Genomic DNA, 144,179 nt, shown 5'->3' with positions numbered 1-144,179 from the left:
AGGAACACCCAGGACAGTACACGATAGGTAAGGGTCACCTTTCTACTAGTAGCAAAAGATAAAGTGCCAGTGCATAATACCACATTCACTAGTAGCCAAACCATATTAGCAACCACCCATAGGAATCGAATATGCCATACAATGTCTAACAATAAATGAGGAATGGCTTACCAGGAGAGTGAGAACCAACTGGTGGTGACCCCTAATAGGATGTGGACCCCGACGCGCGTTTTCACTCGCTGAAACGCCACTTTATCAAGGAGACGTTGACGTTCAGCAGGTAAATTGCCGGAAGGAGCGGTCAGTGACTGCTCTGAGGAGGAGCTGGGTAGAAAAGACAAGCAGTTAAAGAAGCTCTGCTCCTCCCATCAAAGTTTTTATCCTATTAATATATTGCACATATCTGTTGTGAATTAGACTTTTTTGGCTCCCTCTAGTGGTTACTAGTGATATGACTCTGGGATTTCCTTCCCTCTGTCTGCACCCAGCTGGGTCGTTACTTCAGGGGTGTTGCTATATAAACCTCCTGGAACCTTAGTCCAGTGCCTGGCATCGGTGTTATCAGACACATTCTGTTTGCTCCTGTTTGCTGGTCCTGGTTCATGCTAAATTAAGCTAAGTCTTGCTTCTTTGTTTTTTTGGGTTATTTGTTTGCTATCATTTTTTGTCCAGCTTGTACTAAATGTGATTCCTGACCTTGCTGGTAGCTCTAGGGGGCTGGTATTCTCCCCCCGGGCCAGTAGACGGTTCGGGGGTTCTTGAATTTCCAGTGTGGATATTTTTGATAGGATTTTTTGCTGACCATATAAGTTATCTTTCTATATTCTGCTATTAGCTAGTGGGCCTCTCTTTGCTAAATTCCTAGCTCATTCTTATGTTTGTCTTTTCCTCTTACCTCACCGTTATTATTTGTGGGGGGCTTCTATCCAACTTTTTGGGGTATTTCCTCTGGAGGCAAGAAAGGTCTTTCTTTTCCCTTCTAGGGGTAGTTAGCTCTCCGGCTGGCGCGAGACGTCTAGGATCAACGTAGGAAAGTTCCCCGGCTGCTGGTATTTGTGGTGCTAGGATTAGTTATATGGTCAGCCCAGTTACCACTGTCCTATGAGCTGGTTTTCTGAATTTACTGACTTAGCATTATTCCTGAGACCCTCTGCCATTGGGGTCATAACAGTATGCCAGGCCAATATTGAATGTTTAAAGCATTGCAGAAGTGGGATAATAAGAAAGGAAATTCTGAGTTTTTTTTTTTCCTTCCTTCTCTTCCTCCCCTTTACCTTTGAGTGGCGTGTGCTTGCTGAAGACATGAATGTGCAGACCTTGATTACAAGTGTTGACCAGCTGGCAGCTCGTGTGCAGGGTATACAAGATTTTGTTACCAGTAGTCCTATGTCTGAACCTAAAATACCTATTCCGGAATTGTTTTCTGGAGATCGATTTAGGTTTAGGAATTTCAAGAATAATTGTAAATTGTATCTTTCTCTGAGACCCCGTTCATCTGGAGATTCTGCTCAGCAAGTTAAAATTGTTATTTCTTTTTTACGGGGCGACCCTCAGGATTGGGCTTTCTCGCTAGCGCCAGGAGATCCGGCATTGGCGAATATTGATGCGTTTTTTCTGGCGCTCGGATTGCTTTACGAGGAACCCAATCTTGAAATTCAGGCAGAAAAAGCCTTGTTGGCTATTTCTCAGGGTCAGGATGAAGCTGAAGTGTATTGCCAAAAATTTCGGAAATGGTCCGTGCTTACTCAGTGGAATGAGTGTGCTCTGGCCGCAAATTTCAGAAATGGCCTTTCTGAAGCCATTAAGAATGTGATGGTGGGTTTCCCCATTCCTACAAGTCTGAATGATTCTATGGCGCTTGCTATTCAAATTGACCGGCGTTTGCGGGAGCGCAAAACCGCTAATCCTCTGGTGGTGTTGTCTGAACAAACACCTGATTTAATGCAATGTGATAGAATTCAGACTAGAAATGAACGGAAAAATCATAGACGTCAGAATGGGTTGTGTTTTTACTGTGGTGATTCTACACATGTTATATCAGCATGCTCTAAACGCCTAACAAGGGTTGTTAGTCCTGTCGCCATTGGTAATTTGCAACCTAAATTTATTTTGTCTGTGACTTTAATTTGCTCTTTGTCTTCTTACCCTGTTATGGCGTTTGTGGATTCAGGTGCCGCCCTGAGTCTTATGGATCTGTCATTTGCCAAGCGCTGTGGTTTTGTTCTTGAACCGTTAGTAAATCCTATTCCTCTTAGAGGTATTGATGCTACGCCATTGGCGGAAAATAAACCGCAGTTTTGGACGCAGGTGACCATGTGCATGACTCCTGAACATCGGGAGGTGATTCGTTTTCTTGTTCTGCATAAAATGCATGATTTGGTCGTTTTGGGTCTGCCATGGTTACAGACCCACAATCCAGTCCTGGATTGGAAGGCAATGTCTGTGTCAAGTTGGGGCTGTCAGGGAATTCATGCTGATTCCCCGCCGGTGTCTATTGCTTCCTCTACTCCTTCGGAAGTTCCTGAGTATTTGTCTGATTATCAGGATGTATTCAGTGAGTCCAGATCCAGTGCTCTGCCTCCTCATAGGGACTGTGACTGCGCCATAGATTTGATTCCAGGTAGTAAATTTCCTAAGGGAAGATTATTTAATCTGTCAGTACCTGAGCATGCCGCAATGTGTTCATATATCAAGGAGTCTCTGGAGAAGGGGCATATCCGTCCATCCTCTTCCCCTCTTGGTGCGGGATTCTTTTTTGTGGCTAAGAAGGACGGATCTTTGAGACCTTGTATTGACTATCGGCTACTGAATAAAATCACTGTAAAATTTCAGTATCCTTTGCCTCTCTTGTCGGACTTGTTTGCCCGGATTAAGGGTGCCAAGTGGTTCACCAAGATAGATCTTCGTGGTGCATACAACCTTGTGCGCATTAAGCAAGGTGATGAATGGAAGACTGCATTTAATACGCACGAAGGTCATTTTGAGTACTTGGTGATGCCTTTTGGGCTTTCTAATGCTCCCTCAGTATTTCAGTCCTTTATGCATGATATTTTCCGGAAGTATCTGGATAAATTTATGATTGTTTATCTGGACGATATTCTGGTTTTCTCTGAAGATTGGGACTCACATGTGGAGCAGGTCAGGATGGTGTTTCAGGTTTTGCGTGAGAATGCCTTGTTTGTTAAAGGCTCAAAGTGTCTCTTTGGAGTACAGAAAGTTCCCTTTTTGGGGTTTATTTTTTCCCCTTCTGCTGTGGAGATGGACCCAGTCAAGGTCCGAGCTATTCATGAGTGGACTCAACCCACGTCGGTTAAGAGTCTTCAGAAGTTCTTGGGTTTTGCTAACTTCTACCGTCGTTTTATCGCTAATTTTCCTAGCGTTGTTAAACCTTTGACGGATATGACCAAGAAAGGTTCTGATGTTGCTAACTGGGCTCCTGCAGCCGTGGAGGCGTTCCAGGAGTTGAAGCGCCGGTTTACTTCGGCGCCTGTTTTGTGCCAGCCTGATGTCTCACTTCCCTTTCAGGTCGAGGTGGATGCTTCTGAGATTGGGGCAGGGGCCGTTTTGTCACAGAGAGGCCCTGGTTGCTCGGTAATGAGACCATGTGCTTTCTTCTCTAGGAAGTTTTCGCCTGCTGAGCGGAATTATGATGTGGGCAATCGGGAATTACTGGCCATGAAGTGGGCATTTGAGGAGTGGCGTCATTGGCTCGAGGGTGCTAAGCATCGTGTGGTGGTCTTGACTGATCACAAAAATTTGATGTATCTCGAGTCTGCTAAACGCTTGAATCCTAGACAGGCCCGCTGGTCATTGTTTTTCTCCCGTTTTGACTTTGTGGTCTCGTATTTACCAGGTTCAAAGAATGTGAAAGCTGATGCTCTTTCAAGGAGCTTTGTGCCTGACTCTCCTGGAGTCACAGAACCTGTTGGTATTCTTAAAGAAGGAGTTATTTTGTCAGCCATTTCTCCTGATTTGCGTCGTGTGTTGCAGAGATTTCAAGCTGGTAGACCTGACTCTTGTCCACCTGACAGACTGTTTGTTCCTGATAAGTGGACCAGCAGAGTCATTTCCGAGGTTCATTCCTCGGTGTTGGCAGGTCATCCGGGAATTTTTGGCACCAGAGATCTGGTGGCTAGGTCATTTTGGTGGCCTTCCTTGTCACGGGATGTACGGTCATTTGTGCAGTCCTGTGGGACTTGTGCTCGAGCTAAGCCTTGCTGTTCCCGTGCCAGCGGGTTGCTCTTGCCCTTGCCTGTCCCGAAGAGGCCTTGGACACATATTTCCATGGATTTCATTTCTGATCTCCCGGTATCTCGGGGTATGTCTGTCATCTGGGTGGTATGTGATCGCTTTTCAAAAATGGTCCATTTGGTGCCTTTGCCTAAGCTGCCTTCCTCTTCCGATCTGGTTCCTGTGTTCCTTCAGAATGTGGTTCGTTTACACGGCATTCCTGAGAATATTGTGTCTGACAGAGGATCCCAGTTTGTTTCCAGGTTCTGGCGATCCTTTTGTGCTAGGATGGGCATTGATTTATCGTTCTCGTCTGCCTTTCATCCTCAGACTAATGGACAAACTGAGCGAACTAATCAGACTCTGGAAGCTTACTTGAGGTGTTTTGTTTCGGCAGATCAGGATGATTGGGTGACCTTCTTGCCGTTGGCTGAGTTTGCCCTAAATAATCGGGCTAGTTCCGCTACTTTGGTTTCGCCATTTTTCTGCAACTCTGGTTTCCATCCTCGTTTTTCCTCGGGACATGTGGAGCCTTCTGACTGTCCTGGAGTAGATTCTGTGGTGGATAGGTTGCAGCAGATCTGGAATCATGTGGTGGACAACTTGAAGTTGTCACAGGAGAAGGCTCAGCGTTTTGCCAACCGCCGCCGCGGTGTGGGTCCCCGACTTCGTGTTGGGGATTTGGTGTGGCTGTCTTCTCGATTTGTTCCTATGAAGGTCTCCTCTCCTAAATTTAAGCCTCGCTTCATCGGTCCTTACAAGATATTGGAAATCCTTAATCCTGTGTCCTTTCGCTTGGATCTTCCGGTTTCGTTTGCCATTCACAACGTGTTCCATAGGTCTTTGTTACGACGCTACATTGTGCCTGTGGTTCCTTCTGCTGAGCCTCCTGCTCCGGTGTTGGTTGAGGGCGAGTTGGAGTACGTGGTGGAGAAGATCTTGGATTCTCGTCTCTCCAGGCGGAGGCTTCAGTATTTGGTCAAGTGGAAGGGTTATGGTCAGGAGGATAATTCCTGGGTGGTTGCCTCTGATGTGCATGCGGCCGATTTGGTTCATGCCTTTCACGCTGCTCATCCTGATCGCCCTGGTGGTCTTGGTGAGGGTTCGGTGACCCCTCCTTAAGGGGGGGGTACTGTTGTGAATTAGACTTTTTTGGCTCCCTCTAGTGGTTACTAGTGATATGACTCTGGGATTTCCTTCCCTCTGTCTGCACCCAGCTGGGTCGTTACTTCAGGGGTGTTGCTATATAAACCTCCTGGAACCTTAGTCTAGTGCCTGGCATCGGTGTTATCAGACACATTCTGTTTGCTCCTGTTTGCTGGTCCTGGTTCGTGCTAAATTAAGCTAAGTCTTGCTTCTTTGTTTTTTTGGGTTATTTCTTTGCTATCATTTTTTGTCCAGCTTGTACTAAATGTGATTCCTGACCTTGCTGGTAGCTCTAGGGGGCTGGTGTTCTCCCCCCGGGCCGTTAGACGGTTCGGGGGTTCTTGAATTTCCAGTGTGGATATTTTTGATAGGATTTTTTGCTGACCATATAAGTTATCTTTCTATATTCTGCTATTAGCTAGTGGGCCTCTCTTTGCTAAATTCCTAGCTCATTCTTATGTTTGTCTTTTCCTCTTACCTCACCGTTATTATTTGTGGGGGGCTTCTATCCAACTTTTTGGGGTATTTCCTCTGGAGGCAAGAAAGGTCTTTCTTTTCCCTTCTAGGGGTAGTTAGCTCTCCGGCTGGCGCGAGACGTCTAGGATCAACGTAGGAACGTTCCCCGGCTGCTGGTATTTGTGGTGCTAGGATTAGTTATATGGTCAGCCCAGTTACCACTGCCCTATGAGCTGGTTTTCTGAATTTACTGACTTAGCATTATTCCTGAGACCCTCTGCCATTGGGGTCATAACAGATATCATATCATACAGCACTGTGTACTTACAATGGCTAATTTTGCCTTTCTACCTAGTTAAATCTTATCTTTTCTCTGCTCCATGTAGAAACAGGAAGTCTCTTGTCCCTCCAGAAATCATTCCCCCTCCTCAACTCCTGACCCAACTGCTCCCTCCTCCCCCCCTGCCATTGATTTTGCAGGGACTGATGACTCATACAGGTTAAATTGACCTTGAAGTATCATGTTTAATGCACAATGAAAGATGTAAAAATTAAATCCAAAAAAAACATTGTATTGCGATATTTTTTACCGTTTCACCAGGCTTGGAATTTTTTTTTCTCCCAAAATTTGCAGTCCATTCTATTCTAAACTGAATGGTGTCGTTAAAAACTACAGCTTGTCAAGATTGGCCAACGAAAAACAAATTATTTTTTGAGTATGTTGACAGAGAAGTAGAAAAGTTATTGCTCTATGAAGACTCTGAAGAGGAGGAAAAAAGACATTGCAAAAACAAGAATTGTCTGCATCATTTAGGGGATAAGGAAAGGAATACATGGCGACTGTGTACATGACATCTGTAGCGCCACCAAAGTTAGCTTTATTGCGCTTCAACGCAGCGCGACACAACTGGAAGGGGTTGCAAGAAGTCAAAGTTCATTGGATTTTTTGCAACTTGCTTGTCGCAGTACCGCGAGATTCTGTGCCCCAATTCACTTGCATTGCACTGCGAAGCTTGGTCACACGATAGGTCTCGGGGCCAGTCGCCATGTAGCCCTAGTCTAGTGACATGAATGAGATTGCAAAATGCAATGGATTACGAGAACATACCCTTGAAACAGATTTTTTTTGGTTTTGTTAGTTTTTCACTGCATCTAAAAAAAAAGTTGCAAGTTAGCAGAAAAGATTTGATCAAAAGTCTCCTACTGTTTTGAGTATAAAATGTATCTCATTGGATCAGAATTATTACCTGAAGTTCAGAATAGAAAATGTCTATCAAGATAATCCATTGTTTTGGACGGCCTGCGTTTCACAGAAAATATACTGTATAGATGTAAATAGTCCAGTGCAATGCTTTGTTTTACCTGTGGTGGCGCTGCAGGGAAATGAAACACCCACAAGTTACAGCAGATCGCTGGAGATCACAGCAGGGAGATATCTTAAAGGGGTTTGTTTGGTTCAAATCGATAAGTGTGCAGTCACTGTGTGACCGCGGACTTATGAATCCATCAGCGCAGGCACTGTGCACTGCAGGGATTGGCTGGTTTTTGATCCGGAACCACAGGGTATGTATGCGTTATACATACTCCCCTCCACGGCCCGTCTAGTGGATGTGGCCTTGCTCCATACATTTGTATTGCGCCGACTAGTGTCGCGGCCGTCCAGTGGCCATGGCTGACTAGAAGTATGATATACAAATATCAAAAGACTGAGAGTCACTTCCTGAACAGAAAACAGGTGTGAACAGGTGCTTGCTAAGGGTACGTTCACACAGGACTTTTTTGCTGCTTTTTTTTGCTGCTTTTTTTTATGCTAATTTTCAGCTGCTTTTTACAGTACCAGTAAAACCTATGAGATTTCAGAAATCTCATGCACACACGTTGGTTTTTTGTTTGATCAGTTTTTTCTGCTTTGCTGCTTTTTTTGGACATAGGGCATGTCACTTCTTTCAGCGTTTTTGCAGCGTTTTTGCAGCGTTTTTTCACCCATTGACTTGAATGGGTGATGAAAAAAACGCTGCAAAAACGCTGAAAAAACGCATGTAGCATTATTTGCTGCGTTTTTTGTGCAGAAAATCATGGCCAGCAGGAAGGGATCTCACAGCCAAGAGCTTAGGGGTGTGGTTAGTGAGGTGTGAAGAGCCATTGTGAGCCATTGTGAGGTGTGAAGAGCCATTGTGAGGTGTCCTGTTTGTGATCTATTGTGAGGGAGTTCCTGGTAGTGAGGTGTGAAGAGCCATTGTGAGCCATTGTGAGGTGTGAAGAGCCATTGTGAGGTGTCCTGATTGTGATCTATTGTGAGGGAGTTCCTGGTAGTAAGGTGTGAAGAGCCATTGCCAGGTGTCCTAGCAGCTGAAAATTGGCATAAAAAAAGCAGCAAAAATCTGCAGCAAAAATCTGCAGCAAAAAAGTCCTGTGTGAACGTACCCAAAAAACGCACCAAAAACGCACCAAAAAAACGCACCTAAATTACCATAAAAAAAAGCAGCAAAAAAAAGCAGCAAAAAAGTCCTGTGTGAACGTACCCTTAGAGTAGCCTTCTCCATATATAACCAACAAATACAGTAGTATTCTGTAGCGCTATAGCATGCAAACATGAAATATATGAAATTTGAATTTCATTACAATTGGAAAAATTGACAATACTTAGCACATAAATTGGCCAATTCATGTGTTCCCGGCAGCCATGATAAGGCGATTCTCATTGCTGGGATCAAGCAATGTGTACCTGATATTTATGTACATAGGCTTTCTGACTGAGCACTTCACCTGTCAGCCTCAGGAATTTTTAATTACAGCAGGATCCTACCTTCCCATATAAATGTAGGCTTACGCCTAAGAGAGGATTCAGATTAGGCAGGTTCCCAGCAATGAGAATAGCCTTTTCATGGCTGCTGGGTACACATTAATTGTCCAATTTATGGGCTAAGTATTCTTAATTTTTCATATTTTCTAGAGCAGTTCAATTTCATATATTTTATGTTTTCATGCTATAGCGCTGCAGAGTGCAGCTTTTTTGGTTATATATGGAGATGGCTGCTCTTGGTAAGACCTGTTCACACCTGTTTTCTGTTTAGGAAGTGACGGTCAGTCTTCTAATATTTATGCTGCAGAGGTGACGTTGTGCCTTCGGTAGGGCTCAGGTGAGATTACTACTGCTTCTTCTGCATTTCCTAAAGCTATTTCCCAACCCACACTTCAATTTGTATTTTAATATCTAGCATGTTATGTTTTAGTAAACTCATTATTATTAATTTATATGACATTCAAAGCTTCAAAACTGGAAAGTTAAGACACTCGCATGACATCCAGACCATAACAATCTGATTTATGAATCCTTTTATTGGCCTTGAGTATACAGTGATAATGAGTGTGAGGATAATTGCACCTTTCTACAGAAGTGGAATATAAGAATGTTTACTTACACCTCCACCATAATCATAGCCAATACTTTCTATAGGGAAAGCTCACAAGTTCACCATTCAAAAGTGACAACTAATGTGGTGTCTCTTCTTGCCATGTTTGCCAAAAAAAGTTTTCTTAAAAGATCGAGCTCATTTCGTTACCCACGTGACATAAAAAAGCGCTACGTGTCACACAAAATGATGCAACGGATGCAACCTGTCGTATGCCCTTTCTGAAAGAAAAAGGGTCCTTGAATCTATTCTCCAAACTATAAGGACCTCCCAAGTGTCAGCAATAAGTGGCTTCACTTTACTAAAGTTTAGAGAGAATGATCCATGGTCTGACATCTACTTAACCTGCTGCTAAAGCATGGCCAGAGCGCGAAGGTTTATGTTTCGGTTCCACTTTTCTGCATTTAAAGAACAACTGTACTTTCAAGTAACTTTATAGAATAAGCTGTTGTGTGTGTACACGATGAATAACAATATTTCTGGCCACTATATGACTTGTGAAATCAATAATGAAGTCACTGGACGAGGTCTTCAAGTCGAGGAACATTTCAATGGTGATGAAGACACGGCTCCTACATAATCTGGTCTTTTCTGTAGTAACATATGGATGCAAAACCTCGACGATAAAGAAACAAGACAGAAGGAGAAACAACGCCTTCGAAATGTGGTGATGTAGAAGGATGTTATCGATACCATGGATGGCAAGAAGAACAAATAAATCAATTTTGGAACAAATCAAACCAAACATGTCACTGGAAGCAAGGATCACCAAGCTACTACTTGTCTACTGTAGAGACATCATACGAAGAGAGCAATCAATGGAGAAGGATATCATGGTCGGAAGAATAGAAGGAACAAGGCGAAGAGGAAGACCATCAACCCAATGACTTGATACTATTGAAATAACGGAGCAGAAGACCCGGCATTTTCACCTGTTTTGCCTTCTGCAGGCTCTATCTAATAATTTGCAATTGACTCTGGCCATGTTTTTTCCCATACACAGCCCAGCACACAGTGATGAATACTTCCTTTTTATTACTTAGTTAGCACACAGACAGAAACAGCAGTAGCGTAGAAATTGTATACTTAGCTGTGTGGATGTGAATCCTGCAATGGTGTGAGATAAAGAAAAAACTTATTAGAAAGTTCAGCACAATCTTTCTGTGTCTCCCTCTGTCTCCTCACTCTTCTCTTCATTTCTCTTCATCCCACCTTCTTGTATAGAGTAAAATAGACTTTGTAACCTGACATCTTGATGAGCAGGAAGCCCATCTTGTTTTGAAAAAGACGGAGTTGAGTTGTTTTTTTTTTTCAGATAAGAGGGTGAGTTCAGGAAGTAAGCAGGATTTAGCAGATGCTAAAACATTTCCAACAAGTGCACACTTACCAGCATTTCAATTCCAAATGGTCACAGATTTAAGCCCCTATTCTGTTCAGGAAGTCCCCCAAAACTATACAGAAATGCCACTTTTAAAGGGAGTGTTCCATCTGTACAGCACCATGGAATCAATGGTGCTATATAAATAAATAATAATAATAATAATCTGGGACATTTATATCATCATGGAGATCTGCATTTAACTTGAAAATGGGCCCCAATTGTGCCTTGTCAAGAAGGAATGCTGGTACACAAAGGCGACACTCTCCATTAAATTCCACAACAGCTCCAAAAAAAAACCCCCAAAAAACCCTCTAATTGGTTTAATTAGATTAAAGGGAATCTGTCAGCATGTTTTTGCTGTGTGATCTGAGAGCAGAAACATATAGGGCAAGAGAACCTGATTCCAACGATGTATCACTTACTGGACGGCTTCGTGCAGTTTTGATAGAATCCCTATTTTATCTGTTGTGGATGTAGCAGCGCTATGAATGATGAGCTGGGTATAACCCCGCCCACACCCCTGATTGGCAGCTTTCTGTGTGCACTGTCAGCCAGCTGCCAATCAGTGGTGGGGGCGGGGTTACGTAGATTAGCCTGACTGCAGTACAAGTGAGACCTAGTCAGGCAGTGATAATTTAATGCTGATAAAACACTGATTGAATTGAAACTACAGCACACGGCCTAATAAGTGACACATCGCTGGAATCAGGCTCTCTTGCTCCATATGATGCTGCTCTCAGATTACATAGCAAAAAAATGCTGACAGATTCCCTTTAATACATTACACCAGGGGTGACTCATTTTGTAGAAACCGCCATCCTCCTTGTCTAATAGGAATGGGAACAAAGAAATTCCATAATCCTCTTTCAAGAAGTCCTGACCCTTGTCTTCTATGTACGCCGCTGACCTAATGTCTTCATTTTTGGATTGTTACATGGCTGGACGGTAATCCGTGTGTAATTGTACAGTGACAATAACTGTAATTGTGTGTATATTACAGTACTGTATGTTGGCATGACAGCAATTTGGCAGAACAATAAAGACATTCCTTCCTCGCAGACCTCGGATACATGTCTTCCTAACTTCCAACTATTTATTATACGAGTCGTTTATTATTTTTTTATATTGTCTCATCCAAAAAAATGTCTTTCGCCCTAAGATGGACCAGAGTAAGTCGTCATTCTGCCTGGGATCTGGCGTCTTCTCGAACTTTATGTCACGGTGTAAAGCATCAGATTCATTGCACACCAGTATGAGAGGAGACACGGATGACACTTCAAAGGAGCGGGCTTTCTGTAGGTTTTGTTTGGTTAATTAAAATAGTAAGGCATTATAGTAGGACGTTGTAATATTGGAAACCTTGTGCATTGTGTAAAGGAGAATGTAATAATCCCGGGGCTGGAACTATGGAGGCTTTTAAGATCATAGAATAAGAAATATGAGCCGGCTATGTCCTCGCGTTGGACGCCTGCCCCACTCCCTATTGATTTCAGTGGGAACCAGTCATTGCCTATTCATTTTCCAATAGGTAAAATCATCCATTGTGCTTCTTACCTGGCTGAGGTCCGCTGAGGCTTTCATACGTTTCGCTGTACAACTTAGTGTTATTACTTTCTAAACATCAAGATTTTGGCACCATGGCTGTCATGGTGCACCAAAAATGTAAACTTTGTCAAACTTTACAGTATTAGCAGCCTGTATAACTTGTCCAGGAAAACAGGATTTTTTTTTTTAACACTCCCTTTTTACAGAGCTCAAGCCCCATTCGTTCTCCTTTTGAATGCCCACCTGGACACCAGGGTGTAGGATCATCTTACCTTTTTAGGTGGACCCTCGAAGATGTTGGTCCAGAGGGGCATTTGATCTGCAGCACGGATAGATGACGTTGGTGCAGCAGTGGGATCCAGAGTGAACAATGGAAGCTATGGTGGAAGAATGCAGCAAACTGGATTTACAGGATCAGATGAAGCAGAGTTGAGAAAACGGAAACAGATGTGACAGGGAAGCAGAGAAAGCTCAGCATTGAGTAACTGGTTTGTAACCAAGCTGAGTAACCCCAGAGGATGTATGACAGGTCTGGACTAGAGGTGTAACAGATGATGTAGCAGAGCTGACAGCGGAATGGCAGAGTTGACTCAATGATACAGCAGAGCTCACTTTGTTATGTAGTCCAGAGCAGATCTGGCAACGGCACTGAAGAGTTGACCCAACAATTTACCAGAGTTGAGTTTGTAACAAACAGGATAGTAGGGCTGGTTAGCAGTTTATTTGAGTAGCCAGTGATGTAGCAGTGCTGGGTTTGTCAAGTGATCAAGGAATCCAGAAATGAAGCAGTTGGATGTAAACTACTTGCATACTCAGGCGCTAAACTGTCACCTGAGCCAGCCTATGAGGTCTGTGTGCATGATGATACAGAAGTAGAGAAGTGTGCTGTGCTGACGTCAAATAAAAAAGAATGGAAAATGGAGGGGACACCAAGTGCAATAGGGAGGAATATAGTGTTAGGTGAGCAGTGCCATGTTTTTATCTATCGGGTTGTATTAACTTACAATGAGGAATCAAGAATAAGATGAATGAGCTGCTGCACCATCTACAGAACGGAAATCCCATCGTAATGAACAGTTGGTAGGAGAATGAGGGTGATATTCTGTGCTTCTAACGTAGAAGGTAAGAAACCAGCATAGTGTGGTCCTCCTGAGGATGAACTTAGTTTAACTTCAAAATGCGTAGAGAATAAGCCGCATGAACCTCTCATTGCTGTTTCCTGGTTTCTTGCCTTCTAAGTCAGCAGTGCGGACTATCACTCTCATTTGCCTATCAAAAGAAAAAACGGTGGAGGGAGGAAGACCAAGAAACTGGCGTTAGGCAAAGAAAATGTTGGTGCTGATTTATGGAAGGTTGGTACGCTACACCCCCCCCCCACACACACACACAAAAAGGAAAAAAAAGAAGAGGAAAGACATATACAAAAAAGTTTGCATTTCCTGAATTAAAGCAATGTATAAGAGACAAAGAAAGCTAGAGAAGACAAAATAAAAAAAATGCCATCGAGCCAGAACCTGTTTCCTAGGCCAAAAACTGGCACTAGGATACAACCCATATGACTGGCATGATATCCAGAAGAGCCATGTGATTTCCTGAATATTTAAATTAGGTACAGTATGAATAGATACTTCTCTTCTCGAATAGTATTCACTAAAGAAAAAACGTGCAGATAATATATAAATAATGTAATACCAAAGGAATGTAAAAGCAGTAAGCAGTAACCAGGATCATATGGGAATGAGGATCCCAAGGGTATCACCACAGGGGGCAGCTTCCTCAGGGGTCAACTATGTGGAAAGTTCCTTAACTTTGCACCTGGGAAGAAAAAGAGCAATAAACAAAGACATTCTGTGTGAAGGAGTACATAGCCTTTATATTGTTCTAACATGATAAAATGTTGGCTGACTGCAGCCTTACTTATTGCAAATTCTCTGATTGGATTTAATTTTTGATTTTGACCAATTGTGTACCAGATTCAGAAGGAATTTCAGGACCATAAATATTCACTCTAAAATGTGGCTTCCTTACAGATGTTTGAATTTCTGCTTTTAGGAGAATGGACTAGAATTAACAACCCAAGGAGCAGAAAACACATAATACATAATAAAACCACATACATATTAATACATTGCAAACATCGAAGCATGCTGCGAGTAGCTTCACAAATCAGATCACGCGCATCCATTAAAGTCTATGGGTGCATGTGAAACATTGGACTGCACTCAGATGTCATCTAACTGCAGTCCGACATCCGCGGACGCAGAGAGCGGAGAAGATGGAGAAATTAAGTTCTCAGTCTTCTCCACACCTGTGATACAATTCTCTCATACGTGAGCAAGCCCTTAAAATGAATCAGCTGGTTCGGGCAGCATGAATAAGACACCTGCCCTTTTATTTCAGCAATGTATGTCTTACTATGAATAACGGGTGACTAGTCCAAGAGGTGGGTCCCCGGTGGATTTTCCCCACCCTACTCCCCTTGAGTGATAGGTCTCTCCCTGAGTATAGAGCCAGAAGCCTGTCACTCAATGTGAACGGTGCCAGGAGAAGCCTTCGGGAACCTGATTCTGGGACTCGTCCCCAAGCCACATGGTCCCATAGTCACATATGTCTTCTCTGAAGGGTAAGATATACCTGTCTGATATGCAGAGCCAGACTTTGATTCATCAGGGGGTGCAGTTTGGGATGTTAGAGGCAGCTGTCAAGTTGCCTTTAAGATTTGTCTTCTCTTCATTGCACATTGGTAATGAAATGCAGGGTTTTTGATCTAAGCTGCATAAGACCTATAAATCCTTGTTATTCCAAACAGGGAATTATCGTAATAACCTCCTAAGGGAAATGAGGCAATGGTGATGGTGATCTGTCATCACACTCGGTATAAATGTAATATCCATAAACATCCAGATCTAATGTCAGAAGCGAATGTCTATAGATGGCATCTGGAAGCTTCATCCAAGGCTAACAGAACAAGGTGTTATATGAGCATGCTCGTGTCCTAATCAAGTATTTTTGGGGTGCTTGAAAAAGATGCTCGAATCACCGCGACTGCATGTCTCGCAGCCACAACACATGCAGGGATGGCCTGTTTGCTAGGGGGTCCCTGCCAGTGTTGCGGCTGTCAAACAGGGCTTGTTCTTTTTGTTTTTTTCAAAGACTAGTCGATTTCTTGATTGACAACATTTATTTTAATAAATAATATATTGAATAACGGAAAAAAACAGGTTCCCTTTAAGGCAGTAAACCATTTCAAGCTCTTCTGCATGGCTTTTTTCTTCAAATTTAGCAATGTGGAACTCAAAACAGAGTCCAATATTCAGTTCCATCCTGAATGTGTATTCTGTGGAAAGAAGGAAGTGAGAATGCTCTGTGACTTTTTAGTGAGCATGTGCTGTGACTTTTTAGTGAGCATGCTCTGTGACTTTTTAGGGAGCATGCTCTGTGACTTTTTAGGGAGCATGCTCTGTGACCTTTTAGTGAGCATGCTCTGTGACTTTTTAGTGAGCATGCTCTGTGACTTTTTAGTGAGCATGCTCTGTGACTTTTTAGTGAGCATGCTCTGTGACCTTTTAGTGAGCATGCTCTGTGACTTTTTAGTGAGCATGCTCTGTGACTTTTTAGTGAGCATGCTCTGTGATTTTGCAGTGTACATTGTGTTGCGAAAGGGAAACAGGAGGGGAAGATGACCTGTTACCATACCCTGAGTTACCTGCCTTATATTATAGGGGTTACATTTCATTTTAATCCAACCCTTTTAGGACAGGGTCAGCAGTGATCTCATTATCATCAGTGTATGCAAGTTTTAGCCCATTGTAGGTGTGTCGATGATGGGTGTGGGCACACTGCGCCACTAGCCAGGCTTACCCTGGAGGAGTGTAATTAAAGGGAACCTATCACCCCGTTTTTTTCGGTATGAGATAAAAATACTGTTAAATAGGGCCTGAGCTGTGCATTACAATAGTGTAGTTTGTGGACCCCGATTCCCCACCTATGCTGCCGAAATACGTTACCAAAGTAGTCATTTTCGCCTGTCAATCAGGCTGGTCAGGTCGGATGGGCGTGGCTTCTTCCCCCAGATATTGCGTAGTTTTCCGTTGGTGGCGTAGTGGTGTGCGCATGTCCAACGTCCCCAATCCTGCACGGGGGGGTGAAAATAGCAGCGATGTCCGTTATTCCATTGGTGGTCGGTGGGCGCGGCCATCTTCCTTTGGCCGCGCGTGCGCAGAAGCGGCGCTCTGCTGGCCGCGGCTTCAGGAAAATGGCCGCCGCGATCTCCATCTGCGCACGCGCGGCATCCCGCGGCCATTTTCCTGAAGCCGCGGCCAGCAGAGCGCCGCTTCTGCGCACGCGCGGCCAAAGGAAGATGGCCGCGCCCACCGACCACCAATGGAATAACGGACATCGCTGCTATTTTCACCCCCCCGTGCAGGATTGGGGACGTTGGACATGCGCACACCACTACGCCACCAACGGAAAACTACGCAATATCTGGGGGAAGAAGCCACACCCATCCGACCTGACCAGCCTGATTGACAGGCGAAAATGACTACTTTGGTAACGTATTTCGGCAGCATAGGTGGGGAATCGGGGTCCACAAACTACACTATTGTAATGCACAGCTCAGGCCATATTTAACAGTATTTTTATCTCATACCGAAAAAAACGGGGTGATAGGTTCCCTTTAAGTGACTACCTGGTCTTAACTAGGGCCTCTGATGGTGAGGATAGGCTTGGACCCTTTGGGTAGTCACCAGATGCCACTCCAGTTGAGTCCCTGCAGCAGCTGACCGAAGGGTCAGAGGTAAAACACAAAGTGCCGAGGGCAAAGACAGAGATGTGATCAGACAGTTCAAGGTCAGGGAGTACAGCGCAGAATTAGAATATGAAGTCGGGGTCAGGAGCGGAGACGTCAGACAAAATGAGTGACCAAGCCAGGTCAGTAACATGAGAGTCAAAACAAACATGCACCTTGACAGATTACTAGAGATGGAACCTAGGAACCTGAAACTAGGAACCTAAGTACAGGCAAGGTGAGGAGAGAGGCGTTGCCTAATATATCCCCTGCTGGCAAGGGAAAGGCCAGGGAAGCAAAACTCTGCAAGACACAAAGGGTTAGATTCCTGCAGAGTCCGGCGGCTCCTCCCTATAGCCAGGTGAAGACCCTCCAGCCACATGAGGATGCAGCAGTGCTGTAAGAGGCAGTTTAGCAAGATGGCCTGCCACCGGGAGCAGCAGAGCGGTGAACACAGTGAGTAGGCCTGCGCCGAGAAGGTGTCCAAGTTACTGGCATGACAGTAGGGTCTCTCTAAAGAGTGTGAAAACTGCAAATTTCAGAATTTATTTAAAACAATGAAAGAAAATCAACCAAAAAGAAAAAACACAAACAAATGAATAAATTATGTAAATCATAAAACAGTCATAAATAATAGGTCATTCTCAGAGGACTGGTTCCCTTTATTAATTATAATAAATTCCTTAATTGCTCAGATTTGGTTAGCTCCTCTTATCATTATGCAATCACATTCGCATAATACATACACACGGTATTAATTACCATTAATTATACTCCACTGCAATGAGGACCTGAGCCAGGAAGCAACATGAGTTAGGCATGCTGTCATAGTAGGAACAATGCCATAATTGTGTTTCATTTCGAGCCCGAGCTGACAAATAAATAGACACACCTTGTTTAACAGTCTGGTAACTTTCATGTTCTAAAACCGCAAGTTTAGATGAAGCAAAATAAATACAAGTCAAGTGAACCATGAATTACCAATACTTCCCAAATTTACATGAACGCTCCGGGCAAAACTGTGTGTGATGCCTGGTGCGGTGCCTGGGGGGACAGGGCATGACACAGGATTATTGCTCAGCTGATCCTTGCAACTGTGTGTCAGGCTCCTCCATTTATAGCCCTGTACCAAGCATAACACATACATTTTAGTGCCTTTAATGCATATGAATGAGAACAATAACTGCCAACCTAACAAAGCATTTTTCAGAAAGTATTAGTAAGACTGTTTTAAAGAGATAGGACAGGGCTTTTATATTGATTGCTTTTTCATAGGGCACAGTCAGATAGACCTATAAATTGGACGGAGATCGGAAGGCAATGCTCGGACTGGCTGGCGGCTCTCCCGACCTGAAAGTGACCCCAAATGCGTCAGGTGTTTTTTTTAATCCTTTAACATTGCTTAAATATGGCTAAATAATTTTTTTTGCATTTTACCCAGATGGTGTGCCGATACACACTTTGGTTGTGTTCACCAGCGAGACCAGCACCCACCTGTGGATTCATTAACTCGAGCATCAGTCGGATCCAATTTTTACTACATGGAAGCTCCCTGACCCTACCCCTAAATAATTTGTGTTTTTCATCTTCCCCAGGTCCAGCGCTGAGTCTCCGCTGCTGCTCTTGGTGTCTGTTATAGTCTGCAGCGCTGACATCCAGCGCTGACTGCGCTCCGCCTGTGTAGACAGCACGAGCCGCTGAGCTCACTGCTCGGATGGCCATGCTGAAGTGACGTCAGTTCTGCAGACAATAACGGACACAAACAGACTCAGCGCTGGACCCGGGGAGGGGGAGTAAAGAACAGTTTTCTTTTCTAAAAGGGGACATCCTTTTAAGAAGCACCAACAGAGAGATCATTCCCATGGCTTTCTCCTGGACTGATATGTTGGATACAAGTTTCTCACGGATGAGAGAATATATGTTCGCGTGACCCCGGCCTAAAGTTTCCCCATCAGTCGCTTTGCGCCCAATCTCCTCCTTTTATTAAGAGCCGCCGGGGGACAGTCAGGCTGTCTCCTCATCTGAAGACAGTCATCAGTCAGTGACTGCGAGGACTCGGCCTCGTCACAGCCTCTCAAAATCTACAATCTAAACGTTTTTCGTTTTTTTTTTCCTTTTCGCTTCTGTGAAACACTTGAAATTCATGCGTTAGGGGCTGTCGCGCTGCCAGCAAGTTTCCTCGCCTTCTGCTTGTATCTACCATACAGACACCCACGTGAGGGAACAGATTAAGTTTATCTCCATAACACCGGGAGCCCCGTCTTCTCCACCCACATCCTGCACAAAGGAGGGGACCCAGTGACGAAATTGCAGCCACACAGATGGAATTCTGCTTTGGCTTTTTGCCTTTATTCTCCGCCAAAGTTCTGGAAATCAAAACTCCTTTCATGGAGTTGTCACTGGCTCTCACCGATCACCACGCAGCAGCGGCAGCCTTGATTTTTTACGTATTTGTGAATGAACAGGCTACATTACTCATGTTGTGACGATGCTCAATATTCAGGCTGTAGAAAAAGAATCCCAGCGTTCCCCGACTGCCGCAGGTGAACATTGCTTCCATCTCATAGAATATTCCTATAATACTGCCATGATGTTACTAAAACACCTGCCCCTTAGACACACAGAAAAATGAACTGTTGTTTATATCTATTTTTTATGGTAAACATATTTTTCAAGAATTTTTGGTGGTATTTTACAAGCGGCTTTAAGATCTTGAAAACTTGCAGTTTTCACTCTGCCCACTGAGCCCCATAATAAAGATAGACTGACACGTCATGATCTGTAGAGATCACCTCTCCGCAGTCATCTCATTATCATCACAGCCAGGTTTACAATTAAAGGTATAACATACACACGTGGTCAAAATTGTTGGTACCCCTCGTTTAATGACAGAAGAACCCACAAGGGTCACAGAAATAACTTGAATCTGACAAATGTAATAATAAATAAAAGATCTATAAAAATGAACAAATGAAAGTCAGACATTGCTTTTCAACCACGCTTCTGTAAGCAGGTTGCGGGATGCGGTGAAGGACAGGAGGCAGAGCAAGGGTTAACAAGATTAATAAAAGGGGAATACTCCACGCAGGGAGGTAAAAGGTTAAACAGTATAATGGGGAAAAGGATGTTGGGAGGTAACGGGTTAAACAGGGGATTCAACAGTTTAGATGGCAAAGGATATTGTAAGTAGAAGATCGACGGTTCAGATAACGGCAGTTCTTGTGAAGCGCTTGTGTCAGGAGTTCCGCCAACTGTAACTCCTGCTGAGAACTCAATGGCGCCGGCAACGGTTGGCGCTGTGTCTTTTCCAGAAAAGTCCTGTGGGCATCAATGACCCGTCTTCTGGTGGCAGTGGTCGGTCTCCGGTACCTTCCACTGGGCCTAGTCCATAAACTGTCATGGCTGACAAGGGTACGAGCCACAATACTGTACGAGCCCAACGTGGCTCTGCAACTTTATTCCAGGTGAAGTCAGGTCACAAGTGTCTGGGCAAATATCAAAGTCAGGGCACAAGAGTCAGTCTTGTATGCGGTCCCTCTTATGTGGCACTGTCACGCTCACGCCCTGACTGGTAGGCGTGAGCTCGGGGGGTTTGTGGCCCCACTGTGCCACAAACCAGACTACCCTGGAAGGGGCGTGACTATGACAGCTGCCTGGGTTTTCACTGGAGCCTCTGATGGTGAGGTCAGGCTTGTGCAGCAGGCAGCTGCCAGGTGCTACTCCAGGGCGGTGTCTGGCTGTGGCTGCTGATCCCACTTGGGAGACAGGAATACCAGGATTGGTGCGGGCATCAGGCAGGACTGGCAGAAGAGCACGGCTGAAACTCAGACGAGTAGGCTGGCACGGCTGAGACAGGGCTGGCAGAGACACAGCAGAGATCACAGGGCTGGCAGAGACACGGCAGGGAACACAGGGCTGTCAGAGACACGGCAGAGAACACAGGGCTGGCAGGAACACAGGACTGGCAGGGACGGCAGGAAATACAGGACTGGAAGGCACGGCAGGAACGGTAGGACTGGCAGGAACACGGGATTGGCAGGAACACTGGATTGGCAGGCACGGCAGAGAACACAGGACTGGTTGATGTGGTGTAAGAAGGAACAGGTAGGGACCTGTTCACACTAGAGGTGCAGGTACGGATATGTAGTTAGGAGGAACAGGTAGGGACCTGTTCACACAGGTGGTGCGGGAACGGATATGAAATATGAAGGAACGGGTAGGACCTGTTCACACAGGAGATGTAGGTATGGAAATAAACCACAAGGAAGGGAGAATGAAGGAACAGGTTGAGACCTGTTCACACAGGAAGAGAACCGCAAGGCTGCGGATAGGAAAAGTAGAGCAGCTAGAGATAGCGCAGCAATAAAAGCAAAGCAGAGCAGAACCACAAGGAATGTGGAGAAGAGCTGCAGCAAGAGATTCTTACAGCAACGGGAGCGGAGCAGAGATGAACGGAGCAGAACCGCAAGGAATGCGGAGAGGAGCTGCAGAAAGATTCTTACAGCAATGGGAGCGGAGCAGAGATGAATGGAGCAGAACCGCAAGGAATGCGGAGAGGAGCTGCAGAAAGAGATCCTTACAGCAACGGGAGCGGAGCAGAGATGAACGGAGCAGAACCGCAAGGAATGCGGAGGGGAGCTGCAGAAAGAGATCTTACAGCAACGGGAGCGGAGCAGAGAAGAACGGAGCAGAACCGCAAGGAATGCAGAGAGGAGCTGCAGAAAGATTCTTACAGCAACGGGAGCGGAGCAGAGAAGAACGGAGCAGAACCGCAAGGAATGCGGAGAGGAGCTGCAGAAAGAGATTCTTACAGCAACGGGAGCGGAGCAGAGAAGAACGGAGCAGAACCGCAGGAGTGCGGATCAGAGGTAAAAGCCACAAAGGTACAGAGCAGGCAGAGCTGCAAGAGTGCAGAGTGAAAGCAGACTGAGAACACAAGGAAAGACACAGCAGGGAAGGAAGCCACAGACAAGGAGACAGAGATAAGACTAAGTACAGACAAGGCAATGGAACAAGACACAAGGACAAAGACACAGGGACCAGGATATTCTGCCTCCTGGAGGGCGGACAACAAGACCAAGGCAAAAATACAGAGAAAAGCCTCCAGAGAGGGAGTAACTCACAGCAAGGCCTGGCAAACTCAGAAGCTAAACACTAACTGAGCTAACACATTGCACAGGACCAGAACACTGGGTGGAGCTGCACTATATACTGGAGGCCTCTTGGTAATTGGTCAGGAACCGATTAGACAGATGCACCTGATTGCTATAAGAACCAGAGAATTCAGGCGCCGCCCCCCTATACACAAAGCCATGAAGTATGCAGAGAGCAGAGACACAGAACATGGAGCTGGCATAAAACAGAAACCACATCATGGCCTGGAGCAGTGGGTAAGATAGTGTGAGAGATGTGAGGCCATGCCGTGATGCCAGCAGAGTTGTTACAGTACCCCCCCCTTTACGGCCCCTCTTCTTCAAGCCCGCCAGAATAACTTGTAGAAGAAGGATAGGAGCACACATAGTCCTGGCCAACATGACATCTTCAGAGTAGAATAAGGCAGGCGGGCCACCAGGAATCTCAGAAAACAAAGTCTCTTTGTGCTCTGCAGGGTTAGCTTCATCAGAAATCTTGGATAGCAAAGTCTCATTGTACCCAATGGGGTTAGCTTTCTCAATGGACTGGACCATTTCCTCAGGGTAGACAAGAAGCAGGGACTTGGAAGCTACCGACTTGTTATCTTCACCAGCCGGCCACATGGAAGCCGAAGGAATACTCACAGGATACACCTTCTGCCCGATATCCAGAGACAAACTTTCAGGTAGCAGAGATGTTCTGGAGTACTGAATACAGGAAAAGTCATTAGAGAAGAGTGTGGAGAGCATCAGCTCCACCGGGTCAGAGAAAAATTGAGGTGAACAAACTTCTGTTTTGAAGTCTTCACCAGCCGGCCACAAGGACGCTGAACGTATAAACATAGGAACCATCTTCTGCCCGTTATCCAGAAGAAATCGTCCAAACGGCAGGGATGTTCCCAGGAACGGATTACAAGTAGAGTCGTAGGAGATGTGAGGAGAGATCGTCACCGCTTTCCCATCTTCGGTGACATTAGCACACCTTGACTTGACGACTAACTGTTTACTGGTATAGTCGCTGGAGATGTGTGGAGACATCCTCACCGTTTCCCCATCTTCGGTGACGTCAGCACACCTTGACTCCTCGACTAGCAGACCAGCGGAAGAAGATGTCACTGCTGAGTGTCTTTGATGCATGGGAACCAGACACTTCTCAAGACTGGGTAAGTTCAAACGAAGCACTTTACTGGAACTTTTGACCAGAGCGGGCGGTAGAGTCCTTGGCTCAGAATGACCCATGGGCATAACAGACAGCATACGGAAAACAAACTTCTTCGTATATAAGGCTCCAACTTGGAGCTGTAGTTGTCCTTGCAGGACTAGACTGCTCTTTAGCAGGGCTCGGCTATTATCAGGCAACGCCCACACCGGGTTCTGGAGCTGTAAAACGGAGACCATACACCGACTCCGTATGATAGGCGGCTTAAACACACCAAAGCTCCCGGAAGGCAGTGAAACAGTCATTAACTTAGATGGAGAGGAAGTACTCTCGCCAGGGGCAGCCTCTCCTACTGGCCCAGGGCTTTGGAGCTTTACATCCCCTGGACTGAGGCCATCTAGGTGTTCCTCACAACAGCAGCGACATTGCATGCCCTTCTTATGGCTGATTTCGGGCTGCTGCTTTGCCAGCCCACTCTCATCAACCTTCTTAGGCTTCACACGGGTAGCTGCATTAACGGGTAGAGGAACTGGAGGGTCACAAACGGTCATGGCTTGACGTGGGGGTTTCTTCACGGGTTTCGCTCGTCTGGAGCGCCTCTCGGATCTAGATGGGGAAGACTTCACAGGAGTAGCAGGACGAGGCTTGTCAAAGACTCTACGGAAGGCCACCAGGAAGGCCCCTAGGTTCATGACGATAGGATCCCCTGCTTCCCAGAGGGGAGTTATCCATATTAGAGCATCTTCGGCCAGGTAGGACATGATGTAACCCACCTTGACCCAGTCAGAGGGAAAACAAGCTGCATTCTGCAGGATGTAGCGTAAGCACTGTTTCAGGAACCCCTGGCATTCTTCAGGATTCCCATAGAACATAGGTGGGTCAGCTGGGTAGTGCTCCTCCTCATAGGCCTGAAGTTGCTTGAAGAGAGCATTAGAGACTATAATTGGGTCAGAGGTCTCTTCAATCTGAACCACCCTTGGTGGAACAAATTTTTCAGGTTGCTCATACGGGCAAGAAAAAAGTTCATCATGTTCTGCGAGCGGTAGGACATGGGATACAGCGGAGGCCATGGCCTGTGCAAACTGTCACGCTCACGCCCTGACTGGTAGGCGTGAGCTCGGGGGGTTTGTGGCCCCACTGTGCCACAAACCAGACTACCCTGGAAGGGGCGTGACTATGACAGCTGCCTGGGTTTTCACTGGAGCCCCTGATGGTGAGGTCAGGCTTGTGCAGCAGGCAGCTGCCAGGTGCTACTCCAGGGCGGTGTCTGGCTGTGGCTGCTGATCCCACTTGGGAGACAGGAATACCAGGATTGGTGCGGGCATCAGGCAGGACTGGCAGAAGAGCACGGCTGAAACTCAGACGAGTAGGCTGGCACGGCTGAGACAGGGCTGGCAGAGACACAGCAGAGATCACAGGGCTGGCAGAGACACGGCAGGGAACACAGGGCTGGCAGAGACACGGCAGAGAACACAGGGCTGGCAGGAACACAGGACTGGCAGGGACGGCAGGAAATACAGGACTGGAAGGCACGGCAGGAACGGTAGGACTGGCAGGAACACGGGATTGGCAGGAACACTGGATTGGCAGGCACGGCAGAGAACACAGGACTGGTTGATGTGGTGTAAGAAGGAACAGGTAGGGACCTGTTCACACTAGAGGTGCAGGTACGGATATGTAGTTAGGAGGAACAGGTAGGGACCTGTTCACACAGGTGGTGCGGGAACGGATATGAAATATGAAGGAACGGGTAGGACCTGTTCACACAGGAGATGTAGGTATGGAAATAAACCAGAAGGAAGGGAGAATGAAGGAACAAGTTGAGACCTGTTCACACAGGAAGAGAACCGCAAGGCTGCGGATAGGAAAGGTAGAGCAGCTAGAGATAGCGCAGCAATAAAAGCAAAGCAGAGCAGAACCACAAGGAATGTGGAGAAGAGCTGCAGCAAGAGATTCTTACAGCAACGGGAGCGGAGCAGAGATGAACGGAGCAGAACCGCAAGGAATGCGGAGAGGAGCTGCAGAAAGAGATTCTTACAGCAACGGGAGCGGAGCAGAGAAGAACGGAGCAGAACCGCAAGGAATGCGGAGAGGAGCTGCAGAAAGAGATTCTTACAGCAACGGGAGCGGAGCAGAGAAGAACGGAGCAGAACCACAGGAGTGCGGATCAGAGGTAAAAGCCACAAAGGTACAGAGCTGCAAGAGTGCAGAGTGAAAGCAGACTGAGAACACAAGGAAAGACACAGCAGGGAAGGAAGCCACAGACAAGGAGACAGAGATAAGACTAAGTACAGACAAGGCAATGGAACAAGACACAAGGACAAAGACACAGGGACCAGGACATTCTGCCTCCTGGAGGGCGGACAACAAGACCAAGGCAAAAATACAGAGAAAAGCCTCCAGAGAGGGAGTAACTCACAGCAAGGCCTGGCAAACTCAGAAGCTAAACACTAACTGAGCTAACACATTGCACAGGACCAGAACACTGGGTGGAGCTGCACTAAATACTGGAGGCCTCTTGGTAATTGGTCAGGAACAGATTGGACAGATGCACCTGATTGCTATAAGAACCAGAGAGTTCAGGCGCCGCCCCCCTATACACAAAGCCATGAAGCATGCAGAGAGCAGAGACACAGAACATGGAGCTGGCATAAAACAGAAACCACATCATGGCCTGGAGCAGTGGGTAAGATAGTGTGAGAGATGTGAGGCCATGCCGTGATGCCAGCAGAGTTGTTACAGGCACGTGTGCAGTACTCACGGACACTTGGCGTGCGGCGCCTTTCTCCTGATAAGCCATCGGGCACACACTGCTCGTCCCTCTCACTCTCTGGTCCCGGTGGGGCTGCTGTACGGACGCAGGCCTGTGTGATGCTGATGCTCCCGGGACGGAGCACTTCTCTTCCTGGCTGCTGCTGCGCACCCCTGACTCTGCACCCTCTGCAGCGGTCCCTATCTCTTGATTGCTGCTGGGCTCATTGCTTCTCACCTGTCCTTCTGCTGCAGCACTACCTGTCGCAGCACCGGTACTCTGTGTCGGGACGGGGAGTGCAACGCACCGCTTACATGATGTGCGCTGCCCTTAGTTCGTGCCAAATTGCTCTGCTGCGCGCGCTTCTTTTTCCTCTTTCTCTGCCCCCCTCGGTCAGCAGGAAGGTGCTCCTCACCAGCGCTTCCCTCAGGCAGCAGTGGAAGGTTTGCCTTACTAACGCTTCCCCCCCGGGAACAGTGGATGCAGCCTCTCTAGTTCTGGACCCGGCACGTAGGTACCTGCTGTCTCCTCGTCCCCCTTACACTTCCACAGAATAAAAAAAAAAAAAACTTATGAAATAGGCCTGGACAGAAATGATGAAACTCCTGAAAATAATGTGTCAAAAGGGACATGTTAAATTGCGGTGTGTCCACTAACTAGCATCACAGGGGTCTACAATCCTGGAATCAGTGAGTGGCCTGTATATAGGGCTACAGATCCTCACTGTGCTGTTTGGTGACATGGTGTGTATCACACTAAACATGGACCAGAGGAAGCGAAGGAAAGACTTGTCTCAGGAGATTAGAAAGAAAATTCTAGACAAACATATTAAAGGTAAAGTTATGAGACCATCTCCAAGCAGCTTGATGTTCCTGTAGTCACTGACTACAGTTACACATATTATTTCAGAAATTTAAGATCTATGGGTCTGTAGCTAACCTCTCTGGATGTGGCCGCAGGAGGAAAATTGATGACAAATCAAAGAGACGGATACGAATGGTAAAAAAAGAGCCCAGAAAAACTTCTAAACAGATTAAAGGTGAACTTCAAGCTCAAGGAACATCAGTGTCAGATCGCACCATCCGTCATTGTATGAGCCAAAGTGGACTTCATGGGAGACGACCAAGGAGGACACCATTGTTGAAAAAAAAAAAAAAAAGCCAGACTGGAATTTGCCAAACTACATTTTGACAAGCCACAAAGCTTCTGGGAGAATGTCCTATGGACAGATGAGACAAAAATGGAACTTTTTGGCAAGGCACATCAGCTCTATGTTCACAGAAGGAAAAATTAAGCATATCAAGAAAAGAACACTGTCCCTACTGTGAAACATGGAGGAAGCTGTTATGTTCTGGGGCTGTTTGGCTGCATCTGACACAGGGTGTCTAGAATCTGTGCAGGGTGCAATGACATCTCAAGACTATCAAGGGATTCTAGAGAGAAATGTGCTGCCCAGTGTCAGAAAGCTTGGTCTCAGTCGCAGGTCATGGGTCTTGCAACAGGATAATGACCCAAAACACACAGGTAAAAACAACCAAGAATGGCTAAGAGGAAAACATTGGACTATTCTTAAGTGGCCTTCTATGAGCCCTGACCTAAATCCTACTGAGCATCTTTGGAAAGAGCTGAAGCATGACGTCTGGAAAAGGCAACCTTCAAACACGAGACAACTGGAGCAGTTTGCTCTTGAGGAGCGGCCAAAATACCTTTTGAGAGGTGCAGAAGTCTCATTGACAGTTACAGGAATCGTTAGATTACAGGGATCGCCTCAAAAGGTCGTGCAACAAAATGTTAAGTTAAGGGAACCATCATTTCTGTCCAGGCCTATTTCCTGAGGGTTTTTTTTTTTAAATTCTGTAGAAGCATCGTTGAAAAGCAATGTCTGACGTTCATTTGTTCGTTGTCATAGATCTTTTATTTTATATTACTTTTGTCAGATTCAAGTTATTTCTGTGACCATTGTGGGTTTTTCTGTCATTAAACGAGGGCTACCAACAATTTTGACCACGTGTGTATACTTGTGTATAGGTAACGCATTCACTATAGGTGATGTCACAGCTCACCTCCTCCTCCCGTATAATGACTGATAACATCTCTATATACAGTAGATAACACAGGATCCATCATTCACAATAGGTGATGTCACAGCTCACCTTCTCCTCCTGTACAATGAGTGATAACACCTCTATATACAGTAGATAACACAGGATCCACCATTCACAATAGGTGATGTCACAGCTCACCTCCTCCTCCTGTACAATGACTGATACCACCTCTATATACAGTAGATAACACAGGATTCACCATTCACAATAGGTGATGTCACAGCTCACCTTCTCCTCCTGTACAATAACTGATAACACCTCTATATACAGTAGATAACACAGGATCCACCATTCACAATAGGTGATGTCACTGCTCACCTCCTCCTGTACAATGACTGATAACACCTCTATATACAGTAGATAACACAGGATCCACCATTCACAATAGGTGATGTCACTGCTCACCTCCTCCTCCTGTACAATGACTGATAACACCTCTATATACAGTAGATAACACAGGATCCACCATTCACAATAGGTGATGTCACAGCTCACCTCCTCCTGTACAATGACTGATAACACCTCTATATACAGTAGATAACACAGGATCCACCATTCACAATAGGTGATGTCACTGCTCACCTCCTCCTGTACAATGACTGATAACACATCTATATACAGTAGATAACACAGGATCCACCATTCACAATAGGTGATGTCACTGCTCACCTCCTCCTGTACAATGACTGATAGCATCTCTATACAGTATACAGTAGATAACACAGGATCCGCCATTCACAATAGGTGATGTAACAGCTCACCTCCTCCTCCTGTACAATGACTGATAACACCTCTATATACAGTAGATAACACAGGATCCACCTTTCACAATAGGTGATGTCACAGCTCACCTCCTCCTGTACAATGACTGATAACACCTCTATATACAGTAGATAACACAGGATCCACCATTCACAATAGGTGATGTCACTGCTCACCTCCTCCTCCTGTACAATGACTGATAACACATCTATATACAGTAGATAACACAGGATCCACCATTCACAATAGGTGATATCACAGTTCACCTCCTCCTCCTGTACAATGGCTGATAACACCTCTATATACAGTAGATAACACAGGATCCGCCATTCACAATAGGTGATGTCACAGCTCACCTCCTCCTCCTGTACAATGGCTGATAACACCTCTATATACAGTAGATAACACAGGATCCGCCATTCACAATAGGTGATGTCACAGCTCACCTCCTCCTCCTGTACAATGGCTGATAACACCTCTATATACAGTAGATAACACAGGATCCACCATTCACAATAGGTGATGTCACAGCTCACCTCCTCCTGTACAATGACTGATAACACCTCTATATACAGTAGATAACACAGGATCCACCATTCACAATAGATGATGTCACTGCTCACCTCCTCCTGTACAATGACTGATAGCATCTCTATACAGTATACAGTAGATAACACAGGATCCGCCATTCACAATAGGTGATGTCACAGCTCACCTCCTCCTCCTGTACAATGACTGATAACACCTCTATATACAGTAGATAACACAGGATCCACCATTCACAATAGGTGATGTCACTGCTCACCTCCTCCTCCTGTACAATGACTGATAGCATCTCTATACAGTATACAGTAGATAACACAGGATCCGCCATTCACAATAGGTGATGTCACTGCTCACCTCCTCCTCCTGTACAATGACTGATAGCATCTCTATACAGTATACAGTAGATAACACAGGATCCGCCATTCACAATAGGTGATGTCACAGCTCACCTCCTCCTCCTGTACAATGACTGATATCACCTCTATATACAGTAGATAACACAGGATCCACCATACACAATAGGTGATGTCACAGCTCACCTCCTCCTCCTGTACAATGACTGATAACACCTCTATATACAGTAGATAACACAGGATCTACCACTTACAATATGTGATAGCACAGCTCACCTCCTCCCCTTCCTGTACATTGACCTTTGCACAGGACTTAGAGTATGACCACAACCTTTCCATTGAACTCACAGAGTTATTTCCAGTGTACTGGCTCCAGTTCCTCTTGTAGCTGCTGTAAAGGATTTCTCTAAATGTTTTTACCTACAGCTCAGTTAAGATGGTCGCCTATTAATCATGTACAGAAAATAAAACAATGATCTACCATCTGAAAATATAAACAGCTGAAATTAAAATGTGCATCAATATCTGGTTTAAATTATTTTAAAAAATCCATATGGACCTTTCTCCTGAAGGGATTTGATTCAAGTTTTCAATTCATCCAGTATCCATATGATGGTGGGACACAATGCTGGGACCAAATGCTGATGCTTCCACACCATTCATTCTCTATAGGCGACTCTGCCGTCACTCCAATCTTCAGCGGCTTTCGGCGCCTCCCCCTCCGCGCTGTTTTCTCTTCAAAACCGGCGCCTGCGCTGTGTGTAAGCTCTGGCCGTGTGACGTCCCAGCCAGGCTTGCAGACTGCGCCGGTGCCGGCATTGCGGCCACCCACCTTGGGAATCCCAGCCCCGCAGTGTGTTATGCATTATGCACAGTGCGGGGCTAGGATTCCTGGGCATGCGCACTGCGTGTGTCAGCCTGTCACCCAGGTCCCCCGCCTTACAGCGTCTGTATATACAGCTGATCGTGCATCCTCCTAGCAATCACTGGGAAAGCTGTATATACAGACGCTGTAAGGCGGGGGACCTGGGTGACAGGCTGACACACGCAGTGCGCATGCCCAGGAATCCTAGCCCCGCACTCTGCATAACACACTGCGGGGCTGGGATTCCCAAGGTGGGTGGCCGCAATGCCTGCACAGGCGCAGTCTGCAAGCCTGGCTGGGACGTCACACGGCCAGAGCTTACACACAGCGCAGGCGCCGGTTTTGAAGAGAAAACAGAGCGGAGTGGGTGGCGCCGAAAGCCGCTGAAGATTGGAGTGATGGCAGAGTAGTGGTTGAAGCTGGGGAGTGAGGACCCGCCTCCCTGGCTAGAGACAGGTATTTTGGCTAAGTTTCAAAGCGCTTTATTTTCGGAATACTTGAACCAAAAACTAAAAGAGCCACTTTGTTAGAATGCAGCATTACTGCTGCACAAGGTGGCTCTTTTAGTTTATAACGGCTGGAGGGGTGACAGTGGCCCTTTAAATGTTTATGTGAAATTCTGTTCTAACTACAGGATATAAGATACAATTTAAAGCAAACAAAAAAATACAACTACTAGAAATGGGCGATCCCGAAAAGTAAAGTTCGGGGTCCGTACCGAACACCTAGTGTTCGTGCACGGACCCCGTACACGAACTTCTCCAGCAATTCCAGGTTATTTTTCGGATTTGGCACCCCAAATAGCGGGTGTTTCCCATGCCGTCATGTGCATGCCAGGGCAAGAAACACTGGCAGCTCTCATCGGCGGTAAGATCACTACCACCAGTTAGAGAGTTGGATTTCCTACCCCGAAGTCACTGATAACAGCGAGAGCAGGTGCCGCTGATGGGAGTATTCACCAGCCGCCACCTGTGCTATAAATAAATAAATAAATTAAAAAAAAGAAGTGGTGTCTCTTCTATTTTTGATAACCAGCGCAGGCAAAACTGACAGCTGCTCAAAATAATTTAAAAAAATGGTGAGGGAGCCCTCTCATTTTTGACAACCAGCCAAGCTAAGGCAAACAGCTGGCGACTTGGTATTCTCAGACTGGTAAGGGGCCATAGACATTGCCCCCTCAGTCTAAAAATAGCAGCCTGCAGCCACCCCAGAAAAGGCGCATCTATTAGATGTGCTAATTCTGGGACTTTGCCCAGAATCTTCTGCAGTGACAGTCAGGTCAGAGGACGCGATGACGTAGTGCGAGCCCTCTGCCTGAACGTCAGTGCAGAAGACGCTGAAGACGGAGCGACGCCGGAATGAAGTCAGGTGAATATTGAAAGTGCCGGGGCCTGAGCGACGAGAGGTGAGTATGTGATTTTTTTTTTTTATCGAAGCAACAGCAAATGGGGCAAGTGTCTGTATAGAGCATCTTATGGGGACATAACGTTTGTGCAGCACTATATGGGGCAAATATCTTTATGGAGCATCTTATGGGGCCATAATTAACGTTTGTGCAGCATTGTATGGTGCAAATGTCTGTATGGAGTATCTTATGGGGCCATAATCAAGGTTTGTGCAGCATTATATGGGGCAAATATCTTTATGGAGCATCTTATGGGGCCATAATCAACATTTGTGCAGCATTAACTTGGGCAAATGTGTCTATGGAGCATCTTATGGGGCCATTATTAACCTTTATGCAGGATTATATGGGGAATATTTTAATATGGAGCATCTTATGGGGCCATCATAAACTTTATGGAGCATTATATGGGGCTCCTGATTCAATATGGATATTCAAAAACACTTAACCTACTGATGTCTCAGTTACTTTTACTTTTATTGGTATCTATCTTTACTTTTGACATTTACCGGTAGCTGCTGCATTTCCCACCCTAGGCTTATACTTGAGTCATTAAGTTTTCCCAGTTTTTTTGTGGCAAAATTAGGGGGGTCGGCTTATACTCGGGTCGGCTTATACTCGAGTATATACTGTAACTACTATAATACTGCCCCTATGTACAAGAATATAACTACTATAATACTGCTCCTATGTATAAGAATATAACTACTATAATACTGCCCCTATGTACAAGAATATAACTACTATAATACTGCCCCTATGTACAAGAATATAACTACTATAATACTGCCCCTATGTACAAGAATATAACTACTATAATACTGCCCCTATGTACAAGAATATAACTACTATAATACTGCTCCTATGTATAAGAATATAACTACTATAATACTGCTCCTATGTACAAGACTATAACTACTATAATACTGCTCCCTATGTACAAGAATATAACTACTATAATACTGCCCCTATGTATAAGAATATAACTACTATAATACTGCCCCTATGTACAAGAATATAACTACTATAATACTGCCCCTATGTACAAGAATATAACTACTATAATACTGCTCCTATGTATAAGAATATAACTACTATAATACTGCTCCTATGTACAAGACTATAACTACTATAATACTGCTCCCTATGTACAAGAATATAACTACTATAATACTGCTCCTATGTATAAGAATATAACTACTATAATACTGCCCCTATGTACAAGAATATAACTACTATAATACTGCCCCTATGTACAAGAATATAACTACTATAATACTGCCCCTATGTACAAGAATATAACTACTATAATACTGCCCCTATGTACAAGAATATAACTACTATAATACTGCTCCTATGTATAAGAATATAACTACTATAATACTGCTCCTATGTACAAGACTATAACTACTATAATACTGCCCCCTATGTACAAGAATATACAGTAACTACTATAATACTGCCCCTATGTACAAGAATATAACTACTATAATACTGCCCCTATGTACAAGAATATAACTACTATAATACTGCCCCTATGTACAAGAATATAACTACTATAATACTGCTCCTATGTATAAGAATATAACTACTATAATACTGCTCCTATGTATAAGAATATAACTACTATAATACTGCCCCCTATGTACAAGAATATACAGTAACTACTATAATACTGCTCCTATGTACAAGAATATAATTATTATAATACTGCCCCTATGTACAAGAATATAACTACTATAAGAATGTCTCCCGTGTACAAGAATATAACTACTATAATATTGCCTCATCTATACAAGAATATAACTACTGTAATACTGCTCCTATGTGCAATAATATAACTACTATGATACTGACTCCTATTTTCAAGAATATACAGTTGTACTCAAAAGTTTACATAAACCGGCAGAATTTTTGCTTTCTTGACCTTTTTTCAGAGAACATGAATGATAACACCAAATCTTTTCCTCCACTCATTGTTAGTGGTTGGGTGAAGCCATTTATTTTCAAACTACTGTGTTTTCTCTTTTTAAATCATAATGACCACCCAAAACATTCAAATGACCCTGATCAAAAGTTTACATACCCTGGAGATTTGGGCCTGACAACATGCACAGAAGTTGACACAAATGGGTTTGAATGGCTACTAAAGGTAACATCATCACCTGTGACCTGTGACAAATGCCAGGAAAATTGTTTGGGATGCAAAGAAATACCCACAAATAACATCAGCTGAAATACTGGACTCTCTAAAAACTAGCGGTGTGGCTGTTTTGAGATGCACAATAAGGAGGCACTTGGAAGAAAAATGGGCTGCATGGTCGAGTCGTCAGAAAAAAGCCAAATGACCCTGATCAAAAGTTTACATACCCCATTTATTAATACCGTGTATTGCCCCCTCTAACATCAATGACAGCTTGAAGTCTTTTTTGGTTGTTGTGGATGCGGTTCTTTATTTTCTCAGATAGTAAAGCTGCCCACTCAGCTTGGCAAAAAGCCTCCAGTTCCTGTAAATTCCTGGGCTGTCTATCATGAACTGCGCGCTTGAGATCTCCCCAGAGTGGCTCAATGATATTGAGGTCAGGAGACTGAGATGGCCACTCCAGAATCTTCACTTTGTTCTGCTGTAGCCAATGGCAGGTTGACTTGGCTTTGTGTTTTGGATCGTTGTCATGTTGGAATGTCCAAGAATGTCCCATGCGCAGCTTCCGGACTGATGATTGCAAATATGCCTCCAGTATTTTCTGATAGAAGGCCATATTCCATTCATCTCCATGGCATTTTCAGGTCAGGTTTTATGTCCCGGTCCCCTCCCGAAGTTTGAGTTTTGTGAAGACTCTGGACCTATTGAGACGATCAAACAGCTCCGAAATGAGAGGCAGAGGATATTTATTTTTTATCGTAATTTGGTTGAGTCCCCTATAATCGATACAATGTTGAAGACAACCATTCCTTTTTCTTCACAAAAAAGAATTCTGCTGCAGCCGGGGAAGAAGACTTCTGGATCAATCCCCTGGCAAGATTTTCTTTAATATACTCATGGCTCAAGTATCAGCCTGCGACAAAAGGTAGATTCGATCTTGTGGAGGAGATGCACCAGGAAGTAGATTGATAGGGCAGTCATATGGCCTATCAGGTGGTAGCATCTCAGCCTCCTTTCTGTCGAAGACGTCAGCGTATGTCCAGTATGCAGCAAGCAAGCCAGGTAAATTAGATGGAGAGCCCGGAGGTCGAGCAGGATGAAGGGGAATAGACAAGTCTCATGGCACTCCTTTCCCCAACGGAGTATTTCTCCAGATTTCCAGTCCAAGACAGGCTCGTGTCTCCACATCCATGGCAGACCTAGCAGCAGAGGGTGAGATAGACCCAACAGCACGTAGAGAGAAATCTTCTCTGAGTGTTGTATTACCTCTCGAAGTTCCACAGGCTTGGTAACGAAAAGTATGGTCTTGGAGAGAGGTTTTCCATCTACCGATGATTTTGAAACCACCAACGAATCTTGTAGACATTGTATACCACTCCACAATGGCCTGCTGCATGAAAGTACCTGTGGAACCAGGGTCCAGGTAGGCCAACTAGACAAAAACGGATGTTGCCACAGAAAATGGATACCATCAGAGACAGTAATGGAGAGGAGTTACTCTCGCCCAGGCTGACCACTCCAACTGACCATAAGCACTGGAATTTCATGGTTTCTCAAGACAGAAGCGTATTACATGCTCAGGATTGCCACAATAGAAGCACCATCCCTTGGCCCCACAGGCCACGTGACGATACTTGGCCATCTTCACCTGGTAAATTTGCATGGGCTCCGGGGAGGATGCTGAAGCTTAGACTTGCTGTATGATCTGCCTTTGAAAGGTAGGAGCCAGGCATGCAGATCTTCTCTCGATGGTCACCTACTTCGAACACTCCTGAACCCTGATGTCGATCCGAGTTGCCAGATACAGCAGATCATCCAGTGAGGTGGGTATATCATGACCGGCCAGCTCATCCTTGACTCGCCCAGAAAAGCCCTCCCAGAAGGTAGCCACCAGAGCCTCATTATACCAGGGGAGTTCAGATGACAATGTATGGAAACGAACAGCGTACTGGCCCACTGTGAGGTTTCTCTGGTGCAGTCTGAGGAGAGAAGATGCTGTGGAGGAGTGACGTCCAGGCTCATCGAAGACCTTATGTAAGGCATCAGGAAATGACTGGACGTTTGAAACAAGAGGATCCCCTGAACAAACTGTAACGGAGGTGGTGGAACCACTATGCAGTGGTCCGAGGAGAGAATGGAGGGGCTTGACTAGGTGAACACCTGACTTTTTACTACAGCCCCTGATGGTGGGGTTAGGCTTGTCTCCCGATGGATACCAGGTGCTACTCCAGGACAGACCTCAGCTGACCCCCAAGGGACAGGATATACACACTGATATACACACAGGCGTGGCAGATGGAGGCAGGTCCAGCTGATATACAGACTGGCATGGCAGGAGCAGCCGGATCCGGCTGTAAAACAGACTGACAATGCAAGTACTAGCAAGAAGGTTAGGGATAGACAGACACTAGCGGATAGGGATCCGGGAACTAGCAAGCATGTTTGGGATCAAACTAACGATGTTGAACAGGCACCTCCATGCAGGTGGAGGTGCCTTAAATAATAAGTGTCTCCCAGCCAGGGGCTGGGGACACTTCAGGATGGCGCATGTGGCCAATTTAAGAAGGAGGGAGAGCGCGCCATAGGCACAGTGCCCAGAGATCTGCGCACAGTGACCGCACCCCGGGCTGCAGCAGACAAAGGTCGCAGCAGTGAGTGGAGTGCCAGAGGAGAGGGGCAGCATGCAGGGATGCTGGCACTACATACATTAACTTATAATGATCTCCATCCTAGGCCCCTTCCTTGTATAATGACCCCCCATTCTGGGCCCTTCTTGTTACTACTATATGTATATATACATGAATTTAACCTTCACTCCTTTAGTATTTCTTCTTTACATTCCCACCTTGCATGATGGATATGGTATAGCCATCTGTTTATTTACCCGAGTATAATCAAAACTATTGACTAAAGAGTTTCATTTTTTTTAAATATAGCAACAGTTTAATTGAAAATAAGAAACGCTAATGCTATGTGCACACGTTGCGGAATGGGGTGCAGAATTTTCTGCACACAATCCGCATCTCCTGGCAGAATCTGCAGGTGCAGATTTGCCGCGGATTTTGTGCGGTTTTTATGCGGAATTGATGCGGATTTTGTGCGCATTTTCTGCGTTTTTTACCACTGCGGATTTCAATAATGGAAGGGTGCAGAAACGCTGCAGATCCGCGGATTTTTCCGCACCATCTGCACAGCTTTTTTTTTTTCCAGATTGATTTACATTGTACTGTGCGGATCCGCAGTGTTTCTGTGTGGAAAAATCCGCTGCGAATCCGCACTAAATCCGCATCGTGTGCACATATAGCTTATTACGTCTTATTATAGAAATATATCTATTTACCCACTAATAAGACTCCACTTTTCTAGCTGTACTGATCAAATGAAGTGGAGACAGGTTTTCTGCTGGATTACAGTTGCTGCCTATAAAAGTCTATGGAGGAGAAAGAAGCTTCGGAGAGAAAAGTCTACAAACATGTGGACTACAAGGCTTATAATAATCTTATTCCTCATGTACACACAGAAGACAGTTTAGCACTTGAAACGGCAGTTATACTTTTTAAGCTATGGTTGTCTATCTCCAATACTAACCATGCTAGCTGCTGGACTTATGTACATGGTAAAAACCCAACAGGACTACACTGGCGGACACAGTGTAAGAACAATATTTGGGCCCTTTTCATTCCAATATAGTCCCATTGCAGTCCTTGGAGGAGGAATTGGGCTTCGTTACCTCTTGGACCCCTGTGCAGCTTCACAAGTAGCCCCTGGGAATATGGTGAATTTCAGATTCACAGTCATTGCCCACCAGTTCTATTTTCTATCAACGCACCGATAGGGACACACGCCCCCCAGTAACATTGATCCTTGGTGCCTACTGTTCAAAATTAATCTGACCCTATTACAAAAATGTACTTCTGCTTCTATGTAATATTAATTTGGCTAGCTTGTTTAATGAATGATTCGATGACACCGATTTCTGCAAATTGTGAATCAAGTGTAATATCACTACTCGTTAGCACTCCTTCAGAGCGGCCCACCGGAGGATTCTCCTGTCTTCCAGCCGGCCAGTCCGAGCTTGGACATACACATGGGACAACATACGACTTGTATTTTAGCAACTGTGAATGTGGTCACTTCCTTTGTCTAATGTCTACACAGGAAAGCTGATATTAGAATAAGGTGTCTCATTCCAATTAAACCTCAGCAGATATAGCCACACCTTATAATTAGATGCATTTATTTGGTGCCAACCCATCCATCCTACATCACAATGGAGCGGAAGACAAGGCACGAAGTTACCTAATAATCCCACAAGCCTTCCCTGCACAGTGCCACTTCCCCAATGAGCAGAGCTGCTGCTTTACCCTGCCCAGTGTGCTACTCCTGGCTAATCCCAGCCACTCGTTCCCCCCTGTGTTCTCCTCTCTTAGCTGTTGTTTTGGCAGCTCTGCAGTCAGCCAGGCGAACAACCAGTCCTGCAAATGAAAGGTGATCTGATGGCCATGTCTGTGCACACATAGAGAGGCTGCTTTGTGTGCTTGCAAGCCATGTAGGGCAGGGACTGGCTCTTTAAGAACAGGACATATTTTTTTTTCCTGTCTCTCTCTCTCCTCTTCTCATATGTATTCCTTCCAGTGTGGAGCTGCTTCAAAGGATGAATAATGACCTCCTCTGTCTGCATCCCAGGGTTATTATTACTGCAAAGGAAAGCCTCCATGGGACTGTGCTGCTGCTCTGCAAGCTGAAGACCTGGGCTGTTTATTACCCACACAGATGCACTGAGAGCTCCATCCTTGAGGAATCCCAGCAGCAGCAGCAGCAGCAGAAGCCAGGCCCTGGTGTCCTCTCCATCATCCAGAGCCACTACCAAGAGACACTGACCTCCTGTCAACTGGGATCTTCATGTAGAGGAGAGAAAAAAAGCTGAGTCCACCCACATGCAGGCACCGTTAAATAGGCAAGTCTCCTGTGCATCTGTCAGTGAGGCTGCAGCAGGCACAGGCTGAGCAAGGAGCAGCAGAGCTGATGGAAGAACCCAAGGGTGAGTGACTCTGCTACAGTAACCCCTGCTGCCCTGGAGCACTCCACATAGGAACTTTTCATGTGCATTTGATACATTGTTTCATTGAGTGCTACACCTTCTGTCTGCAGAGAGTTAGGGGATGGATTGTTACTGCTGCTTGGAAAAGTTTTCAATGAATTATGTATCACAACATGTAGTTTCATAGTAATTGTATAGGTCAGATAAGTGTATCATATACATGGTGGTGGGCAGGATCATTTACACCATGGGCTGTGCAGGATGTGGGATATTCTGTACTGTAGGGTGTATATAGGATTTATGGACCACATATCCTAATGTGACAGCGCTGTGCTTATAGTGTGTGTGTGTACTATATATATATATATATATATATATATATATATATATATATATATATATATATATATACATACATACATATATTGGAGTTTGTATTGTACCTATCCTAATATGACAGCACTGTTAGTATTACAGCTTTATATAGTGCATGTATATATATTATAATATTGGAGTTTGCATTGCACATGTCCTAATATGACAGCACTGATATATATATATATATATATATATATATATATATATATATATATATATATAATAGCAGTTTGCATTGTGTACATATTTATATATATATATATATATATATATATATATATATATATATATAACAGCGCTTTACTCATTACTACTGCTTTGTATAGTGTGCATGTATGATATATATATTATAATATAATATTGGATTTTGTATCATACATATCCTAATATGGCAGCACTGTTATTAATATTGCAGCTCTATTGTATAGGATATCTAAGATAATGATAGCACTATACTCATTATTGCAGATTTATATAATGTAGATATGTCAATATGTATCAGATCTTGTATAGTACATACAAGATAACGCTTATTATTACAGCTTCTACAGAACATACATTCATTTATATTGGAGTTTGCATCGCACGTATAATAATTAGACAGCGCTATGCTTCTTATTACAGCTTTATATAGTACTTATTTTCATTCCTATGAGTTTGTATTCTACAGCTAATAATATGACAGAGCTGCGCTTATTACATCTCCTGTAGGACATTATAGCAGGATGTACGCTACAATCACTTATATTTTGAGTTTGTATCGTACATATAGTAATTAGACCGAGCTAGGCTTATTATTACAGCTTTTTATACATATTATAGTAGAATGTGCACTATGTTCACTACTATTGGCGTGTCGTACCTATACTGATACAACAGCACTATGCTTATTATTACAGCTTTATATACATAATAGTAGGATGTACTCTGTTCGTTTATCTTGGAGCTCATATAGTACATATAGGAGTATGACCTGCACTTATGTGTTATAGTTTATTTACCACCACATATAATACATGTATTATTCACTACAGTATCCTTTCTGGCTAATAATATGACCTGCGCTATGTGTAATGTATTGGAGCTAGTATTACTATTAGGGCTCCGTCATTTTTCTATCGGGATGTGCACATGTCCAACTATCTTGTTGCTTGAACCGCGTCGATCCAAGGAAAAAAAATTGCAGCAATTTGCCTCCGATTATTAGATCGCGCTCTGCCATTCATGTCTATGGGTCCGTGGAAAACATCATGCTGCACTCAGATGACATCCGAGTGCAGTCCAATTTTTCATGGCTTTTCAGAATGCAGAAGACAGATAAACTTATATTTTTCTTCTTCATATCTGAGAAAATCGGATCACACTGTGATCAAACTTTGATCAATCTGAACAATTTTCTCGAATGAGCGGGAAACGGTCATGTGATCCTAGTCTTATAGTTTATTTAACACTGTACCCTATATATTATATGTAAAAATGGTCATTACAGCTTCTTTTTGTGGCTAATGTCATGTGCACCCCATAAGTTTTTTTTAGTGTTGTTTGTTCTTCGCACCTTGCACTTTTGTTTTGTTTGGTTCATTACTCTGAGTGAGTTTTTAGCATATTTAAGTAAAGGTTATATCTTAATCCAATACGTTAAATATTTAACACTGTACCCTATATATTATATGTAAAGGTCATTATAGGTTTCCTTTGTGGCTAATATAGTTTGACCTGCATCATGTTTATTCATTATTGGCTTGTATTTTGACTGTAATGTCCTTTATTTGGATATGACCTGGGGTTTGTACTGCTTTTGCTATATTGTTGCTACATTTACTTCAGTTGATAAGTTTCCAGATGAATTAGTACTACAATACTCAGCATTCTGGCATTATTTTTAATAGGTCCATTTATTAGTGAATTGATACTAGCAGTGCTACTTGTGATCTACTGAATTATCAATACTTACACTGTCCCAAGTTTTTATAAGGATGTGTCCGCTGTTGGGGAGACTTGGTGGATCCTATTACCCCTATAATAATGTTGTTTGGCGTTATATGATTGGTGCTTTAGTTAGAAGGGGTCAGTCTGGTTCTAGGTTCACATGAGTGTATATATATATATAAAAAAAAATCATCCAGAAAAAAATGGAAGATTGTGATCCGTGTGCAATCTGTATGGCATCCGTTCTGATACAACATCCGTTATTAAAATTTGCAAGAGCGCAGTTCCTTATGTTATAGAACTGTAATGTATCAGTTAAAATCAGATGCTATTATAAGGATCCAATTTTGTCGTACACCAATAGACTTGAATAGGCTGAAATCTTATGCATTGTGCGGTTTTATTATTTTTTATTAACGTGCAGATTTGGCGAAGAAGAAGAAGAAGAATTCTCATCTGAATAGCTTAATTAAATAACACTGGTCCTAGCGCTGTCCATATAATATCAGGTTTTATCACTGACAACATTGAGTTTGGAGCAAACAACAACAACGACAACAAAAAAGGCAGAAAACAACAAAAACTTAAACAGCCACAAATGCTCTAATTAATCTCTTCCAGGTCCTGACCCAGATCATATCCTTTCCATAATTCAATGATCCATTATAACAAGTAACTTTCATGCAGAAACTTCGGAATCTGCTGAATCTTGAATTTCTATTCTTGTAACTTTGTGCACAGAAGTTGTTGCTTTATGTTTTTAGTCGTCTTTTTCACATCAAGCGTCTGTTTGTTATTTTTTGTTTTATTTTTGTAGGAATTATGTACAAACATAACAGAACTTATTACAATGTTTGGCATTTCACCCTGGTGCATGAGTGACTTACACTTCTGAATGGTGAGTGGGGGAGGGTATCTGATCGTGAGCGCTGACATTTTGCTACAAGTTCTGTTTATCATCTTTTTTCAGAAAGATATGACCTTGCTGTGCAGTAAGATAACACTGGGTAGAGAACAGACCTGCCCATCACTGAGTTCTATAATGTCAATTAATTGGCCTCACAGTTCAAGTACCCCAAGAAGTCCTTGAGCTCCCAAATAAGCTCCCACAATCTTTCCTTCTTAGGGTAAGATCACACTAGGCGTTTTTTTTCAGCGTTTTTGTTTTCTGCAGCAAAATCTGGTCTCTTGGGAGGAAAAAAGCTGCAGAAAAAAGTTCAGGTTTTTAATCATGGCTTGACATGCCGGAATAAAGTTTTTGGATTTTACCTTACGGGTTTAGTGTGAATCCCCTTCCTTCTTTCTTGCAGAAAAAAGCAGGTTTTCCTTGTTTTTTTTCTTGCATTTTTTGTGCGTTTTTTTGCTGCGGTTTTGGCATGCCTCTTGTCTCTTTTGCATGCTGATAAAGTTTAGTGTTGGAAAAAAAAATAAAAATATTCTATAGAATCAGGTTTTGGTGCAAAAAAAATGAAACAAAACCTGATACCTGCGTTTGTCAGCTTTTTTTTTTTTCACCACCTATTCATTTCAAAAGGGGAAAATGCTGAAAAAAAACATGCTCCATTGCGCAAAAAAAACAAACATGCAAAGCACAAAATCCTGATCACAAAAATAAAACCAAGCTGTGTGCATGAGATTTCTGAAATATCATAGACTTTGATGGTACTGTAAAACACAGCTGAAAATTTGCATAAAATAATGCTGCAAAAATGCCCTGTGTGAACTTAGCCTAAAAGTTCTACCTGTTAAAGGGAACCTGTCAGGATGTATGGCCGATATATTTCAGGGCTTATATACAGCATTATACAATGCTGTATATAAGCCCTCAACCCGACCTGGAAGAACTGAAAAATAACTTTTATTATACTCACCTGCGGGGTGGTCCGGTCAGATAGGTGTTGCAGGTCTTGGTCCGGCACCTCCCTTCTTCTTATGATCGTCGCCCTCCTGCTTGCTTCTTGCGGATGATGCGACCTTGCAGTATCCACACAGGCTCGCCTGCATCGCACTCCTGCCCTCTTGAGGGCAGAGGAAAGTACTGCAGTGCACATGCACCGGAAAAGGTCTGAGAGCCCTGGCGCATGCGCTCTGCAGTACTTTCCTCTGCCCTCAAGAGGGCAGGAGTGCGATGCAGGCGAGCCTGTGTGGATGATGCAAGGTCGCGTCATCCACAAGAAGCAAGCAGGAGGGCGACGATCTTAAGAAGAAGGGAGGTGCCGGACCAAGACCTGCGACACCCATCGGACCGGACCACCCCACAGGTGAGTATAAGGAAACGTATTTTTACAGTTCTTCCAGGTCGGATTGGGGGCAGATATACAGCATTATAGAACGCTGTATATCAGCCCTGAAAGGTTATGGCCGTATCTTGTATCGGCCAAAACTGCTGACAGGTTCCCTTTAAGTGCACCAGTCTTTTTGACAGTTCTGCCATTCTATTCCTGAACCAGTTGGCTCAGAATAAAGAGCACTGTGCATACAAAGGAAATATATGAATTTGATAAATTGTGGCAATGATGCATGAATGTAGAATTGTTCCCCCTTATAAGCATAACTGTGACCTATTAAGACCTTAGAATAACTTTTTGTGGGATTCGTCAAGAACTGAATGAGTCACTGTGTGTTACTTACCGCAGGGCCGTTTTGTGGTAGGTCTTTGTGTTGAGCTGTAAGTGCTTTTATCTGTGTCTCTTCTAGTAAAGGTGAACCACATGGCTGACCAATATAAAAGATGATGAGTGTTACTTTATTTCCTGTAAGTGCGTCACACACAAGTGTACTGTCCAAGGCAGAAAATTCTTTTCTCTTTACCCAAAGTTAAAGCATGTGTCCGGTGAGAAGAAGTTCTCATCCATCGCCACCAATCGCCAGAACGTTTCAGCTTTGTCCATGTGAGTATGGAGTGCAGCCTTCTTTATGGGAAGCGTGCGCTCGCCTGTTTCCAGGAGTCGCCATACAGAATAAATGGAGGACGGTCAAGCATGTGTTCTAGAATAGAAGTGCCTCAATCCAGTGAACAGTGAGGGTCCAAGGAGCAGAAACCCACCCATATATAGGATAACATTTAATTATATAAATGAATTTTAATCAAATAATAAAGATTGGAAAAAATAAAAAATAATATCAATAAAGTAAGTTAAGATTAGATACACCAGTCATATGAACAGCATCTATCGTTAAATTGGACGGTTGTGCTGCTGTAAGGGACTGGAGTAGGGATGAGCGGAACCGTGGAAGTTTTGGATTCTGGTACGTAACCGGACTTTAGTCCAAAGTTCGGTTTGGGTACCAGAACTCTACCCGAATCTGAACCCAAACCCCATTAAAATCAACGGAGACCCAAACTTTGGAGCTGGCAAATCTCTATCTCTCTCCTCCCCAGACTCCTGAACTGAAAAACAGAATTCCGAGTTCCAGGAGAAGTTCGTGTTTGGAGTTCAGGGTCCAGTGCGGACCCCAAACTTTACAATTCGGGTTTACTCATCTCTCGGCTGGAGTGCCCTAAGTAGAGCTACAACACTTGCCGCAGATAATTACGGATTTCATGAAAAGTTTGCAAGAAAAAAGGAGTTATAGAGCTAGAATCTCACTAATTTAAGACAGATGCCCTTTAGGTAACAGAAGAATTTCATTTAAAGGGAACATGACAGCTGATTGATGCAGCCCGATCCACGGGCAGCCTGTATCTGACACTGGCTTTTGATTTCCGCCAGGCACATTTGGCTATGAAATGCTGCAGTGCAAGGAGAGACCTGTCACTCCAAGGCAGCAGGTGGGGAGAAGCCGCTGGAGATCCGCCTGTCCGACTTGTCTTCTGTGCCGCTCATCCCCAGTGGCTTTTAAAGTATATTTTTCTATAGCAAATGCTAAAATCATACAGCCAGTGCAGCCATGGATCGGGCACCATGTATCAGTTGTGAGGGTCCCTTTTATGGTTCATTTACACTGTACGTGAAACGAGCGCTGCTAGGAGAAAGTATTTACTAAACCACACTATAGAAAAGGAAGAAAGCGCACGGAGAGGACGTGAGAGTGCAGTATAGAAGCTGTGCTGTAGTGTGAGCTAATGACGACAGCAGCACCCTGGATACACGTACAACTCACATCCAGCCTGTATTACTGGGAGAGACACTCCCATAAGAGAAAGATCTGAAACTTGGATCTGGCTGCAAAACACTCCAACAAATAAGGGAGTCTGAAAATAAATGAAGATTGTAGAATGAAACTAAGTGCAATTTTATTAACCATAGGTAATAACTATCAAACACACACACAAAAAAAAATTTGTGCATACTCTTTAATGCACTTTTGGTGCATTTTTGATTATTTATTTATTTTTTAAAAATGTTGCATATCGTCAGTATGTTTTTCAAATATGTTTTCCGATCTGTTTCACCATTGGATAGGAAATTTCATTAAAAGCTCACATAAAAGATATAAAAATCCATGAGATTGCATGCAGTAGTCACATAACCTGTTTCCAAAGCATCCCTGTGGCCTCATCGTTCATCGCCCAGAATAGAGAGAGAGGACACACAGTGGTGCATAAAAGAACTCCCACTGTAAATTTGTAACAACTTTTCTTTATGTCAATATTTATTATTAAGCCATGTTTTTCTAGTTGATGCATAGAAAAGTATAGTGACACGTGAGCCGCCATGAGTAGAAGCGTTAGCCATATGATGAATATTCGAGTTGTTTTTGGAATCTGATTAAGAGCAACAATGTAACACAGCATTTGTTATATAATTACTGCAGATATGAGATTGCACATGGGAACACAACTCATCATTTACCAATGCTGATCATAGATTCTTGTGTCAATTTCCTCCATTCGTTATAAGAGGCGGCATTCCTTCTATATTACTCGTCAGCAGTGATTCACATTTGTTTCCTGCCTGTAGAAGTGATGAGATGACTGATGAGTTGAATGAACTAGTATTTCATGTATGGTCCCTTCTAGTAGTGATAAGTGAATGTGCTGGGATAAGGTGTTATCTGAGCATGCTCGGGTGCTAGCCGAGTGACTTTGGCGTGCTTGAATAATATGTAACAAACAGGTAATCCCTGCATGTTTTGTGGCTGTCGAACAGCCGCGAGAAATGCAGGCGCAGGGACTCGAACATATTTTTCAAGAACGCCGAAGATACTCAGTTAGCACCTGAGCATGCTCAGATAACACCTTATCCGAGCTCGTTCTCTCGTCACTAGTTACTAACTCTGAGTTCCATCTCTGGAGTCTTCGAGAAAAACAGCCTTTACTCCAGAGAGGACTATGCAGAGCTCCAGGACACTTTTGGTAGCTATGTAACTGTAGTCTATGGGGAGCGAGCACAGGCAGATCTGTTGTTTGAGCTCTTCTATCCCTTGGCTATTCGTTGCTTTCTCTGCAAACATTTCTCCAGGTGACTGTGCTACATGTACAAATGTGACCGTGGGTAACGTAAAAAAGTAGTTACTTGTTTATAAAGAGCTTGGATAGACCCTGAACCTGTTTTTAAGAGCCACCTTGTCAGAATGCAGCATTAGTGCTGCACAAGGTGGCTCTTTTAGTTACAAACGCCTGAGGGGGGTGACAGGTTCCCTTTAAGCAATAAAATAAAAATAAAATAGAATCAACATTATCAGCATAGTAAGCTGTATCCACGATGCAGACTTGGTAAATGAGTGCAATAAATGTAATCTAACATATAGTATAACATATTTATCATTTGCTGTAAATCTCTGTATAAAATTCTAGAAAGCATAAAAAGAAAAAACAAAACAGTTAAAGGAGTATTCACATCTCCAAGATCCTATTCCAATATGTAGTAGGGATAATAATAATAATAGCAAATACCTCTTATTAGAAATATAGTATAGTTCTTCTGATTAGATAAGTCTCTTATTTCATGTGCAGGGCATTGCAGTAGTTTAGGTATCCATGGTTACGACCTGTCATATAGTGACACTTAGCTGTTAGTGGTTGAAACCACGGATACCTAAGCTACAGCACATGCTGTAAGTGACATAGTGAATCAGAAGAACTATACTATATTTCTAATTGGAGGTATTTACTAATATTATTATTATTACACCTACGATACAGTACAGACCAAAAGTTGAGTGACCAAGAAGGAGAGTGATGGGGTGCTACACCAGATGACCTGGCCTCCACAGTCACCAGACCTGAACCCAATCGAGATGGTTTGGGGTGAGCTGGACCGCAGAGTGAAGGCAAAAGGGCCAACAAGTGCTAAGCATCTCTGGGAACTCCTAGATTGTTGGAAGACCATTCCTGGTGACTACCTCTTGAAGCTCATCAAGAGAATGCCAAGAGTGTGCAAAGCAGTCATCAAAGCAAAAGGTGGCTACTTTGAAGAACCTAGAATATAAGACATAATTTCAGTTGTTTCACACTTTTTTGTTAAGTATATAATTCCACATGTGTTAATTCATAGTTTTGATGCCTTCAGTGTGAATGTACAATTTTCATAGTCATGAAAATACAGAAAAATCTTTAAATGAGAAGGTGTGTCCACACTTTTGGTCTGTACTTATATTGGGATAGGATGCGGGAATACCCCTTTAAGCTAAACTTATAAAAAAAAAAAAAGCCATCATAAAAAGGGGCTTATAGAGTCAAAATTCCTTATTCACAGAAGCTCTGCTACCTTTTAATTATTCGTGCAGAGTTGACCTGGGTTATTTTTGAGGATGTAGCAGGTGGTTGAGACGAAAGGCCCTACAGTTTTCTTTTCCTCCTGATTGCAGGTCAAGCTTTTAGGGCTTGTTTCCACTTGCGAGATATACGTCCGTGTCTCGCATGTGAAAACCAAGCTCTGGAGCCGGCACTTAGGAGCGGAGCATGCAGCTCCATGTGTTGCTATGCAGCTGCACGCTCCGCTCCGGAGTGCCGGCTCCAGAGCTTGGTTTTCACATGCGAGACACGGACGTATATCTCGCAAGTGGAAACAAGCCCTTAGTTAAAGTGTTCCCCCCCCCCCAAAAAAAAAAAAAAAATCTAAAAATAAGTGACATTTGGGTCAAAATCGCCAATGCAAGTCTATGGGTCCGTGAAAAAAATTGGAACGCACTCTGTTAAGGACTGCCACATAGGAGAAGGTAGAAAAACTTTTTTTTTTCTCCATGTATGAGAAAAACTGATGACACTTGGACCAAACTCTGATCAAAGTCTGATTGAAAAAAAACAGGACGTGGACAATACGGCTGTGTGAATGAGGCCCTAGAGAGAGGAGGCCAGGAAGTAACACAGGGAAGAAGAAGTTCCACTTCTTTGACACGCCCCCTGTGCACCTCTTGCCTGATTTGCATATGGCTTCTACAGTTGATTTTTAATTATTGCCACATTGGATTTGCACAAAAAAAGTTATAATTTTTATAAGGGGACACGTGCCTATGCCAGTACCCCATATATGACAGGTTCCCTTTAAAATGTTGCTGTAGGGCATTCTGTGAAAGTGGGGTGGTTGTGTCCTGCAGTGATAACATCTGATCACAGAGGAAGGAAGGAGATCCCAGCAGCATGGGGAGATCTATATCTGTGCAGTTTGTCAAGAGGTCATGCAAAGTGCTTCAGTACCAGCTGGGTGTCCTCTGATGCTGCCTATGAGGTGCAAACATATCCTTCTGTGCTATATAAAATACATGCACATCAGTCCCCGAGATGCAGAAGAAAACAGCCGTCTTCCAGGAACCACATATGCAGCAAGAAACAAACCGCAGTGACGTCTGCCATTATATGTTACCCAGCACCTCGTGTAAGAAATAAAGATAATTGTGTGTTCTCCAGGGGTTTGCTGGGTTTCCTCCGGGTTCTCCGGTTTCCTCCCACACTCCAAAGACATACTGATAAGGAATCCAGATTGTGAGCCCCAGTGGGGACAGCGATGATGATAAATGTAAAGTGTTGTGGAATATGATGGCGCTATATAAGTGAGTAATATAAATAATTCATGAAATTAATCAGAAGGCTGAATCCAGGATCTGCATTTTTTATGTTATTATTTTACATTATATTGCTGAAATCATCATATATTATTACGTCCTTTATATGCACTTTATTATTTTATATAAACGTCCGATGGCCGCTGAGACATTGGCTGGTTAGTCACAGCCCAGACTCGTCTGTCTACATTCAGTCATTGGATGTTTAGTAAATTACTCTGCAATGTGAATGGTATTTGGCGGAACGTAGACGTGTGACACAAGGTGCGAAGGATACATAAGATCCACATCCTATCTGGGAACACCCGGGATCCAGGACATGGCACTGAAACACGTTGTTTCTAAGGGCTCTGTGGAGGGTGTAACGATGGAGCCTCTGGCCGCACAGGCTGACCGTCAGGCGGGTAATTAATACTTGTTCTATGTACAAGAACCTGTTGTCTAAGTTTCCGTATGATATTACTGATGGTTGTGACAGCTATTTCTTAAACTGAAATGAGGAACCCTGGAAAGGAAGTCGGGATGGCACAAGAGTCATTGCTACGTCCTCCTTCTGTTTTCTGAATAATGGTGTCAACATATTAATAGCACAACCTCAAAATTCTGCCCTAAATTCTGCCCTCTAGGGAGGGAACGGTCATCGTGTACTGGGTGGCTGCTCCAATAAGCGTTTTGCTTAGGCCCCTTTCACACCAGTTTTTTGCCATCAATCACAATCCGTCGAATTTTGAAAAAAAACGGATCCGGCGAATGATGCCACCAGATCTGTTTTTTTCTCATAGACTTGTATTGGCGACGGATTGCGGCGGATGGCCTCACGTTTCATCTGTCGTTCGCCCGATCCGTCGAAAATTGTTTATCTGGCAGCCGGAGAAAACGGACATAGTAACTTTTTGTGTCCGTCGAAAAAACGGACAGCGACGGATCCGTCTCCGTCTGTCGTTTGCTAGAATGGAAGCCTATGGGTGCTAGATCTGTCAAATGACGGAATCCGGTGACGGATTCCGTTTTTTTTAATTGAACATGCTTCGATTTTTCTTTTTTTTTTTTCTTTTAGGATCCAATTAGCTAAATCAGCTAGTCGGATCCGGTGAAAAAACGGATCCATCGCATCAGTTTTTCACAATCTTCGACTGATCCGTTTTTTTCAAAATTCGACGGATTGTGACTAATGGCAAAAAAGTGATGTGTGAAAGCAGCCTTTAAAGTAAGGCCTGATCTGCACCCGTAATAATGCAACTTATGGGCGATCATTCGATTGATCAGATCTCGATCCTTTGAGCTGACACCTCTAGAAATCGTAGTTTGTTGCGGGAAGCTACGACCAGCTGGGTAATTCCTCTGAAGATGCATGATGGCATTGCAACCGTCTGCAGGGGAAATACTATATGAGATCTGCTCTCTTTATTTATTTTACTCTCCATTAATTCTGCAGCGCTTTACAGACTTTTATCTCTTCTAGTTCATACAGGGGGATCCCAAGGGGCGGAATGTTAGGGTCATTGGTTGTGTCCTAACCTGGGCCTCCGGAGGATCCTCTATATCTCTATTGTACCAAAACAACCCGCTTTATAGTTTCATAGTAAAACACAATGTTTGCTTTTGCCAAATAATACCTTGTAAATGTAACAAGTTCTTACAGACACCTTTTAATTGACATTTCAAGTCCACATTCGTTTGGAATCTCTTGGCCAATCTAACATTTTCAATAAAAAGTAGTTTTTGCATTTTAAATTGTCTCTTCGGAGAGGACGAGGACTAGAACTCTAGTGCCACTCATATAGGTGCCACCCATATAGGTGCCACTCATGTACGTGCCACACCAGAGTTCTAGTCCTCTTCCTCTCTGAAGATACAATTTGCATAATTCCTAGAGGAGCATTGTGGCTTAAAAGTCTCCTCATCTTGGCATGTCAGGCTTAACATGTCACTCTCCACAAGGAGAAACGTTACCCCTTTGCATTTTAAGAAACTGTACCCCCGCTGCAGTAAGAGGCCATGCATTGAGTGATACTATTGAATTCTGCTTTGCATGGGACACCAAGAAATGTGGGGGCAGGGAAGTGACTTTCTAGTGATATATCTGGTTCTAGCTGTCACTTTTGGATCCACCCTGCCCTATTATGTGTTAATTAGCAAACTCGTAGAACATTAGAGTGTGGCAACAAAAGCTCACAAGAGGCTATGCAGATGAAAGATTCCACAAATGGGATGATCAGGATTTGGTCCAGGGGTCTTCTAAAGATGAGCTGATCCAGGCATCATCTGCTGCTGAGACTTACAGCGATCAGCTGCAATCTATGAGAAACCCAGGACTAATGTTGTTCGTTTTCCTGCAGTGCCCCCACAGGGCAAATGAAGCATTACACCGATTTCCTTGAAATCCGTGGCCAGTACATGTAATGCATAGACATATAGTGTCCTCCAAATGTAGAGACCCTCTTTACGGTCGGTCACTCGCTGCTCTAGCTGATAGATGATGTGGGGAGTGCGGGATCTCCCTCTATTAACTCCCCAACATGGTGTGTGAAATGTTTTTTTAAACCAGACATCTTCTTTCGCTTCGAAGATCTATCTTGCAATCGAGCCTCTTTTTAAACAAATTTAGAAATTGACCTCTAGTTCAAGTGCTTCTTCTGTAAAAGCGCAAAGTAGAACCATATCATGCTCCTTAGTGTGACACATGAAAGAAAAACAGGAAACTGTAAAGTTCCTTAAATAAACAATATAATACTACATTTCCAGGCGTAAAATGTTCTTATTATCTCGGCTATTTTCGGTGCACAAGGTAGTAAGCAAGGTAATTCTGTAACATGCGGAAGTTGCAAATGATTTGCATCATGCACTTTATTTTTTTTATGCTTTTTTGTTATCTTTTGACTGTTTAGTGTTCGTTAAAGAAAACTGCCTAGCAATGCTATTCCGTTGTGTAATGCCAGGTGCAGGGTCAGAGAGATGCTGCATGACACAGACATCATGACTTTGGTGTTATTGGAATCCCTTTGTCATGCAGCGCCCCCACACTAGGAGGAATAACGTTTTGTCTAAAGTTTAAAGTTTTTTTTTTAATGGAAACTGTCAGCAGGTTTTGCTATGCAATCTGAGGACAGCATGATGTAGGGGCAGAAACACAGATTTCAGGAATGTGTCGCTTTATTAGGCTGTATGCTATTGTTTCCGTACAATGAATGTTTTATCACCAGGAGATTACCACTGCCTGGACTAAAGCTCATGTGAGCCTTGGTCTGACCACGCCCCTGCCTGTGATAAGCAGCCTACTGTCAATATGCAGTGTTCACAGACAGCTGTGTTGTGGGCGGGGTTAGCTTTTGAGCTCTGCTAAATCTAAAAATTCAGATTGCGTCACAGCTGCTGCACCCAGTAAGCGAAGTGATACATCACTGGAATCATGGTCCCTTTTCCTACATCATGCTGTGCTCAGATGAGGTAGAAAACAACCTGGTGACAGATTCGCTTGAAATGTAAAGAGTGAAAAGGAGATGCTCTACTGTCCAACATGACATCAGGGCTGACAGATCCTCTATATATACTACACCACACAAGAGAACTGACAGATCCTCTTTACACTACACCACACAGGAGAGCTGACAGATCCTCTATATACTACACCATACAGGAGAGCTGACAGATCCTCTATATACTACATCATACAGGAGAGCTGACAGATCCTCTATATACTACACCACACAGGAGAGCTGACAGATCCTCTATATATACTACACCACACAGGAGAGCTGATGGATCCTCTATATACTACACCACACAGAAGAGCTGACAGATCCTCTATATACTACACCACACAAGAGAGCTGACAGATTCTCTATATACTACACTAGGGTTGAGCGAAACGGGTCGATCATTTTCAAAAGTCGCCGACTTTTGGCTAAGTCGGCGTCTCATGAAACCCGATCCGACCCCTGTGCTTGTCGGCCATGCGGTACGCGACTTTCGCGCCAAAGTCGCGTTTCAATGACGCGAAAAGCGCCATTTCTCAGCCAATGAAGGTGAACGCAGAGTGTGGGCAGCGTGATGACATAGATCCTGGTCCCCACCATCTTAGAGAAGGGCATTGCAGTGATTGGCTTGCTGTCTGCGGCGTCACAGGGGCTATAAAGGGGCGTTCCCGCCGACCGCCATCTTACTGCTGCTGATCTGAGCTTAGGGACAGGTTGCTGCCGCTTCATCAGAAGCAGGGAGAGCGTTAGGCAGGGTCCACTAACCACCAAACCGCTTGTGCTGCAGCGATTTCCACTGTCCAACACCACCTTCGGTGTGCAGGAACAGTGGAAGCTATTTTTTTTTTTTTTTCCCCTCAGCGCTGTAGCTCATTGGGCTGCCCTAGAAGGCTCCGTGATAGCTGTATTGCTGTGTGTACGCCACTGTGGAAACCAACTGCTTTTTTCAAAGCACATATCCTCTTGTTCCTTCCTTTCTGCACAGCTATCTTTTTTGTTTGTCCACACTTTTTATTTAATTTGTGCATCAGTCCACTCCTATTGCTGCCTGCCATACCTGGCTTACATTACTGCAGGGAGATAGTAATTGTAGGACAGTTTTTTTTTTTTTTTTGTTTTTTTTTTGGGGGAGATTAAGATTGGCATTTCTGCTACAGTGCCATCCCTGTGTGTGCCATCTCTCACTGAGTGGGCCATAGAAAGCCTATTTATTTTTTCCGTGATTTGTGTTCTAAAATCTACCTCAACACAGAAACACTACATCAATCAGTGGGAGAAAAATATTGGCCTCAGTCAGGGCTTGTGTGCCACTGCTGTGTGTGCGCTATCTCTCATTCAGTGGGCTATAGCAAGCCTATATTTTTTTTTTTTTTTTTTTTTTTAATATTATTTGGTTTCAAAAGTCTCCCTGAAAAAAAAAAAAAAACCTAAAAAAACAGTGGGAGAGTAATATTGCCCTTTCAGCTTGTGTGCCAGTCTTGACTCCTGGGTGTGCCACCTCTCTCTCTCTAATTGTGGGCCATAGAAAGCCTTTTTTTTTTTTTTTTTTAATATTATTTGGTTTCTAAAGTCTCCCTGAAAAAAACAAAAAAAACATAAAAAACAGTGGGAGAGTAATATTGCCCTTTCAGCTTGTGCGCCAGTCTTGACTCCTGGTTGTGCCACCTCTCTCTCTCTAATTGTGGGCCATAGAAAGCCTTTTTTTTTTTTTAAAATATTATTGGGTTTCTAAAGTCTCCCTGAAAAAACAAAAAATACATAAAAAAACAGTGGGAGAGTAATATTGCCCTTTCAGCTTGTGTGCCAGTCTTGACTCCTGGGTGTGCCACCTCTCTCCCTTTCATTCAGTGGGCCATAGAAAGCCTATTTATTTTTTTTTTTAAATATTATTGGGTTTCTAAAGTCTCCCTGAAAAAAACAAAAAATACATAAAAAAACAGTGGGAGAGTAATATTGCCCTTTCAGCTTGTGTGCCAGTCTTGACTCCTGGGTGTGCCACCTCTCTCCCTCTCATTCAGTGGGCCATAGAAAGCCTTTTTTTTTTTTGGTTTTTTTAATATTATTTGGTTTCTAAAGTCTCCCTGAAAAAAACAAAAAAAAACATAAAAAACAGTGGGAGAGTAATATTGCCCTTTCAGCTTGTGCGCCAGTCTTGACTCCTGGTTGTGCCACCTCTCTCTCTCTAATTGTGGGCCATAGAAAGCCTTTTTTTTTTTTTAAAATATTATTGGGTTTCTAAAGTCTCCCTGAAAAAACAAAAAATACATAAAAAAACAGTGGGAGAGTAATATTGCCCTTTCAGCTTGTGTGCCAGTCTTGACTCCTGGGTGTGCCACCTCTCTCCCTTTCATTCAGTGGGCCATAGAAAGCCTATTTATTTTTTCCGTGATTTGTGTTCTAAATTCTACCTCAACACAAAAACACTACATCAATCAGTGGGAGAAAAATATTGGCCTCAGTCAGGGCTTGTGTGCCACTGCTGTGTGTGCTATCTCTCATTCAGTGGGCCATAGAAAGCCTATTTTTTTTTTTTTTAATATTATTTGGTTTCTAATTCTCCCTGAAAAAAAAAAAAAAACCTAAAAAAACAGTGGGAGAGTAATATTGCCCTTTCAGCTTGTGTGCCAGTCTTGACTCCTGGGTGTGCCACCTCTCTCTCTCTAATTGTGGGCCATAGAAAGCCTTTTTTTTTTTTTTTTTTAATATTATTTGGTTTCTAAAGTCTCCCTGAAAAAAACAAAAAAAACATAAAAAACAGTGGGAGAGTAATATTGCCCTTTCAGCTTGTGCGCCAGTCTTGACTCCTGGTTGTGCCACCTCTCTCTCTCTAATTGTGGGCCATAGAAAGCCTTTTTTTTTTTTTTTTTTAATATTATTTGGTTTCTAAAGTCTCCCTGAGAAAAAAAAATAAATAAATTAGGTGGGAGATTAATATTGACATTAGTGCTTGAGTGACAGTCCTGCGTGTGTGTCATCTCTGTGATTTTGTGCCACAGAAAACAGAGTGTGTAACATTGTGCCTGATTTTCCTTGTGGTCTCACCAACCTGTTAAGGGATATTGAAATCATACTGAAGTTATAGCTCACCGTGTAAGTTGTTTGATAGCAACAAATAAAGTTACTTTGGTTAAGATTTTAAAACAATGAGGAAGTCTGGTGCAAGAGGTCGTCGTGGGCGTTCATTGTCAGCTGGTAATGATGGTAGTGGTAGTGGAGCATCAGGTGGTCGTGGGGATAAAAATATTCCACCTAAGTCTGGAGCTGTGGAGCCAGTTTCGTCGTCAGGCTACACAAGGCCTCGAACGCTCTCTTTTCTGGGAGTAGGAAAACCGCTTTTAAAGGCGGAGCAGCAACAGCAAGTTTTGGCTTACATTGCAGACTCAGCCTCTAGCTCTTTTGCCTCCTCTTCCGAAACTGGTAAATGTAAAAGCAGCGCGTCGCTTGTGGATGTTCACGGTCAGGGACAAGTCGCTTCCTTGTCCTCCTCAGCAAAAACTACAACAAGAGAGAAGGATGCAGCAGGCGACACAACGGGTCACTCCATGGAGCTCTTTACACATACCGTCCCTGGCTTAGAAAGTGAAACATTTAACAGGCCATGCCCATTACAAGTATATTCTGACATGGAGTGCACTGATGCACAGCCACAGCCAGAGTACTATGCTGCTCCTTTGACTCAGACCACCACATTGCCCTCTCAGGGTACAGATCCACAATCAGACCCTGATGAGACTATGTTGCCCCGCCACGAACGCTATACCACCGACCGACACAGTGACACAGACGAAGTTGCACACGAGCTCGAAGAGGAGGTAATAGATGACCCAGTTATTGACCCCGATTGGCAGCCATTGGGGGAACAGGGTGCAGGCGGCAGTAGTTCAGAAGCGGAGGTGGAGGAGGGGCCGCAGCAGGCATCAACATCGCAACAGGTTCCATCTGCCGGGCCCGTATCTGGACCAAAACGCGTGTCAAAGCCAAAACCTGTTGGAGCACAGCGTTGCCATCCGGTTAAAGCTCAGTCTGCAATCCCTGAAAAGGGATCAGAGTCTAGGAAGAGTGCAGTCTGGCATTTTTTTAAACAACATCCAACTGATCAGCGCAAAGTCATCTGTCAAAAATGTTCAACTAGCTTAAGCAGAGGTCAGAATCTGAAAAGTCTAAATACTAGTTGCATGCATAGACACTTAACCACCATGCATTCTCAAGCCTGGACTAACTACCAAACGTCCCTCAAGGTTGTAGCACCCTCGGCCAATGAAGCTAGTCAGCAACGCAACATCCCTTCCGTCACTGTAAGGCCACCATTTTCCGCACCACCGGCAGTATCTGTGCAGGTTTCTTTGCCAGCCAAAAGCAGTCAGGGTCAGGGAATCACCAGTTTTGTAGGAGGAAATATTGCATGTAGGGCACCGGCGGAAACAATACCGTCTCCAACCGTCTCTCAGTCTGCCATGTCCACCGGCACACCCGAAAGTTCCACGATCTACAGCTCTCCAGTCCAGCTCACCCTACATGAGACTCTGGTTAGAAAAAGGAAGTACTTATCCTCGCATCCGCGTACACAGGGTTTTAACGCCCACATAGCTAGACTAATCTCGTTAGAGATGATGCCCTACCGGTTAGTTGAAAGCGAAGCTTTCAAAGCCCTGATGGAGTACGCTGAACCACGATACGAGCTACCCAGTCGACACTTTTTTTCCAGAAAAGCCATCCCAGCCCTGCACCAGCATGTTAAACAGCGCATCGTCCATGCACTCAGGCAATCTGTGAGTACAAAGGTGCACCTGACTACAGATGCATGGACCAGTAGGCATGGCCAGGGACGTTATGTGTCCATCACGGCACACTGGGTGAATGTGGTGGATGCAGGGTCCACAGGCGACATCAATTTAGGGACAGTTGTGCCTAGCCCACGGTCTAGGAAACAGTTGGCTGTAGGCGTTCGCACCCCCTCCTCCTCCTCCTCGTCCTCCTGCAGAAGCTACAGCTCTTCCACAGAACGCAGTCGGCCAACCACTCCATCGGCAGATGACACTGTTGCACACCAGTTGTCCCATTATGGGCCAGCTACTGCCAAGCGTCAGCAGGCTGTATTGGCTATGAAGTGTTTGGGCGACAACAGACACACCGCGGAAGTTCTGTCCGAGTTCTTGCAACAAGAAACGCAGTCGTGGCTGGGCACAGTAGATCTTGAGGCAGGCAAGGTAGTGAGTGATAACGGAAGGAATTTCATGGCTGCCATCTCCCTTTCCCAACTGAAACACATTCCTTGCCTGGCTCACACCTTAAACCTGGTGGTGCAGTGCTTATTGAAAACTTATCCTGGGTTCTCCGACCTGCTCCTCAAAGTGCGTGCACTTTGCTCACATATCCGACGTTCGCCTGTACACGCCAGCCGTATGCAGACCTATCAGCGGTCTTTGAACCTTCCCCAGCATCGCCTAATCATAGACGTTGCAACAAGGTGGAACTCAACACTGCACATGCTTCAGAGACTGTGCGAACAGAGGCGTGCTGTTATTTATTTGTGGGAGGATACACGGGCAGGCAGTAGGATGGCAGACATGGAGTTGTCAGGTGTGCAGTGGTCGAAGATACAAGACATGTGTCAAGTCCTTCAGTGTTTTGAGGAATGCACACGGCTGGTTAGTGCAGACAACGCCGTAATAAGCATGAGCATCCCCCTAATGCGTCTGCTGATGCAAAGTTTGACGCACATAAAGGAGCAGGCGTCTGCACCAGAGGAAGAGGGAAGCCTTGATGACAGTCAGCCATTGTCTGGTCAGGGCAGTGTACAGGACGAGGTAGCGGGCGAAGAGGAGGTGGAGGACGAGGAGGATGATGGGGATGAGTATATTTTTAATGCGGAAACTTTCACGGGGGCACAGGAAATTGGTTGCGTGTCACGGCCGGGTTCTGGTTTTTTGAGGGACACAAGTGACGTAGATTTGCCTGCAACTGCCCCTCAACCAATCACAACCGGAGATTTGACAAGTGGAACTTTGGCCCACATGGCGGATTATGCCTTACGTATCCTACAAAGGGACACACGCATTACGAAAATGATGAACGATGACGATTACTGGTTGGCCTGCCTCCTTGATCCACGCTATAAAGGCAAATTGCAAAATGTTATGCCACATGAGAACTTGGAACTAATATTAGCAACCAAACAATCAACTCTTGTTGACCGTTTGCTTCAGGCATTCCCAGCACACAGCGCACGTGATCGTTCTCACACGAGCTCCAGGGGGCAGCAGACTAGGAGTGTTAGGGGTGCACACATCAGAAGTGGCGTTGGACAGAGGGGTTTTCTGACCAGGTTGTGGAGTGATTTTGCTATGACCGCAGACAGGACAGGTACTGCTGCATCAATTGAAAGTGACAGGAGACAACATTTGTCCAGTATGGTTACTAACTATTTTTCATCCCTTATCGATGTTCTCCCTCAACCGTCATTCCCATTTGATTACTGGGCCTCCAAATTAGACACCTGGCCAGAATTGGCAGAATATGCATTGCAGGAGCTTGCTTGCCCGGCAGCAAGTGTCCTATCAGAAAGAGTATTCAGTGCTGCAGGGTCAATATTAACCGAAAAAAGGACTCGTCTGGCTACCCAAAATGTTGACGATCTAACATTCATTAAAATGAACCACAACTGGATTTCAAAATCTTTTGCCCCACCTTGCCCGGCCGACACCTAGCTTTCCTATGAAAAGCTCTTGCCTGTGAATTACTTTTCTAATGTCTAATTTGCTGCTGCAGATTGTACAGCATACGACATGTTTACACCTCCCTAAATGGCCAAACTCCCCACACGGGGCCGTGGTATCGCGACTTGGCGCAAGCACCCGTGAGACTGCTGTTTGTCTGAAGAGGTGGGTGTGCTCGCTTTTGGTTGACGGCATTGCTACTGGGTCCCTCATAGTACAATGTAGTGTCTCTGGCGGTGGTGGTGCGCACCCAACGTCAGACACACCGTTGTAACATGAGTGGCCCTGGGGCGGTCCCGCCGGCCTCAAGAGAGTTCCCCCCTACCCCAGCTCAAACTGGGCTGTACTACGTGCAAAATTATGTCGCACAGCTCCACCAATCTTTAGTCTATTCGCTGACATCATTCAATGTCTGGCACTGACAATACAAATTTGTAGACATCTATGATGCAACTTAAAGTAGTCTGTGTCTGTGTCCTATATTGGCACCATTAAATAGTTACTGCCAAATTACTATGTCAGAAACACAGCAGATGAGCCCACCCCTGTACCTAAGTATGCCATCTTTTTTTTTGTTTTGGTTGTTTTGCGAGACATTAACATCTATTTATATTTTGGGAGTACTGGGACAGACACTCCTTGCACTACTCCTCCACTCAGCACCAAGCTGCCTGCCCGTGTATCCATGTAACCGCTGTAAAACTGCCATGAGCCTATTGTTTGTTATTTTAGGCCTTTGATAGCCTGTCTGCGGTCCCTACTCCTCCACTGACCACCAAGCTGCCTGCCCGTGTATCCATGTAACCGCTGTAAAACTGCCATGAGCCTATTGTTTGTTATTTTAGGCCTTTGAAGCCTTTCTGCGCTCCCTCCTTCCACTAGTCCTCCACTGACCAGACCACTGCTGCCCGTGTACCCCTGGAACCAATTTTAAAGTGCCTACAGCCAGCCCATTTTATTGTGTTAGGCCTTCGAAGCCTGTCTGCGGTCCATACTTCCACTAGGCCTCCACTGACCAGACCACTGCTGCCCGTGTACCCCTGGAACCAATTTTAAAGTGCCTACAGCCAGCCCATTTTATTGTGTTAGGCCTTCGAAGCCTGTCTGCGGTCCCTCCTTCCACTAGGCCTCCACTGACCAGACCACTGCTGCCCGTGTACCCCTGGAACCAATTTTAAAGTGCCTACAGCCAGCCCATTTTATTGTGTTAGGCCTTCGAAGCCTGTCTGCGGTCCCTCCTTCCACTAGGCCTCCACTGACCAGACCACTGCTGCCCGTGTACCCCTGGAACCAATTTTAAAGTGCCTACAGCCAGCCCATTTTATTGTGTTAGGCCTTCGAAGCCTGTCTGCGGTCCATACTTCCACTAGGCCTCCACTGACCAGACCACTGCTGCCCGTGTACCCCTGGAACCAATTTTAAAGTGCCTACAGCCAGCCCATTTTATTGTGTTAGGCCTTCGAAGCCTGTCTGCGGTCCATACTTCCACTAGGCCTCCACTGACCAGACCACTGCTGCCCGTGTACCCCTGGAACCAATTTTAAAGTGCCTACAGCCAGCCCATTTTATTGTGTTAGGCCTTCGAAGCCTGTCTGCGGTCCATACTTCCACTAGGCCTCCACTGACCAGACCACTGCTGCCCGTGTACCCCTGGAACCAATTTTAAAGTGCCTACAGCCAGCCCATTTTATTGTGTTAGGCCTTCGAAGCCTGTCTGCGGTCCCTCCTTCCACTAGGCCTCCACTGACCAGACCACTGCTGCCCGTGTACCCCTGGAACCAATTTTAAAGTGCCTACAGCCAGCCCATTTTATTGTGTTAGGCCTTCGAAGCCTGTCTGCGGTCCATACTTTAAATACTCCTCCACTCACCACCAAGCTGCCTGCCCGTGTATCCATGTAACCGCTGTAAAACTGCCATGAGCCTATTGTTTGTTATGTTAGGCCTTTGATAGCCTGTCTGCGGTCCTTACTTTAAATACTCCTCCACTCACCACCTAGCTGCCTGTGTATCCATGTAACCGATGTAAAACTGCCATGACTGCCTACTGTTTGTTATTTTAGGCCTTTGATAGCCTGTCTGCGGCCCCTACTTGCAATACTCCTCCACTGACCACAATGCTGCCTGGAGTGCCTGCCTGTGTATCCATGTAACCGATGTAAAACTGCCATGACTGCCTACTGTTTGTTATTTTAGGCCTTTGATAGCCTGTCTGCGGCCCCTACTTGCAATACTCCTCCACTGAGCACAATGCTGCCTGGAGTGCCTGCCTGTGTATCCATGTAACCGATGTAAAACTGCCATGACTGCCTACTGTTTGTTATTTTAGGCCTTTGATAGCCTGTCTGCAGCCCCTACTTGCAATACTCCTCCACTGACCACACCAATGCTGCCCGTGTACCCCTGGAACCTATTTAAAAGTTCATAGAGCCTAGTTATATATTTTATTTACTATTAATAAGGCCATGATGGACTACGCTGTACCACGCTACAAGCTAACCAGTCGACACTTCTTTTGCGAGAAAAGCCATCCCAACCCTCCACCAGCATGTAGAAGACCGCATTGTCCATGCACTCTGGCAATCTGTGAGTACAAAGGTGCACCTGACAACAGACGCATGGACCTGTAGGCATGGCCACGGAAGATTACGTGTCCATTACGGCGCAATGGGTTAATGTGGTGGATGCATGGTCCACAGGGGACAGCCTACTAAGTCTGTCTGCAGTCCCTAATTCAAATTGTCCTCCACTGTCTAAATCGGAACTTCCACCTTCTGGCTTTCGGCCTATAGTATCAGAAATTAAACTGCATTTGGCCTTCAACTTTGGTTAGGGCCTACTAACGGCTTCTGCCCCTCCCTGGTGTTGTCCTCAACTAAATAAAGCTGAGCTTCAACCTTCCGGCTCTCATTAAGTGGTTTTTAAAAAAAAAAAATTGGTGGTTAGGGCCTACTAACGGCTTCTGCCCCTCCCTGGTGTTGTCCTCAACTAAATAAAGCTGAGCTTCAACCTTCCGGCTCTCATTAAGTGGTTTTTAAAAAAAAATGGTGGTTAGGGCCTACTAACGGCTTCTGCCCCTCCCTGGTGTTGTCCTCAACTAAATAAAGCTGAGCTTCAACCTTCCGGCTCTCATTAAGTGGTTTTAAAAAAAAAAAAATTGGTGGTTAGGGCCTACTAACGGCTTCTGCCCCTCCCTGGTGTTGTCCTCAACTAAATAAAGCTGAGCTTCAACCTTCCGGCTCTCATTATGTGGTTTAAAAAAAAAAAATGGTGGTTAGGGCCTACTAACGGCTTCTGCCCCTCCCTGGTGTTGTCCTCAACTAAATAAAGCTGAGCTTCAACCTTCCGGCTCTCATTAAGTGGTTTTAAAAAAAAAATGGTGGTTAGGGCCTACTAACGGCTTCTGCCCCTCCCTGGTGTTGTCCTCAACTAAATAAAGCTGAGCTTCAACCTTCCGGCTCTCATTATGTGGTTTTAAAAAAAAAAAAAATGGTGGTTAGGGCCTACTAACGGCTTCTGCCCCTCCCTGGTGTTGTCCTCAACTAAATAAAGCTGAGCTTCAACCTTCCGGCTCTCATTAAGTGGTTTTAAAAAAAAAATGGTGGTTAGGGCCTACTAACGGCTTCTGCCCCTCCCTGGTGTTGTCCTCAACTAAATAAAGCTGAGCTTCAACCTTCCGGCTCTCATTATGTGGTTTTAAAAAAAAAATGGTGGTTAGGGCCTACTAACGGCTTCTGCCCCTCCCTGGTGTTGTCCTCAACTAAATAAAGCTGAGCTTCAACCTTCCGGCTCTCATTAAGTGGTTTTAAAAAAAAAAAAAATGGTGGTTAGGGCCTACTAACGGCTTCTGCCCCTCCCTGGTGTTGCCCTCAACTAAATAAAGCTGAGCTTCAACCTTCTGCTCCAAATTACCATTTTAAAAAATGCAATAGGCTTTTCCGGCCTACTAAAGGTGTCTGCCCCTCCCTGGTGTTGTCCTCAACTGAACAAAGCTGAGCTTCCACATTCTGGCTTTCGCCCTATACTATCAGATATTAAACTGCATTTGGCCTACTAGTGTGGTTAGGCCCTTGAAACAGTGTCTGCTGCTCTTGGGTTTGCTACTCCACTGAACAAAGCAATGCCGCCTGTTTAGTCCTGTTACCAATTTTGAACTGCATGTAGCCTACTTTATTCTTTGGCCCTATATCTGTTTCCTCCTCATCCTGCCCATTGCCCAGCCACTGCTAAATGAGTCTGCTGGTACATTGACCTAGACCACTACATTCCCCTTGTACTCTACACAGCCAGAATCTGACCCTGCTGAAAGTAAGGTTCCCCTTCCCGCATGTTATACCACCTTACACAGGGACAAAGAGGAAGGTGCAGATGAAAGTGCAGGTTCCTTCATCAGGTGGGGGGGCATACTCGTTGGCGACGTCACTGGCACAGGGCCCCTCAGAGTACGCAAAAGTGTCGCTGCTGGTGGGAGGCGCCCCCGCCATGCAAACACACCGCCGTACTTTGAGGGGCCCTGTGCCAGTGGCAATGCGAACGAGTGGGCCCCCCCTGCTTGCTCAGGATCACAGCACTTGCAACTTTTAAATACTTACCTTTCCCTGCAACACCGCCGTGACGTAGTCCGCATTTCCTGGGCCCACGAAAAACTTGAGCCAGCCCTACTCCCCCCACAACTTTCCCCCAATTCCCTATGCCCAACTATTATTATACAGTTAATTAAGATTGGCAAGCTTCAGAAACAAGAATGGATGTTTTTGGCATTAAAATGGGCACTGTAGGTGTTTTCCTGGCCTCCACTCACTGCCGACTATGCTTCCCCATTGACTTGCATTGGGTTTCGTGTTTCGGTCGATCCCCGACTTTTAGCGATAATCGGCCGACTGCACTCGACTCGACTCTGGACAAAATCGGGTTTCCCAAAACCCTACTCGATCTTAAAAAAATGAAAGTCGCTCAACCCTATACTACACCACACAGGAGAGATGACAGATCCTCTATATACTACACCACACAGGAGAGCTGACAGACCCTCTATATACTACACCACACAGGACAGCTGACTGATCCTCTATATACTACACCACAAAGGAGAACTGACAGATCCTCTATATACTACACCACACAGGAGAGCTGACAGATCCTCTATATATACTACACCACCCAGGAGAGCTGACAGATCCTCTATTTACTACACCACACAGGAGAGCTGACTGATCCTCTATATACTAGACCACAAAGGAGAACTGACAGATCCTCTATATACTACACAGGAGAGCTGACAGATCCTCTATATACTACACCACACAGAAGAGCTGACAGATCCTCTATATACTACACCACACAGGAGAGCTGACAGATCCTCTATATACTACACCACACAGGAGAGCTGACAGATCCTCTATATAGTATACCACACAGGAGAGCTGACTGATCCTCTATATACTACACCACAGGGGAGAGCCGACAGATCCTCTATATACTACACCACACAGGAGAGCTGACAGATCCACTATATACTACACCACAAAGGAGAACTGACAGATCCTCTATATACTACACCACACAGGAGAGCTGACAGATTCTCTATATACTACACTACACAGGAGAGCTGACAGATCCTCTATATACTACACCACAGGGGAGAGCTGACAGATCCTCTATATACTACACCACGCAGGAGAGCTGACAGATCCTCTATATACTACACTACACAGGAGAGCTGACAGATCCTCTATATACTACACCACAAAGGAGAACTGACAGATCCTCTATATACTACACCACACAGGAGAGCTGACAGATCCTCTATATACTACACCACACAGGAGAGATGACAGATCCTCTATATACACCACACAGGAGAGCTGACAGATCCTCTATATACTACACCACACAGGAGAGCTGACAGATCCTCTATATACTACACCACACAGGAGAGCGGACAGATACTCTATATACTACACCACACAGGAGAGCTGACAGATCCTCAATATACTACACCTCACAGGAGAGCTGATAGATCCTTTATATACCACACCACACAGCAGGGCTGACAGATCCTCTATATATACTACACCACACAGGAGAGCTGACAGATCCTCTATACATTACACCACACAGAAGAGCTGACAGATCCTCTATATACTACACCACACAGCAGGGCTGACAGATCCTCTATATATACTACACCACACAGGAGAGCCGACAGAACCTCTATATACTACACCACACAGGGGAGCTGACAGATCCTCTATATACTACACCACACAGAAGAGCTGACAGATCCTCTATATACTACACCACGCAGAAGAGCTGACAGATCCTCTATATACTACACCACACGGGAGAGCTGACAGATCCTCTATATATACTACACCACACAGCAGGGCTGACAGATCCTCTATATATACTACACCACACAGGAGAGCTGACAGATCCTCTATATACTACATCACACAGGAGAGCTGACAGATCCTCTATATACTACACCACACAGGAGAGCTGACAGATCCTCTATATACCACACCACACAGGAGAGATGACAGATCCTCTATATACTACACCACACAGGAGAGCTGACAGATCCTCTATATACTACACCACACAGGAGAACTGACAGATCCTCTATATACTACACCACACAGGAGAGCTGACAGATCCTCTATATACTACACCACACAGGAGAGCTGACAGATCCTCAATATACTACACCTCACAGGAGAGCTGATAGATCCTTTATATACCACACCACACAGCAGGGCTGACAGATCCTCTATATATACTACACCACACAGGAGAGCTGACAGATCCTCTATACATTACACCACACAGAAGAGCTGACAGATCCTCTATATACTACACCACACAGCAGGGCTGACAGATCCTCTATATATACTACACCACACAGGAGAGCCGACAGAACCTCTATATACTACACCACACAGGAGAGATGACAGATCCTCTATATACTACACCACACAGGGGAGCTGACAGATCCTCTATATACTACACCACACAGAAGAGCTGACAGATCCTCTATATACTACACCACACGGGAGAGCTGACAGATCCTCTATATACTACACCACATAGAAGAGCTGACAGATCCTCTATATACTACACCACACAGGAGAGCTGACAGATCCTCTATATACTACACCACACAGGAGAGCTGACAGATCCTCTATCCACTACACCACACAGGAGAGCTGACAGATCCTCTATATACTACACCACAGAGGAGAGCTGACAGATCCTCTATATACTACACCACACAGGAGAGCTGACAGATCCTCTATATACTGCACCACACAGTAGAGCTGACAGATCCTCTATATACTACACCACACAGGAGAGCTGACAGATCCTCTATATACTACACCACACAGGAGAGCTGATAGATCCTCTATCCACTACACCACACAGGAGAGCTGACAGATCCTCTATATACTAGACCACACAGGAGAGCTGACAGATCCTCTATATACTACACCACACAGGAGAGCTGACAGATCCTCTATATACTACACCACACAGGAGAGATGACAGATCCTCTATATACTACACCACACAGGAGAGCTGACAGATCCTCTATATACTATACCACACAGGAGAGCTGACAGATCCACTATATACTACACCACACAGGAGAGCTGACAGATCCTCTATATACTACACCACACAGGATTGCTGACAGATCCGCTATATACTACACCACACAGAAGAGCAGACAAATCCTCTATATACTACACCACACAGGAGAGCTGACAGATCCTCTATATATTACACCACACAGGAGAGCTGACAGATCCTCTATGTACTACACCACACAGGAGAGCTGACAGATCCTGTATACAGTACAGACCAAAAGTTTGGACACACCTTCTCATTTAAAGATTTTTCTGTATTTTTATGACTATGAAATTTGTACATTCACACTGAAGGCATCACTGTCATGCTCCCGCCCTGACTGGTGGGCATGAGCTCGGGGGTTTTGTGGCCCCACTGTGCCACGAACCAGACTACCCTGGAAGGGGCGTGACTATAACAGCTGCCTTGGTCTTCACTGGAGCCTCTGATGGTGAGGTCAGGCTTGTGCAGCAGGCAGCTGCCAGGTGCTACTCCAGGGCGGTGTCTGGCTATGGCTGCTGATCCCACTTGGAGAACAGGAACACTAGGACAGGTGCGGTCATCAGGCAGGACTGGCAGAAGAGCACGGCTGAAACTCAGACGAGTAGGCTGGCACGGCTGAGACAGCTGGCAGAGACACAGGACTGGCAGGAATGACAGAGACACAGGGCTGGCAGGTACGGCAGAGACACAGGGCTGGCAGGTACGGCAGAGACACAGGGCTGGTATGTATAATTCCACATGTGTTATTTCATAGTTTTGATGCCTTCAGTGTGAATGTACAATTTTCATAGTCATGAAAATACAGAAAAATCTTTAAATGAGAAGATGTGTCCAAATTTTTGGTCTGTACTGTATACTACACCACACAGGAGAGCTGACAGATCCTCTATATATTACACCACACAGTAGAGCTGACAGATCCTTTATATATTTGCCCATAGAAATAGCAAATTTACTTTGGAAATCCATGTTAGAATGGCTATATAATCCTGATAGAATACTCATATTACTATGAGTCCATTGTAGAATTAAATAGCTCAATCTCTGACCACCTAGCTTGATTGGCAGGTGCAGCTTATAGTGAGCAGTGTGAGATCTCAGCAGTGATGAGGGAGTTGTCGGGAATTGGGGAGTCTACACTCCACATGAGCAGAAAGAAGGGCACAGAGGAGCTGTCAATCAAGCTGGGTAGGTGGAACTTCAGTAGTAACATGGAGGAGGGACTCTGAAGAGCTTTTAATCAGACTAGGTGGGCAGAGAATGTGTTAAACTTTTATGAAGAATTATACAGCCATTCTGATATGGAGTTTCAAAGTAAGTATTCCAGCTTTATCAAGTCTAAGATTTATTTAGTAATGTATGTTGGTTGTATTGTGAAATTGGTGACAGATCCACTTTAATCCCCTGCAGTCTCACAAACTGTCTATATTTGACTGATTTTTTCACATGTTGAAGATGTGAACTTTGGCAGTCCAAAAATGAATAAGTAGCTGTGGTTTTCCTGTAATTTGTGGTGACTAACAAATTATATTCCACCACAACAAGGACATCCAAGAACTACAGACAAGTGCTAATAAGCTTATATGTGAACTTCATAGTCTCACTATGATGGCTCACAAAAGTTTCAAATTGAGTGTCAGAACCTGACCAAAATGTCATCCTCGAAATGGAAAAATACGTGTCACATGTTCTACAAACAGGTTATCGCTGGAGAAGTATAATACTTTATCATAAAACTAGTCTCTCAGTTCCTCTATACTAATGTTTCATTTGGTGGAGAGGCACACTGCTTTCAGACCTGACACAATGTGTTATGCCTCCTGGCTATTCTGCGTCACAGCATATTTCCTATTGTAGCCCCTCTGTTTTTCATTTACTAGCGCGGTTTGCATTTTTGTCCTCAGCCATGACCCAACCACTTTTGATCTTTAGATCCGTCAGATGCAATGACGTTCTCCCGTTGGATTTCCAGATACAACTTGGAATTTATTTCTTACAGAGTGATTGGGAATTGTTCAAGGTCTGAGGCATCAGAGGGAACCTTACTCACGTCTCCACCATGATGCACATCTGGGATGATGTTTGTGAGTGGATACGCAGCGTCTGTACTCTCCTGGGATAAACTTGTACACATTGACTGTAACGATTAAATTTGTATCCGTTCTCAGAATATTGTCTTGGTCAGGACCGGTTTTAGGCAAAGTGGGGCCCTAGGCAGCTGCCTAGTCTGCCTGCCCCTAACGCCGGCCTTGGTCTTGGTCGTGCTTTGAACCGTGCAGCTGGTATCTATCAAGCTTGAACTGAGATATTTTTCTATGGTAACACATCATGAATGTTTCCAAGGATGTTCATCTTTTTAACACTACGTTACTTTCTTGGGTCTGAAATTTTGCACTTTTTAACTAATTTTTTTTTTTTTGGGGGGGGGGGGGGTGTCACAGCTCATTTTTTTCTGATTTATAGTCAAGGTGGTTGTCCAGATAAAATAAATGGTTGTCAGAAGTGTTTCAATTAGTAAGTTTTGCATTAGGTTAAAAGAGTTGTCTCAAGTATGAAAGTTATCCTCTATCCATTAGGTAGGGGATAAAGTCCTGATCGCTGGGGGTCCGACTGCTGGGACCCCCATTGATTCCAAAAACTGAGTCTCTAAAGAGCACTTTGTCAATCATGCACATCCACAGTATTTATTCTTAATGGAACTGCCAAAGACCAGCACATAACTATTTCCCATGAAGAATGAATTGAGTGGATGTGCACATGATCGACCAGTGCTCCATTTACACAGGTCTTCTTGGAATGGGTGGGCGTACCTGCAGTCAGACCCCCAGCGATCGGGATGTTATTCACTTTCCTATTGATAGAAGAACTTATAAATTTGAGACCACTTCTTTAATACTCTATAGTTCATGGCTGAAAGATGTCCAAGCTCCAGTCTTGGGTGTATGAGAAGCCATACATCGATATATCTGGCTTTTCTACTTACACATCTTACATCCTTTTTTTTTTGCTGCACTTTGCTTCCATTGCAATCTGTTTTGTCTGACAAAGATTTCTGCATAGAAACAAGAACATTTTTTTGGATTGCACCAGTTCCATAACCAGACCTTGCTAACGGCAGGATCTAATAGGCTTTACGTAAATGTAATTAATACGAAATAACATATATTAGACCAGCGATCAAACTGTAAAATGTTCCGGTCCCGTAGTGAAACAAAGGAGTAAAAAGAAAATCAAAACAAAAAAATGTAAAAATCCATGAAAAACAGAAATTGCCCTTACTTGTCTCATAAGCCCTTTACTGATGGAAAAAGGAATTAAAAATAAATAAATATATACATATTTGGTATCACTGCATCTCTAATAACCCCCAACTATTAAACTAACATGCCACTTAACCCATTAGGTGGGCATGGTTAAAAAAAAAAATTGGAAAAAATAAAATTGCTGTTTTTTGGTCCTCTGTCCTCCCCAAAGTGGAATAAAAAGTGATCAAAAAGTAAAATATGATGTTTACGTGGAAATGAGCGATGGTTTATGTCAATTTTATTCGATTTCATTAACTGAAAGTCCATTTCAGCTATTTGCTTTTTAGTACGTTGATAAGATAACCAGTGAATAAATAATAATTTGCTGAATGTGAAGCAGCTGCTGCGTATCTGTATTTTCTGGTTATTGCAGCTTAGAAAACAATGAGAAAGGAATACATAATTGTGGGGTAATCAGTAATTGAAACTGATATGTTGCTTGCCATGTCCATAGAGCAGATAGCCAACATTTTAAAATGAATAATCACAAAATGAGCTATTGTTTTCATCAGACTTTAATGTTAAATGTATGAAATCTTTTTAAATATTGATCAATTTTTAATTGTTTAATATTATCTACTATATATTATGTATATTGTCATTTTTAATATAGCCTCTTATTTCCTGTTCTTCACATGGACATTAGCAGTAATAGACTAGGTCAGACCCTATTTATTTATACAGAAGTATTAACTGGGCATGCTCTAATCTGAACAAAGCTCATTCTGAAGGGAGAGGAAGGAGGTGAGCTGTGACATCACCTATTGCGAATGGCGGATCCTGTGTTATCTATTGTACTGTATATAGATGTGTTATCAGTCATTGAACAGGAGGAGGAGGTGAGCTGTGACATCACCTATTGTGAATGGTGGATCCTGTGTTATCTGCTGTATATAGAGATTTTATCAGTCATTGTACAGGAGGAGGAGGTGAGCTGTGACATCACCTATTGTGAATGGTGGATCCTGTGTTATCTGCTGTATATAGAGATGTTATCAGTCATTGTACAGGAGGAGGAGGAGGTGAGCTGTGATATCACCTATTGTGAATGGTGGATCCTGTGTTACCTACTGTATATAGAGGTGTTATCAGTCATTGTACAGGAGGAGGTGAGCTGTGACATCACCTATTGTGAATGGTGGATCCTGTGTTACCTACTGTATATAGAGGTGTTATCAGTCATTGTACAGGAGGAGGAGATGAGCTGTGACATTGTGAATGGTGGATCCTGTGTTATCTACTGTATATAGAGGTGTTATCAGTCATTGTACAGGAGGAGGAGGTGAGCTGTGACATCACCTATTGTGAATGGTGGATCCTGCGTTATCTACTGTACGTAGAGGAGTTATCAGTCATTGTACAGGAGGAGGAGGTGAGCTGTGACATCACCTATTGTGAATGGTGGATCCTGTGTTATCTACTGTATATAGAGGTGTTATCAGTCATTGTACAGGAGGAGGAGGTGAGCTGTGACATCACATATTGTGAATGGTGGATCCTGTGTTATCTACTGTATATAGAGGTGTTATCAGTCATTGTACAGGAGGGGGAGGAGGAGGTGAGCTGTGATATCACCTAATGTGAATGGTAGATTCTGTGTTATGTTTATATACAGGTGTCTTGGAATCTTGTCTGTAATGATAATGAGACTGATGAAAAGGCCTTGTGGGCAGTATGAAATCTTTGAATAGAACGGAGCTGGGTATGTTTGAACTTCACTCAATTCGCTGCCTATGATTGTGCCGCACTGCATGTTTTCTTTCTCTCCATCAGGAAAGATGTTTTGTACATTATTTCCCTTGACCATGTGCAAGAGAATATGTTTTTTTCAGTTATCAGTTGGCTGAAGCTTCACAAATAGTAGAGAGCTTTCTAGAAATGTCTGAACACCCCCGATCTAAAAAAGTCTATAAAGTGCATAAAATGGGGGATATGATAGTGTTTGTCATAGGCAATGCAGAGTATGCATCCATTATATCTCCATAGAATAATTTACTAAAATTCCAGAAGCATTGGATATTAACAGATAAGAATATTGCAGCTTGTTCTATTTTAACTAATGTGAATAAAACGGAAAAATCCTCCTGCTGTGGCTCCGTTTGCCTTGTCATCACTGTGTTAATTTATTGCACAAACCTAATTAAGTAAACTATGTGCTAGGGCTCAGTACTTCAGCTTTTGTTAATTGTTGTTTGGCTTTCTGTTGTTTGAAATGAGCCTTTTTCCCTTTAGAGAATCATCTGGTCGCCATTATTCAATCCCTGGATCTCATTATATGATCGTTACTCAATGTCTCATGTAGAAACAATTTCACGGAGACATTTGACGTGATGCATAAATACTTCTGCACATGTGGATTGTGTAATTTTATAATGCATGTGTTACATAATATTTTACTAAGTATTGGTCATTAAAAGTGGTTATTCACCCCTAGGGAGATATTTGGCAAAAGCGTGTCGAATCCTAACAATGTGGAATGTACACACCGTTAACAATCAGCTAAGAATCCTAACAGTGTGGAATGTACACACCATTAAGGATAGGATCCGCTCTGAATCCCAATGATGTGGAATGTACACACCATTAAGGATCCGCTCCGAATCCTATCGATGTAGAATGTACACACCATTAAGGATCCGCTCCGAATCCCAATGATGTGGAATGTACACACCATTAAAAATCAGCTCCGAATTCTAATAGTGTTCTGCAAGCGGCAGCGCTTGCCAAAAGATTTCACCAGGGGTTGGACATCTCTTTGCATTGGGAGCTAGTGTCAGAAGATGTATCGTAAAAGAGGCAGTAAGGTGCAGTCTGTAATGCTGGGAGTTCTACCACATGTATATGATAGTGCCATGTGCAGGGAGCTGTAGGCGCTCTGTGTGCATCGTATGGTGCTTCTGTGCAGCCCAATATTGCAGATATTCCTCCAGAAGGAAAATCCTTCTGTAACACAGCCAAGTTACAGATAAAGCCAAAAACTCTGTAGCTCCTTTAATTGAATCAATAAATCTGAACACATATGAGGCTTTCCTTCTCATCCTCAATGCAGGTCCCAACTTAGCAGGCAGTACAGGACCCCCATTTAGTACATTGGGGTGGGTCCTGTGGATATGCTTTAAACATGCTTTTAAAGGGACACTGTCAGCAGATTTTTACATATGGACATAGTGTCACTAGCGTACAATGGGCCCTAGTGCAAAATTTGGACCTGCCCCCCCCCCATGTTGGTCAGATGCATGGGCCTTCGTAGCATTTTAATTCCTATAGGGACATAAGTGTTGCCCCCTCCCTAGTAATGTCCCTCATACTGGGACGCTTCCAGGTGTATATGTCTCCAATTTTGGGACCTTTCCAATTATATATCCTTCCATCCTGGTATATTGTCCCCTTATCCTGGGCCTCTTCTGGTATATATATGTCCCCCATCCCGGGTTTCTTCCTGGTATATATATCCCCTATCCTGGGTTTCTTCCTGGCATATATATCCCCTATCTTGGGTTCCTTCCTGAATATATATATATATATATATATATATATATACAGTACAGACCAAAAGTTTGGACACACCTTCTCATTTAAAGATTTTTCTGTATTTTCATGACTATGAAAATTGTACATTCACACTGAAGGCATCAAAACTATGAATTAACACGTGGAATTATATACTTAACAAAAAAGAGTGAAACAACTGAAATTGTGTCTTATATTCTAGGTTCTTCAAAGTAGCCACCTTTTGCTTTGATGACTGCTTCACACACTCTTAGCATTCTCTTGATGAGCTTCAAGAGGTAGTCACCGGCAATGGTTTTCACTTCACAGGTGTGCCCTGTCATGTTTAATAAGTGGGATTTCTTGCCTTATAAATGGGGTTGGGACCATCAGTTGTGTTGAGCAGAAGTCTGGTGGATACACAGCTGATAGTCCTACTGAATAGACTGTTAGAATTTGTATTATGGCAAGAAAAAAGCAGCTAAGTAAAGAAAAACGAGTGGCCATCATTACTTTAAGAAATGAAGGTCACTCAGTCCGAAAAATTGGGAAAACTTTGAAAGTGTCCTCAAGTGCAGTTGCAAAAACCATCAAGCCCTACAAAGAAACTGGCTCACATGCAGACTGCCCCAGGAAAGGAAGACCAAGAGTCACCTCTGCTTCTGAGGATAAGTTTATCTGAGTCACCAGCCTCAGAAATCGCAGGTTAACAGCAGCTCAGATTAGAGACCAGGTCAATGCCACACAGAGTTCTAACAGCAGACACATCTCTACAACAACTGTTAAGAGGAGACTTTGTGCAGCCTTCATGGTAAAATAGCTGCTAGGAAACCACTGCTAAGGACAGGCAACAAGCAGAAGGGACTTTTTTGGGCTAAAGAACACAGGGAATGGACATTAGACCAGTGGAAATCTCTGCTTTGGTCTGAGTCCAAATTTGAGATCTTTGGTTCCAACCACGGTGTCTTTGTGCGACGCAGAAAAGGTGAACGGATGGACTCTACATGCCTGGTTCCCACCGTGAAGCATGGAGGAGGAGGTGTGATGGTGTGGGGGTGGTTTGCTGGTGATACTGTTGGGGATTTATTCAAAATTGAATACATACTGAACCAGCATGGCTACCACAGCATCTTGCAGCGGCATGCTATTCCATCCGGTTTGCGTTTAGTTGGACCATCATTTATTTTTCAACAGGACAATGACTCCAAACACATCTCTAGGCTGCATAGGCAGCATCAATAGTAAAAAGTTGGTCACACTTACAGGGTTAATGGCAGCGTGAACGGACTGCTAAAACGCTATGTGGGCGCTGACTGGAGGGGAGTATAGAGGGGCCAATTCGCGGCCGGACTGTGCCTGTCGCTGATTGGTCGTGCCCAGCCGGCCGCGACCAATCAGCGACGCGGGATTTCTGTGACAGACAGAAAAACAAACGGAAGTGGACCTTAGACAATTATATATATATATATATATATATATATATATATATATATATATATACACACTGCTCAAAAAATAAAGGGAACACTTAAACAACAGAATATAACTCCAAGTACATCAAACTTCTGTGAAATCAAGCTGTCCACTTAGGGAACAACACTGATTGACAATCAATTTCACATGCTGCTGTGCAAATGGAATAGACAACAGATGGAAATTATTGACAATTATCAAGACACCCTCAATAAAGGCGTGGTTGTTCGGGTGGGGACCACAGACCACATCTCAGTACCAATGCTTTCTGGCTGATGTTTTGGTCACTTTTTAATGTTGGTTGTGCTTTCACACTCGTGGTAGCATGAGACGGACTCTACAACCCACACAAGTGGCTCAGGTAGTGCAGCTCATCCAGGATGGCACATCAATGCGAGCAGTGGCAAGAAGGTTTGCTGGGTCTGTCAGTGTAGTGTCCAGTGGCTGGAGGCGCTACCAGGGGACAGGCCAGTACACCAGGAGACGTGAAGGGGGCCGTAGGAGGGCAACAACCCAACAGCAGGACCGCTACCTCTACCCCCCCACCACATGAGCCCGGTCACAGTCACACACTCTGCAACCGTGATCAGTACGCCCTCTCTACAAAATTAAATGTATTTTAATTTAGGAAATAGCCACCATACAGCCATACCACTACATCCATATGTAAAAATGTGCTGACATTTTCCCTTTAAATTCTGTGTATGGAGGAAGGTATTATACTGTGTCTGCCCAGTTCTGTTCTGTGACCTTCACTTAATGTCATGAGCACATTATATAGAAATGTCCATTGACGGTTATACAATCCCTATAAACACTGAGTCTGTTACATCTCGGGCAGATCTCCATCAGCCACCGGCTCTGATCTGATTTACATTTCTACTTGTCAAAGTGAGAATAGTTCTCCCTGTCTGCGTATTTCACCCTCTCACCAGACACATCTGATCTTTCTGACATAATATGTGACAACACGTTGCATATTTATACACAGATACATAGTAGTAGTATTTATAGATTTAACATTAGAAGAAGTGTGTCCTTTCACAATAAAGCTTACACCCATCTCCAAGATCCTATCCCAATGTGTAGTAAGTGTAATAATAATAATAATTATATTAGCAAATACCTCCAATTAGAAATGTAGTGTAGTTCTTCTGGTTCTCTATGGTGCTTACCCCATGTGCAGGGCATTGCAGTAGCTTAGGTATCCATGGTTACGACCACTCATATAGTGAGCTGTTAATGGCTGTAACCTTGGATACCGAAGCTGCTGGATTGCCCTGCACATGGGGTAAGCGACATAGCGAATCAGAAGAACTATACTACATTTCTAATTGGAGGAATTTACTAATTTTATTATTACACCTACTACATAATGGGATAGGATCTTGGAGATGGGAATACCCCTTCAACTGCCTAAAATAAACTAAAATTACTTTCGTTGTACACCCAATTCGCATATACCTATAAAGTGTCCTTATTCTCATGTTGTGTCGTTTACCATTTATGAGTAGGCAGATCTTAATATTCTGCCAGCTCTATAGGTGCTGGAACTATCTTTCATCTTATATCCCTGTATACATTGTATGAGTAGGCAGATCTTAATCAATACTCTGCCAGCTCTATAGGTGCTGGAACTATCTTTCCTCTTAAATCCATGTATACATTGCTCTTGACAATGTCAAATGACTTGAATGCCCTTTGTACTGTGGACAGACCAAAGCCGCCCAATCCGTCACATTGTCTTTGATGCAAGAAACGGATGACGCTTGACCACAGGCAGTGGACAGAAAGTTACACAGAAGGCACTCAGGTGCTGCATGTAATCTTCCCCTATCCTCAGCACCAGGTCCTTTCATGCACTGAGACTTGCACATTCCCACAATTTGGAATACCATAGCACGGAAACACAGTGACTTCATTCTGCCTCCCATCCTTCCTGCTTGTTACAGGATTGCCCTGTGAAACAGACATCAAAAAGGACAGGACTAATGTAAATGTGACTAAAGATAGGGGTGGATTATGTGTGTTGTTCTTACCTGGGCTTAAAATATCTCACAAAAGCAAATTAAAATGTTTGGAGTGTGCTTCACTAATGTAATGAATACCGGCCTGAGCCACGTGTACTCATCTTATTCTACTTGCTGATTACTTTAGTACTTTCACATTTTTTCAGTACTTATTTATCCATATACAGTTGTGCTCAAAAGTCTACATACCCCGGCAGAATTTTTGTTTTCTTGGCCTTTTTTCAGAGAATATGAATGATAACACCAAAACTTTTTCCCCACTCATGGTTAGTGGTTGGGTGAAGTCCTTTATTGTTAAACTACTGTGTTTTCTCTTTTTAAATCGTAATGACAACCCAAAACATCCAAATGACCCTGATCAAAAGTTCACATACCCTGGTAATTTTGGCCTGTAACATGCACTGAAGTTGACACAAACTGGTTTGAATGGCTGCTAAAGGTAACATCCTCACCTGTGACCTGTTTGCTTGTAATCAGTGTGTGTGCATAAAAGCTGGGTGAGTTTCTGGGATCCAGACAGACTCTTGCATCTTTCATCCAGCCACTGACATTTCTGGATTGTGAGTCATGGGGGTCCTACCAAGCACATCACGCCAGTAAGTTTTTCAGCCCTACTCTTGCATTCTAGCCCGTTTGTGGCACTGTCTCTGCACCTTTCTCTGCACTATTTTAGCACTTTAGTTTGGTACACAGGTTCAGTGTTATACATTTGTGTACAGCTACCTTGTCCCGTGTTTAAGCACTATTAGTACAGGCTATATAGCAGACTACTAACAGTATTTATACCTCAACCCGAGTGACTGGCAGCACCATATTAATGGATTTTATCCATGACAATTTGCTTTCTTTGTACATGTAAAAGTGGCTCTTAATATCATAATTATTCCTTTTTGCTGCTTGTGATTTATATATTTTTGTAGTTACCCGTAGTCCTGCTTCGGCAGTACGATTCTGTTCTTTTATCAATTTTATTAGTTGTATTCTACTTGAATAAAATGTATATTTGGTATAAGATACTTCTTTTATCCCCTTTGCTATAATTAGCTGTTAGGGGTTGTGTATAACTATTGTATATTGAGTTGTGCCTTTATTTTATGCCATTGTTTTGGGGATATTCCAGTGCTAAGTTTAAATGTTGCGGATTTTACGTACAGATTTCGAAGCTAAAATCCACCAAGTAAAATCCACGCCTATTTTCCGCCTTTATTCATTTGTTTTTATGTGTTTTTTTATTGTTGTGGAAATACAACAAAACATCGCCAGTCCTGATTCCTAACATCCAGATTTCTAACATCCAGATTTAGGTTCCTTATTATAATTTATGGGTAAAATCTGCACCAAATATGAAAATAATTCTGGGGCATTTTTTTATTTTTATAGAATTTTGTATGATGTTGCTCCTCTATTATTTCTCCTGGAAATGAATGAATAACCTGACCTTAAAATCAATTCTGGGGCATTTTTTTTCTAGAACTTTGTTTTGTGTCATTCCTCTCTTATTCCTCTTGGAATTCATGAATATATTGATGGGGTATTACCGTTCTCCCTGCCGTTAGGGTGCGTCTGACACTGTAAGCTAATATTAGACGCTCTCAGACTCAGTAGTAACGCACCCCGTAGGATCTGCCAACACCCATTCGTGTTATCTGTCCATTTCCACGAGGAATGGAACCTAGAAAAATTCTAATAAAAGATGCTCTAGAATTGGTATTTCATGTGGAATGTAATTATTTACTGATTCAGACGTGTCCCTTTTTGTGCATATCTAGTCTTACTGGATATTACGCCCCAGTTGTCTCCTTACATGGGGATGCCGAGCCGTCTGTCCGTCTCTCAGTTGTTTAACAAGAGCTCGATTTCTTTGATGTCAGAGTCATTTGTTTTGGCCTTCTTGAGGATGTGTCTATCTATTCTTATAAACATGGCGCAAGAAGAAATCTCTAGCGTACTGATGCTGTATTAAAAATCACTACAACTGTAAACTTCTGAGGACGATGGCGACAGAAAAAAAGTGACCTTAGTGATACTTACGCTCCCTCCATGCTTCCTTTTTGTACTCAGGATACAGACACTGTTCCCGGGAGTTGTTTTTTATTTTTATTTTTCTTGTTTTCCTACATAGTGAACCAAGAATGGAAATGGTTTTGATTTTCCACAGCCATTTCCATTCTGTTCAAGAACATTTCCAATGAGTAAAAAATAGGGTTGCCTGGTTAGGAAAGGAAGGAAAAACATCCTCTATGTCACACAGTGCCTTGGGACTGTGGGCACTAACCAGGTCCATAGAACTAGGGGCACCCTAGTCTTTCCCTGTTTCCTGAATTACTCCTGAAGGTGGAGATGCCGGGTTCACGTGCCTTACTGTTATACTCCTATATCAACCCTTGTCTGTCCCGTCCCCCACCCAGGGAGGTGAGAAGCCTAAGTCTATAGGAACACTCTAACCAGTGTAACAAGGGAAGACGAACATGCATAAATGAAAATAATAACCATACAAAATACACTCACCAATCAAAAGAGTGGATCACAGGAGAGTAAAAGGAAGGAGAAACCAAATAGATGAGTATGTGCACACAAACTAAGCTCCAAGCAACAATCTCCTGAATAAACAACAACTCCAACTATGAACTACACCTCCAACTCCAAACCAGGCAGTAAGACCTAACACTGGCAATCCCTAAGTACCAGAGGCGAACATTTATAGCAGAGTGGAGTGTCCAACACTGAACAGCTGAGACAATCCAGGTAGGAAAGCTCCAAGAGCTTCATCTGAACAGGTCAGGATTTCTTGCAGAAATTTCCTGAAGAAAACCGGAAATTTTCTGCAAGAAATCTGCTTTTTTTTTTTTTGCGGTTTTTTTTGCGTTTTTTTTTTGCATTTTGCAAGCGTAATTAGCTTGCAGAATGCTAAAGTTTTCCAAGCGATCTGTAGCATCGCTTGGAAAACTGATTGACAGGTTGGTCACACTTGTCAAACATAGTGTTTGACAAGTGTGACCAACTTTTTACTATAGATGCTGCCTATGCAGCATCAATAGTAAAAGATAGAATGTTTAAAAATAATTAAAAAAATGGTTATACTCACCTGCAGACAGCCGATCTCCTCAGCGGCGTCCGTTCCTATAGATGGTGTGTGTGTGCAGGACCTTCGATGACATCGCGGTCACATGAGCGGTCACGCGATCAATCACAAGACCGCGACGTCATCGCAGGTCCTTCACACACACCAGCTATAGGAACAGAAGCGGCAGCATGCACCGCTGAGAGGCGGGAAGACTCCGGGGGCCATCGAAGGTGAGTATATGACTATTTTTTATTTTAATTCTTTTTTTTTTACCAATTATATGGTGCCCAGTCCGTGGAGGAGAGTCTCCTCTCCTCCACCCTGGGTACCAACCGCACATAATCTGCTTACTTCCCGCATGGTGGGCACAGCCCCGTGCGGGATGTAAGCAGATCAATGCATTCCTAGGTGTGCGGAATCCCCGCAATTCCGCAAATTTAATGAACATGTTGCTTTTTTTTCCGCGATGCGATTTTTTCGCGGAAAAAAATGCAACATTTGCACAAGAAATGCGGAATACACTGTAAATAATGGGAGGCATATGTAAGCGTTTTTTTCGCGTTTTTATAGCGAAAAAACGAGAAAAAAACGCGAAAAATACTGAACGTGTGCACATGGCCTTACAGTGCCAGCAAGAGAAAAACCTGCACTGTTTAACCCCTTTCTGTCAGCTGACGGAATAGTACGTCAGCTGGCAGATCCCCTGCTTTAAGGTGGGCTCCGGCAGTGAGCCTACCTTAAAGCCGCGACATGTCAGCTGTTCTGTACAGCTGACATGTGCACGCAATGAGCGCGAGCGGAATCGCGATCTGCCCGCGCCCATTAACTAGTTAAATGCCGCCGTCAAGCGCTGACAGCGGCATTTAACTAGCGCTCCCGGCCGTGCGGCCGGAAGTGCTCGCACTGCTGGCCCCCGTCACATGATCGAGGGTCAGCGGTGCATTGCCATAATAACCAGAGGTCTCCTTGAGACCTCTATGGTTGTTGATGGCCGATTGCTTTGTGCGCCACCCTGTGGTCGGCGCTCAAAGTACACCTGGATTTCTGCTACATAGAGGTGATCCGTACTTCACCTCTATTTAGCAGAGGCGATCGTGTAGTGCATGCTTCTAGCCTCCTATGGAGGCTATTGAAGCATGCCAAAATGAAAAAAAAAGTGTTTAAAAATATAAAAAAAATATATAAAAGTTCAAATCACCCCCCTTTCGCCCCAATCAAAATAAAACAAGTAAAAAAAAATTAAACATACACATATTTGGTATTGCCGCGTTCAGAATCGCCCGATCTATCAATAAAAACAAAGGATTAACCTGACCGCTAAATGGCATAGCGAGAGAAAAAATCAAAACACCAAAATTACGTTTTTTTGGTCACCGCGACATTGCATTATAATGCAATAACGGGCGATCAAAAGAATGTATCTACACCAAAATGGTATCATTTAAAACGCCAGCTTGGCACGCAAAAAATAACTCCTCAACCGACCCCAGATCATGAAAAATGGAAACGCTACGGATATCGGCAAATCGCGCAATTTTTTTTTTTTTTTTTTAGCAAATTTTGGAATTTTTTTTCACCACTTAGATAAAAAAATAACCTAGACATGTTGGGTGTCTATGAACTCGTAATGACCTGGAGAATCATAATGGCAGGTTAGTTTTAGCATTTGGTGAACCTAGCAAAAAAGCCAAACAAAAAACAAGTGTGAGATTGCACTTTTTTTGCAATTTCATCACACTTGGAATTTTTTTCCCGTTTTCTGTTACACGGCATGGTAAAACCAATGAAATTGATCAAAAGTACATCTCGTCCTGCAAAAAATAAGCCCTCACATGGCCATATTGATGGAAAAATAAAAAAGTTATGGCTCTGGGAAGGAGGGGAGCGAAAAACGAAAAAAACAGAAAAAGCTCCGGGGGTGAAGGGGTTAATAAGATGGTGAAGTACTTCTAAAAAGTACAGGAGTTCGTGAAACCAGACGCCGCGGTCTTCTGGCTTTTCTCTGGCGTGGCATCCCTCTGATACTCTAAGGCTACTTTCACACTAGCGTCGGTACGGGGCCGTCGCCATGCGTCGGCCCGACGTACCGACGCACGTTGTGAAATAAATAGGGCAGCGGATGCGTGAAAAACTGCATCCGCTGCCCCATTGTAATGTCCGGGGAGGAGGGGGCGGAGTTTTGACCGCTCATGCGCGGTCGAAAATTGCGGACGCGAGGCACAAAAAAAGTTGCATGGAACTTTTTTTGTGCCGACGGTCCGCCAAAACATGACGCATCCGTCGCACGACGGATGCGATGTGTGGCAATCCGTCGCAATGTGTCGCTAATGCAAGCCTATGGAGGCAACATGCGGGCAACTTTGCAAGATGTGTTTTTTCTCCAAAACGACGCATTGCGACGTACGTCACACAACGCTAGTGTGAAAGTAGCCTAAATTGTCACAGCTGCGTAACAAATATGGACCCAGAACAGGTATGCCAAAGGGTAATAATACTACGTGTGAAAACATAAAGTTACACGACCATTTATAGTTTACTATGTTAAAGAATTGCAAAGCATTTGTAAAATAACATGGATTCTATTCTGTTGTTCCATTGGGCCTCCTCTATTCTCTGTTGCACACTTGAATGGGTGAGTCTCGTCCAATTTGAGAAAAAAAATAGTGTATGCAGAGACTTTTTTTGTTTGCTTTTTTTACAAGCAGATTTGGTCAGTGAAACAAAAATTGCTTATCTGCACTGCCCCATTGAATAACATTGATCCTAGTGCTGTCCGTTTCTTTTCGGACAGCACTTGGACTGAAAGTCCGGTCTTGTGAACAATTCCTCAGAGTGAGGCAAGTCACGTGGGTGACTGTCTGAACTCTAAGCTGGTAAATTATACTGCTGAAACAAAGATATAAAATCAAAATAGCAGAATTGTTGGGGTATGGTTATTTTGCTTCCCCTAAAAAATGGAATAAAAGAAAAAAATTAAAGTCTAATTGACCCCATAATGTTTTGAGTAAAAACTACAGCTGCTATTGAAAAAAACTAACAAATCCTTGTCAACTCTATTGACCCAAAAAAATGTTCTCTCTCTTGGATGACGAAGACGGAAAATCGAAAACAGAGAGAGACAGGTTTTGACTCTGTTGCCCATCCAAGGGTCTTCATGGAACTGTACCGACCCTGCTGCCATACTGTACATATACCAATATGAGCAGAAGCAAATGGGCCTCAAGCGATATAGGTACTGGAGATCAGTTTTGTATTTTGGCTGTCAATTGTTGGTCCGTTCTGTTTAGTTTGTTAACATATGGTGCCGATGAAGGAAGATTTTTTTTTTTTCTTTTTCTCTTGCAAAATGACCCGGACCTTCTGTGTGGCCTGAACTGCTGTATGACCTAGTAGTAAATGGTCAACTGGTTCTGCACAATGGAGCCACTTCCTTGCTTTCATGGGCTGTATTACTATTTTATCTTCATTCCACCCCATCTATCTTTTATTTATAAGAGAAAATTACATCATTAAAACCTATGAAACTAAGTCAGGAGAGACAAGGCATCTCAAAGAAATGAAGGGAAACAAAAACAGTGAGCAGTTGTGTCTCAAGTGTTTGTCTGGCGCCAAGGAGCAGTTTACGTTCCATTAGACATGTAAATGGTGCTTCTATGAAGTCCAGTAATTTGTTGGCTTTTATAGATCAGTAATTTGACAAAATCCTGAAATACAGTGGTGAGCAAAGGAATGCAAACTCAAATCCTCTAGGCCCGGGGGAACAAATAAAGGAAAAAAATAGTAAATGTCTCTTTTGTATTTTAAATATTTTAAATGTTTTTTAAAAGTTAATTCACATCCTTTTCTCCAAATAAAAGGTAAGAGATACACGCATATACTATATATATATATATATATATATATATATATATATATATATATATATATATATAGTATATATAGATGGTGGCCCGATTCTAACGCATCGGGTATTCTAGAATATGTATAGTAGTACATAGCACAGCTCACATAGTATATAACACTGCCCACGTAGTATATAACACTGCCCACGTAGTATATAACACAGCCCATGTAGTATATAACACAGCCCACGCAGTATATAACACAGCCCACGCAGTATATAACACAGCCCACGCAGTATATAACACAGCCCACGCAGTATATAAGACAGCCCACGTAGTATATAGCAGTGTGGGCACCATATCCCTGTTAAAAAAAAGAATTAAAATGAAAAATAGTTATATACTCACCCTCTGTCGTCCACCGAAGCTGTCCCGACGTGAATGGAATAGAATGCAGACTAGAAATGATAGATGTTTAGGTGTTAAAGATGTACAAAGATAGAGATAGATCTGTGAGATATATAATTAGTGCCAAGCATGTGTAGTTTCTGTACATGTATTAAGATAATAAATGAAAAAAGCGATGTAGAGTTCCCTGTATTTTTGATAACCAGCCAATGTAAAGCAGATAGCTGCAGGCTGATATTATGAGGCTTGAAAGGTCCACGATTATTGGGTCCTTCCCAGCCTAAAAATACAAGCCCACTGCCACCCACGAATTGGCGCATTCACTAGATGCGCCAGTTATGGCACTTTGCCCGGCTCTTCCCGATTACCCTGGTGCAGTGTCAAACAGGGTAATCGTACTGGAATTGATGTCAGCTGTGATTTGTCAAACCCGATTACTAACCCGTAAAAGGTCACCAACAAATTCTCTGGTTCACCAATTTATTGGAAGAAAAATCCCATGTCTGAAGTAATCCACCAAATTCGATGCAGTCCAGTAATGAATACATGAAAAACATAAAAAGAAATAAACACAAGAGACTCCCTTGTTTACCAATTTAATAGCAAAAATGTTCCGCAGCTCCGATGTAGTCCACGCTTGTCACGCTGTGACGGTCTTCGGTAAGGAAGGAGGGCCTCTAACTGTCTCTGGAACTGGGAACCTAACTATGGCTATGTACTCTTGATGGTAGAGAGGCCTGAGTCTCCGACCTTGCAATGCTTATGATATGCCGTAAGCTGTCCCCTGCCCCAGGAGGACTCCGACAGATATGTTAGTGCATAAACAGGTAAGACAAACGGGGATAACAAAAAGCAACTTACATAAAAAAACTGTCATCAAAGGTAGGGAGGAATATAGAGAAGGATAGACAGGTACTAACCAAATGAAAATAGGATAATGGAGAAAGCATTACAACTGCATACTCCAACTTCACATCCTCCAGCAAGCCATGAAGTAAACTTTCACAGGCAGCGATGAAAAGGTCTAACGAGGTTTTATAGAGGGGGGAAATGAGCAGGTCAGGAGCAGCTGTGAGGTGGAGCTTCATGTCTCTAACCAGCATACAAAGAGTCGTTAACATCTTTAGCGCCAGGAAACGAACTCCATTTAATATGAGGAACAAAACACACAGGCTAAATGGAAGACCAACGATTCACATAATGATCGCCTAAACCAGATATCCAAGGAGGACATGACCCACTTGTGACAACGTTATTCTCACAGGCACCAGGTACTGACGACAACGCTCAGAGTGTGCGTGACGTATTGACATCTGTGCTGCCGGGAAAAACAGACATATCTACCTATGGGTGGGATGAACATGTGCCCATCCTTATAGATTATAATGGGTGTGCATGTGTAAGTGTCTTCAGTACGTGTGACAATTGTCACCACACGTACAGGAAACATTGACATGTGAAGGGGTATACAGTGTATGGGAATTATGGTAAAAGTGCACATGGGGATCAGAGTGGAATTTGGCAGAGAACGTCGGTAATTTATGTCAGCATTATTTAGTTTTTTCCCTTAAAAGCTTTAATTACGATAAAGTGATCTCATCCTGTATCCAATAATGACGTGTGACTAATCCTGAGCAGCCTGCGCCGGGCCGTGCAGGTGTCCCCGGCTCCATCACTGCTGCGAGCTTTGTCAGCAAGTATGATCTCATTACAATGTCAGCACTCCTCCTCGTCCGTTCCTACATTCCTACAGTTGGTCATATCATATCCATGCACTGATTTATTATTATTTTTATTATTCCTGTTAGTCACAATGATCTTAAGGAAAGTCTCTATAAGGCTACACGGGTTGTAAAAGTAGAGAACCAGTCTTTGTTGCCCATAGCAACCAATCACAGTGTATCTCTCATTTTTCAGAGGCATTATATGAAATGAAAGCTGTGCTGTGATTGGTTGCTATGGACATCAAAACAACAAAATCTGTCTTTCTTCTACAAAGTATTAATAAATGCCCCCATTAAATTGAGACTATGACAGCTGGGTGCACTGAATAAGATACAATCCAGCCAAGCAGGAGGCCTGTCCCAAAGGCTTGCTGTCACTTAATACCAAATGGCATACTTACAGACAGGGTGAAATAGGGATGTTTATGTACCCCTTCCCCCTTATAACACCGCCTCAGAATGACCTCTGACCTGACCCAAGCCAGAGACCCACTTTTGGGCACTGTTAACATAAACCAGACCCCTTTTTTGGTTTCAATTTGCCATGCTTGTGTATGAGAATTTTGCAGAAAGTTGGCATGTGTGCCATTGACATACACATTCCTCCATAGTATGTAGAATATAGATCCTATAGATCATTTCATTTTTAGGGTACGTGCCCATGATCAGGAAAAGCAGCGTTTTAGACACAGCTCACCTGTGCTGCGTCCAAAACGCTGCATTCTACGACACAAGCACAGTGGACGGGTTTATAGAAATCCCATGCCCATGATATTTCTACTTCCACGCTGCGTAAACTCACTCACGGTGCGGGTTTACAGGCCGCAGAATGTCAATTTCTGTTGAAAAGACACCGTGAAAATATGCTGCGTCCAAAGTGCTGATATTTCCTGGTCGTGGGCACGTACCCTAAAAGCTATAAGAAAAATTGTTGCAAAACGCAGTGTGTAAATCATGCCCAAAATTCCCCTTCTCTTAAAATGTCATGGCGAAGTTCTGCTGTGATGAGTATGAAAATTTCTGCAGGAAATCCACTTGAAATTTCTGCTCCTATTAAGTTACATGAGTTTTTGTCATTGCGTTTTCGAGTGTTTTTACATGCGCTATTTGTTGCATTTTTGTCTCTTTTAGGCTACTTTCACACATCAGGTTTTTTGCATCAGGCACAATCTGGCGAATGTTGGGAAAAAACAGATCCGGCGCAGATTGTGAAAAACTGATGCGACGGATCCGTTTTTTTTGACGGATCCGACTAGCATATCCAGATAATTGGATAAAAAAAAATTGGAGCATGCTCACTTTAAAAAAACGGAATCCGTAATTTTCCGGATCCGGCACCTTCCGGCTCCCATAGGCTTCCATTCGAGCAAACAGCCAGAAGTGCCAAATCCGGCGCTTCCGGCTCTTTCGCCGGAGACAAAAAACATTGCTATGAATGTTTTTTCCAGAAACCGGAAATGGCAGATTTGCCGCATCCGGCGAAAACTGGACGAAACGCAATATCATCCGGCGCAATCCAGCCCTAATACAAGTCTATGGGAAAAAAACGGATGCGGATCCGTTTTTTTTAAATTTAGCCAGATTGAGCCTGACAGCGAAAACCTGATGTGTGAAAGTAGCCTTAGTATGTCCTGTTTTAAGTAGAACTGCTTTTTTTTTTTATACTTCCTGGTATTTGGCTTTGACAGAACTTTGTTAATAGTCATGTGTGGATTATATGCATTTTTTACCTGCGGATTTTCCGCATCTAAAACAATTCTATGGGAAAAATCCAAGCATAAAACTCATCGTACCCGCCCGAGAAATAGACATATTGTGGATTTGAAAAATGCACCGCAGGTCAATTAAAGTCGATTTAAAAAAAAAGCACAGCGGGTTCGAGATTTTAATCAATCCCATCCACTTTTTTGGAGCTGTAAAATGCTGTGTTTTTGTTGCAGCAGCAAAAACTCACCGTCGGCACACAGCCTTAAGATCTTTATTGCAGAAAATAACAAGTGACGCATGACTTACTGAGCCAGATCCGACACGGAAAACGTATAGGATTACCATACGTAGATTATTCCCATTGAATGTGGCTATTCCAGTTATGGCTCTACGACATATCAAACTGCTAATCTGCGACAGAACTGCGAGGGTCTACCTCGGATTTCAGTTTTGGTGTCTCGTGCACGTCCGCGCCAGATTTATATGGCATAAATAGGAGATGTGTGAACATGGCGTATAACAGTTGTAAAAGCAGTGGTTGGAATATGTTTTAATTGTGATCCTCTAAAAGATATAAAACCAGGAACCGTCTTGTAAATTAATGATTATTGTAACTACGTGAGAGTGCCTGACTGTTTCTTTTATGAAGGTTTTGCTAAAATTATTTCCCAAGTCTCGTTATGAGCGTACACTTTATTTATAAAGCATGGAATAAGATGCTGGTAATTTGCAATGATGGAGAGGGTTTTATACTGGGATTTAAATAAACATTTAATAGGTTGCAACTTGAAAAGGAAGATATTCTACACTTAATGTGGCAATGTGCCACTTACAGACCACCACAGCCCTTTGAATCAGCTCATCAGCGGGGGGAACCAAGAGCGACGATATGTAGAGTTGAGTGAACCCAAACATAAAAGTTTGGTGTCCATACCGGACAGTTACTGTCTGCTGCTAAACGCCAACATTTCACCGGAAGTATGTTGCAGTGTTCGGAGTGTTGGAGAATATCCGTTGCGGATAGAGAGAATATTTTCCTGCTCAAAAGTCTGGTTCCCATTGTTTTCAATGGGGTTCAGGTTCTGGTTCAAGTTCAGGTACAGTTCTGGTACCCAAACCGAACTTTGGAATAAAGTTTGGGCAGGGTACCAGAACAGGAACGTCCATGGGTCCGCTCATCCCTAATGATATCCTAATGTTAGGTTATAGATGTTAAAGTCCAGGAAAGCCCATTTAAATCTATCTTTCCAGGAATTTGGAGCTCTGATCATTTAATTAATCAGCACATAATTAAAAAATGTCATGATAATAAAAGGTGGAGATTAAGTACAAGGTGTGAAGAATATACCTTATGCAGCAATGCTCTCCTTTTTACTACATAAGGTGATTGTCCTGAGTGATAACCCAGCTGGTATTATTGGGGTATGTCTTTTAAGCTAGAAGACCCTTTATATGAAAATGAATTATTAACTTAACATTCTCCGTGAAATAATTATCAAAACTTTATAATTTGTATCAGAATTTCTGAACAAAGGGACCATTGTTGCATCTGGAAATGGATTGACTGTAACCCTGTGTACTCAGCGCCCTGTTCAAATTTCCGGAGATTTATTCAAATATGTCTTAGATGTTTTTATCTAAGTGTAGCTGGTGTTGTGAGAATTTGAGAGTTTGTACATGTGCCAATAAACCGTTTAATTGTAGATTCGGCACTTGAATCTTAAGGAGGGTTAAATTTTGGTATGATGTTGGGGGCGTTTATATGTCTGTAAGTAGTGGGTTCATAGGTTTTAACAGGAATGTGTCTTCAAAAAAGAACTTATTGTTCAGATCAGGTCTTTATGTTAATTGTATTGTTTTAAAACGCTTATCATTTTTTAATTTTTCATATCACTATATTAAAAATAACTAAAACAAATCTAGGTCACTAGGTCTAATACTAGGCTCACACTTCTTGTTCTTCACATGGACATTAGCAATAGACTGATTCAGGACCCTGTGTTATCTACTGTATATAGAGGTGTTATCAGTCATTGTACAGGAGGAGGAGGAGGTGAGCTGTGACATCACCTATTGTGAATGGTGGATCCTGTGTTATCTACTGTATATAGAGGTGTTATCAGTCATTGTACAGGAGGAGGAGGTGAGCTGTGACATCACCTATTGTGAATGGTGGATCCTGTGTTATCTGCTGTGTATAGAGGTGTTATCAGTCATTGTACAGGAGGAGGAGGAGGTGAGCTGTGACATCACCTATTGTGAATGGTGGATGCTGTGTTATATACTGTATATAGAGATGTTATCAGTCATTGTACAGGAGGAGGAGGTGAGCTGTGATATCACCTATTGTGAATGGTGGATTCTGTGTTATCTACTGTGTATAGAGGTGTTCTCAGTCATTGTACAGGAGGAGGAGGTGAGCTGTGACATCACCTATTGTGAATGGTAGATCCTGTGTTATCTACTGTATATAGGGGTGTTATCAGTCATTGTACAGGAGGAGGTGAGCTGTGACATCACCTATTGTGAATGGTAGATCCTGTGTTATCTACTGTATATAGGGGTGTTCTCAGTCATTGTACAGGAGGAGGAGGTGAGCCGTGACATCACCTATTGTGAATGGAGGATCCTGTGTTATCTACTGTATATAGAGGTGTTATCAGTCATTGTACGGGAGGTGGAGGTGAGCTGTGACATCACCTATTGTGAATGGTGGATCCTGTATTATCTCCTGTATATACAGGTGCTATCAGTTATTGTACAGGAGGAGGAGGAGGTGAGCTGTGATGTCACCTATTGTGAATGGTGGATCCTGTGTTATCTACTGTATATAGAGGTATTATCAGTCATTGTACAGGAGGAGGAGGTGAGCTGTGACATAACCTATTGTGAATGGTGGATCCTGTGTTATCTACTGTATATAGGGGTGTTATCATTCATTGTACAGGAGGAGGAGGTGAGCTGTGACATCACCTATTGTGAATGGTGGATCCTGTGTTATCTACTGTATATAGAGGTGTTATCAGTCATTGTACAGGAGGAGGAGGTGAGCTGTGACATCATCTATTGTGTATGGTGGATCCTGTGTTATCTACTTGTGACAAAACACTCCGGGGTCGCCTTTGCTGGGGTCAAAGGTCACGTGGTTTGTGCATTGAACTCTGAGGCGACAGCAGGTTTCCAAGTAGGCTGACCTCAGGTCAGGTTTATCAAAGTGAAAGCAAATACAGAAAACAAAACATAAAAATAAATCCTTGCCTGTCCGGCGCTAACTATACAATTACGTTCCTATCTAACAACTGGGGGGGCTTCTCCCACCCAGCTAACATTACACAGATCACGAGCACAGCTCTCACTCATGTTTGTCTCACACAGACAGACATTCTGTGTGCCCCAGGCTGACACCTGAAACCTACAGCTGGTCAGCCTTTATTCCTGCAGTTATTAACCCCTCGGTATCCTGAAGATACTGAGCGGCCTAATTCACATAGGACAAATACCTGGGCGAGATATACCTGCCCCCGACTACCAGACTGACATGACTCTTACATATTCTCCCCCCCTGCTCAGACCACTCCGGTCGAGCAAAGACACTCCTGAAACAGTGCACTCGGGACAGGGCATCAGCATTCCCCATCTGTACCCCGGGGCGGTGCTCCACCGTGAACGAGTAAGCCTGCAGGGCAAGGAACCACCGGGTTACCCGACTATTATGGTCCTTGTGGAGGTGCATCCATTTGAGAGGGGCATGGTCCGTGACCAGCCTAAACTTCCTACCTGCCAGGTAATATTTGAGGGAGTCGAGAGCCCATTTGATGGCTAGGCACTCTTTTTCAACCACGGCATACCTCTGCTCATGCACATTCAGTTTCCGACTGAGGTAGAGGACCGGGTGTTCGACTCCGTCCCTGACCTGGGAAAGTACAGCTCCAATACCAGTATCAGAAGCATCCGTTTGCACCACAAACTCGCTGCTGAAATCAGGAGTCACTAGTACGGGCTGAGAGCACAAAGCCCATTTCAGGCTGTGGAAGGCCTCTTCAGCCGCTGAAGTCCATTTTACCATGACGGAATCCCTCCCTTTGGTAAGATCCATCAAGGGGGTAGCCATGGCCGCAAAGTTGGGTATGAACCGGCGATAATAGCCGGCAATGCCCAGGAAAGCTTGAACTTGTTTCTTGTTCACTGGTTGCGGCCAGCCCTGAATTGCCTGTATTTTGTCGATCTGGGGTTTTACCACTCCTCTGCCAATCACATAGCCCAAGTATCGGGCTTCTTCAAGGCCGATGTGACATTTCTTGGGATTCGCCGTTAAGCCTGCATCTCTCAGGTCATCAATCACCGCCTGTACCTTCCGGAGGTGAGCTTCCCAGTCCACGCTGTAAATTATGATGTCGTCTAGGTAGGCAGAGGCGTACTGCCTGTGGGGCCTCAAGACTCGATCCATCAATCTCTGGAACGTTGCTGGGGCTCCGTGAAGTCCAAACGGCATGTAGATATACTGGAACAGCCCTTCTGGTGTAGCAAATGCCGTCTTCTCTCTGGCCGCCTCGGCCAGAGGGATTTGCCAGTACCCCTTTGTTAGATCCAGGGTCGTAATATATCGGGCTTTACCCAGCCGGTCGATCAACTCATCGACCCGGGGCATAGGGTAGGCATCAAATTTAGAAACCGCATTCAGTTTCCTAAAGTCATTGCAAAATTGTATAGAGCCACCCGGCTTAGGTATCAACACGATTGGACTGGACCAGGCGCTGTGCGACTCTTCAATGACTCCTAAGTCCAACATTGCCTTCACCTCCCGGGAGACGGCTTCACGGCGTGCTTCCGGAATCCGGTATGGCTTCACATGAACTGTGACACCAGGCTCGGTGACAATCTCATGTTTCACTAGCCTAGTCTGGCCAGGTTTTTCCGAGAAAAACTGTTGGTTCTGTAACAAAAACTGCTTAACCTCAGATTTTTGTCGTTCAGAGAGAGTCTCGGCAATCTGCACCTCCGGTATGGTAGGTGAGCAAACCGGACGGGGCAGATCCGCTGTTAGGGCAGTGCGGTCTTTCCAGGGTTTTATCAGATTCACATGATAAATCTTTTCTGGTTTTCTCTTACCAGGCTGGTGCACTTTATGTTCACTTCTCCAACTCGTTCCATGACCTCAAAGGGGCCCTGCCATTTTGCCAGAAATTTACTATCCACCGTAGGGATTAGGATCAACACCCTATCCCCGGGTGCAAACGTACGGACCTTGGCGCCTCTATCATAACTTTGCCTTTGGGCTCCCTGGGCCTGTAACATATGTTCCCTAACAAGGGGCATGACAGCAGCAATCCGGTCCTAAATTTGCGTTACATGGTCTATCACTGTTTTAAAGGGAGTGACTTGACCTTCCCAGGTTTCTTTTGCGACGTCCAACAGTCCACGGGGACGACGGGCATATAATAGCTCGAAAGGCGAGAATCCTGTGGAAGACTGGGGAACTTCCCTAATGGCAAACAGCAAATAGGGTAACAAGTAATCCCAGTTCTTCCCATCTTTGTCGATCGCCTTCCGGAGCATCTGTTTTAAGGTTTTATTGAACCGCTCAACCAGGCCATCTGTTTGAGGGTGATAGACAGACGTACGCAACTGGTCTATTTGTAAGAGCCTGCAGAGCTCCTTCATCACCCTTGACATAAAGGGAGTCCCCTGGTCGGTGAGTATCTGTTTTGGAATTCCCACCCGACTAAACACTTGTACCAACTCTTTGGCGATCGTTTTGGTAGCAGTGTTACGCAAAGGGATGGCTTCTGGGTAACGAGTGGCATAGTCCATGATGACGAGGATATGTTGGTGCCCACGTGCGGACCGGGGAAGGGGCCCAACCAGATCCATCCCAATTCTCTCAAAAGGGACTCCAATGATAGGGAGGGGTACCAAAGGGCTACAGAACCGAGGTTTAGGTGCCGAGACTTGGCACTCTGGACAGGACTCACAATAGCTACGCACATCATTGTGTATTCCAGGCCACACAAAACAATGCAATATCCTCTCTATGGTTTTTTGTACCCCCAGATGTCCCCCCAATATATGTCCGTGGGCCAGGTCCAGTACCTTCCGCCGATAAGGTTTGGGTACCACTAACTGTTGCACAGTGTCTTCCCCTTTTTTTTCTACCTGGTAGAGTAAATCATTTTCAAGAACCATGTACGGGTACGCTAGCCTAGTGTCAGGTTCTACGGGCACCCCATCTATCATTTTTACATTTTTCCTAGCCTGAGTCAGGGTAGGATCTTTCATTTGTTCGCTGTGGAAGTCATCCAACTGGACTCCCAAATCTGGCAGGCCGGGTGCTGGATGGCTATCTGCCTCCGCCTCTCGCTGAATTTCCTCAGTTTCCTCAGTTTCCCCCGCCATAACTGAGAAGGGGAACTGAAGGTTAGATTCAATAACCTCCCCAGCAACATCTTCCTGTGGGGTCTCATCTAGGAACTCAGGACCTCGAGATGGCATGGGGGAAAGTTCACAGCTACCGTGAAGGAGCAACTGACTCTCCCACAACTGCCAGAAATGGGGAAAATCCCGGCCCAGAATTACATCATGTAACAATGCGGGAACGAGTCCCACTTTGTGTTGCACAGACCCATAGGGAGTGGAAATCAGTATGACCGCTGTTAGGTACGAGCAGGTGTCACCATGCACACACGTTACAGAGAATTTGTCAGACGAACCAGACGGAAGTGCCACCAGACTAGCTTTCACCAGAGTCACCACACTTCCAGAGTCTAGTAACGCCACAACACTTTTCCCATCAACAGATAGTTCACACAGGTGTTTTGCTATATCATTTTGGCCTGCATTCACATTCATCAGCTGTGTAACCAAAGACATGCGTTTCTTAGAGTCTATAACATCTCACTGCATGGGTTCAGTGGTAACAGGACAGTTCGCAGAAACATGGCCCTTCTCACGGCAACGAAAACACCTAACAGGCCCCCTACTGAGACCACCGTCCCATACTCTCGGTCTCGGAGCGCGAGCAGTCCCGGGTTCCTCCCCCACAGTTTTTGGCGATTTTCCTTCACCCGTAATCGCTGGAACAGTCTTACCGGTTCCACGAGGAGGAGGCACAGACCGGATGCTGGCGGTGTCGTCGGGAAGTCCTTCTGCCACGGAATAACGCTCGACCAACTCCACAAGTTGATCCGCTGTCGTGGGATTTCCTTGGCTTACCCACTTTTTCAGCGCTGGTGGTAGTACCCTCAGGTACTTGTCCAAGACAATCCGCTGGATTATTTCGGGCGTTGTCAGTTCCTCGGGTTGCAGCCATTTCTTTGTCAAGTAGATCAGGTCGAACATCTGAGACCGCGCCGGTTTATCTTGCTGGTATGTCCACTGGTGTACCCTCTGTGCACGGACAGCCGTCGTCACACCGAGCCGGGCCAGGATCTCAGCTCTCAGCTTCTCAAAGTCCTGCGCGACCTCCGGGTCCAAGTCATGGTAAGCTTTTTGGGCCTCGCCGGAAAGAAACGGAGCAATTAGATCGGCCCATCGTTCCTTCGGCCACTTCTCTCTCAACGCTGTCCGCTCAAACGTTGTCAGGTACGCCTCGACGTCATCTTCTGCGGTCAGCTTTTGCCAGTATCGACTCACATGGATCCTCCTGGACTCTGCTTCCGGGTTAGCCTCAGGCATGCTCAGCAAGCGTTGCGCCACCTGTTGGAGAAGCTGGCGGTCTGCAGCCGTCATGTCCAGTAACTCCTTCAGCTGTGCGGCCATCAAGCGATTAGCTTCCTGCTGTGCGGCAGTGGCCTGCTGCTGTATGGCAGTGGACTGCACTAGTGCTTTCACCACGTCTTCCATACTGTCGCCTGTGCCACGGAGTGCCCGCGTTCTCCACCACAATGTGACAAAACACTCCGGGGTCGCCTTTGCTGGGGTCAAAGGTCACGTGGTTTGTGCATTGAACTCTGAGGCGACAGCAGGTTTCCAAGTAGGCTGACCTCAGGTCAGGTTTATCAAAGTGAAAGCAAATACAGAAAACAAAACATAAAAATAAATCCTTGCCTGTCCGGCGCTAACTATACAATTACGTTCCTATCTAACAACTGGGGGGGCTTCTCCCACCCAGCTAACATTACACAGATCACGAGCACAGCTCTGTCATGATCTCTGCGGGCAGAGATCATAGCAAGCCTATAGAGGGACAAGCTCTCGGAAGATGGAACTATACTGACCATGAACTAAGCCTGCCGCGCAACTAGAAATAGCCAGGTAGCATTTCCTATTTATTGCTAGATGCCCAGCTCTGGCCTAAGACCTAAATAGCTAGCAGAGGGAAATATAAGACCTGGCTCACCTCTAGAGAAATATTCCAAAGAAGACAATAGCCCCCCACATATAATGACGGTGAGTTCAGATGAAACAACAAACGCAGCAGGAAAATAGTCTTAGCAAATTTGAGGTCCGCTTACTAGATAGCAGAAGACAGATAGTATACTTTCATGGTCAGCAGAAAAACACTAACAAAACACCATCCAGAGATTACCTTAAACTCTGGCATTAACTCATAACGCCAGAGTAGCAATCCCTGATCAACGAGAGCTTTCCAGACACAGTAACAAAACTTCAGCTGTGAACTGGAACAAATAGGCAAAATGAAACATGGACAAAAGTCCAACTTATCTAGTAGTTGTCAGAAGCAGGAACAAGCACTGAGAGGCATCAGATAACATTGTTGACCGGCAAGAAACCACCAGAGAAATGAGCTTAAATAGCGACACCCACTACTGATGGAACCAGGTGAAACAGGAAAGAGGATGACAAGTCCAATTCCACAAGCGGCCACCGGGGGAGCCCAGAATCCAAATTCACAACAGTACCCCCCCCTCAAGGAGGGGGCACCGAACCCTCACCAGATCCACCAGGGCGACCAGGATGAGCCCTATGGAAGGCACGAACAAGATCAGAAGCATGAACATCAGATGCATTGACCCAAGAATTATCCTCCTGGCCGTAACCCTTCCAGTTGACCAGATACTGGAGTCTCCGTCTGGAAACACGAGAGTCCAAAATTTTCTCCACAACGTACTCCAACTCACCCTCAACCAACACCGGAGCAGGAGGCTCAACTGAAGGTACAACAGGTACCTCATACCTGCGCAATAACGACCGATGAAAAACGTTATGAATGGAAAAGGACGCAGGGAGGTCCAAACGGAAAGAAACAGGATTAAGAATCTCCAATATTCTATAAGGGCCGATGAACCGAGGTTTAAACTTAGGAGAAGAGACCCTCATAGGGACAAAACGAGAAGACAACCACACCAAATCTCCAACACAAAGCCGAGAACCAACACGACGATGACGGTTGGCAAAACGCTGAGTCTTCTCCTGGGACAACTTCAAATTGTCCATAACCTGCCCCCAGATGTGATGCAATCTCTCCACCACCGCATCCACTCCAGGACAATCCGAGGATTCCACCTGACCGGAGGAAAATCGAGGGTGAAACCCCGAATTACAGAAAAACGGGGACACCAAGGTGGAAGAGCTGGCCCGATTATTGAGGGCGAACTCTGCCAATGGCAAAAAAGCAACCCAATCATCCTGGTCAGCAGAGACAAAACACCTCAGATATGTCTCCAGGGTCTGATTAGTCCGCTCGGTCTGGCCATTAGTCTGAGGGTGAAAAGCAGATGAAAAAGACAAATCTATGCCCATCCTAGCACAGAATGCCCGCCAAAATCTAGACACAAATTGGGTACCTCTGTCAGAAACAATATTCTCAGGAATACCGTGCAATCGGACAACATTCTGAAAAAACAGAGGAACCAACTCAGAAGAAGAAGGCAACTTGGGCAGAGGAACCAAATGGACCATTTTAGAGAAACGGTCACAGACCACCCAGATGACAGACATCTTCTGGGAAACAGGCAGATCTGAAATAAAATCCATCGAGATGTGTGTCCAAGGCCTCTTAGGAATAGGCAAGGGCAACAGCAGTCCGCTAGCCCGAGAACTACAAGACTTGGCCCGAGCACAAATGTCACATGACTGCACAAAGACTCGCACATCTCGTGACAGGGAAGGCCACCAGAAGGATCTTGCCACCAAATCCCTGGTACCAAAAATTCCGGGATGACCTGCCAATGCAGAAGAATGTACCTCAGAGATGACTCTACTGGTCCAATCATCCGGAACAAACAGTCTATCAGGCGGACAACGATCCGGTCTATCCGCCTGAAACTCTTGCAAGGACCGCCGCAGATCAGGAGAAACGGCCGACAAAATTACTCCCTCCCTAAGGATACCTGTGGGTTCAGCATTACCAGGAGAATCCGGGTCAAAACTCCTAGAAAGGGCATCTGCCTTAACATTCTTAGAACCCGGTAGGTATGACACCACAAAATTAAAGCGAGAAAAAAATAAAGACCAGCGCGCCTGTCTAGGATTCAGGCGCCTGGCAGTCTCAAGATAAATCAAATTTTTGTGGTCAGTCAATACCACCACCTGATGCTTAGCCCCCTCTAGCCAATGGCGCCACTCCTCAAACGCCCACTTCATGGCCAAAAGCTCCCTATTCCCAACATCATAATTCCGCTCTGCGGGCGAAAATTTGCGAGAAAAGAAAGCACAAGGCCTAATGACGGAGCAGTCGGAACCTTTCTGCGACAACACTGCCCCAGCTCCGATCTCCGAAGCGTCAACCTCAACCTGAAAAGGCAGATTCACATCAGGCTGACGTAACACAGGGGCAGAGGCAAAACGGTGCTTAAGCTCCTGAAAGGCCTCTACAGCATGAGGGGACCAATTAGCAACATCAGCGCCATGTCTGGTCAAATCAGTCAGTGGTTTAACGACATCCGAAAAACCAGCAATAAATCGGCGGTAAAAGTTGGCAAAGCCCAAAAATCTCTGAAGACCCTTAAGAGAGGAGGGCTGAGTCCAGTCACAAATAGCTTGCACCTTGACGGGATCCATCTCAATGGAAGAGGGAGAAAAAATATACCCCAAAAAGGAAATTTTCTGGACCCCAAAAACGCACTTAGACCCCTTCACACATAAAGAATTAGACCGCAGAACCTGAAAAACTCTCCTGACCAGCTCCCAAGGGAGAAGAAGATGGACGAATATGTCCCTTTTCCAAAGACTCCTTTACATATTCCCGCATAGCAGCATGTTCCGGCACAGACAGATTAAACAAACGACCCTTTGGATATTTGCAACCCGGTATCAAATCTATGGCACAATCGCACTCACGGTGCGGAGGTAACGACCCAAGCTTGGGTTCGTCAAAGACGTCTTGATAATCAGAGAGGAACTCAGGGACTTCAGAGGGAATGGACGACGAAATAGAAACCAAAGGTAAGTCCCCATGAATACCCTTACATCCCCAGCTCAACACAGACATTGCTCTCCAGTCCAAGACTGGATTGTGAGACTGCAACCATGGCAATCCCAGTACCAAATCGTCATGTAAATTATACAGCACCAGGAAACGAATAATCTCCTGGTGATCCGGATTGATACGCATGGTTACTTGTGTCCAGTATTGTGGTTTATTATTAGCCAATGGGGTGGAGTCAATCCCCTTCAGAGGAATAAGAGTCTCCAAAGGCTCTAAATCAAAACCACAACGATTGGCAAAGGACCAATCCATAAGACTCAGAGCGGCGCCAGAGTCAACATAGGCGTCCGTGGCAATGGATGACAAAGAGCAAATCAGGGTTACAGACAAAATAAACTTAGACTGAATGGTGCCAATGGAAACAGACTTATCAAGCTTCTTTGTACGCCTAGAGCATGCTGATATAACATGAGTAGAATCCCCACAATAGAAGCACAATCCATTCTTCCGTCTAAAATTCTGTCGCTCGCTCCTGGACAGAATTCTATCACACTGCATACTTTCTGGCGTCTTTTCCATAGACACCGCCAGATGGTGCACCGGTTTGCGCTCCCGCAGACGCCTATCAATCTGAATAGCCATTGTCATGGACTCATTCAGACCTGCAGGCACAGGGAACCCCACCATAACATCCTTAACGGCATCAGAGAGACCTTCTCTGAAAGTTGCCGCCAAGGCGCACTCATTCCACTGAGTAAGCACAGACCATTTACGGAATTTTTGGCAGTAAACCTCAGCTTCGTCTTGCCCCTGAGATAGTGCCATCAAAGTTTTTTCTGCCTGAAGTTCCAAATGAGGTTCCTCATAAAGCAAGCCCAAGGCCAGAAAAAACGCATCCACATCGCGCAACGCAGGATCCCCTGCTGGCAATGAGAAGGCCCAATCTTGAGGGTCACCCCTGAGCAAGGAAATCACAATCCTAACCTGCTGAGCAGGGTCTCCAGCTGAACGAGACTTCAGGGACAAATAAAGCTTACAATTATTTCGGAAATTCTGGAAGCTAGCTCTATTCCCTGTGAAGAACTCCGGCAAAGGAATTCTCGGCTCAGATACTGGAGCATGTACCACAAAATCTTGTAAATTTTGTACTTTCGTGATGAGATTATTCAAACCCGCAGTTACACTCTGAAGATCCATTATCGTCAGGTGCACACAGAGCAATACAGAGATTAGGAGGAGAGAGAGAAAAAAGACTGCAGCAAGGCAAACTGGAGGAAAAAAAAAAAAAAAAAATTCCAGCAGACTTCTAATAACTCTCCTTTCTCAACCTGGGTCTTTAACACTTTATGGGCCGGTCAAACTGTCATGATCTCTGCGGGCAGAGATCATAGCAAGCCTAAAGAGGGACAAGCTCTCGGAAGATGGAACTATACTGACCATGAACTAAGCCTGCCGCGCAACTTGAAATAGCCAGGTAGCATTTCCTATTTATTGCTAGATGCCCAGCTCTGGCCTAAGACCTAAATAGCTAGCAGAGGGAAATATAAGACCTGGCTCACCTCTAGAGAAATATTCCAAAGAAGACAATAGCCCCCCACATATAATGACGGTGAGTTCAGATGAAACAACAAACGCAGCAGGAAAATAGTCTTAGCAAATTTGAGGTCCGCTTACTAGATAGCAGAAGACAGATAGTATACTTTCATGGTCAGCAGAAAAACACTAACAAAACACCATCCAGAGATTACCTTAAACTCTGGCATTAACTCATAACGCCAGAGTAGCAATCCCTGATCAACGAGAGCTTTCCAGACACAGTAACAAAACTTCAGCTGTGAACTGGAACAAATAGGCAAAACGAAACATGGACAAAAGTCCAACTTATCTAGTAGTTGTCAGAAGCAGGAACAAGCACTGAGAGGCATCAGATAACATTGTTGACCGGCAAGAAACCACCAGAGAAATGAGCTTAAATAGCGACACCCACTACTGATGGAACCAGGTGAAACAGGAAAGAGGATGACAAGTCCAATTCCACAAGCGGCCACCGGGGGAGCCCAGAATCCAAATTCACAACACAGCTCTCACTCACGTTTGTCTCACACAGACAGACATTCTGTGTGCCCCAGGCTGACACCTGAAACCTCCAGCTGGTCAGCCTTTATTCCTGCAGTTATTAACCCCTCGGTATCCTGAAGATACTGTGCGGCCTAATTCACATAGGACAAATACCTGGTCGAGATATACCTGCCCCCGACTACCAGGCCGACATGACTCTTACATACTGTATATAGAGGTGTTATCATTCATTGTACAGGAGGAGGAGGTGAGCTGTGACATCACCTATTGTGAATGGTGGATCCTGTGTTATCTACTGTATATAGAGGTGTTATCAGTCATTGTACAGGAGGAGATGAGCTGTGACATCACCTATTGTGAGTGGTGTATCCCGTGTTATCTACTGTATATAAAGGTGTTATCTCTTATTTCAATTCTGTTTGTGATGATAATGAGACTGCTGAAAAGTCATCTGTACAGAGCAGGAAGTGAGCCTGGTATCTGGCTTTGTGGTAAGTGAGAACTTCTGCTTTTGTTCTATACATAATCTAAAATATTTAAAAAATTAATTTAACATAAAAACTTGATTTAAACAGGTCAGCTTCTGACAACACATTCTCTTTAAGAAAGGCCTGCTTGTGGCCCAAACGTTGCTATTACTGTATCTGCTCCTGTTTGGAATTCTTCAGTTGCAAATCTACTGTGAGTCTGATCCAATGATATTTTTGTTTTTTGATTGATGGAGTCAAACTTGCACAGCTGAACCCACGAATGATGCTGAGGGATGTTGTCTACATTTCCATTGTGCCTGTGTTCACAGTTAAAAAATCTAGCCTCGCATTGATGTACCCAAATCAAGATCTTCTCAGGAGGACCAAATTTAGACACAAATCAAAGGACCGCTTGACAGTGGAGAGGGCCGAGGACTATGCTCCCAAACCTAAAAATTATTTGTGGATTTTCGACACAAAATTCTGATCTAAGAACCTTAAAAACTTTGTTTAAAGTGTATTTGCACTTTTACAAAACTTTTGACTTGTCAGAAACATATCAAAAACTTTGATTGCAAAAGCTGGGCTCTGAAACTCCCTTTGTTTCCTAAAAATGAAGAAGTTCTCAGCCAACGCTAAAGAAGAATTCCATAAACTTTTTTTCAACGTCATCTTCAGTATTGGAGAAGAGCAACTGTCGTCGTCCACTTGTTTCTTCTCCTTTGTAAAAATGATCTTGAGGGTCTATGCACCTATACCCCTAACCTGCTGAAGCTTCTGACCAGTGTCTATTGCATATCAATATAGGAAAGATATATATCTTGGTACCGTGTTAGCCAGTGGATAGAAAAACATTTAGAATTGAGAGATTCTGAGGACTCTTCTAAATATTTTTCTATTACATATCAAAAGATTTTTGTCAAAATGCAGATACAGTTTGAGGCTACGTTCCCAAGCTGAGTTTTTTTACCCTGTGTATTTTCGAAAAAATGTAAATAACCTATTTTATGTAATGGGTGCAGAAAATCTGCAACATCTGCAACCAGTGTCGGAAAGAAGTACCAAGGGCCCACCAGTAACATTGACTTTGGAGGGCCCACTTTTCACCTGGTTTCTGCATACAAATATTCCACTACCCTCGTTCACTACTGGGTAGCTTGGCTAATGAATGACCAGATGCTGCTTTTTTTTCTGTACAGAGTTAATCAAGTGAATTATGCCAAGTATTGCCCATACAACGGGATTGGTGGCCCAGATCTGCACAGTGGCCCACCAGGGAATTCCACTGTTCCCCTGTGGGCCAGTCCTAGCCTGTCAGCAACATCAAAAACTCACCAAATGCTCATCGAGGGAATGTAGCCTAAAACAAATTAGTCAATGAATAGTTTCTCTATACTTGACTAACAAAATTCTTCGATTGCCCATGGACACCCTCGGTCATACTGATGCTATTGCTTTTTAACTAGAATTACTTTTGGCTCATGGCTTACAAAGAAGAGAATAGCGCTCACCACAAAGAGCAATCTACATCTCCCATTATCGTGGCCACATTTGCCACTCAGGACAGAGAATCATAAAATATTAGATTTGGAAGGGACCTCAAGGGTCATCGTGTCCAACCCCCTGCTCAATGCAGAGTAGCTTATGGTATCTCTTTCTCCCTCTGCACCCTTTCCATGACCAACTCCCATTTTTGCTACAGCACAGGTTCTTCGACCAAGGTTGCTAGAGCCCCTGTGCTAAGAGTAGCCATCTAATCTGCCTCTTTGGTATATACAGTTGTGCTCAAAAGTTAACATACCTCAGTAGTATTATTGCTCTCTTGGCCTTTTTTCAGAGAATATGAATGATAACACCAAAACTTTTTCCCCACTCATGGTTAGTGGTTGGTTGAAGCCATTTATTGTCAAACTACTGTATTTTCTCTTTTTAAATTATAATGACCACCCAAAACATCCAAATGACCCTGAACAAAAGTTTACCCTGGTGATTTTGGCCTGATAACATGCACAGAAGTTGACACAAATGGGTTTGAATGGCTACTAAAGGTAACATCTTCACCTGTGACCTGTTTGCTTGTAATCAGTGTGTGCATAAAAGCGGAGTGAGTTTCTGGGATCCAGACAGACTCTTGCATCTTTCATCCAGCCACTGATGTTTCTGGATTGTGAGTCATGGGGAAAGCAAAAGAAGTGTCAACGGATCTATGGGAAAAGGTAGTTGAACTGTATAAAACAGGAAAGAGATACAAAAAGATATCCAAGGAATTAATAATGCCAGTCAGCAGCGTTCAAACTGTGATTAACAAATGGAAAATCAGGGGCTCTGTAAAAACAAAACCATGGTCATGTAGAACAACATAAATTTCATCCACAACTGCCAGAAAAATTGTTCGGGATGCAAAGAAAAACCCACACATAACATCAGCTGAAATACTGGACACTCTGAAAATTAGCGGTGTGGCTGTTTCAAGAAGCACAATAAGTAGGCACTTGAAGAAAAATGGGCTGCATGGTCAAGTCGCCAGAAGAAAGCCATTACTGCGAAATGCCACAAAAGTATCTCGCCTACAACATGCAAAACAGCACAGAGACAAGCCTCAAAACTTCTGGAACAAGGTAATTTGGAGTGATGAGACCAAAATTTAAGTTTTTGGCCACAACCACAAATGTTACATTTGGAGAGAGGTCAACAAGGCCTATGATGAAAGAACACCATTCCTACTGTAAAGCACAGAGGTGGATCGCTGATGTTTGGGGATGTGTAAACTACAAAGGCACAAGAAACTTGGTCAAATTTGAAGGAAAAATGAATGCAGCACGTTATCAGCAAATACTGGAGGCAAATTTGCAATCATCAGCCCGGAAGCTGCACATGCGAAGTTCTTGGACGTTCCAACATGACAAAGATTCAAAACACAAGGCCAAGTAGACCTGTCATTGGCTACAGTAGAACAAAGTGAAGGTTCTGGAGTGGCCATGTCAGTCTCCTGACCTCATTATCATTGAGCCACTCTGGGGAGATCTCAAATGCGCAGTTCATGCCCAGGAATTTACATGAACTGGAGGCTTTTTGCCAAGAAGAGTGGGCAGCTTTACCTTCTGAGAAAATAAAGGACCTCATCCACAACTACCACAAAAGACTTCACGCTGTGAGTGATGTTAGAGGTGGCACGGTATAAAGAAATGGGGTATGTAAACTTTTGATCAGGGTAATTTGGATGTTTTGGGTTGTCATTATGATGTAGAAAGAGAAAACACAGTAGTTTGACAATAAATGGCTTCACCCAATCGCTAACCATGAATGGAAAAAAGTTTTGGTGTTATCTTTCATATTCTCTGAAAAAAAGGCCAAGAAAGCAAAAATTCTGAAAACTTTTGAGCAGAGCTGTTTGCCCTTGACGTTGTGATATTGTGAAATATTTTTTCATGGATACCACAGTCGATAAATGGTTAAACGGGTCATTGCGGGGTAACTTCTGTACATGAAATCTGCTTCTTTATTTAGCAATGTGACACAGCATTGAGAGTCGATTTTGCATCTGCTCAGCAGCCCCGTTGGACGTCAAAAGCAGATCTGGCGTCACAAGTTGTGCGAAAATGAAAATGTGTCAGAGTCTGATTACGTGCGAAAGTGAACGTTAGAAGTATGTTAGCTGATTACGTATGAGTCTGTCCCCGATGAATAGCAGCAATTAGCACAACTCCAAGAACTTGATTGGGCATTGTGCTCTATGTAGCAATGAACGCATGCCGTTTACTTCGGAGCACTTGGAGCGAAGTATTTGTCATCTTACGTGGGTTCTAGAATTTCGCTGCAAATTGTCAACAGGTGCTATCATTGCTCATCCTACATATCACACAGGACTAATTACGGCCTTGAGTAAGAGTTGTTTCAGGTTTTGATATGGAAATAAATGATTAGTGTTTTATGACGCACTGTGCTCAGACAGCGACAAAGCCACAAAGTTACTAATGCTTTTCTCTACATAGCTATATACGACTGGGGGGTCTGTGAGTGATATCAGCTATGTAGTGTAAAGTTATAAATACTTAGTATCAAGATTTGCAAAGTTATCTATATCATAAGGGAACACATAATCAGATTTCACAGTAGAAACAGTATTCATAGAATGGTAGAGTTGGATGGGACCTCCAGGGTCATTGTGTCCAACCTCCTGGAGTGGTGTCACTAATCTAAGTTACCTGCACCTCTTCTTATACTTACCAGCCGCCATCTTCATCTTTAATCAACGCTGCTTCAGTCATTCTCAAGCAGATTGTGACTTGCCGGATCGCTACAGTGTTTGTTGGGTGATTCGGAAGTCACAACTCAATGTAAGTCTATAGGAGCCAAAAATGAGGTCAGTCTCATGGACTTACACTGAGAGCTCGTGATCGTTACCTCTGACTTCCAGACAGTCAAAAGTTGCTCTCACAAGATGGTGGCAGAGGACACGAGCGGCTTCGAGTAGAACAGAAGACAGCAGCTGGTAAGTATAAGACTAGGGTGAGGGAACTCTGGAGTGGTGCTTTAATTCATCCCATGAAATGTTATTCCCTAACCAAATGACCCTGAGAGCGGGTTCTGATGTTCTCCATCGGAATTAAGAGGTGGCATGCATACACAGGACTGCCGGAGATATCCGTGTACATCTCTTGGCTTCTCAGTGCAGTCACAGAGACAATGGATGGAGCAGAAAGTTCATGCATGGCCACCCATCAATTATGACAAGTCATTCAGTGCTCCCCCTCCAAATTTCTTTAACACCATATGGAGTCCCACCAATCTACAAACTATTTATTTATTTTACTCACTTATATAGCGCCATTAAAGGGAACCTGTCACCCCCCCCCCCCCAGTCGTTTCAAACTAAAAGAGCCACCTTGTGTAGCAGTAATGCTGCATTCTGACAAGGTGGCTCTTTTAGTTCTGGGTGCTGTAACTTGAGAAATAATCCGTTTTATAATTTGGCTGAAATACCTGCTCCTCAGTCAAGCGGGCCGGCGTTTCCCCCCTGCTTCAGACAGCACACAGCTGTCACTCACATCTTTTTGGCGCCGGGCGCCGCCTCCTACTCACCGCTGTTTTCAAAAGTACCCGGTGCTTGCGCTCTTATCCCCTGCCTGGTGCAGGAGCAGTGAGCGCTGGCCGTCTTTCCTCATGCAGTCCAGCTGACGGCGCCTGGGCGGCCGTCCTGCTTGTGATTCCCAGCCCCGCAGTGACTTATGATTTATTCACATTGCGGGGCTGGGATTCACAGGCAGGGCGGCCGCGCAGTCAGCTGGACTGCATATGAGGAAAGACGGCCAGCGCTCACTGCGCCTGCACCAGGCAGGGGATAAGAGCACAGGCGCCGGGTACTTTTAAAAACAGCGGTGAGGAGGAGGCGGCGCCCGGCGCCAAGAAGATGTGAGTGACAGCTGTGTGCTGTCTGAAGCAGGGGGGAAACGCCGGCCCACTTGACTGAGGAGCAGGTATTTCAGCCAAATTATAAAACGGATTATTTCTCAAGTTACAGCACCCAGAACTAAAAGAGCCACCTTGTCAGAATGCAGCATTACTGCTGCACAAGGTGGCTCTTTTAGTTTGAAACGACTGGCTGGGGGGGTGACAGGTTCCCTTTAATTCCACAGCACTTTACAGACATTATTGGCACTGTCCCCATTGGGGTTCACCATCTAAATTCCCTATCAGTGTGTCTTTGGAATGTGGGAGGAAACCCACGCAAACACGGGGAGAACATACAAACTCCTTGCAGATGTTGTCCTTGGTGGGATTTGAATCCAGGATCCGAGCGCTGCAAGGCTGCAGTGCTATCCACTGAGCCACCGTGCTATCACCTATCTTTATTTGAGGGTATGTGTCCACGTTCAGGATTGCATCAGGATTTGGTCAGGATTTTATGCAGGTAAAATCCTGACCAAATCTGCACCTGAGGTCACTGTCAGGTCATCTGCGTTGTTCTTGTGTGTTTTGCTCATTGTAAGGACATGCTTCGTTCTTAAAAGACGCGCCGCATGTCCCTTTTCGGCGGTCTGCCGCATGCGTCATTTAATGCATAGTGGAGACGGGATTTCATGAAATCCCCTCCACTATGCTGTAACATCTGGACGCTGCGTGTTTGACGCTGCAGCTCAACGCAGCGTCAAACACACAGCGTTTCCTGAACGTGGAAACATACCCTGATACGTACCGTGGATCAGTGGTTAGCACTGTTACTTTTCAGCATTGGGGTCCTTAATTAAAATCCCACCACACCAAGGATCTGCAAGGAGTTTGTATGTTCTCCCCGTGTTTTTGTGGATTTCCTCCGGGTTCTCTGGTTTCCTCTCACAGGGAATGTAAATTGTGATCCCCAATGGGGACAGTGATGGTGAGATCTGTAAAGCACTGTGGAAATTATTAGGCCATATAAAAGAAAGTGAAATAAATAACTGATGACTTGAACTATCGGAGGTAACATTCCCACCCACTTTTTTAGTGGAATTTTTTTGTAGTTCTAAAATGCTAACTGTTTAAGGATTTATGTAGCTAATATTAATGGGGTTTTCCAACTTGTTCTCATGCCGATACAGAGGAAGTTAACTTCATGTTTAACACAGGGAGCAGGAGTGGAGCTGTGACCCTCCAGCAGTACCACAGACAATCAGTGGAGCAGTGGTGCACATGCTCAAACACTGCTCCTTTTAGACTAGCAGTGGTGCACATGCTCAAACACTGCTCCATTCAGACTAGCAGTGGTGCACATGCTCAAACACTGCTCCTTTCAGACTAGCAGTGGTGCACATGCTCAAACACTGCTCCTTTCAGACTAGCAGTGGTGCACATGCTCAAACACTGCTCCTTTCAGACTAGCAGTGGTGCACATGCTCAAACACTGCTCCTTTCAGACTAGCAGTGGTGCACATGCTCAAACACTGCTCCATTCAGACTAGCAGTGGTGCACATGCTCAAACACTGCTCCATTCAGACTAGCTGGGTGCACATGCTCAAACACTGCTCCTTTCAGACTAGCAGTGGTGCACATGCTCAAACACTGCTCCATTCAGATTAGCAGTGGTGCACATGCAAAAACACTGCTCCATTCAGACTAGCAGTGGTGCACATGCTCAAACACTGCTCCTTTCAGACTAGCAGTGGTGCACATGCTCAAACACTGCTGCATTCAGACTATCAGTGGTGCACATGCTCAAACACTGCTCCATTCAACACTAGGCCCTCAAATTTTAGAACCGTGAGACCTCCACAAACAGAAAGTTATCATCCATCCTGTGGATAGGTGATAACTTTTAAACTTGGAACAAACCCTTTAACACTTGGAACAAACCCTGTAACACTATTAGGAAGCTGCACAAGATATTGAAGTCAATAGAGGGAATGAGTGAGAAATAGAGTGAGGAAATAGGCACATGCTGAGTGTTTTCCAGTAAGTGTTTTCTCTCTCCCCAGAGCTGGATTCATAGCTTTGCTCCTCAGTACATAGAATATCTTTCATGCTGCTGCTTCTTCTGAACATGTACTACATAGAGACAGAAGAAAAGGAATCCCTCATGTCTATGGGTTCTGTGTATGGGAGACCGCATAGCAGCTTGTCTTCACCCACTAACTCAGAGACAACTGATAATTAGAAATATACCGTAGCTTGCAGAGGGGATAACTGGGGAAAAATACAGGATACAGGTCACATATTAGCTGAATATGGTGTGATTCGTTATGTACGCACATATGGCAGCTAATCCTGAAAAGTCACCTCTGTTTTAACTTCGAGAATTCACTTGCATTTTTAGTCTTGGCGTGCTCAATAAAAGACCTGATCGGTACAACTAATGAATATCAATCACACCACATTTAATTAGTTACCAATGCAAAAATGCAGATCATCCCAAATGGTTCACATATCTTTCCTTTCGACTATAAGTGCATATTGTGTAGTATTTGCACACATTTTCTAATACTGTGGCTGTAGGACATATCTTGGTTAGGAATATATTGTATTTTTAGGAATTGGAGGATTTACTTTTGTTGTCTAGTTGAGGAGGAATATGTGATCGTCCCCCAAACAATACATGGAGCTAGAACATCCATTCCGAATGTGAAATGAGATGGAACGTGGCAGCTGCTGTCATGTATCCTTCATATCTGACACCGTGCCCTGGCAGGATCGGCGCGTATCTGATGAAAATGACACATAGTCTGCGGGCTCCAGGATTTCTTTACAGTGCGGAGTGTGAGAAGTTGAAGGGGTTTTTTTGCCATGGGCTTATGATTGCAGGTGAAGGCCATGCTATGAGTTCTCCTAGCCTAACCATCTGTCAGAGCGAGAAGAAGCGTTATTCTGAAGATGAAGGGAGATTTATTGTCTGTTACAAAAATCAGAAAGTCTTCGCGAATATAGGATAGACCGATATAATTTTACATTGAGTTGATTCTTCTGGTGTAGCTCTTCAGGTGGCCCCTGTAGCCAATGACTGGCGTCAGTGGTCTTGTGCCATCAACATTAACATCACTGCTAAGATTAGTGATTAGCTGCAGCGGTCACATGTTGTACAGGGATGTCATCGCTGCAGATTTGTAAACAAAGACTGGTGGGGAGCAACGTAGAGGCAGCACTGGAGCTCCAGGGACTCCAACAAATAAGTTATTATGATTGTCCTAGGCAGATAAACTCTAAAGAAAAACTAACCTTACGAACACAGTAAGACTTATTTAGGATAGGAATTCACCATAATGCCTTCATACATTCACCCTGAGTTTTCCCAAGACTTTGTGACCTTCTTCCCTAAGATAAGAAGCCCTAAGGAATTCAGTGTATGAAAGGACACTTTATGGCTTTTCCATTCTCCAGTTTACTTCCCTGGACATTTATCCCATAAATGTAATTAGTTAGAACAGACCCATATAAAGTGTCTGACTTCTCAACAACCTTATTGTTTTCTTCCAAATTACACTTTGGGAACCTCAAGCTTCTTAAAATGGATCTATCACAAGATTGCACAATGCAAACTGCATATATTATTAATAGTTCTCAGAAGAAACCTAATGAGACTGGTGTAATTACTTTGTAAATCTATGTCAGAATGGCTGTAATATTCCTTGTGAAAGTTTAAACTAGCTTGATTTACAGCCCCTCACTGTCCCTGAATATCTGCATTCCTAGCCGAATTGACAGCTCTTCAGTGTCCCCCACCCCTTCCTACTGCTGTATTAATATGTGGCAACTGAGCATGCTTGAAAGCTCAGTGCTGCTCCACTGTGCTACTGAAGTTCTGCCCACCTAGCCTGATTGGCAGCCCCTCAGTGTCCCTCTTCCCTGCTGCTGCCTGATATCTGCATTCCTAGCCAAAATGACAGCTCTTCAGTGTCCCCCACCCCTTCCTACTGCTGTATTAATATTTGTCAACTGAGCATGATTGAAAGCTCCTCAGTGCCGCTCCACTGTGCTACTGAAGTTCTACCCACCTAGACTGATTGACAGCTCCTCAGTGCCTCTCCTCCCATCTACTGCAGAATTTCCGTCCACCTAGACTGATTGACAGCTCCTCAGTGCCCCTCCTCCCATCTGCTGCAGAATTTCCGTCCACCTAGACTGATTGACAGCTCCTCAGTGCCCCTCCTCCCATCTGCTGCAGAATTTCTGTCCACCTAGACTGATTGACAGCTCCTCAGTGCCCGTCCTCCAAGCTGCTGCTGAATCTCTGTCTACCTAGCCTGATTGACAGCTCCTCAGTGCCCCTCCTCCCAGCCGCTGCTGAATCTCCATCCACATAGCCTGATTGACAGCTCCTCAGTGCCCCTCCTCCCAGCTGCTGCTGAATGTCCGTCCACATAGTCTGATTGACAGCTCCTCAGTGCCCCTCCTCCCAGCTGCTGCTGAATCTCCACCTACCTAGCCTGATTGACAGCTCCTCAGTGCCCCTCCTCCCATCTGCAGCTGAATCTCTGTCCACCTAGCCTGATTGACTGCTCCTCAGTGACCCTCCTCCCAGCTGCTGCTGAATCTCCGTCCACATAGCTCCTCAGTGTTCCTCCTTCCCTGATGCTGCTTGTCAGGCTGGGTGTAGAGTGAATACAATTGAACTCAGGATCTCTTTATTTAGCTGGACTCATAAAATGCTAATTTTAGTATCAGTATTACACAGTCATTTTGATTATGGAATTTCAAAGTAAGTACACCAGCTCCATCAGGTTTCAGAATCTTTTTAATAATGTATGCTAGTATTGTAAAATCTGCTGACAGATCCACTTTAACAAGTCCCAAATGCGTCACGTGTCAAACGCTGTAGCATTGATATTTCCAGTTTTATAAAACATGATCTTTCCTAAACTTTGATAGGAGCCATGTTAAAAATATCTAGATACAAATAGCTTAAAGACAAGGCGCTTTTTTGTAAGCTTGGGTCTCCAGGATGTGTTCTTTAAATAACCTTACTCTTTGGCCCCTTGCTTATTACTACGTAGAAGCCGGCGTTACCCCCTATTTCCTACAGAACAGGTCTTGCACACAGATGCCTAGTTTATTGAGGTCGCTCTTAATGTCAAGCGATGCCCACAAGACACTGGCCTGTTCTCTGGCTTATTATGTAAATGGAGTCACAGGAAAAAAGAAAACAGTTCAGTTAAGGAAAGCGATTCTATCTTGAGCACTTCTTTTTCTTTTACAGAAGTGTTTGGCTGAGCGGGAATATATCCAGATGGAAAGAATGTGCTTTGTAAGAGGCAGTGAATGGTACAGATTGTTAATTTGTACAAGGCCATGCCACAGGGAATCCCGGCTTACACTTCTATGACATAATTCCACCGGAAAGCAACGTATCGCTTCCTCTTTTTTTCAATCAAAAACAAGGGAAAAAAAGGGAGAAAATTGGCTTCTTTTCTTGAAGGGTTTCCATAGTTTAATATTCAGGGCATGAACTTCGAAACTTACTGTCAAGCTTGTGTGAAAGAATTCTGTATGGCTGGGGCATAATTATAGGGGGTGGAGAGGTTGTAGATGCACCTGGAGCTTACAGAGGGTCACAGTGGTAGTTGGCACCTGGTACATACTGTAAATTGAGGCTCAGAAGCTTTAAATCGTCACTGTTGTTGTAACAAACTTTGGATAAAAAATAGTAAAGGAAATATAAGACACTGTGTGATATATCTTATCAGAGAAATAATAGAAAAATGTTTAGAATTGAGAGTCCTCAGTGGTTGATACCTTTTAATGGCTAACTGAAAAGATGGTAACAAATTGAAAGCTTTCGAGACTACCCAGGTCCCTTCATCAGGCAAAGACTAATACAAATTCTGAAAAAAACACATATTTATGCTCAATACAGCCCAGAAAAAATGCCATAGATAAGACAGGTGACGTGAAGCAGAACTACCATTATGTGAGAGTGGTAAACAGTTATGTCCATAAATATTGGAACAGTTCATAGATAAGGAGTGTGAATGTTTTATTGGTCATGTAAAGCTGCATGAACCAGTTAACAGCCTAAGTATGTAACAGTACAGACACAGAGGGCTATTAACTGCATGAAGTGTATGAGAACATGATGCGAGGAACCTGATTATTGGTTTTTTTTTGTTTGTTTGTTTGTTTTTTAATGGGCCACACCGGGATTGTTAGGTTAATGCGTTGAGGCGGTAGGCCATTCTGAACAAATGCGTTTTTAGAGCACCCTTAAAACTCTCGGGATTGGGGATTAATCGTATTCACCTGGGTAGTGCATTCCAAAGAATTGGCGAAGCACGTGAAAAGTCTTGGAGACGGGAGTGGGAGGTTCTGATTATTGAGGATGCTAACCTGAGGTCATGAGCGGAGCGGAGGGCACGGGTAGGGTGGTAGACTGAGACCAGAGAGGAGATGTAGGGTGGTGCTGAGCCATGGAGTGCTTTGTGGATGAGGGCAATAGTTTTGTACTGGATTCTGGAGTGGATGGGTAGCCAGTGTAATGACTGGCACAAGCTAGAGGCATCGGTGTAATGGTTGGTGAGGAATATGATCCTGGCAGCAGCATTCAGGACAGATTGGAACGGGGAGAGTTTGGTAAGAGGGAGGCCGATTAGTAGAGAGTTACAATAGTCCAGACGAGAATGAATGAGTGAAACAGTAAGAGTTTTTGCAGTTTGGAAAGTAAGAAAAGGGCGAATTCTAGAAATATTTTTGAGATGCAGATAGGAAGAGCGAGCCAGTGATCGGATGTGGGGGGTGAATGAAAGCTCGGAATCAAGGATGACCCCAAGGCAGCGGGCATGTTGCTTGGGAGTAATGGTGGAACCACACACGGAGATGGCAATGTCAGGCAAAGGTAGGTTAGTAGAGGGAGAAAACACGAGGAGTTCAGTTTTAGACAGGTTCAGTTTCGGATAGAGGGAGGACATGATGTTAGAGACAGCGGTAAGACAATCGCTGGTGTTTTCTAAAAAGGTCGGCGTGATAACAGGAGAAGAGGTGTATAATTGGGTGTCGTCAGCATAGAGATGGTACTGGAAACCAAATCTACTGATTGTTTGTCCAATAGGGGCAGTATACAAAGAGAAGAGGAGGGGGCCTAGGACTGATCCTTGAGGAACCCCAACAGTAAGGGGAAGGTGAGAGGAGGAGGAACCAGCAAAACATACAGTGAAGGAGCGGTCAGAGAGATAGGAGGAGAACCAGGAGAGAACGGTGTCCTTGAGGCCGATGGAGCGGAGCATAGTGAGGAGGAGCTGATGATCCATAGTATCGAATGCTGCGGAGAGATCCAAGAGAATTAGCATGGAGTAGCGACCAATAGATTTAGCTGTTAGTAGGTCATTAGTGAGGGCAGTTTCAGTAGAGTACAGTTCTGCTTCATGGAAAGTATCTTATAATTGCAATATGTAAATTGTGATATATTAATGGAAACTTCCCCCTAAAATACAAACTCACCCATGACAAGCTGTCCTATAAGTCACCATGATTAGTAAACCTTCCCCACTTTGTGTTTTGATTGTTCACTATTTCTAACATATCTGCTTTCTGTCATTGAATAAAAAAGTTCTCGTTTATACCCAAAGGCTAAAACCCTGCCTTGATCATGTCATTTTGGACTGAAACAATGGAAAGCGAATTAGGAGTGCACAGATGAAATGGTGCTGAATGCCTGGGTTCATTTTCTCTGCACGTGGAGCATTTACATTGCCTTTTGCTTTGTTACAGTTGCAAAACAGAAGAAGACATGGAGCAGAAAGGTCCTCTTCATCCTAGGAGTTCTTTTTATCTTGGGGATAGCTGCTTTAATTGTAGTAGCAGTCGTGCAGAACAGACCTCTTCCAAAGAATCTCAAGGTAAAGTCTTTCCCTTCATTATCATTTCCCATATATGAGTTAGGCTCTGTGCACACGTTGCGGATTTTGCTGCGGGTCCGCAGCAGCTTTCCATGTTTTTACAGTACAATGTAAACCTATGGAAAACGCAATTCGCAGTGCCCATGCTGCGGAAAAAAACATGCGGAAAGGCTGCGGGTTACATTCCGCAGCATGTCAATTCTTTGTGCGGATTCCACAGCGGTTTACACCTGTTCCTCTATAGGAATCTGCAGGTGTAAAACCGCAGGTCCGCACAATATCCGCATAAAATCCCTGGTAAATCCGCAGGTAAAACGCAGTGCCTTTTACCTGCGGATTTCTCAAATCCGCTGAGGAAAAATCCGCAGAGCTCAAAACTACGTGTGCACATACCCTCATAGTAACGACTAGAAAAAATGATGGAGCTTTACAATGATTTTTTTTGTGTGTGTGCTGAATTGTTATTGTTTATTGATACCATTTTGGAGAACAAACAATCTTGTATTTTGTTTTTCTTTTTATTGTATTTTTTTGGAACAGCAATTATGGCGTATGAGGTTTTGCCTTTTAAGTCATTTACTATTTGAGTTAATTGTTTAATTCTATTTTTTTTATTTCTTTACTTGTAGATTGGGAAAAGGGGCATCATTTCAAACTTTGAATGTTATTTTTTTTTTTAATAATTACTTTTATCTTAGTAATTAGAGACAATCCTTTTGTTGTATCTAGTACAATACATCACAGTATTTAGTAAAATTGCTGTTTTATTTATAGCTGATTTTTTATGGTCTTTACCAAGAGATGAGGATCATAGGGTAATAATACAGAGCAGCCAAAAAATACATGCCCCCTGAGAATAAGTTGAGCCATGCCTCACTGGAAAAGTCCATAAAAGTTGGCACTAAATAAAAAGGTCCATATCTCTGGAACCATGTGGCGGATTGATTAAAAAAAAAAAAAGTCATACTGAGGAGAGAAGTGAGATTAAAATAAGAGCAAATACTGCTCACTTTTGACCTGGTGACTAAAGTTGAGCAAATTTTTAAAAACTCGGTTCCGATTATTATCGGCGGCGAATATCGTTTTTGCAATATTCGCCGAACGTCATTGGACTCAATGGGAGTAGAAATGAACGACTATGGTCGGAACCCATCATCAAACATAAATTCGGCACGAATAGGATACCAATATGGCATGAATGTGGCCAATTCGGATTTTGTGACCGATTCCGAACATATTCACTCAACTCTACCGGTGACAAATCCTCAATGTGAACACAGCCTAACACTGAGCAAACTCTGCTGACTGAGCAGCGCAGTGATACGTCCAGTGACCTAGGTTATGGCATCTTACAGTTTAATTTATTTATACACTTCCTTGAGGAAAAATAGAAGAACAATGCAAGAAACGGTTCTAAGAAAAGATGATAAAAGAACAAATATTTACTAAAACAGACATGATGGAAGTCATGAGAGGTTTCTTTCAGGTTGTAAAGTGCACAAACATGTCAAGATCAGAAGTTTTATATAAATATATATATACACTCACCGGCCACTTTATTAGGTACACCATGCTAGTAACGGGTTGGACCCCCTTTTGCCTTCAGAACTGCCTCAATTCTTCGTGGCATAGATTCAACAAGGTGCTGGAAGCATTCCTCAGAGATTTTGGTCCATATTGACATGATGGCATCACACAGTTGCCGCAGATTTGTCGGCTGCACATCCCAAAGATGCTCCATACAAGGCAGGATGGATCCATGCTTTCATGTTGTTTACGCCAAATTCTGACCCTACCATCCGAATGTCGCAGCAGAAATCGAGACTCATCAGACCAAGCAACGTTTTTCCAATCTTCTACTGTCCAATTTCGATGAGCTTGTACAAATTGTAGCCTCAGTTTCCTGTTCTTAGCTGAAAGGAGTGGTACCCGGTGTGGTCTTCTGCTGCTGTAGCCCATCTGCCTCAAAGTTCGACGCACTGTGCGTTCAGAGATGCTCTTAGGCCTACCTTGGTTGTAACGGGTGGCGATTTGAGTCACTGTTGCCTTTCTATCAGCTCGAACCAGTCTGCCCATTCTCCTCTGACCTCTGGCATCAACAAGGCATTTCCGCCCACAGAACTGCCGCTCACTGGATTTTTTTTCTTTTTCGGACCATTCTCTGTAAACCCTAGAGATGGTTGTGCGTGAAAATCCCAGTAGATCAGCAGTTTCTGAAATACTCAGACCAGCCCTTCTGGCACCAACAACCATGCCACGTTCAAAGGCACTCAAATCACCTTTCTTCCCCATACTGATGCTCGGTTTGAACTGCAGGAGATTGTCTTGACCATGTCTACATGCCTAAATGCACTGAGTTGCCGCCATGTGATTGGCTGATTAGAAATTAAGTGTTAACAAGAAGTTGGACAGGTGTACCTAATAAAGTGGCCAGTGAGTGTATATATATATATATATATATATATATATATATATATATATATATATATATAATTTTTTTTTGGGGAGGGAAAACTTTTTAAATCATAAAGACAAAGCTAAGATGGTTCTCTACGTAAGTATTGACAGTGTTGTACATATGTGAATTGTGGGGTCAGGGAACTTTCCTTAGAGAAAGATGCTAGCTATGTGTAACCCATAATTAAGATGGCAGCGCATACTCCATAATATGCCTTATCTCCCCTTGTCAGGTTTATTTTCATTGTGCAGCTTTTATCCAGGAGAGAACCTCATTAGTGTCAGCTTCAGACTGTAACGTACCATTTACTGGGTCTGGGAGAGATTCCAGGACTAAAACTGCTGACAAATGTGCAAGATTATATACAGCATTACACAATGAGGCGGCTCTTCCATGTTACAATGTGCCATCCTATATTTATCCTATATAGGCGTACATGTTCTGATGCCAGCGCAAACTGCAAGTTGTGTCTATGTACATAGGTGTCGGCGTGTGATGCTGCTTATATCCTCGTCAGTTCGGCATCCGGTCCGACAAAATGCATGCAATTATTTAAAGGGATACTCCATATAAATCAAGTTATTCTTTTAGGCACTGTGTGCTAGATCTGAAGGAGTCTGACCTCTGGGACCCTCACCGATCGCTGGTATGGGGGTCCATGTTTTCCCCATTTTAACAAAGTGGTCACACATGCACATTAGTGCTTTATTCAAAATCTTTTGGAACTGATTAAGATGGACAATGGATACGTGAGAGCTTGTTATTACCAGAATACCCCTTGCTGTATTCTTGGCAGAGAAAATTCATCTTTTATACACTCTGTTAAAATGTAGACTACAGCAGACCCAAATACATTATCTTTGTGAGAGGTGAATTTCACAAATAGGGCCCCTAAAAATTGGACAAGTGCTATCCATCGTTTTGACAGATAACCCTCGTCCCCATGTTATACTATGGCGGTGTGTACATGTCTGATTTTATTTTTTACATCGTAGGTGTACTTGATCATAGGTGTACTTCGTCGTAAGTGTACTTCTTCGGCTTCGTAGGTGTACTTCATCGTAGGTGTACTTCATCGTAGGTGTACTTCTTCGTAGGTGTGCTTCTTCGTAGGTGTACTTTATCGTAGGTGTACTTTATCGTAGGTGTACTTCATCGTAGGTGTACTTCATCGTAGGTGTACTTCTTCGTAGGTGTGCTTCTTCGTAGGTGTACTTTATCGTAGGTGTACTTTATCGTAGGTGTACTTCATCGTAGGTGTACTTCATCGTAGGTGTACTTCATCGTAGGTGTACTTCTTCGTAGGTGTGCTTCTTCGTAGGTGTACTTCATCGTAGGTGTACTTCATCGTAGGTGTACTTCTTTGTAGGTGTACTTCTTCAGCATCGTAGGTGTACGTGATCATAGGTGTACTTCATCGTAGGTGTACGTCTTCGTAGGTGTACTTCATCGTAGGTGTACTTCATCGTAGGTGTACTTCATCGTAGGTGTCCTTCTTCGTAGGTATACTTCATCGTAGGTGTACTTCTTCGGCATCGTAGGTGTACTTCTTCGTAGGTGTACTTGATCAGAGGTGTACTTCATCGTAGGTGTACGTCTTCGTAGGTATACTTCATCGTAGGTGTACTTCTTCGGCATCGTAGGTGTACTTCTTCGTAGGTGTACTTGATCAGAGGTGTACTTCATCGTAGGTGTACGTCTTCGTAGGTGTACTTCATCGTAGGTGTACTTCTTCGGCATCGTAGGTGTACTTTGCTCTTCCCTCGACAGGGCAGATAAGTACACCTGTGCAGGAGCGCGATGCCGAGGAGACTGTGTATGGATGACGCGTCGCTGCATCATCCGCAAGAAGAAGGGGCTGATCGAAAGACGATGGGAGGCACCGGACCAAGAAGAGCGCCACCCCTTGGACCGGACCGCCCCACAGGGCATATAATAAAAGATCTTTTTCTTGTCTTGCCGGTTGGGTTGTGGGCAGATATACAGCATTATAGAATGCTGTGTATCAGCCCTGAAAGGTGGTGGTCTTATATCGGCCAAAGCTGGTGACAGGTTTGCTTTAATAAATAAATGTAAAGATAGTGTCATGAAGTGCACAGATGAGATGTGTCATAAAGTGCCCAGATAAATAATACACAAGGCTCAAATTAATACTTCATTGAGTGCCATGAAATATAAAGGAGGTGTCATAAAGTGCACAGATAAATACAGTACAGTCAGATCAATACTTCATGTACTTCCCAGACACATGAAATATAGATAGTGTCGAAAGTGCACAGATAAGTAATACATACAATACAGTTACACATAAATTTCTTCCTAGAGTGTCCAACAGTGCCATGAAACATAGAGATAGTGTCATAAAGTGCACAGATAAATAATTCCCAGATAAACATTCCCAGATAATGGTTCATGCAGCTCCCAGTTAGTGGCATAAAATATGAAGATAAATAGTATCATAACGTGCACAGATAAATAGCGTACACATTGTGGAGATAAATGGCGCATGTGACCAGACAGTGCCATACACTTATTATATAACACCAACACATTGCTAAAAATGTCTTCTACTATGTTCCCATGTTCAGTAATCATCTGTTAGAGCTCATACTCACTTGCGAGAAACTCGGATGAGTCTCACATGTTAATACCCGGCGCTGCTGCCGGCATTCAGATCGGAGCGTGCGGCCGCATAAGAATACATGCAGCCGCACGCTCCGCTCCTGAGTGCCGGGTGCAGTGCCGGGTATTGTGTGCGAGACTCATCTGAGTTTCTCGCAAGTGAGTATGAGCCCTTAGGGCGGATCCAGCAGCAATCCGTTACCGAAAAAGTTATGCAGACTCAAACTTTTCTTGTCCGCCCAAAAAAAACCTGATTTTAACTGGATCCGTTTTTTTTAACATTGAAGTCTACGAAAAACAGATCTGTGAAATATCCATCTGATTTTCTCCCGTTTGAAAAGGATTTTTTGTTTACTCAATCAATTGTAAATGAATGAATACTTGAAAGTTCACATGTCCAGTTGTGGGTGAAATATTTATTTTCCCACCTCCTATAAGCAATAAACGGGAGAAAAATGCATGGCTCCTTAACGGATCTGTTTGTCATAGACTTCAATGTTAAAAAAAACGGATCTAGTTAAAATCAATTTTTTTTTTTCAGGCGGACAAAAATGTGTCTGAACAACATTTCTGTCAACGGATTGCTGCTGGCTCAGTTCTAAAGGATGACTACTGGACTTGTGAACTTTTACATCGCCCAGATAGACCGTGCACAATGGCTCATTCACAGCTACTAGAGATTTACTATCAGTATGTCCTAGAGGCGGCTGTCCAGATACGAGCGTTCAGCATGCTAATGTTACGCCGGCTATACTCATTAGATGGCTGTTGGCTGAACATTGCTCAGGCCGATCATTCAGCTGACAGCCATCTCAGCGACACTCCCATACACAGGCGCGCTTGCTCGGCCGATCGCTCCTGTGCTCTCCAAGGAACCCGCCAATTGACACGTCGTCTGGCGGCTTATCTAATGGAGAATAATGCGATTGGCTGTCCGAAATTGAACATGTGCCATCTACCTCTCTCCTGACCAGCAGTTGACTGGTGTCCACATACACACTAGACCGTCGGTCAAACCTCTCTGATATTGGCGGGTTCAGCCAACATTAATCTAATATATGGGGGTCTTCAGGCAGTGTTCGGCATGCTGCACTTAGGTTTGTACTGAGGAGGCAATCATTTTACCAGTAAAACTATCAGACTTCATTATAGTCAAGCAGATGCCATCAGTGTCTATCCCCATGTAACCCCAACAGGTATTTTCTTTTCCAGCTCCTATGACGTAATGGAAAAATCAAATTCCAAACTGGTTGCAATGGCTAGAAATCGCGTAAATGTTTGACACGTGCTTTACCCGTCATCTGAGGTCTGTTTATAAAGCCATCTAGATTCAAGCAGGTGGCTTCCATTCAGTTTATTATCAAATATCCCACATTTACGGGAAGTCGGAGAACTAAAGGACAAACATAACGCCACGATGTGATTTGCTTTGTCAGGTTCAGAACAATATCCAGTAAGGAATTAATCTCTCCCATAACAACTGCTATAAACACTGAATCATCCGAAACTGGGGAGACCTCAGAAGGACATTGTGCTTCAACATTCTCCTCGAATAGAAGTCGGCATCTTTTTCTGATCCTGAATTCTATTGTTCACATCCAGAGCTGAACTTAAAATTCTGCTGCTTAACAAATGGAATTTGCCGGATCTGTGCTGAGATCTGCCCTGTATATGTGTGCACTTCCCTGTGGTTTATCCTCTTTTGTAATTGTAAAGAGGCCATACACATTGGACTTACGTTGGCCAAACTCACCGATATCAACGGATTTGGCCAACACTCTAATGTGTATGGGGGTGCCGACCAAACCATGGTAAGGAGTTATGTCGATCAGGCATGTCTGACTTCAGATTGATGATTAAATTGTTCTCGACATGCCAGTCGGTGAGTTTCTCATGGAGAACACAGGATTGCTTGGCCGAACGAGTTCTCCTGTATAAGGGACAGTCGGCTGAGATAGCCGTCAGCCAAACGATCTTTCATCCCATAGTCATCTAATGTGTATGGCCGACCTTACTCTGTGTTGTACAGATGATTAAATGATATGTTCATTTTAGAAAACCCACTCTAAGCTAATATGGGGAAATCTTCTATTTTAGGATGCTTATGTCTTGGCGGAAAGCAGTTCTAAAGAACTGCTTTCCGCCAAGAAATTCTGGAGGACCTACCCTGTCCTTCAATTACACAGATTTAATGGAGATTGTGTAATACTTAATTTCTCCTGTAGAGTTGCTTATGAAAAAAATAGCCACTCACTGCCAGGTTTCCCACAGATTACAGAAGGGAACATTTTACTATCTACTTTTCGGCAAGGAACTTTGGTAACAAGTAGAGAATACTGAACACCCCTAAAACATTGTGTCACCCCCCACTATTGCGTTTCTGTACTTTCGCTTTTTGTAGAAGGTCACTTTCATTGTGGAATGGGAACTAGATTTTAGGAATTTGTACTTGAAAGGACTGACAAACCCAAACTCCATGGTCCTATATGGGTTGTCATAATGGATGAAATCACTGGTCTCATCACTGTTTATTAATATCAATGCCACTCACCAAATGGAATCATGTATGGATATTTTCCAAAAGTATTTATACACATACTGTATAATTATCCTGTCGATCCTGTTGGAATCATTGGTCATATATGATTGTCTGCAAAATAGCAGCGTGTATGTATGGTGGGCACAAAGCAGCATAAACAGCAGGCAGCAAGTGGTTAACTGATGGTTTGTTTTCTCTTCTCAGTATGGCATTGTACTGGATGCGGGCTCCTCACACACCAACCTGTATATTTATCAGTGGCCGGCGGAGAAGGAAAATGACACTGGAGTTGTTGAACAGGTGTACGAATGTAAAGTTGATGGTTAGTATTTATTTATTATCTATCTATTTATCTATCTATCTCCTATTACAAGGAAGATTGCACTATGGAGGAAATGTATCGTTAGAAATTTTTAAAATATTATTTTGTAGTTTTTTTTTACGTTTTTGATGTCAGTGTCTATATAGAAAATCCAGACATGTGAACAACCGGGACAATTATTGGACTGCTATCATTTTTTCAAGTGGAAGTCAGTGGGATCCTTATATATCAAATAATGCCAAATTCTGAAATATTGCACATGTATCAAATATATTTAAACTAGATCTATGTTATGCAGAGCTCACTTCTCAGCCGTCACTTCCTGTTCTGTAGAGATCTCCTTTCTGCCGTCACTTCCTGTTCAGTAGAGATCACTTCTCCGCAGTTGCTTCCTGTTCTATAGAGATCTCTTCTCAGCTGTCACTTCCTGTTCTGTAGAGATTCCTTCTCAGCTGTCACTTTTGGTTCTGTAGAGATCACTTCTCAGCTGTCACTTCCTGTTCTGTAGAGATCTCTTCTCAGCTGTCACTTCCTGTTCTGTAGAGATCTCTTCTCAGCTGTCACTTCCTGTTCTGTTGAGATTCCTTCTCAGCTGTCACTTCTTGTTCTGCAGAGATCCCTTCTCAGCTGTCATTTCCTGTTCCATAGTGATCACAGGCTATTATCATCACAGTCAGGAATACAATAAAAGCACAATAAATAAAAACACCGACTCCACCGTTCACAATAGGTCTTGTCCTAGATCGCCACCTCCACTTCTCTGCACAGTGACATCTGCACAGGTCACAGAGCATGTCCACCTCAGCTATTTAATAATTTCCCAATTCTGCTTCTAGAATAATTTAAAAATTCAAATCCTTTTTCCAGCTAATTCCCACACTTGAGAACCATTATAGTTTGCATGGCTGGATCTTTTACTCTTTTTTAAACTTTGGTAGATAGAGCTCTCCCCACCTTTTCCCTCTAATTGTGGTCAATAGACTCCCATTATCCTAACAAGCATGGGGACACACGGGTGCGACGCCAAAATATCAGACTTAAAAAGGGGTTAGACAAGTACTTTTCATGTGACATGTAAGACATGTGAATATCTATAAAAGATGCTTCACCTTGAACCTCGTTACATTAACTACAGCAGAGAGCCGCTGATAAAGAGTGGCTGTCATTCTAGCAGGCTCAGCCTATCAATAGCTGAAGTTCTTACGTGTAATCCTACACTTGGCCTGTAGTGGCCACTGCTGGGCAATGAGCGGCTTACTAAAGTGCTCCAGAAGCGATCAGTTGATTATTGACCTTTTCCTTTAATTATTTTTATATATGAATCTTTGAGTAATGAATCAGAGAAACTTTTGACGTTTTTCTCTAATATTGGTCTTGAATGTGAGAACAGATAATTGTGAGGTGAGTCCTTCAAACTTCCATCTTAGAAGTACGCGGGATGTCTAAACCGTGGTTCCTTCAGTTTATTTCTTTCATTGCTCTCTTTATCCCCACTCATCCATCTTTATGACTAACATAAACTAAAGAAATAGGATATTCTGTTGTGGGTTTCCAAAAATAGACATCCGTGAGTGATTAATGAGACTAAATTCCTGTGTGCAGCCGCTTTTTTTTTTCTAATTTAGTCCAAAGCTGTGAACACCAGTTGGATAAAACATAAGTCCTGGATCTCGTCCATTAGTTTTTAATTTGGATGTAAAGGAAAGTACAGCAGATTTATGAAATGTTTATTTTATTTCTGTCTCACAATGTCAGAGCTGTATGTATTCCAACTGCAAAACTGGCAAATAATCAGAGAAAAAAGCAGGCGGATACGTGATAAATGATGACATCGGCGCAGCGGCAGATTGGTGATTGCTCATGGACAAAGGCACAGTCAATAATAAATACTCTGCTTGGAAGTTACGACGATGTCCAATACTGTATACATACCAATATATAGTATACATATGGAGCGCCCCCGCAGGGCAGTGGGGCACTCGGTACCGAGTCCTTCGGTTCTCAAGGGGGATGTCACGGTGGCTAACCCAGTCCGTGGCCCTCGGGACGTCCGTTGTAAGATGGGGGAAAGGTCTTTAAAGGGGAAATGTTCGTGATGCCACCTGTGGTATTCGGTCAGGGTGACCAACGCTGCTTAGGGATCCGCTGGGGTGATGTTATGGCAGCTAGATGGTATACCTTCCCACAGGTGAAGTATGTCCCCAGGGCTTCCCAGTGTGTAGATGGTGGATGGTGTGAGGCGCAGTGAAGAACGAGGACACAAGGTTGCAGTCTCTTTACCTTTTTACTGAAGGCTTCAGCGTCCACAGTCCAGGGCACCAGATCACAGGGCAGGCAGAGTCCGGCCGGTCCGAAGGCAAATCCAGAGTCCCCTTATCCAGGTGGAAATCAGTAGCCTTCCTCTAGCGCCTGTGTGTTGTAGTACCTCCCTGCTGAGCTTCTCGGTAAGGTCCTCACAACTGTTGTAGATGTTGTTATGTCTCTCTCTCTGTCCCCCTGATGGTAAGGATAGGACAAACCCGTATGACTGATGGCCTGAGGCTTTTTACAGGGACTCTAGCACGCCTCAGCCCCCACAAGTTGCCACCGTGCCTCCTGGGTATAGGTCGGGCAGATAATATGGAATTAGCTGTCCTGCCGGTCTCTGGATCAAGGCATGGAGACGATTGCTCCCTCGGTGTTCCGGCTACCGGATCCTGCGCCTCAGAAGAAGACAGCCTGTGTAGAGCAGAACTCCTTCTGGATTTCCTCTCCTTTTGCTATGACTTCGTTTCTCACCCTCTACAATACAATCCGCTGTTCTTGTCTCTTTCTTAGGATGCTGCCGCATCGGTTGGCAGGCGCAGCTCCGTGGCCTTCCGTCTAGGCCTCTGACAGGATCCCACCCCTGTCAGGGACCAACTACCTGAGCGGAGCTCAGATAGCAGCTCACTGGGTGAAGCCCAGCTCGCTTCTGCCTAACTTCCTATCCAGACCACCAGTTTTACCTAATTGTGAAGAGTGCCCTAATAAATAGGAGCGTAGCTCCCCCTGGTGGACTGGAGTGTGAAGTGTGTTGTGTGGTATGTGATACCTGGTAAAGAGATCTCCTTTATTGCCTTCAGACGTAACATCACTCCCTCTGGTGGAAGAATGACATTACTGCAACGGCCAGGACCCTGGGGCGCTGCACTTACTATGTAGAAGTTATTGCAGACCTGCAATTCATATCACGACCACTGGGTGGCCACAACAAGACACATCTACTATATAATTGTCTAAGGGTCACTTCCGTCTGTCCTTCTGTCTGTTACGGTTATTCGTTCGCTGATTGGTCTCGCCAGCTGCCTGTCATGGCTGCCGCGACCAATCAGCGATGCGCACAGTCCGGAAGAAAATGGCCGCTCCTTACTCCCCGCACTCACTGCCCGGCGCCCGCATACACCCCTCCGCTCACCGCTCACACAGGGTTAATGCCAGCGGTAACGGACCGCGTTATGCTGTGGGTAACGCACTCCGTTACCGCTGCTATTAACCCTGTGTGACCAAGTTTTTTACTATTGACGCAGCCTATGCAGTGCCAATAGTAAAAGCATCTAATGTTAAAAATAATAATAATAAAAAAAAATGATTATATACTCACCTACGCCGCCTTTCCCGCTCCTCGCGATGCAACCGGCACGTTCCGGTCGCACGGGTGGTCTGGCAGAAGGATCTGCCATGACGTCACGGTCATGTGACCGCGATGTCATCACAAGTCCTGCGCGCCTGCACGGAAAGGACCTGCCGTGACATCACGGTCATGTGACCGCGACGTCATGACAGGTCCTACACGACAAGGACCTGCTGTGACGTCACGGTCATGTGACCGCGACACGGTCACGTGACCGCGACGTCATCACACCCTGGGACCGGAAGATGCCGCCTGCACCCCACACAGGCGACAGTGCTACAACGCGCCTGCGGAAGGTGAGTATATGTTTATTTTTTATTTTTTTAACCTGTGTCATACGTGGCTGGGCAATATACTACGTGGCTCTGTGCTGTATACTACGTCACTGGGCAATATACTACGTCACTGGGCAATATACTATGTGGCTCTGCTGTATACTACGTCACTGGGCAATATACTACGTGGCTGGGCAATATACTACGTGGCTGGGCACTGTACTACGTGGCTGGGCAATCTACTACGTAGCTGGGTAATATACTACGTGACTGGGCAATATACTACGTGGCTGTGCAATATACTACTTGGACATACATATTCTAGAATACCCGATGCGTTAGAATCGGGCAACCATCTAGTATGGTATAAACATCTCCTGACAGAGTATCTCACAATTATGTTTTTTTTTTTTTCAAAAAGATGATCATCTCAGGGTAGGTTAAGCCAAGAACAAAAGTAAAGAACAAATCTGTAAGTGTAATTATTAAATACTCTTTAAAAACACCAATAATCCAAAATATTTGGAAACCAATTTATTATTATTATTTATTATTATAGCGCCATTTATTCCATGGCGCTTTACATGTGAGGAGGGGTATACATAATAAAAACAAGTAGAGTAATCTTAAACAATACAATTCAGCACCTAGTACAGGAGGAGAGAGGACCCTGCCCACGAGGGCTCACAATCTACAAGGGATGGGTGAGAATACAGTAGGTGAGGATAGAGCTGGTCGTGCAGCGGTTTGGTCGATCGGTGGTTACTGCAGGTTGTAGGCTTATCGGAAGAGGTGGGTCTTCAGGTTCTTTTTGAAGGTTTCGATGGTATTATAAAATAAAATTTATAAAATATTACCAGATAACTTTATAAAATGACTAGATGGAGGCCCGATGCTATCGCATCGGGGGGGGGGGGGGGCGGTAATGTCACGATGAGGGCAGGCATGCGCCGCTGTTGTTGCCTAATGGCATCCTGTGTTAATCTAATTTCTTTAGCATCAGGGGACTCATGTGCTTGAAGCCTACGCTTATATGCATTGTTTTTGTCCCAGCGACTCTGTTGCTCTTCAAGAGTCTCATTTGCCCCTTGTTGTCTTTGATGTTGTGCCTTTGCTGCTTTCCTTTCATTGTCATTGGCATACATGTTGTGAACTCTATTTTTGGGCTCCCTCTAGTGGTCACAAGCGGTACTGTGTAGTGTTGTCTTTCTGCAGGTTGGCTGCATCAGCTGGTTCGTTATCCTTGGTTGGCTTCCTATTTAGCTCACCTGGATACTCAGTTCCTTGCCTGCTATCAATGTATTCAGTGCTCTTCAGATTCCTTGTGATTACCTTGCTCCCAGCCTCTCCAAGACAAGCTAAGTTTTTGTCCGTTCATTTTTTGATTATCAGCATTCATCATGTTTCTTGTCCAGCTTGCTAAGATGTGATCTCCTCGCTTGCTGGTTGCTCTAGGGGACTGAGTTTCTCCCCCCACACTGTTAGTTGGTGCGGGGGTTCTTGAAATCTCAGTGTGGATATTTTGCAAGGGTTTTTTACTGACCGCACAGACCCCTTTACTATTTTCTGCTATCTAGTATTAGTGGGCCTCATTTGCTGAATCTGTTTTCACCCCTGTGTATGTGCCTTCCTCTTACCTCACCGTTATTATTTGTTGGGGGCTTCTATATCTTTGGGGATTATTTCTCTGGAGGCAAGAGAGGTCTTTCTTTCTCTCTAGGGGTAGTTAGTTCCTCAGGCTGGCTCGAGACGTCTAGGATTTTTAGGCACGTTCACCGGCTACTTCTAGTGTGTTTGGATAGGTTCAGATTTGCGGTCAGTCCAGTTTGCCACCTCCCTAGAGCTTGTCCTATGTTTGTTACTTAGCTGGAGTAATTCGTGATCCTCAACCACTAAGGATCATAACACATACATTTTATGAGGAGCCATGTTGGCGTTGATATTTGCTTTTTAAAGGGGTTTTCCCACGAACAAAAGTTCATTTTAAAAATTGTGTCTGACTGTGTACAGAACATACCACAGCTCCTGGGCAAAGGAGGAAGCAAAAGACAATACTGACATTACAGCAGGGGATCGCAGAGGATTCATTTTGTGAGGTAAAATATTATTTAAAAACAGTCAGGGAAATATTTTACCTCACAAAATGAATCCACTGTGATCCCCTGCTGTAATGTCAGTATTGTCTTTGGCTTCCTCCCCTGCCCAGGAGATGTGGTGTGCTCCGTACACGGTCAGACACAGTCAATTTTTAAAATGAACTTTCGTTTGTGGGAAAACCCCTTTAATGTGATCGGCTTCCTCTGTCTGTAGACACGTCCACATCTGCTGCCGGGATCAGCTGAATGATTCACTGCACCTGCGCAAAATTCGCGCAGGTGCAGTAAATCAGACCGCCGCCATCTTTGTGCAGACAGATAGCGGCGGTCATATTAAAACTGCGCATGCGCTCCTCCTGTACAAAGATGGCGGCAGTCAGTGAATCATTCGGCTGATCCCGGTGACGGAGCAGCAGTTTCCATATTGAGACACCCATCACTTGGGTGTCCCAATATGGCAGTCGGTGAACGTCCTCCGCTTGGAATTCTGGGATACAGTGACATCTGAACAGAACAGGAAATGAAAACATTACAAGGCAATTATATAAATAGATCAGTTCTGACCCATTCGAATTTTTGCTTGCTATTAAAGGTATTTTTGCAACATTTAAACTTACTGATCGCTGGCAGTCCAACTGCTGGGACCCCCAGTTATCCCAAGAGCCTTATTTGAATTGGCGGAGGTCATGCATGTGCAGCTCCACTTGATTCACTGTTTATGGGACTGCTGGAGAAAATGAAATACAGAGGTCAGTTATTCTAGCAGTCCCACAGACAATACATTGAGCTTCATTCAGACCTGCTCCGTTAAGTAGTTGCACTCCCTTCCAGAAATCCTATGAAAAGGGGATAACTTTTTTCATCTTGGGAAACCCCCTATTAAAGTGAATTCCCATATTTTATGCTGTTAGGGAACGTGAAAAAAGAAAAAAAACTCCTTTGAATGATAAAATCCTACTCACCTGTAGCCACCACTAGAGGGAGCATAGACGTTTATTTCATACGGTTGTACATTGAAATCAGCAATAAATAAAAAAAAGTGTACAGTAGCATCTAAGCTCCCTCTAGTGGTGGCTTCAGGCAGCCAGAATTTTTAGAATCTAAAATTTCAATTAAAATTTATTAAGAAATGTAGTAGTAGTCGTAGTCGTAGTCATCGTAGTAGTAGTCGCAGTCGTAGTAGTAGTAGTAGTAGTAGTAGTAATGTTCACCTACCATCCCTGTCTCTGCAGATATTTAGGTCATATGTGTTCCTTTAAAGGGAACCAGCATGTTTTTACATTTGGAAATAGCGGTATGACCGTATCGGTACCTTTTTTTTTTTTTTAGAGATCCGATTAGTAATCTAGTGCAGAAGCCATATGCCAATTAGGCTGAGGCCGGCGTCACACTGGCGAGTTTTACGGACGTAAGAGCGCAGAAACTACGTCCGTAAAACTCGCATTACATACGGCACAATTATTCTCAATGGGGCTGCTCCTATTAGCCGTATATTACGGTTCAGTATTATACGGCTTTCTACGGCCGTACAAAATCGCAGCATGCTGCGTTTGTCAGCGTATTGCGCTAATAATACGCCAATGAAAGTCTATGGGGGCGAGAAAAATACGGATTCCACACGGACCTGCAGTGTGACTTGCGAGAAATACGCAGCGGTGTTAGTGAAAAGTCGGTAATTCAATTGCCGGCTTTTTCCTTCTCCTTCACAAACCCGACAGGATATGAGACATGGTTTACATACAGTAAACCATCTCATATCCCCATTTTTTTTGCATATTCCACACTACTAATGTTAATAGTGTGTATGTGCAAAATTTGGGCACTGTAGCTGCTAAAATAAAGGGTTAAATGGCGGAAAAAATTGGCGTGGGCTCCCGCGCAATTTTCTCCGCCAGAGTGGTAAAGCCAGTGACTGAGGGCAGATATTAATAGCCAGGAGAGGGTCCATGGTTATTGGCCCCCCCGTGGCTACAAACATCTGCCCCCAGCCACCCCAGAAAAGGCACATCTGGAAGATGCGCCTATTCTGGCACTTGGCCTCTCTCTTCCCACTCCCTGTAGCGGTGGGATATGGGGTAATGAAGGGTTAATGCCACCTTGCTATTGTAAGGTGACATTAAGCCAGATTAATAATGGAGAGGCGTCAATTATGACACCTATCCATTATTAATCCAATTGTAGGAAAGGGTTAAAAAAACACACACACACATGATTAAAAAGGATTTTAATGAAATAAACACAGCGGTTGTTGTAATAATTTATTGTTCTCGCAATCCATTTGCAAACCCTCGCTTGGCAAAATAATAAACGCACAATATACATACCTTCTGATGTCAGATCACGTCACACGATGTAATCCATCTGAAGGGGTTAACTAATATTACAGGCAGGAGCCCTGCTAAATGCAGCTGTGCTCCATGCCTGTAAGCCCCGGCGAATGAATGAAATGTAGGTCAATGACCTACATTTCCTTCAGTCGCGGTGATGCGCCCCCTGGTGGATGTCCTCATATGACCTGGAGCGTGGGAAAAAGTTCCCAGGCTGCAGTTCATGAGAACATCCACCAGAGGGCGCCTCACCGCGACTCAATGTAAGTACAGATCACTGCTTTCCTTTCAGCACCCGGGGATTACAGGCACGAGCGAGTGGTTTATCGCAGCTGTGCCTGTAATATTAGTTAACCCCTTCAGATGGATTACTTCGTGGGACGAGACGGTTCACCAGAAGGTATGTATCTTGTGCGTTTATTATTTTGCCAAGCGAGGGCCTGGAAATGGATTGCGAGAACAATAAATTATTACAACAACCGCTGTGTTTATTTCATTAAAATCCTTTTTAATCATGTGTGTGTGTGTTTTTTAACCCTTTCCAACAATTGGATTAATAATGGATAGGTGTCATAATTGACGCCTCTCCATTATTAATCTGGCTTAATGTCACCTTACAATAGCAAGGTGGCATTAACCCTTCATTACCCCATATCCCACCGCTACAGGGAGTGGGAAGAGAGTGGCCAAGTGCCAGAATAGGCGCATCTTCCAGATGTGCCTTTTCTGGGGTGGCTGGGGGCAGATGTTTTTAGCCACGGGGGGGGCAATAACCATGGACCCTCTCCTGGCTATTAATATCTGCCCTCAGTCACTGGCTTTACCATTCTGGCGGAGAAAATTGCGCGGGAGCCCACGCCAATTTTTTCCGCCATTTAACCCTTTATTTCAGCAGCTACAGCGCTGAAATTTTGCACATACACACTACTAACATTAGTAGTGTGGAATATGCAAAAAAAAAGGGGATATGAGATGGTTTACTGTATGTAATCATGTCTCATATCCTGTCGGGTTTGTGCAGGAGAAATGAAAAGCCGGCAATTGAATTACCGGCTGTTCACAGATATCGCGCTGAATGAAATCTAAATACAGAATATATATATATGTGTCTCAATGACATATATATATATATATATATATATATATATATATATATATATACTGTATATATGTTTTAATGAACATTTGAGCACATAAATCCATCAGATGTCGGTTTTGCAAGCCTGCGCGAAAATCTCGCAGTACGGATGCCATACGGATTACATACGGAGGATGCCATGCGCAAAATACGCTGACACACCCTGACTACGGATCACTATTTTGGGAACATTTCACCGTATTTCGGCCGTATTACGGCCGTAAAATACGGACCGTATTGTCTTACGCCGAGTGTGACGCCGGCCTGAAAGTGCACTGTGGGTGTGTCATTGCGGGCGGACTACTTCTTCATTGTGCTCTGACACATCCCCAGGGCAAGTCCAGCCTAATTTGCATATATCTTTTACACTAAATCTGTATTAAAAAAGTATTATTTTTATTGGGGGACAACTATCCATATAGTGCCATACCACTACTTTCATTTGGAAAAACACGCCGACCGCTTCCTTTTAAAGTCCAAGGTAAAAAAAAAAAAATGTATCAAAGGCTGTAAAGGAATAAAATTATTATATATATTTCTTTCTTTCTTTCTTTTTCTCTTCCATATAGGTAATGGTATTTCTAGCTACTACCTGAAGCCTGTGGATGCCGGTCGTTCTCTTCAGTCTTGCATAGATAGAGCCCAAAAAATTGTTCCGGACAGACAACAGAAGGAGACGCCTGTGTATTTAGGGGCCACTGCTGGAATGAGACTTCTCAGGTATGTTACCTCCGCAGATCTGTTGGCTTTAAGAAACAGCGAATGTATCAGGAGTGTGCAGCATGCGCGACTGCCACAGATCTCGGGATCGGTGGCGGTCATGACGGTGGGATAGGTGGTAACTTGGCACAACCCTTTTTAAGTGACAGCATATAATGGCTATGTTCCATTATTTTTTGAGATGTCAAAACCCCATTAACATTGCCGACACCGCTCGGCGGTGCAGCATCATTAGTTACTATGCCCCATTATATAGTGCATGAAACAGACTAACGCAGCATCAGTAAACCACCATGCAAGTATCTCTGAAATGAATTCCGCACATAGTAATTTTTCTTTACATTTTTGCAAATAAGTTTTTATGAACTCTCTGACTATTGACCGACGATCTTCTTCTGCTATAGGCGCACTAACCCGATGGTGGCGAAGGAAGTTCTGACGTCGGTGGAGAATACCTTGCGATCTTCTCCTTTTGATTTTCAAGGTGCCAGAATCATCACAGGACAAGAAGAAGGGGCCTATGGTTGGATCACTATTAACTATCTTCTAGGAAACTTTATTCAAGTTAGTGCAAGATTATTTTTTTCTCAGCAGTTTTGATGCTTCCGTTTGGGGAACGCACTGGGTTATGTCTAAGGTCGTAATATAGGTATTGATATTGAATCTTCAGTTTAGGTTTGTTTTTTAAGTAATGAACAGTATTCAGACCAAAAATGATTCCACTGTTATCCAGTACAAAAATGTATATTAAACATATCCTTTTTTTTTTTTTTTAACAATGGATTTTAACGACAGTTGAATGTGACATCTATACTTTAAACAACTGTCTAAAATGTAAAGCTTTACAAAATTAAGAGAAAAGGGGAATAATTAACCTTTATTGCTATGTTAACATAGCCTTCGTTACAAGGAAAACACTGAAAAAAATACAAAAAAACACCCCAATGTTCTCAAAAGGCACTTGTATAAAAAAAAATTGTCAAAATGAAAAAAAGTAAAATTGTTAGTTACCGTACTCAGAAAATGTGAAAAATGTGGTGAACAAATTTGTTCTTTTAAAATTTAATAAATGCATTAATAAATTGGCCCTAAGTTCGTATAGTTTAGTCTAAAGTACTGCAATGAGGAAGGCGATATCTCTCATGAGGCGAAAGCAGATGCCCAGAAGTTAATGGGCACCAGCTGATGTCCATGGTCGTGTAATAAAATTACTTTTTATCTATTAGGAATTGTCACAATCTCAATCTGTCAGAACGTTCGGTGCCCTAGATCTCGGAGGAGCGTCAACGCAGATCACGTTCGAGTCCAATGAAAATATCGAATCAGAAGATAATTCCCTGCATTTCCGATTGTACGGAAAGACTTATGACGTCTATACGCACAGCTTTCTATGTTACGGAAAAGACCAGGCCCTCCGCAAACAGCTGGCTAACAGCATAGCGGTAAGTCCGAGTCCAAAACGCTCATTATCTATCTGATGGAGCAGAATAGCCTGATCGTGCAGCCCTGTGATACGTCTGCTCCTTCCAAGTCCTGTGTTAATCTATTGATGGTAGGGAGGAAGCACCTGACTGCAGGATCAGGCTACATGAAGAGTTTAGTTGTAGTCTGTAAACCTGGAGATACAGTGGGGCAAAAAAGTATTTAGTCAGTCAGCAATAGTGCAAGTTCCACCACTTAAAAAGATGATAGGCGTCTGTAATTTACATCATAGGTAGACCTCAACTATGGGAGACAAACTGAGAAAAAAAAATCCAGAAAATCACATTGTCTGTTTTTCTAACATTTAATTTGCATATTATGGTGGAAAATAAGTATTTGGTCAGAAACAAACAATCAAGATTTCTGGCTCTCACAGACCTGTAACTTCTTCTTTAAGAGTCTCCTTTTTCCTCCACTCATTACCTGTAGTAATGGCACCTGTTTAAACTTGTTATCAGTATAAAAAGACACCTGTGCACACCCTCAAACAGTCTGACTCCAAACTCCACTATGGTGAAGACCAAAGAGCTGTCAAAGGACACCAGAAACAAAATTGTAGCCCTGCACCAGGCTGGGAAGACTGAATCTGCAATAGCCAACCAGCTTGGAGTGAAGAAATCAACAGTGGGAGCAATAATTAGAAAATGGAAGACATTCAAGACCACTGATAATCTCCCTCGATCTGGGGCTCCACGCAAAATTCCACCCCGTGGGGTCAGAATGATCACAAGAACGGTGAGCAAAAATCCCAGAACCACGCGGGGGGACCTAGTGAATGAACTGCAGAGAGCTGGGACCAATGTAACAAGGCCTACCATAAGTAACACACTACGCCACCATGGACTCAGATCCTGCAGTGCCAGACGTGTCCCACTGATTAAGCCAGTACATGTCCGGGCCTGTCTGAAGTTTGCTAGAGAGCATTTGGATGATCCAGAGGAGTTTTGGGAGAATGTCCTATGGTCTGATGAAACCAAACTGGAACTGTTTGGTAGAAACACAACTTGTCGTGTTTGGAGGAAAAAGAATACTGAGTTGCATCCATCAAACACCATACCTACTGTAAAGCATGGTGGTGGAAATATCATGCTTTGGGGCTGTTTCTCTGCAAAGGGGCCAGGACGACTGATCCGGGTACATGAAAGAATGAATGGGGCCATGTATCGTGAGATTTTGAGTGCAAACCTCCTTCCATCAGCAAGGGCATTGAAGATGAAACGTGGCTGGGTCTTTCAACATGACAATGATCCAAAGCACACCGCCCTTTGGGAAAATGGGTCAGAAGAGAGATTTGACGGGCGCTGAAAAGTCCAAAATTGTGAGATGTCTTGCAGAGGGATGCAGCAGTCTTGAAATTGCCAAACTTTTGAAGCGTGATCACCGAACAATCAAGCGTTTCATGGCAAATAGCCAACAGGGTCGCAAGAAGCGTGTTGGGCAAAAAAGGCGCAAAATAACTGCCCATGAATTGAGGAAAATCAAGCGTGAAGCTGCCAAGATGCCATTTGCCACCAGTTTTGCCATATTTCAGAGCTGCAACGTTACTGGAGTAACAAAAAGCACAAGGTGTGTGATACTCAGGGACATGGCCAAGGTAAGGAAAGCTGAAAAACAACCACCTTTGAACAAGAAACATAAGATAAAACGTCAAGACTGGGCCAAGAAATATCTTAAGACTGACTTTTCAAAGGTTTTATGGACTGATGAAATGAGAGTGACTCTTGATGGGCCAGATGGATGGGCCAGAGGCTGGATCAGTAAAGGGCAGAGAGCTCCACTCCGACTCAGACGCCAGCAAGGTGGAGGTGGGGTACTGGTATGGGCTGGTATCATCAAAGATGTACTTGTGGGACCTTTTCGGGTTGAGGATGGAGTGAAGCTCAACTCCCAGATCTACTGTCAGTTTCTGGAAGACAACTTCTTCAAGCAGTGGTACTGGAAGAAGTCGGTATCGTTCAAGAAAAACATGATTTTCCTGCAGGACAATGCTCCATCACATGCCTCCAACTACTCCACAGCGTGACTGGCCAGTAAAGATGGGAATATATTTGTTTTTTATTAAGTTGCTTAATAATTCTGCACAGTAATAGTGACCTGCACAAACAGATATCCTCCTAAGATAGCCAAATCTAAAAAAAAACCTCTCGAACTTCCAAAAATATTAAGCTTTGATATGTATGAGTCTTTGGGGTTGATTGAGAACAGTTGTTGATCAATAATAAAAATAATCCTCTAAAATACAACTTGCCTAGTAATTCTGCACACAGTGTATTGTTAGTATGGTAACTGCAGTTTAACAGTTCCTTGGGGGCCGAATCTATTTTCTTGCAGCGCTGTGGTTCCTGGGCTCAAATCCAACCAAAGACAACAACCACATGGAGTTTGTATGCTAGTTTAGGTTTCTTCTAGGTACTCTAATTTCTCCAAAAGCAGTGATTTTTTATATGTGACCCCTTAAATCTTAGGATCGGAGGATGGCCCACAGATCATAAAGTGCTGACTAGAGATTAGCTAATCTATTTGCAGGACCCCATTGTCCACCAGCCTGGCCAGTATTCCATGGCCGTTGTACGGGAGTCCAGTAATCCGCCTCCTACTTGCCGGCGACCAGAGTTCCTCTTTTGGTCCGTCTTTGTACATGCGCCATGCCACAATGATGACGTTGCACCACTCCCACTAATCCAAAGAGAAGCCACAGATGCTGACTGGTAGCAGGTCGTTTACAGGGCTCTGACCAGTAACCATAGAATACTAACCTGGACGCTGGACCAGGGACCTGGGAATCGATTGGCTCATCTCTAGAGCTGACATATCCTAGTAATATACCATCACTTTATAAGATGGGAATACTCCTTTAATAGACCATAGCTCAAAATGTTGGATTCATTGCTAGGCTTAAGCAGACTAAAATATAACTTGCGTTCATCTGTTTTAGGAACATTCTTACACCCCACAATTGATGCTGAAAAAACATAATTTTCCAACCTAGCTCAGCCATCTTTTCCGTGCCAGCTGCACAATGGCGGCAATTAACAGTTTTTTTTTTAATTGTTCCCTTTTCCTCCTATTCTGGGTTATTATATGTCTTGCTTCAAATAGTTACAGAGTGTTTCAGTTGGGTAATTGTTTCTACAAATTGCTCTGCGATTCTTGTTTCGCTTCTAAAACTTTTTGCTCCAGCGGTTTTGATTTATTTATAGCAAAATATTAAGTTGCTATCACATGAAGTGTGGGGATTATAGACTTGGGTTGGTTAAATAAAGTCTATTGTGCTTTACTGTCGCTTTTCAGTGGATGTAGAGCGTTATTATCCAGCGATTATGGATAGTGCTATGGTAGAGAATTTTTGAAAATTTTCTAGCTTTAAATATAATTTAGAAATGTCCAATTTACAGGAATAACTAGCGTTTATAGAAAGAGTCCTGCGGGAGTCCTTACCTTCAGACACCATAGAAGGAAGTGGCAGACACTACTTGCTCACAGTCACGAGACGTTTTTGGGCCACACATGTCTCTACTAATCTTGTGACTTTACTCAGGGGATAGATTTTGGGCTATGACTTGTACCTGGGCGCCTTCCGATACGTTTGCGTTGAACCAAACAGAATTGGCTCTGTAAAGGACAATGGCGCATGTCCCACCTTATAGCTGAATGCATGTCTCCAACTGTGAAAACGTGTCCACCATTTCATACATTTACCTGACCCGGTTTACTATGATTGCTTCCACATGCTCGCTGTGTCCTCTACCTGGCTGGTATTTCCTGCTGGTGATAGTCTCATTAGGATGTCCAGCCATACTGCTGTAGTAATCCAGTCAGTGAAAGACCAGCTAGGGTTCATCTATCTGCTGTTTATGTTCTTTACCCTGCACCTATCTTCTGTTTCTTTTTAGGAAGTAGGCACCTTATTTTCTAGCAGTTCATACTTAATTCTTTATTTTGTATTCTGTGGTTTGTTTTGCTCACTCTGGGATCTCTTTCTATTTCAGCACACTTTGCCTTCTGTAGATAATTTACACTCCGCTCTTCTCTCCAGTTGTTTAGGAGGAACATGAAGCGCTCGACAGCATTTCGGGCAGCATAGGTCCCAATTTTCATTGTCTAGTTGTGGTTAGGGCTATCTCAGCTCACACAGGAACCACTAGGGACTGTTGGATCAGGTTCTCTACTCTCTACAGGAACCAGCAGGATCAAGATCTGTAGTATGTACAGGAAAAGGCAGGGTCAGCAGGAGTTAGAGTGTGAAACCTATTTTTCCGAGTGAGTTGCTACACCATCATAACAATTTGTCTCTGATCATCCCTCCATTTATCTCTATTACAGAATCTCCATAATGTCTCCTTGTTGGATCCCTGCTTTAACTCAGGATATACAAGAAATCTCAACACATCTGATCTGTACAATAGTCCCTGCGTATCTGATCGGAGGACGCTGTCGGCACCACCGAGCATTCGAATCTTAGGGACTGGGGATTATAATCTATGCAAGCAGAAAGTCCAGGAAATCTTCAATATCTCCCATTGCAGCTACTCCAGATGTTCATTCAATGGCATTTTCCAACCAGTTTTACAAGGGGAATTTGGGGTAAGATATATTTATACCCTGTGAGCGGTGCCCTTTGGCTCAGTGATGTTCCATATGGTCATAAATTCTAAATAGCAAGAATGGATATAGCGGTATTAGATATAGTTGATATTTTCAGGCAGGTGCATCTTGGCCGCATACAGTATCCGGAACAAATGATGAACTTTCAGTTCACCGATGTGAATTATGACATTACTCCTTGCATCATTGCTGATCGAATACCATTAATAGAAGTGCCTAAAATAAGACTTTTTACAAACAAATATCAGCTAATTTCCAACATTCATCAAACTCAAAGCAATGTAAAAAGAATATGATATTAGAAAACGAGATATTGTTTAAGTAAGTTTAAAAGTCTTATATTTTAATTTTATATTTTTGGGATATTTTTTCATTTTCAAAATCACTATCTATTAGAGATGAGATAATCGAATTTTAAGAAATTCACTGGATACTGCAAATTGGAAAATTTTGCAATTTGATTTGTGCAAATTGCAAAAAAAAGCAGACGCCAATATTCTTTACAAAGCGAAAGATTGGTTCATACAATCTAAATCTAAACCCTGGTGACCAAAAAACACAAGAAACCAGTCCCTGGTCACCAGGAGAGATAACGTCTAGTCTGGTATCCTAGTCTCAAAACATTAATTCCCAAGTAACCCAGGATGATAAAATCTCCTCTCTTGTGTCCCAGTAGACTATAATATGGTCCATATGTACCAAGTGCAACAATAGCATTAATTCACTGGAAAACCAGTGTGATTGAGTCCAAAGGACTTGAATCTAGTCCCAGGTGACCCAGTTTCATGAAATCCAGTCCTTGGTGACCCAATCTGATAGAAACTAATCCCTGGTGACCCAGTGGACTTGAGTTTTGTTGTAGGTCATCAAGTGTGATCGCATCCAGTCTCTGGTGCCTTATAGTGTCCTGATGTCTTATCTATTCAATCTCTGGTAACCCAGGGTGCTAGTGGGTGACCCATTGAGCTTGAATCTAATCCCTGGTGATCCAGTGTGATGGCAATAGACTGAAATGACCTAGTGTTATAGCATCCAAATCTTTTCAGTGTGTCTAATCCCTGGTGAGCTAGTGCTATAATAACCAATCCCTGGCGACTCTGTGTGGTATAATCCCTGGTGAGCTAGTGTTATAATAATCAGTCCCTGGTGACTCTGTGTGATATAATCTAATCCCTGGTGAGCTAGTGTTATAATAACCAATCCCTAGTGGCCCAATTTGATCAAATCTAACCACTAGTCACCAGGTGTGATAGTATCAAGTACCAACGTTAATTGGTCATTACTTTCGGCGACATGAGCCCCGTTTGGAGAGTGACATAATCTTTGACCAGGGACATAATACATGTGCGTGTTGCATGTAGGGCTCCTTATATTCTCCATGTCATCTTCCTACAGGCGTTCTCCGCTTTCTACTTTGTTATGGACTTTTTAAAGCTCAGTAAGGATAAAGTTTCTCTGGACACGGTGAAGGAGACGGTGGAAAGACACTGCTCTAAGCCTTGGAGTGAGGCAAGTCTCTTACTACTTCTTAATCGGATGGTGGGAACAAGGTCTGAAATTATCTTTTCTAAAATGTTGTTTTCATTTTGTATTCATTAAGGTAAAGAACGAGTCGGCAAAAGTCAAGGAAAAATATCTAAGTGAATATTGTTTTTCTGGAGTCTATATACTAACACTTCTAGAACTTGGTTATGGCTTCAACTCAAGCAGCTGGGAGGATATCACATTTTTAGGCAAGGTAATGGTATTATCTGCTGCTGGATGGATAAATAACTTGATCAAGAGTATTATCCATCTATTATCTATCTATTATCTATCTCTCCATTTATCTATTTATTATCTATCTATCATCTATTTATCTATAATTTATCTATCTATTTATCATCATCTATCTTTCTATTATCCATCTATTATCTATCTATCATCTATTTTTATCTATCTATTATCTGTTATCTATGTTCTATTATCTATCTCTTCATCTATCTATTTATTATCTATCTTTGTATCTAGCTATCATCTATCTATCTCTATCTATCTATCTATCTATCATCTATCTATCTATTATCTATCTATCTATCATCTATCTATCTATCTATCTATCTATTATCTATCTATCTATCTATCTATCTATCTATCTATCTATCATCTATCTATCTATTTATCTATCTATCATCTATCTATCTATCTATCTATTTCTGTCAGCCTACCAATCTGTCAATCTACTTTTCTACAGATTTCTTTCTGTTCCACTCCTGCAGATCCACGGCAGTGACGCTGGATGGACACTTGGATATATGCTGAATTTGACCAATATGATCCCATCGGAGCTTCCTCTTTCTCCTCCGCTGTCTCACGGTGGTTATGTTGGACTCATGGTCTTTTTCTCAGTTTTCTTACTATTCATCCTTTTGACTTGTTGGCTAAGTTTCCGAAAGCCAAAGTGTATACAGAAGGGCATCATTTAAGACCATCTTAAATTGTGGATCACTAGATGAGATTCCTGAGCTGCTCCGTGGATTCTCCTTGCCGTGGATTCATACGGTGATGACTTTGCAGACCGGATCAGCCGGGAGACGAGAAGAGAACATTGAGCCTTTCCTTACAATGTGGGACCATAAAAGCCATGCTTGGAGCACACAACTATAGTTCTTGAATGGAATATTTTATCAACTTCATATTTATGAAGCTTTTAACTAAGATTATTTTTTCATAAGGAAGATGATGGAAGACTGTGAGTAGACTAGACTAAAAAAAAAATAAAAAAAAATCTATGAACGTACCACTGGGGTTCACGTTCAGAACTATAAAAAACTGATCTCAGGTGACATCATATAACTAGGACTATTATTGTATTTTTATAAGCCCTTTTTGTTTATAATTGGTTGCATTCCCTTGTCCTTGTCAAGAAAGCCATAGCGTTGCTATTGTGTATTCCAACACATTTATATTTAAAGAAAACAGCAAAAAAAACTTCAAATGTCACTGTGGTGTGCGTGCTTGACCAGACACTGTGTCTTTAAGAAAGAAATATTTTTCATGGTGAGCGAGATGATATTTTATATATGGACTTAAAGAGGACATATCACTAGATCAAAAGTGGCCAGGTTTTGCTCTTTTTTTATACCCTGCGTGTTCCCTTCTTTTTTTTTTTTAAATCTTCCATATGGTTCTTGAGATATGGACATTTTCTATTTAATGTTAAATTTTATGGTCTTGGGTACCAAGGGGGCGTAATTATGCAGAGCAACCTAAGGACACGCCCCAGAGGATCTGAAAAGCACGCCATCGTGGTAAAGACCATACAGATTGGCATAAAATAAAAAGGCCCATATCTCCAAAACCATATGGCTGATTTATTAAAAAAACAAACAAAACGGAATCATCAGGGGAGCAGTGGAAATAAAATAAGAGCAAAAGTGGCCACTTTTGATCTGGCAACATGTCCTCTTAAAAGGAGTTATCCAGTGCTATTACGACCTACTGAGACACATGCACGTGTCCCGTTCATTAGAATAAGACCCCTGCCGATTGTACATGTATAAGTGAGTGAGTCTGACCAGCGCCGGACAACCCTTTTAAGAATGTTTTATCAATCGTCCAACAAAGGGACGACATAACAAATCAGAAGTAAAAAAGTTATGGATGTGTATCTACAAATGGGCCTCCTGGGTTGGCTGATATGAGCTGCTTTGCATATTTTTTTCCCATAGAGCATTGCAAAAGTAGTTGGGTTTCTTCAATAAGCGCAAGTAACTCCCCTCCTCCTTCTACACTGCAGAGTATAAAAATGTATGTGCCGATTAATTTCCTACTAATGTAAATGATTACATTTTAAATCATTGATATGTAAAGATGTAGATCACTTTTCTAATATAAGTTTACAAATCCCCTGAATAAACATCGTGTAAAGGGGGAATCTGTCACTACGATTGTACATCAGAAACCAATGGTCTGGCTGTGCAGGTCTTAGTACAACAAGAAAAATGATACCAGTCTTGTAGTGATCCGATGTATCAGAGCTGAGAAATCAAGCTTCCAAGCCACATGCAAATTAGCCAGGAAGTGCATTGGGGGCGTGTAATGCACTCAGAGGACATCGCCTTCAATGCACTTCCTGGCTAATTTGCATGTGGCTTGGAAGCTTGATTTCTCAGTGCTGGCACATCGGATGACTACAATCCAGGTGTCATTTTTATTGTTGTGTTTGTATTCCCCACCCACCTGCCTTGACTGACAGGTTTTTCCCTATACATGGGTGCAGGGAGAGAACTGCCACTCAATGGAAGGCGGGTGGAGAGCCCCGGGTACCTGCCTTTCCGTCTAGTCTCCTTTATGGCTTGGTTCCCGGCTTTTAAAGTGATTTCATCAAAAACATTTCAGAGTCAAGCATACATGGCTGAATCAATCGATGTACCCGCATTCAGGCTCCC

The 144,179-nt window shown here is 43.7% G+C and overlaps 1 protein-coding gene across 1 annotated transcript; it reads left to right on the top strand.

Annotated features, from left to right (window-relative positions):
- The first annotated feature begins 38,633 nt into the window (after positions 1–38,633).
- On the top strand, positions 38,634–143,374 carry ENTPD1 (ectonucleoside triphosphate diphosphohydrolase 1). Its single transcript, XM_077258356.1, has 10 exons — positions 38,634–39,223; positions 115,386–115,513; positions 123,337–123,454; positions 133,512–133,662; positions 134,067–134,226; positions 134,889–135,104; positions 139,468–139,728; positions 141,145–141,258; positions 141,350–141,487; positions 142,008–143,374. The coding sequence occupies exons 1-10, from the start codon at positions 39,208–39,210 to the stop codon at positions 142,212–142,214; spliced, it is 1,509 nt and encodes a 502-aa protein (XP_077114471.1). The 5' UTR covers positions 38,634–39,207; the 3' UTR covers positions 142,215–143,374.
- Positions 143,375–144,179: the final 805 nt, after the last annotated feature.

Source organism: Ranitomeya variabilis, chromosome 4, assembly GCF_051348905.1.
Source record: "Ranitomeya variabilis isolate aRanVar5 chromosome 4, aRanVar5.hap1, whole genome shotgun sequence".
NCBI lineage: Eukaryota > Metazoa > Chordata > Amphibia > Anura > Dendrobatidae > Ranitomeya > Ranitomeya variabilis.
Note: the sequence above shows the minus strand (reverse complement) of the source record. Positions and strands in the feature narration are given on the sequence as shown.

Bases quoted from the DNA above. Each gene is read 5' to 3' on its own strand.
- ENTPD1 (XM_077258356.1), top strand. The intron at 139,729-141,144 runs GTAAGATATATT...ATCTTCCTACAG, and splicing joins TTTTACAAGGGGAATTTGGG to GCGTTCTCCGCTTTCTACTT. The intron at 141,259-141,349 runs GCAAGTCTCTTA...GTATTCATTAAG, and splicing joins GCTCTAAGCCTTGGAGTGAG to GTAAAGAACGAGTCGGCAAA.